Here is a 144,179-nt window from a genome sequence, read left to right on the forward strand (position 1 = left end):
TAAGTTGGAATTTGGTGTAGTAAAGTCACCAAGCATCTTCCTTGCACCTCCACCATTATTATTGGTTTCGGTCATGTCTCCTTCTTTTTCGAAAAATTCTGTCAGATTTTCTCCAGAGAGTTGTGCCTTAGCTTCCCTTAGGTTCCTCTTCAGAGTCCTTTCAGGTTCAGGATAAGCTTCAACAAGAATGTTCTTATCCTTGTTCCTGCTCATGTGAAAAAGAAGAGAATAGAAAAGAAGAGGAATCCTCTATGTCACAGTATAGAGATTCTTTTATGTGAGTAGAAAAAGAAAAGAATAGAAGAAGAAAAATTTGAACACAGAGAAGAAGAGTGGGTTCGAATTTTTGAGTAGAAGAGAAATGTTAGTAGATAAATAAATAATTAGAAGGAGATGAGAGAGAGAAGAATTCGAAAATTAATTAAAATAAAATAAAAATATTTTTGTTTTTAATTTAAAATTAAAGTTAGAATTCGAAAATTTTAAAAAAGAAAAATTAAATTAAATTAAATTAAAATTTAAAACAATTAGTTAATTAAAAAGGAATTTTGAAAAAGAGGAAGGTGATTTTCGAAAATTAGAAAGAGAATTAGTTAGGTAGTTTTGAAAAAGATATGATTGAAATAGTAAACTTTTAAAATCAAACAAAAAGTTAAGTGGTTAATTGAAAAAGATTTGAAAATCAAATTTTGAAAAAATAAGAAGTTAAAAAAAGAAAGATTTTTGAAATTAAGTTTTGAAAAAGATATGATTGAAAGATATGATTGAAAATTTAATTTGAAAAAGATTTTTTTAAAAAAAAAGAAATTAAAAAGATTTGATTTTTGAAAATTAAAGTTGATTACTTGACTAAAAAGAAACTAAAAGATAGGATTTTAAAATTTAAAGATTGAACCTTTCTTAATAGGCAAGTAACAAACTTTAAAATTTTTGAATTTAAATGCTAGTAATCAATTCGAAAATATGAAACAAAAATAAGAAAAAGATTTTGAAAATCAATTTGAAGTTTTCGAAAATATGAAAGAAAAAATAAAAAATATTTGATTTTTAAAGAAAAGATTTGAAAAAGATAGAATTTTTAAATAGAAAATTTGACTTGACTCATAAGAAACAACTAAATTTTAAAAAGTTTTGAAAAAGTCAACTCAAATTTTCGAAAATTATGAGTGAAAAAGGAAAAGATATTTTTTATTTTTAAATTTTAATGATGAGAGAGAAAAACATGAAAAAGACTCAATGCATGAAAATTTTGGATCAAAACAAATGATGCATGCAAGAACACTATGAATGTCAAGATGAACACCAAGAACACTTTGAATGTCAAGATGAACACCAAGAACTTATTTTTGAAAATTTTTAAGAAAAGAAAACATGCAAGACACCGAACTTAGAAATTTTTAATTTTTTAGACACTATGAATGCAAGAATGCATATGAAAAACAAAATGCAACACACAACAAGAAAATGTGAAGATCAAACAAGAGGATTCGTCAAGAACAACTTGAAGATCATGAAGAATGCAATGCATGAATTTTTGAAAAATGCAAGAAAGAGATAAACATGCAATTGACACCAAACTTATGACTTGGCACTAGACTCAAATAAGAAACACAAAATTAATTTTTTGATTTTATGGTTTTATAATTTTTTTGGATTTTTTTCGAAAATTATTTTGGGAAAAACGAAAAAGAAGAAAAAAAAATTATTTTGTAATTTTCGAAAAAAAGAAATAAAAAGCTTAAAATTAAAATAAAATTACCTAATCTGAGCAACAAGATGAACCGTCAGTTGTCCAAACTCGAACAATCCCCAATAACGGCGTCAAAAACTTGGTGCACGAAATCGTGATCATTCATTCCTTGGTAACGGCGCTAAAAACTTCATGCGCACGTTCATAATTTTAGTTCTTTGTCACAACTTCGCACAACTAACCAGCAAGTGAACTAGGTCGTCCAAGTAATAAACCTTACGTGAGTAAGGGTCGATCCCACGGAGATTGTCGGCTTGAAGCAAGCTATGGTCACCTTGTAAATCTCAGTCAGGCGGATTTTAAATGGTTATGGTGAATTGATAATTAAAATATAATTAAAATATAAAATAGGATAGAGATACTTATGAAATTCATTGGTGAGAGTTTCAGATAAGCGTATAGAGATGCTTTTGTTCCTTCTGAACCTCTGCTTTCCTGCTGTCTTCATCCAATCATTCCTACTCCTTTCCATGGCAAGCTGTATGTTGGGCATCACCGTTGTCAATGGCTACTTCCCGTCCCCTCAATGAAAATGGTCCAAAATGCGCTATCACCGCATGGCTAATCATCTGTCGGTTCTCGATCATACTGGAATAGGATTCAGTAATCCTTTTGCGTCTGTCACTATGCCCAGCACTCGCGAGTTTGAAGCTCGTCACAGCCATCCCTTCCCAGATCCTACTCGGAATACCACAGACAAGGTTTAGACTTTTCGAATCTCAAGAATGGCCGCCAATAATTCTAGCCTATACCACGAAGACTCTGATCTCACGATCAGAAGACTAAGAGATACACATTCAAGCTTGTTTGCATGTAGAACGGAAGTGGTTGTCAGGCACGCGTTCATAGGTGAGAATGGTGATGAGAGTCACATAATCATCACATTCATCATGTTCTTGTGTGCGAATGAATATCTTAGAGAAGAAATAGGCTTGAGTTGAATAGAAAAACAATAGTACTTTGCATTAATTCATGAGGAACAGCAGAGCTCCACACCTTAATCTATGGTGTGTAGAAACTCTACCATTGAAAATACATAAGTGATAATAGTCTAAGCATGGCCGAATGGCCAGCCTCCAAGGTCTAGGGACTAAACATCCAAAGATGTCTAATACAATAGTAAAAGGTCCTATTTATACTAAACTAGTTACTAGGGTTTACAGAGATAAGTGAATGATGCAGAAATTCACTTCCGGGACCCACTTGGTGTGTGCTTGGGCTGAGCATTGAGATTTTATGTGTAGAGACTTTTTTTGGAGTTAAACGCCAGGTTGTAACCTGTTTCTGGCGTTTAACTCTGCTTTGCAACCTGTTTCTGGCGTTTAACTCCAGAATAGGGCAGGAAGCTGGCATTGAATGCCAGTTTGCATCATCTAAACTCGGGCAAAGTATGAACTATTATATATTGCTGGAAAGCCCTGAATGTCTACTTTCCAACGCAATTAAGAGCGCACCATTTGGACTTCTGTAGCTCTATAAAATCCACTTTGAGTGCAGGGAGGTCAGAATCCAACAGCATCTGCAGTTCTTCTTCAGCCTCTGAATCAGATTTTTGCTCAAGTCCCTCAATTTCAGCCAGAAAGTACCTGAAATGATAGAAAAACACACAAACTCATAGTAAAGTCCAGAAATATGATTTTTAATTAAAAACTAATAAAAATATACTTAAAACTAACTAAATCATACTAAAAACTATGTAAAAACAATGCCAAAAAGCGTATAAATTATTCGCTCATCATGCTCCTCTTTAAATTCCTCCACCTCTTGACAAGTGCCTTCAACTTCAATTCCTTGTTCACCAACTTCTTCTTTTGCTATTTCACATCCAATGGGAGAGGATTCAATTCTAGATAGGAATTCATTAATGATTAAATTCATCTCTTGATCAACCTCTTCAAGGTCTCCAATTGTAATATGCTTTGGAGGTTGTACACCCTCCTCAACATCAATTTCAAGATCCTTGGAGGGAGGTTCTATGACTTGAGATTCCCATGGAGGTTCCGCATCTCCTAAGTCTTCAACCACTTCCTCTTTTTCAATAATTTCGGCTTTCTCCACTTGCCCTAGCACAAAATCCAGCTCCTCTTTGATGTCTTCCACCTCGTGTTCAACCTCCCCTAATTCTTCAACTATTCCTTCATCTTCAAGGGTCTCTCCTACCTCCACTTTTTGGGCCCCTTCTTGCTTCTCTTGAAGTATGGATGTGTGAACCCGATCCATTAAGTCCCTAAGATGATCCCTTCTCTCTTGTTTCATGTCAATAGCATAATTGGGATCATGTTGCTCTTGGATTGATGGATATGGGTGAAAAGTAAGTGCACTAGAGCTTGAGCGTTGAGTATTGGGGGTAGAGGATGGATCCACACGGGATATAAGAGCTTGGAGAGTAGAGGTGAGACCGGTGAGAGTAGAGGTAAGTGTGGTTTGAAGCTCTCTTTACCATTGGCGAATAGCACTAAAGTTATCATCTATGGGAGCTTGGTGTGAATAAGAGGGTTTATTTGTTGGGAGAAAGAGCTTATAATGGGAAAGTGGTTCTTCTTGATAAGGATATGGAGATGGTGTATATTCAGGTGGTGGTTCTTGAGAGTAATTATGTTGGAATGTGGGTGGTTCTATGTATGGTTCATATGGTTCATATGGTGGTTGGTGTGGTGGATAAGGGTTAGAATCATATGGAGGTGAATGGTGGAAAGGGGCTTGTGAGTATGGTGGTTCAAAGCTATGCTGAAGAGGGGGTTCATAGGTATATGGTGGTGGTTGTTGATTATCACGAAGAGGTCCACCATAACCATTGTCTTGGTATGTATCTTGGAATGACTCTTTCTCATAGTAAGTTGGCGGGAGTTGTTGCCAAGAGAGTTGATCAAATCCTTGTGGCTCCTCCCATCTTTGATTGTCCCATCCTTGATGCAAGCCTTCATTGTAATCTCCGCTTCCTACAACATAATTTGAACCAAACTCATAGCAAAAGGGGTGAGAATTCATAATAGAAGGAGAAAATAAAAAACAAAAACTAATAGGAAATAATGAAAATAAGGTCCTAAAATTAGAAACAACTAACAAAAAAACGAAAAAGCAAATATATTCACAATATTCACAATAACCAATAATAAGACGCACATTTGCAAATCCCCGGCAACGGCGCCAAAAATTTGACGAAGGAAAAATGCCGGTAAAGATTTTCACAAAAATTCGCGTTGCAAGTATAGTTCTAAACTGACAATTAAACCTCAATCAAAATTTAATTTGTTTGTCACTAAAGCAAACCCAATAAAAATAAACCGAAGTATTTAAACCTCGGGTCGTCTCTCAAGGAATTGCAGGGAAGTGTAGTTATTATTGGTTATGGAAAAGTATATTTTTAGGTTTAGAAATAAGGAACAAGTAATGTAAATAACAAGGAAATAAAATAACAAATTAACAACTAAGATAAAGTCCTAACAAGGATTGAGAATTGGAATTTCTATCCTCATTATCATAGTCACTTGTGATGGTAATTACCTTTTGTTATCACTTAGTTAACCTCTAACAATTGAAGGTAAGTCAAGTGAGCAAATCAACTTGAGTTCATAAGTCCTAATCAAAGACTAGAGTTAGTGAAGCTCAAGCCAACTAGCAAGTCTCAATCGCCAACCAACAAGAGACTTTGACAATTCTAGAGTCTCCAAATTACTCAATCTAAGCTAAAAACATGAAAAGATAATTTAAAATCCAACCAAGCATTTTATCAAACACTTGGTGGGCACAAAATAAAAACATAGAAAATTAACAAAGAATAATAAAACCTAAGACTAACAATTGCAAGAAATCAACAATCAACAATTAAATAAAGAAGCCATAAACATGGAACATAAAATTGCATTAAAAAGGGAATTGAGAGTAACATAAGAGTTCATAAACTAAATGGACAAAACAAAGGAATCAATAAGAGTAATAGATAACTAAGTACTAGAACAAGTAAGAGTAGAAGAAAATTAAATTAAAACAAGATAGAATTCTGAAATTAAGAGGAACTAAGGCAAAGAAACCTAAAACCTAGAGAGAGGAGAGAGCCTCTCTCTCTCTAAAGAACTACATCTAAAAACTAACTAAAGTGTATGAATATGTGAATGATTCATTCTCACTTCCAGCTCCACTCTGCAGCCTCTAATAAGTGTTTTTGGGCCTGAAACTGGGTCAAAAGGAGCCCAGAAATTGGCCCCAGCATTTTCTGTTTACTGCAACACGTGACGCTCTGTCACGCGTACGCATCGCTGGTCTTTTTCACTATCCATGGGTACGCGTCATCCACACGTGCGCGTCGCTTGCATTCTGCACTGGTCACACGTACGCGTCGCCCATGCGTGCGCGTCGCAACCAAATTTTGAAATACTCCATTTCTTGTGTTCCTTCCACTTTTGCATGATTTCTTTCCATCCTCTAAGCCATTCCTGCCCTGGAAAACCTGAAATCACTTAACACACATATCATGGCATCGAATGGTAATAAGAGAGGATTAAAAATTAGTAATTTAAGGCCAAAGAAGCATATTATCAATCAGAGTACAAAATTGGGAAAGAAAATGTAAAACATGCAATTTATATGCATAAGTGCGAGAATAATGGATAAAATCCACTCAATTTAGCATAAAATATACCACGAAATAGTGGTGCATCGATGGGCAAGCTGAAGTCTCAAATAGAGAACTAAAGCGAATCCTAGAGAGGATAGTAAGTGCCTCTAGAAAGGATTGGGTTAGAAAGCTTGATGATGCTCTGTGGGCATACAGAACAGCTTTCGAAATCCCCATTGGAACTTCACCATATCAGTTAGTATATGGGAAGTCCTGTCATTTGCTAGTGAAACTAGAACACAAAGCCTATTGAGCTACTAGATTCCTCAACCTTGATGTCAAAGCAGCAGGGGAGAAACGGCTGCTCCAACTGAATGAGTTGGATGAATTCCAGTTAGATGCATTTGAAAATACAAAAATCTATAAGGAAAAGGCAAAGAGGTGGCATGACAGGAAGTTAGCTACCAGAGTCTTTGAATCAGGACAGAAGGTCCTGCTCTTCAACTCAAGACTTAAACTGTTCCCTGGGAAACTCAAATCCTGTTGGACAGGACCGTTTGTGATTACTAAGGTATCACCATACGGACATATAGAGCTTCAAGGTAAAGAAACCAGGTTCACTATCAATGGACAGAGGGTTAAGCATTACTTTGAAAGAGATATAGAGCCAGGAGGCTCAATACTGTTACTAAGTTAAGTACAGTAAAGTCCAGCTAAAGACATTAAAGAAGCTCTTGTTGGGAGCCAACCCAATAAATACTCATACTTTATTAATTTTTCTAGTTATTTTCATTTTGATTAATTTTCTTTTTAATTTATTTTAAGTTGTTTTTAGTGTTAGCGATCTTGTACAGTACTTAAACAGAGACAGAATGATGCAGAACAGCAAACAGAATACCTTGGAGAAAGGAGCTTTCTCGCGTTTAAATGCCAGAAAGGGTAGGGTGATGGGCACTTAAAAGACCAAGAGGAGGCATCAGCCTGGCGTTAAACGCCAGCCAGGAAGCCCTGGCTGGGCGTTTAATGCTCCACAGGGAGGATTACTCTGGCGTTTAACGCCAGAATGCTAGCATTCTGGGCGTTTAAACGCCAGCTTGACAGCATGGAGGTAATTTTAATTTTTTAATCTCATCTTGATTCAATTCAATTTCAAAATTTTTTTTATCAAATCTTATTCAAGTACATCCATTTCAAATCAATCTCAAAAAGTAGAACATCTTTATGATTTTGTTTATTTTTCAACCCCTTTTTAAAATTGTATAACTTTTACAATATGCTTTCAAACTAGTTTCAAAATCTTTTCTAATCTTATTCATATCTTTATTAAACATTCAAATCCTTTTCATGTTCCATATCTTGTCTTTAATGTCTTTTCTATCTTCTTAAAAATATTTTATTATCTTTTAAAATTAACAACTTTTCTTTTTTATTTTATTTTTCAAAAATCTTTATCTTTTATCCTTTATCTTGTAATCTTTATCTTTTATCTTTTATCTTTTATTTATTATCTTTTATCTTTTATCTTTTATCTTTTATCTTTTATCTTTATCTTTTTTTATTTATTTTTTTGAAAAAAATCCCTCCCCCCTCCCTATATATATGATGACCGTGCCCACCTCCATCACTCCTCCCCTTTCATTTGTGCTCTCTCCCCTTTCCTTCTCTCTTCTATTCCTTTTTGTACTCTCTTTTCAAGTTCACGTCCTTTCTTACCTTTTGCTCGAGGACGAGTAAATTTTTAAGTTTGGTGTGGCAGGACCCCTGTTCTTTCAGGAATTCAATCCCATGGCTCCAAGAAGTAGCAAGACCGCCCCAAAGAACAAGAAAGAAGACAACTTAACAGTTGTTTTCAAACCTGTTTACTTCTTCACCAAGCAGCATAAGGAGCATTATCGTAAGATAATGAGCAAAAGGCCAGTAATCCTTAAAGTGGGATTCAACCTTGGAGAAGAAGAATACCCATAGATAAAGAAGCAGAATTGAAGGAGAGGCTGGGAGATTCTAAGTGATCCTGAGTTTAATGTTGAATACAGCAAGATCTGGAAATTCTATGCAAATCTGTGAATGACAGATAAGCAAAAGAAAGATGAAACAGCCATCTACACTTTTTGCACTATGGTCAGGGGGAGGATCATATACTTTCACCAGGATAGAGTGAGAGAGATCTTCAAACTACCCCTACTGAAGGATGACCGTGAGTCATACAACAGAAGAGTTGTAGCCAACCAAAAGTTAGACCAAGTCCTAAAGGACATATGCCTGCCCGAAATTCAGTAGATTGAGAATACACAAGGAGAGCCATGCCAACTAACTAAGGCTGACCTTAACCCTATTGCCAGATGATGGATAGATTTCATTGGGCGCTCCATACTCCCCACAAGTACCTGAACTGAAGTCATTGTTGTAAGAGCAATAATGATTCATTGCATCATGACAGGGAATGAGGTGGAAGTCCACCAAATAATTCCCCTTGAGATTTACAAGCTAGCAAACAGAGATTCCACTAAAGCCATGCTGGCTTATCCAAATCTCATCTTCTGCCCATGCAATGAGGCTAAGGTTTTGATCCAAGAGGATAACCTTATTCCAGTGGAAAAACCAATCACCAAGCAGGTGATGGAGAGCTCCCAGATAGAAGATGATAACCTAAAGAGGAAGGCACCAGAGGAATCCCAAGACATCCTTCCAATGGAGTACTGGGACCATCTGAAGACATCTATAATTCACTTATAGAGCACGTTGGATCAACTCAAAGAGGAGCAGCAAAATTAGACTAGCATAATTTGCAAACTGATAAAAGAGCAGGAGAAGCAAGGGCGTGATCTTGAGGAGCTGAAGCGCCAGAAGCTCTCTTCTGAAGAAGCCAGCATCCCTCCAGCTAAAGAGCCATGCGCCCCTTAAGTTGAAGAGCCTTACATCCTACAGACTGAAGAAAACAACATCCGACAAGCTGAAGGTTGTTGAGTTTCAACTTTGTGGTTATTCTAATTCCTGTTTTTCTATCTCACGTATTTCTATCCTAATTTAAAGTTGCATGATCACTAATAGTAATTAAGTTTTTATTTTTAATTTTTATTTTATGTCTTTTAATTTTTAGGATTACATAAGCATTATTAGTAATTAATTAATTTTTATTTTTCTAATTAGCTATAAATTATTCCTCTTATCATCATTGAACATGAATAAAATAGTAGATTTTTTTAGAAGAAATAAAGATGCATGAATTTTTTTGAGCTTTCCAATAAAGAATAGTTACATTAATTTGATTGGGTTACATTGCTTTAGTTTTCTGAATGAAAGAATAAACAATGCATGTTTGAAGTTGAATTTTATTATGCTGGCTCTTGAAAGAATGAAGAAGGAAAAATATTATTGATAATCTGGAAAATCTAAAAATTGATTCTTGAAGCAAGAAAAAACAGCAAAAAAAAAGTATACAGAAAAAGCAAAAGAAGTAGAAAAAGCTAATAACCCTTTAAACCAAAAGGCAAAGGTGAAAGGGCCCAAGGCTTTGAGCATCAGTGGTTAGGAGGGTCCAAAGGAATAAAATCCTGGCCTAAGCGGCTCAATCTAAGCTGTCCCTAACCATGTGCTTGTGGCGTGAAGGTGTAAAGTGAAAAGCTTGAAACTGAGCGGTTAAAGTCGTGGTTCAAAGCAAAAAGAGTGTGCTTAAGAACTCTGGACACCTCTATCTGGGGACTCTAGCAAAGCTAAGTCATAATCTGAAAAGGTTCACCTAGTTAAAGTGTCTGTGGCATTATTGTATCCGGTGGTAATACTGGAAAACAAGGTGCTTAGGGTCACGGCCAAGACTCTGAAAGCTGTGTACAAGAATAAAAAAGAGCTAAACTAGGAGAATCAATAATACTATCTGGATTCTAAGTTCCTAAAGATGGCAGCCATCCTGATTTTCAATGGATAGTGAGATGCCAAGACTATTCAGAGACAAAATGCTACTAAAACCCGTTCATCTAATTGACTGAGCTTCATTGGAAACTCAGAAATTTATTGCATCTTACTCTTCTTTTCATCCTATTTTATTTTTAGTTGCTTGAGGACAAGCAACAGTTTAAGTTTGGTGTTGTGATGAGCGGATATTTTATACGCTTTTTGTCTTAGTTTTCATATAGTTTTTAATAGGTTTTATTTAGTTTTTATTAAGTTTTTATAGATTTTAGTGCTAAATTCATATTTTTGGATTTCACTTTGAGTTTTTGTGTTTTTGTACCAATTTAGGTATTTTTTGTCTGAATTTGAAGAGATGGAGTAGAAGTCTGATTTAGAGACAGAGAAAGCACTACAAATGCTGTCCAAATCTGAGCTCCCTGCACTCGAAAGAGATTTTCTGTAGCTACAAAACTCCACATGGGGCGTTCTCAACAGCTATGAAAAGCTAACTTCTAGAGCTTTCCAGCAATGTATAATAGTCCATATGTTGTTTCGGATTAGAAGGCCCAAAACTGGCGTCCAACACTAGCTTCCTGCCCTCTTCTGGCGTCCAGTGCCCAAGGAAGCAAAGCCCCATGTCCAAAAGCCTAGAGATGAATCCCTAGCTGGCGTCCCACATCTAGAAGACCTCATAGCACGTGAATCTCATCAAGCTCAGCCCAAACACTTACCAAGTGGGTCTTAGAAGTAGATTTTAGCACTAAAAAGACTGTTGTACCCTTATTAGTCATTAGCTTAGTATTTAAGGGATTTTATTCATGTCATTCAGACATCATCAGCCATATTTTTCATTTTCACCATTGTATTTTACCTCAGTATGAGTTTCTAAATCTCCTAGGTTGAGGGGAGGAGCCCTGATGAGTCCTATGAATTAATAAAAGTACTATTTCTTCTTCTTCGATATGTGTTTGATCTATCTCTAAGATGTATATCCGATCTTTATCGTGATGAATAGAATGATCTGACAAACTAGATCTATTCATCACACTAAGACGAATGTGCCTGCCAAACACCCGCGTCTACTTGGGTTCGTGTGAGTACCTGGAAGAAAAGCACGAGCCAACAGCTATGTTTATACATCTCTCAAACGGTTAATCCACGACTTCGTTGGAGACTTCTCGAGACACCAGTTCAGCCGATCTCAGGGGAGATTAAGGTCTCCGTGATATAGGCTAGATCCAAGAAGCAGCATTCTCTGATCTGAAATATTCAACCTTGTCTGTGGCGTTTTGAGTAGGATCGCCAAGAGAATGGATTGCTATGCACTTCACCCTCCATTGGATTGAATGACCAAGGGCCCTGGCGTTCATTCTGTAGAAAAGGAGATCAATGACCCCGGGCAATGGCTTTGATCACTTATAGCCTGCCAGAGAAGAAGATCATCCAGAAGCAAAGAAGATAATAGTACCAGAGTTACTTCAGAAAGACAAAGCAACTCTGACTCTCAATTCTCAATCTATTCCTATCGCTTATTCCTTTCATAATATCCAAGCATTTATGACATATAATCATTTAAGGTTCACATAATATTCCAACTCCTTCTGATTCTGCCTGACTAAGACCTGCAAGACAACTATAAGCTTGCTTCAAGCCACAATCCTCGTGAGATCGACTCTGACTCGCTCAGGTATTACTTAGACGACCCAGTGCACTTGCTGGTACTACTGCTGTTGTACGAAATAGTGTGGGGGTTTGCGTACACGCGCAACCAGTTCCCTTGGTGATCCTACTCAAAATGCCACAGACAAAGTCGGATTTTTTGGATCAGAAAACGATGCTCCTTTGGTTCTAGCCTATACCACAAAGACCCTAATCGCCCCGCACCTCGGCTGAACTGATGTCTCGAGAAGTCCCTAACGAAGCCGTGGATTAGCCGTCTAAGAGATGTATAACCAAGCTGGTGGTTTAATACTATCCCGTCAAGGACTCACAAGAACCCATGTGGAATTGGGATGACGGTCAAGTTACACTCCCAATCTATTAGGATGAAGAACGAAGATATATCTTAGAATAGAATCAAGCATAGATTGAAGTGGAATAGTGATATTATTATTTCATAAGAATCAGCAGAGCTCCTAACCTTAACCTAGGAGGTTAGTGACTCATGTTGTACAAAGAAACAATGAAAAACGTGTAGAGTGGGCAAGATTCCTCTAACAATGGTGAACTCTTTTTTATATATACTAATCTAGCAACTAAGAATTACAAAAATAAAATAAAGGGTTAAGTTCAATTTTGGTCCCTAACGTAGGGGTCGAAAATTTGTTTCGTCCCCCTTTTTTTTGCTACAAAATGGTCCCCAAAGTTTCAGTTTATTTTAAAATCGTCCTTTTTACTAATTTTATTTTTTTTATTACCAAATTACCCCTCATTAAAAAATTATAAAATAAAATAAATATAAAATAAATAAATAAAAAGAAAGAAAGGGATACAGAGAGAATCGGGGGGAGAGAAAGAAGGGGGATGGGGGCGCGAGAAATGGGGAGGGGGAGGGAAGGGAAGAAGGGGGAAGGGAAGCCGCCGCAGTCCCGCCGTCCCGCCGTCGTCGCTGCTGCCTCTTTCCTGTCCAGATCAATCGCGGCCCTCTCCCCTCCTTCTCTTCTTCACTGTCTCGGATCTCCTCAAACCAGAGCTTACTGCCGGCGAGCCTCTCCTACTTCACCATGGCACAGCAACGTGGAGCCTCCCCTGCTTCACCACCACGCAGCAACGTGGAGCCTCCTCTGTTTCACCACCGCCAGCGAAAAAGGGTTACATGGGAGAATGATGCACAGAAAACTTGTCTCGCAACAAATCTCCCTTCGGTAAGTGTACCGAAGTTGTCGTCAAGTAAAAACTCACAATAGAGTGAGGTCGAATCCCACAAGGATTGATTGATCAAGCAACTTTAATTAGAAGAATGTTCTAGTTGAGCGAATCCAGAATTTGGGTTGAGAGTTGCAGAAAATAAAATGGCGGGAATGTAAATAACAGAAAAGTAAATGCTAGAATTAAAGGACTGGAAGTAAATGACTGAAAATAAATTGCAGAATTGTAAATGGGAATGGGGGATTTGCTCATAAAAGTAAATGGCAGAAATTAAAGAGAATGGGTAAGATCGGAGATGGGGAGTTCATTGGGCTTAGGAGATGTTGCAATTCTCCGGATCAAGTTCATTTTCATCTCTTCCTCAATCAATGCACTCATTGATCTCCTTGGCATTCTTAAGTGATTGAATTACAATTTCTTGCAATTCAATCTCTCAAATCTTGATCAATAGCCAATTCCTTGGTCAATTGCTCATGAGAAGAGATGAAGTATGGTCGCTGATTATACCACATGCATTTCTCAAACCAAGTATTGAGAGGGTTATAGTCACATACCCATCCAAACCCAATTTGGTCCAGCATGAGAAAGCATTTCTAGCTTGATCTCTTCATTCCTCTTTCAAGGTTCAAAAGAGATCCAAGTTTGAATAGCTTCTCTTCCAAGATAACTACTCAATTGGATGAAGATCGAAAGCTTTCAAGTAAAATCAAGAGGAAAGATAGAAGAAGAATAATGAAAATTAGTATTGATCCATCAAATTACAACAGAGCTCCCTAACCCAATGAAAGGGGTTTAGTTGTTCATAGCTCTTGAAAATGAAAACAAAGATGGAGAATACATCATAAAACTAGAAATTGCAAAGAAAGTAAAATACAGAGAGTAGTTCTCTTCTTCCCAGCCTCCAGAACTCCTTTACAATTCAAAGCTACTCCTATATATACTACTCTTCTCAGCTTCTAGTTTACTCTTCAAGTCTTGGGCCTTTGGATCTTGAGTTTGAAGCAGTTCCTTTCTTTATTTGGGCTTGGCTTTACTTGCAGAGAGAAAGTGCGAAGTGGGCAGAGACTTCAGCTCAGGGCGTGAAGAGTGTTAATCATTTAGTGAAAGTATAAGTTCGGGAACGTTAGTGACACTTAACATTGTCACTAACGTTCCAATGCACCCCTTTGCCTCACGTTAAAACCCACGTTAACTAGGTTAATGTGGCTTTTAACGTTGCCTTGTCAACCTTCGAGAACGTTAGTGACACTCAACATTGTCACTAACGTTCCAGTGTGCCCCTTCTTGCTTCACGTTAAAGCCCACGTTAACTAGGTTAACGTGGCTTCCAACGTGGCCCTTGCCATCCTTCGAGAACGTTAGTGACATTCAACATTGTCACTAACGTTCCAATGTGCCCCTAGGTTTCACGTTAGAGCCCACGTTAACTAGGTTAACGTGGCTTCTAACGTGGCCATCTGTTAGCCATCCCAACGTTAGTGACAATGTTGAGTGTCACTAACGTTGGCTCATCCTTCATTCCTCATCGTTAGCTTCCACGTTAACCAAGTTAACGTGGAAGTTAACGTGACTCTTGGGGGTTGTGTGGTTGCTTCAACGTTAGTGACAATGTTGAGTGTCACTAACGTTGTCGACAACTCTTCATCCTTTACGTTAGTTCCCACGTTAACCAAGTTAACGTGGTACTTTGCACCATAGGCCAACGTTAGTGACAATGTTGAGTGTCACTAACGTTGGCTTCTCTTCCCCCCTTAACGTTAGAGGCCACGTTAACTAGGTTAACGTGGCTTCTAACGTGGCCACTTATGAGTAATTGCCAACGTTAGTGACAATGTTAAGTGTCACTAACGTTGGCTCAACTTCTCTTCTCCACGTTAGAGTTCATGTTAACTTGGTTAACGTGACTCTCTAACGTGGGCATTGATGGCTTTTTGAGAGTGTTATTGGCAATCACTTTTCTCATTAATCTTGCAAGTTACCTCCCCTTTTCCTGCTTCCTTTTGGTCCTGAAATCAAGTAATAAAGTGCATCAAAGCTCTAGTCCAAGTCATGAGTAATGCAACATAATATTTGTCACTAAACTTATGCAAAATCCTCATGAAATTATGTAAAATGCACAATGTATGCTTGAATCAAGGCATAAGTGAATATTTACCCAAAACTAGCTTATTTCCTAAAGAAATGCATGAAACTAACCTAAAAACAGTAAAGAAAAGGTCAGTGAAACTGGCCAAGATGCCCTGGCATCACAACACCAAACTTAAAAGCTTGCTTGTCCCTAAGCAAGTACTGGAACAAGAGAATGATGAATGGAATATCCAGAGGAATGAGTCATCCTTGTGGAAGTCATATTACTGATTTTATGGTGGTTTCATGCATAGCAACTTAGGTTCATTCCATTACTGGCTTTCAGACCTTTATCCTGTCCTAAAACACCCACTTTGTTCATATCCCATGAGACTTTTATTCATTTATCCTTTTATTGTTATTACAAGGGTTGTTTGTGTTATTTAGGCTAAGTGCTCTGTAAGGGGGCAACTCTTTAAGATAAGCTTTCAGCCAACACTCCCGAACCAGTTGGTTCAAGGTGCTAGGTGTTGAGACACCCCTAAGGACTTACTCCCTCAAGCCTATCCCCCATACATACACACTACAGGCATTTAGTTTATTTATTTTCTTTTTTTGAGACCTTGGTGTCTAGCACCTCTTTGGGTTACTAGGTGTTCTGTAGTGAAGGTTACTCTTGATAGTGGACTTTCAGCTGATAATCCCGAGTTAGTTAACCCAAGTTACCAAGTGATAAGGCACCCCTAAGAGCTTATTCATCCAAGTAGATCCCTCACACAGGAGCACCACAGACACTTGCCTCAAGCTTAAAACCATTGATGCCTAGCCTTATTGCTTACTCTTTTTCTTTTGTTTTTCACTTCCATTGTTCTTTCCCTTTTCTCTTCTTAGGATCTTGTTATTAACTTAGTCTCATGAGTGTATCCAAAGTCAAGTATTCAGGATAGATAGTTGTCCTCCTAGCCTTGTGGTTGAACCAACTTAGCTAACTTATGACTACCCCAAAGATTCATGAATGCACTTCCACATTATGAACTCTACTCTGGTCTTTTAAAAACATAACCATTTTCTTCTTCAATTCGATTTAAAAAGGACAAGCTTACAAGTAAATAAAGGAATGATGCAGTGACAATTTAAACCAGAAATCATGGACCTATTCAAAACTTAAAAGACAGAATTTTAGAAAGTTTAAACATAACATGGAAGCATGTTCTATTTCATACAAGATCTTCCTTATTTAAAGCATAGAAAACGATGGACTAAAAAGAACTCCACCACCTTTCATTCATGTGGATGTCCATGCTCCCATCCTTGTTTGTCCTTATTGTGTCTCTCTTGAGTACTTGTACTTCCACTTCCCTTGCCTTTTCCAAGCAGCTTCCTCCAGAAACCACTATCTTCCATCTTCTTCTTGAGTGTCTCCTTTTGCTGTTTCACTTTCCTCTCTTCTTGTTCTACAAATTATTTTTGGACCTCATCATATGTAGGGATGGCATAGTGTAGCTGATGCATATTACTGGTCATATAGTTCAACTCGACTTGAGTGTTTACATAGAACTCCTCCCTATGTAGTTGCCTTCCTTCATTGAGTACACTGAACTCATTGAAAGTTTTCATTTGGGCTATTTGTCGCTGGTTGAGTTCTTGCAAGTGCTTCTCTTGAATCTCTTGCCTCTCATTCACTTGGTTGATGGCTTGAGTGAGCTGGGAGTATTGTTCCTGCTGCTGCTCCATTTGTTGTTTTTGTCATGTTTCCTGTTGGCTCAGCCGGTTTAGTATTTGCTCTTGTCCCTCCATATGTCTCTGTCCCAAGTCTTCAATGGCTCTTAGAAGGTGAGTCATATTCAAGTTGGCTGGGTCATGATGCTCTTCTTGTTGATATTCTTCCTGATGATATTCCTCTTGATGAGCTTCTTCCTGGGCCCTTTGCCTTCCTATATGTGGCCTTCTTAGTTGCTGAGCCAGTGTGGTATATACCATTCGCTCGAGTGTGACTGGCCTTCCTGGGTTCACCTAGTCTGGGCTGCTGTCCTCAAATATTACCTTGGCCTTGTTGCACAAGTGGAGAATGGTGCTGGGGTACCAAAGTCTGGCACCTGAGTCAACTTTCTCAGCTAACTCTTGAATCCCTTCGGCAATGAGCTCATGCACTTTGATTTCCCCACCTTGTACTAAGCATTGTACCATAGTGGCTCGATTGATGTTAACCTCTGAATTATTAGCAGCTGGTAGGATGGACCTCCTTACAAGCTCAAACCACCCTTTGGCTTCAGGATGAAGGTCTCCCCTTTTTATGAATTTTGGTTTTCCATCTGAGTACCTCTCCCAGTCAGCGGCTATGACACAGATATCTGATGCTATCTCTGAGAGCTCATCCTTATCGGGGCTTCTACTTATCCTTGCCTGATAACTTTCCTCATCAAAATGAGGTGATTTCAAGTGAAGAGCTCTTGTTATGGCACTTGGGCTGAAGTCCACCTCCCTTCCTCTCACATAGCTTTTGAAGGTTGGGGCTTTGGTCTTATCCTCTCTAACTGCATTTGCATAGAATTCTTTGATGAGGTTTCCATTGATCTTCCCCTCTGGACTGGTGAGAAATTGCCACCCCCTCTGTTCGATTTTTCTCCAAATCTGTGGTGATTCATTGGCATTGATTTGGAAGATTAATTCTGGCAATATCCTTCTGGCACTTATCCGCTCAAATTCATGCTCATGAAAGGCAGTCTTGAATCTCTTGTCATCAAAAGGAGCACTCTCCATAGGCCCCTTCCTCTTTTGCCTCTTTGAGCTTGATGATGCCATGATTTGAATTGTTGTTTGAGGGGGTTTGAGGCTTCGGATAGATGAAGAGTGGGTTGGTTAAAGCAATTTGTGATGAAGGGTTTAGTGTGCCAATAGAAGTGTGGAGAGTGGGGATTTGAATGTGAGGAGTGAGCATGCACTAAGGTTCACTTATATAAGAAAATCATGAGTGAATGAAGGGTGTGGATTGCATGAATGTTTACTAGATGGACGGATGGGGTTGTGTATGAAGGAAAGACAAGGATCATCACTTTAATGAGAGTGATTGGTTCGGTCTTCAAGGGTCTTCTTTCTCCAATATTGCATGGCAGCGTTTCCCCATGCGTTCCCTCTTGAGACATATGTGTAGTGCTCTTCATTAAGTGGCAAAATCTCCCCCATTTAATTGTCCAATCAATCCCTTTTCATGCTTCTTTTCCTTTCCTATAAAGATTTGAAATAAGGAAATTAATATCATAAAAAAAATTTAAACTCTACGGCTAGAATAAAATGAAAGAAAGGATTTGATTGTTTATTTATGAATTCCAACTAACTAACTAACTATTGGTGGTTCCTTATATGCATTTTGGTGGCACCATGGGGTGACACCAAACTTAGTTTGAAGCAATGTGATGAAAAGTTGTGTTCAAAGCTCCCAAGACTAGCATGCATCTTGGTTTGCTTTGAACACCAAACTTGTTCTTCACTATATACTGCATGATAAAGAATTCACCAAGTGTTTGTCAAGTTTGGGTTGAAATCATAAAGATTGACTTATTCATTATCATCTGAAAGCATATAAAACATGGGTTGCCTCCCATGAAGCGCTTCTTTAGCGTCACTAGCTTGACGTTTTTCCTTCATCATGGTGGTTGGTAGTGCTTAAAGTCCTCCCCTCTTGCTGTGGACTTGTATCCATTGGTTGGATCAATGATCTCCACATGTTCCAGGGAAAGAACTCTGTTGATAGTGAAGACCTTAGGTAATTGAGATGGCACAGTAGGAAGATTAGGGGGAACATCTGGGAAGTAGGCTGAGACAACTCTATCCCCTGGAGAGAAGTCTTCCGTAGGGATCTTCTTGTTCCTCCATCTCCTTGGTACCTTCTTCTTTGTTTCTTTTGAGGTTGCTTTCCCCTTGGTGACCTCTTTTCTCCAAGGAGTTGTGATGCTGTCTTCACCTGCCTCTAGAGGTTTGGGTTCCTCCAACTTTTCCTTGAGCTGTGGCGCTTGCTGTTTTCCTTATTTGTCAGTTAAGAGGGTCTCAGAATGAGCTGGCTGTGCTTCAGTGCTTGTTTCCTCCTTCAGTGTCTCATTATCATTTGTGCTTAGTTCCTTGTCCTCTTGATCTGTTTCTTGTGAGAGTTTGAAAACATTGAAGCTGAGTCGTTCATCATGGATTTTCAATATTAGCTCCCCTTTCTCTACATCAATAAGTGCTCTGGCCGTAGCTAGGAATGGTCCTCCCAATATGATTGGATGAGTGTGACTCTCTTCCATGTCCAGAATGACAAAGTCTGTTGGGAGAAAGTACTTCCCAACCTTTAGCAACACATTTTCCACCACTCCTATTGCTTGCTTTTGAGTTTTGTCAGCCAGTCTGATAATGACATCTGTGGGCATTATCTCATTGATCTGCAGCCTCTTCACCAGGGATAAGGGTAGTAAGTTGATGCTGGCCCCTAAATCACATAGTGCTCTGTCGAACATATTTTCACCTATGGCACAAGGGATATGAAAACTTCCTGGGTCTCTTCTTTTTGTAGGCAACTCAGGTTGAATAAGGGCACTACATTCCTTGTTCATCACTATAGTCTGCCCTCCCTTGAGTGAGCTTTTCCTGGGAAGAAGTTCCTTCATATACTTGATGAATGCAAGCATTTGTTGAATTGCCTTGATGAATGGTATGTTCACATGCAGAGATGCAAACAAGTCTAGGAACCTTGAGTATATTCTTTTTCCCACAACACCATTGAGCAGTTGATAGAATGGTGCATAGAGCTTTAGCAGCTCTTGTTGTGAGATTTCTGGTTCTTTGTTATCTCTATCCTCTTCTTTTGTTGAGTTGTCTTCAGGTTGTTTGCACATTTTGCCTTGCTTGTCTTCAATCTCATGATCACTTGTAGTGACCATTTTGCAATCTTCCCATCTTACTTTCTTTGCTTCTCCCTTGGGGTTTTTCTCCTTGTCACTTGGGAAGCTATCAGTAGGTTTGGGAATCTTCTCAGCTAAATATCCCACCTGGAATTCTAGCTTCCTGATGGTCTCTCCCTGGTTCTTAATATTGGCTCGCACCTCCTCTTTGAACACCTTATTTTCTTGAATCTCTTGGCATATTCCTTCAAGTAAGGCCTCAATCTTAGAGAGCTTGTCATCAATTGATGAGTGGTTCGGAGCAGATGTGCTATTTTGGTTTTGATAAGTATGTGGAGAAGTGTTGTTGTGGGGGTGTTGAGATGTCCTCTGGGTGAATTGCTAGTGAGCTGCATTGTTGTTGGAGTTGTAACGTCTCTGGTCTTGGTTTTGATCTTGCTCACTTCCCCACCCAAAGTTTGGGTGGTTTCTCCATCTAGGGTTGTAAGTCTTGGAGTATGGATCATAGTTTTTCCTTGGTGAATTCCCAATGTAGTTGGCTTGCTCTTGACTCCCCTCTGCTTCTTTATTCACTCCTTCTTGTGTTGTTGATGAAGTGGAGATTGCTGCTACTTGGTTCCTCTCCATCTTCTTGGTGAGGTCAGCCAGCTGCTGGGTAATGAGCTTGTTTTGAGCCAACAGAGCATCTACATTGTTTAGCTCCATCACTCCTCTTGTGTTCCCTCTTTCGGAAGCATAGAAGTAGTCATTTTCTGCTACTGTTTCAATAACATCTATGGCTTCCTCAATGGTCTTCTTCTTGTTCAAGGATCCTCCAGATGAATGGTCTACTGCCTTCTTTGACTCATAAGAGAGCCCTTCATAGAAAATGTGCAGTTGGACCCATTCGTTGAACATGTCAGGTGGACACCTCCTTGTTAAGTCCTTGAACCTCTCCCATGCTTCATACAGAGTCTCACCATCTTGTTGCCTGAAAGTTTGAACCTCAGCTCTCAGCCTATTGATTCATTGAGGAGGGTAGAATCTTGCTAAGAATTTGTTCACCACATCCTCCCAAGTTGTCAAGCTCTTCCTTGGAAAGGATTCCAGCCACTTGGCTGCCTTGTCTCTGAGTGAGAAGGGAAATAAGAGCAGTCTATAGGCGTCAGGATGATCACCATTAGATTTTACTGTGTCACATATTCTCAGAAAGGTGGTCAAATGTTGATTGGGGTCTTCTTGAACACCTCCTCCAAACGAACAGTTGTTCTGAACAAGGGTGATGAGCTGTGGTTTAAGTTCAAAGTTGTTGGCATGGATTGTTGGCTTTTGGATGCTACTTCCACAATTGCCTGGGTTAGGATTAATGTAAGAGCCCAAAAATCTTCTATCCTCCCCAGCATGATTTGCTCCACCTCCTCTGCCATGGTTGTGAGTCTCTTCTTCATGATGATTTTCCATGTTTTCTTCCATGTTTGGTTCAAAGTATTCCTCAAAGTGTTCCTCCTCTTCTTCAGCACCAACTACACGTTTTTCTTTTGCCTCCCTCCTTAGTCTAAGGAAGGTTCTCTCAGGTTCAGAATCAAAGGAAGTTGAAGCCCCGCTTCTTCTCCCTGTCATACAACCAACAAGTACAAGCAAAGAAAATAGGTGCAGACAGTATTTGTGTCAGAATTACTGTTAGTTGTGGGTGATGCAATATATCAAACAGTTAGTGGGTTAGCAAACAGAATTGAAAATAACAAAGAAAAACAAAAGAATAGAGGGGGAAGGGAAGAAGTTTAACTAAACAAAAAGTAAATCACTCAAACAGAAGAATGAAATTCACAAAATAAAAATGCTCAATCTAGTGATCTTCCACTTTAATCATTGTTGATGCACAATCAATCCCCGGCAACGGCGCCATAAACTTGATGCACAGAAAACTTGTCTCGCAACAAATCTCCCTTCGGCAAGTGTACCGAAGTTGTCGTCAAGTAAAAACTCACAATAGAGTGAGGTCGAATCCCACAAGGATTGATTGATCAAGAAACTTTAATTAGAAGAATGTTCTAGTTGAGCGAATCCAGAATTTGGGTTGAGAGTTGCAGAAAATAAAATGGCGGGAATGTAAATAACAGAAAAGCAAATGCTAGAATTAAAGGACTGGAAGTAAATGACTGAAAATAAATTGCAGAATTGTAAATGGGAATGGGGAATTTGCTCATAAAAGTAAATGGCAGAAATTAAAGAGAATGGGTAAGATCAGAGATGGGGAGTTCATTGGGCTTAGGAGATGTTGCAATTCTCCGGATCAAGTTCATTTTCATCTCTTCCTCAATCAATGCACTCATTGATCTCCTTGGCAATCTTAAGTGATTGAATTACAATTTCTTGCAATTCAATCTCTCAAATCTTGATCAATAGCCAATTCCTTGGTCAATTGCTCATGAGAAGAGATGAAGTATGGTCGCTGATTATACCACATGCATTTCCCAAACCAAGTATTGAGAGGGTTATAGTCACATACCCATCCAAACCCAATTTGGTCCAGCATGAGAAAGCATTTCTAGCTTGATCTCTTCATTCCTCTTTCAAGGTTCAAAAGAGATCCAAGTTTGAATAACTTCTCTTCCAAGATAACTACTCAATTGGATGAAGATCGAAAGCTTTCAAGTAAAATCAAGAGGAAAGATAGAAGAAGAATAATGAAAATTAGTATTGATCCATCAAATTACAACAGAGCTCCCTAACCCAATGAAAGGGGTTTAGTTGTTCATAGCTCTTGAAAATGAAAACAAAGATGGAGAATACATCATAAAACTAGAAATTGCAAAAAAAGTAAAATACAGAGAGTAGTTCTCTTCTTCCCAGCCTCCAGAACTCCTTTACAATTCAAAGCTACTCCTATATATACTACTCTTCTCAGCTTCTAGTTTACTCTTCAAGTCTTGGGCCTTTGGATCTTGAGTTTCAAGCAGTTCCTTTCTTTATTTGGGCTTGGCTTTACTTGCAGAGAGAAAGTGCGAAGTGGGCAGAGACTTCAGCTCAGGGCGTAAGGAGTGTTAATCATTTAGTGAAAGTATAAGCTCGGGAACGTTAGTGACACTTAACATTGTCACTAACGTTCTAATGCACCCCTTTGCCTCACGTTAAAACCCACGTTAACTAGGTTAACGTGGCTTTTAACGTTGCCTTGTCAACCTTCGAGAACGTTAGTGACACTCAACATTGTCACTAACGTTCCAGTGTGCCCCTTCTTGCTTCACGTTAAAGCCCACGTTAACTAGGTTAACGTGGCTTCTAACGTGGCCCTTGCCATCCTTCGAGAACGTTAGTGACATTCAACATTGTTACTAACGTTCCAATGTGCCCCTGGGTTTCACGTTAGAGCCCACGTTAACTAGGTTAACGTGGCTTCTAACGTGGCCATCTTTTAGCCATCCCAACGTTAGTGACAATGTTGAGTGTCACTAATGTTGGTTCATCCTTCATTCCTCATCGTTAGCTTCCACGTTAACCAAGTTAACGTGGAAGTTAACGTGACTCTTGGGGGTTGTGTGGTTGCTTCAACGTTAGTGACAATGTTGAGTGTCACTAACGTTGTCGACAACTCTTCATCCTTTACGTTAGTTCCCACGTTAACCAAGTTAACGTGGTACTTTGCACCATAGGCCAACGTTAGTGACAATGTTGAGTGTCACTAACGTTGGCTTCTCTTCCCCCCTTAACGTTAGAGGCCACGTTAACTAGGTTAACGTGCCTTCTAACGTGGCCACTTATGAGTAATTGCCAACGTTAGTGACAATGTTAAGTGTCACTAACGTTGGCTCAACTTCTCTTCTCCACGTTAGAGTTCACGTTAACTTGGTTAACGTGACTCTCTAACGTGGGCATTGATGGCTTTTTGAGAGTGTTATTGGCAATCACTTTTCTCATTAATCTTGCAAGTTACCTCCCCTTTTCCTGCTTCCTTTTGGTCCTGAAATCAAGCAATAAAGTGCATCAAAGCTCTAGTCCAAGTCATGAGTAATGCAACATAATATTTGTCACTAAACTTATGGAAAATCCTTATGAAATTATGTAAAATGCACAATGTATGCTTGAATCAAGGCATAAGTGAATATTTACCCAAAACTAGCTTATTTCCTAAAGAAATGCATGAAACTAACCTAAAAACAGTAAAGAAAAGGTCAGTGAAACTGGCCAAGATGCCCTGGCATCAGAGAAAGAACCAGGGCGGGGGAAGAGGAAAGAGGAAAGGGGAAGGGGAAGGGATCACGAGGGGGAAGGGGAAGGGGGAAGGAGGAAGGTGGGAGAGGAGGGAGCCGCCGTCGTCCTGGGTTTGTTGCTGCCGTTGAGCCACTGTCGCTAACCCCGAAGGGAGAGAGGGATGCGCGAGCTGAAGGATTTGCGTCCTCCACTGCTGCAGCTGCCGCCACTACCACCGGTCCTCTCCCCTCACCGCCCGCTGTTGTTTTTGCTTACTCGCCGCTCTCCTTGCTGCTCTCCTCGCCGCTCATTACTGCTCCCCGCATCCTCTCCACGATCCTCTTCTTCTCCTTCTTCCCTTCTTTGTGAACTGAATTTCTTATTTGTCTTACATAATCTAAATTTGTTGTGGAATTTGTTGTGGAATATATTCTGATTTGGAATATCTGATTTTTGCTGTGGAATTTCTTATTCTGATTTTTGTTGTGGAATTTTTTTGCTTGTGGAATATTGAGTTTTTCTATTGATGATATGGGTTTTGGATATGTTGATGTTGCTGCAATGTCATGCTATGTTGATTAGGTGAATTTCTGCTTCTGATTTGGCTTGAATTTGGAATTTTGATGCTGCTGAGGATGAAAAAGATGAAGAAGCAGGGATGAAGAAGCAGAGCAAGAGAGGAGATGACAAAACAGTGATAGGGGGAATGGTATAATTGTCCGAAGGATGATTTTAAAATTAGGTTAAACTTTAGATCCATTGTTGTTCTTCTGCGTTTGTGCATCTGCTTCTGGTTAATGTTGAGGAAGAAGATGGGTGTTGAGGAAGAAGAGGGGAGGGAGGGCTATTTTCGTCCAACGGACGATTTTAAAATAAACTGAAACTTTGGGGACCATTTTGTAGCAAAAAAAAATTGGGGACGAAACAAATTTTCACCCCTACGTTAGGGACCAAAATCGAACTTAACCCTAAAATAAACTAGTCTAGTGGTGCGAAAATCCACTTTCTGGGCCCACTTGGTGAGTGTTTGGTCTAAGCTTGAGTGAAGCCACGAGCTAGTACCCATCTTCGGCGTTGAACGCCAGCCTTGGACTCCCTTTTGGGCGTTTGGACGCCAGCTATTCCCCTTTGGGCGTTGGACGCCAGGAATGGAGCTGGTGGCTAGCGTTGAATGCCAATTTTGGGCCTTTATTTCCGAAACAAAGTATAAACTATTATATATTTTTGGAAAGCCCTGAATGTTATCTTTCCATAGCCATTGAGAGCGCGCCATTTGGACTTCTATAGCTCCAGAAATACTCCTTCGAGTTCATGGAGGTTAGATCTTGACAGCATCTGCAGTCCTTTCTCTGTCTCTGAATCAGACTTTGCCAAAACTCCTCAATTTCAGCCAGAAAATACCTAAAATCATCATAAAACACCATAACTCAAAGTAGAATCCAAAAATATGAATTTTTCACTAAAACCTATGAAAATATAATAAAACCTAAACAAAATATAATGAAAACTATATGAAATTGATGCCAAAAAGCGTATAAAATATCCGCTCATCAGAACACCAAACTTAAACTGTTGCTTGTCCCTAAGAAACCAAAAATAAAGTAGGATTAAAATGAGGGAAGGATACAATAAGTTTCAGAGTTCTCAATGAAGCTCAGTTTCAATTAGATGAGCGGGACTAGTAGCTTTTTGCTTCTGAATAGTTTTGGCATCTCACTTCCATTGAAGCTCAGAATAATTGGCATCTTTAGGAACTCAGAATCCAGATGATACTATTGATTCTCATAGTTCAGTTCTTTTTTATTCTTGAACACAGCTTCTTTTGAGTCTTGGTCGTGACCCTAAGCGCTTTGTTTTCCAGTATTACCACCGGATACATAAACGCCACAGACACTTAACTGGGTGAACCCTTTCGGATTGTGATTCAGCTTTGCTAGAATCCCCAGCCAGTGATGTCTAGAGTTCTTAAGCACACTCTTTGATTTGGATCACAACTTTAACTGCTCAGTCTCAAGTTTGACACCTTCACACCACAAGCATATAGTTAAGGAAACAGCTCATTTGAACTGTTTAGGCTAAGATTTTGTTTCTTTTAGGCCCTTCTAACCATTGATGCTCAAAGCCTTGGATCCTTGCTCTTGCCTTTTGGTTTAAATAGCTATTGGCTTTTTCTTTTTTCTTTCTTTTTCTGCTTGCTTTTTCTTTTTTTTTTCCGCATATACAAATTTTTTTTCTTTTTTTATTACTTTTTGCTGCTTTTTCTTGCTTCAAGAATTAATTTTAGGATTTTTCAGATCACCAATAATACTTCTCTTTTATCATCATTCTTTCAAGAGCCAACATTCTTAACTCCAACATCAAATATGCACTGCTCATTCATGCATTCAGAAAATAAAAGTAATGCCACCACATCAAATAATTGAACTATTCTTATTATATAACTCGAAATTCATGTATCTCCCTATTCCTTTTCAATTAAAATTTTCTTTTAAGCAAGGTGAGAGATGTATGGAATATTTCATAGCTTTAAGACATAAAATGATGATGATCATGCACTAGAAACAGACAATAAGATAAAATACATGGAAAACAGAAAAATAACATAGGCAACAGGGGATTAAGGGAACGAATCCACCTTAGTGATGGCGACTACTACTCCTTCTAGAGGATCCAATAGAGTGTTTGATTTCTACTATGTCACGCCCCTGTCTCTGTTGTTCTTCCCTCATGGCTCTTTGATCTTCCCTCATGGCCCTTTGATCTTAGCTTATTTCATAGAGGATGGTGGAATGCTCTTGATGTCCCATCCTCAAATGATCCATGCTGGAGCTCAATTCTCCAAAAGAAGTATGCAATTGGTCCCAATAGCCTTGGGGGAGGAAAATGCATCCCTTGAGGCATCTCAGGGATTTCTTGTTGAGGCAGCTCCACATACTCTTGTTGAGGTGCATATGTAGGTTCTCTAGTTTGCTCCATCCTTCTTTTAGTGATGGGCTTGTCCTCCTCAATGGGGATATCTCCTTCTATGACAATTCTAGCTGAATTGCATAAGTGATAGACAAGGTGGAGGAATGCCAACCTTGCTAAGGTGGAAGGCTTTTCAGCTTTCTTGTACAATTCCTGAGGTATCACCTCATGTACCTCCACCTCACTCCCAATCATGATGAATCATGATGGCTTTGCCAATGGTCACTTCTGACTGATTGCTAGTAGGGATGATAGAGCGTTGGATGAATTCCAACCATCCTTTAGCTACGGGCTTGAGGTCAAGCCTTCTTAGTTGGACAGGCTTGCCTTGAGTATCCATCTTTCACTGAGCTCCTTCCACACAAATGTCTGAAAGGACTTGGTCCAACCTCTAATCAAAATTGACTCTCCTAGTGTAAGGATGTGGGTCTCCTTGCATTATTAGCAAATGGAGCACCAACCTTACACTTTCCGAGTTGAAATCCAAGGGTCGCCCTCGGACCATGGTGCTCCAATTTTTGGGATGTGGTTTCACACTAGCGTCATGGTTTTGAGAAGAGATATTGATGTGATTGGTTGAGAGTTTATGGGGAAGAGTGTGTGGGGAAGACTGAAAGTAAGAGAGAGAAGAAGGTGGGGTAGGTGGAGATTCTGTGGGACCTACTGATCTTGGGAGGCTAGGGAATTCGACTTTCCTACCCCTGTGTGGGCGTTGAATACCCACCTCCTACTCCTAGCTGGCGTTCAAGTCTAGCTATATGCTTCTTATGGGGCATTGAACGCCCATTGGAGGTTACCATCACTGGCGTTCAACACCAGGTCTGTGCCTCTGTTGGGGCGTTGAATGCCCAGTCTCTGCCCCCTGGCTGGCGTTCAATGCTAGCTTCATGCTCCCTGGCTAGCATTCAATGCCAGCAAAGCTACTCCTCATGGGCGTTGAATGCCCACTCTAGCCTCCTTGTCAGGCATTCAACGCGAGTAAGGTACTTGCTCCAGGGTGTTCTATTTTCAGTTTTGACTGTTTCTGTTTCTATTCTAACTACTGCACATGATCACAAACTTAAACAAATATAGAAATTAAACTGATATAACTGAAATAAACTTAATGAAAAATAGAAATAACTAATTATTGATGGGTTGTATCCCAACAAGCACTTCTTTAACATAACTAGCTTGACGATTAGCTCCTTACAGAGATGGGTAGGGGCTCAGAATTTTGCCCCTTACAGTGAACTTATTGCCTGTTCTCTCATGGATGAGTTCCACATGTTCTAGAGACAGGATCCTGTTCACAGTATGTAGAATAACTGGGTCATCAGTGAAGACAACTCTCATGCCAGGTGAGAGACCTTCAGTGGGGATCTTCTTGTCCCTCCAGCCTTTAGGTACTTTTTTCTTAGTACCTTTGTTCTCAGTGCTTGATGATGGCTGCCCAACACCAAACTTAGAATTGGTGTCTGGGAGCTCTGTATAACTTTGCACTGAGAGAGAGGGTTAAAATACTAGGTGATACATAACTGTCTCTCTTTTGTCAGAGGGAGAGTTGGGATTAGGCATCTTGAACAAGATGTGGTCCTCCCATAACTGTATAATCAGCTCTCCCTTTACTACATTAATGATGGCATTGGCAGCGGTTAAGAAGGGTCTTCCAAGGATGATGGATTCATCCTCTTCCTCTCCAGTATCCAAGATTATAAAATCTGCAGGGATGTAAAGGTTCCCAACCTTTAATAAGACATCCTCTATCAGACCATATGCCTTTTTCATTGACTTGTCTGTCATCTCTAGTGAGATTCTTGTAGCTTGTACCTCAAAGATTCCCAACATCTCTATTACAGAGAGTGGCATAAGGTTTATGCTTGACCCTAGGTCACACAGAGCCTTATCAAAGGTAACGGTGCCTATGGTGCAAGGAATCAGGAAGCGTTTGAAATCCGGCAACTTCTGAGGTAGTTTGTGTTGAACCAAGGCATTGAGTTCCTTGGTGAGCACTGGAGGTTCTTCCTCCAATGGCTCTATGCCAAGCAACTTGGCATTCAGCTTCATGAGGACTCCTAGGTAACGAACAACTTGCTCTTCCCTAGTTTTCTCTTCCTCATCAGAGGAGGAGTGATCCTCATAATCCATGATTTGCAACAAGGCATTCAATGGAACTTCTATAGTATCCTCATGAGCCTTAGTTGCCTTCAGTTCTCGATAGGGAATTGGTTAGTGGGCGTTGAACGCCCAACTATCCCTTTACTGGCATTCAATGCCAGCTTTTGTACCTCTTTGGGTGTTGAACGCCCAGTAAGGCCTTCCTTACTGGCGTTTAACACCAGTGATGGTGCTTCTTTGGGCGTTGAACGCCCAGTAAGGACTTCCTTACTGGCATTCAATGCCAGAGTATCCCTTTCAGATTCGGCCTCATCTTCTATAGTGATGGCCTTGTACTCTTCTCTTGGATTTACTTCACTGTTACTTAGGAGAGTGTTAGGAGGGGTCTTAGGGATTCTCTTACTCAACTGACCAACTTGTACCTTGATGGATGAGAATTTATTGATGGTCTAGATTTTCTTCTTATAGAAATAATAACTTCGTTGTAAGCATAGCTCCAAACTAACAAACAATTCTCACATCAAAAATTTGAGTTGTCACAAGTACAAACCCCAAATAAAAATTAACCGAAGTATTTAAACTCCGGGTCGTCTCACAAGGAATTGCAATGAAGTGTTTAATTATTGGCTATGAAGATGTGGGGGGTTTGATTTGGTAATTAGCAGGAAAATAGATGGCAAGGAAAGTAAATGAACAATTAACTAATAAAAGAGATGAAAAGTACTCTTGGCTAGACATAGGTAATTGAGATCACCATCCTTGTCTACAAACTATATATTGACAATTATGAGAGGCCAACCTATTAAGTCTACCTCTAAAAGCTTTAAGTACGTAATATCTACTCCTAAGCTTGAAGTAAGTCAAATAGGCTTGATCACATCAACCCATAAGTCCCAACCTATCTACTAATTAGATTAGTAGTGGATTAGTATCAATGAGTATCAAATTTATCACCAAGGGTTCTCAATTCACCAATTCATTGATACCCAATGACTCAAGGTCACTCAATCCCCTTAGCCTAGGCCAAGAGTAAAGAAAACTACTCAAAAGCTAGTGGAAGCATTTTATCAAACACCTAGAGTGCAATAAAAGTAAACTTCATAAAATGCAAGAATTAAAGGAAACCCATAACTAACATAAGCAAGAAATCAACAATAGCAAATGAAGTAAACATCAAGAGAGACATGGAAACATAAAATTGTATTAGATGAAATTAAGATCCAACAAAGGTTCATCAACATAAAAGAGAGCAAAATAAGAAATCAACAAGAGAAACTAAGAAGATTAAGACAATAGAACATTAAAATATAATGAGAATTAAAATCAAAACAAGAATTGAAAGAGAAATTTGAGAGTGATTAACCTAACTTTCCCCTAATTTCTATCCTAAATCTAGAGAGATGAGAGAGCCTCTCTCTCTAGAATTTTACCCTAAAACATGATGAAAATTAAACTATGACTACTTGGTTCATCCCCCCCCCCTCAATCCTTGGGTACAATAGCATCAGAAATGAGTTGGATTGGGCCTAAAATGAGCTAGAAATCGCCCCCAACGAGTTGCCCAAAGTGGACCCATGCTGCTCCATCGGTGCGCACACGTACAGTGCACGTGCGCATCCCTAGACGTCAGGAAACTATGGCAAATTTTATATCAATTTGAAGCCCCGGATGTTAGATTTCCAACGCAACTGAAACTACCTCATTTGAACCTCTGTAGCTCAAGTTATGATCGATTGAGTGTGAAGAGGTCAGGCTTGACAGCTTTATGGTTCCTTCATTTCTTCATGAGTTCTCCCATTTTGCATGCTTTTCTTCTCACTTCTTCCATCCAATACTTGTCTTATGAGCATGAAATCACTCAACAAACATATCAAGGCATCGAATGGAATTAAAGTGAATTGAATTTAGCTATTTTAAGGCCTAAAAAGCATGTTTTCACATTTAAGCACAAATCAAGGGAGAATTGCAAAACCATGCTATTTCATTGAATAAATGTGGGAAAACGTAATAAAATCTTCTAAATTAAGCACAAGATAAACCACAAAATTGGGGTTTATTATACCTCCAGATTTCCGATGGAGGACCTAGTTTCTGTTACGAAACTGTGAGTGGTCTTAGAGAGTTCAGAGACTATGATTGCTAAGTCAGAAAGGCACTGCTTAGAAGTCTCCATGTTTTGCTGAGAAGAAGGTAATGGTTTATTATTAAATCTATTCTGGTTTCTTCCACCTTGATTTTTGTTGAAGCCTTGCTGAGGCTTCTGTTGATCTCTCCATGAAAGGTTAGCATGATTTCTCCATAAGGAGTTGTAAGTGTTTCCAGAGGGTTCTCCCATGTAATTCACCTCTTCCATCATGGGTTGATTTGGATCATAGGCATCTCCTTCATAGGAGGCGTCTTGAGTGCTGCTAGCTGCAGCTTGCATTCCAGTCAAATACTGAAAGATCATATTGAACTGTTGGGTTAAGATCTTGTTCTAAGCCAATATGGCATTCAGAGTGTCAACCTCTAGGATTCCTTTCTTCTAAGCTACCCCATTGTTCAAAAGGGTTTCTCTCAAAAGTGTACATAAACTGGTTGTTTACAACCATTTCAATGAGTTCATGCACCTCTTCAGGCATTTTCTTCAAGTGGAGTTATCCACCAGCAGAATGATCCAAGGACATCTTGGACATCTCAGATAGACCATCATAGAAGATTCCTAGGATAGACCATTCTGAGAGCATGTTAGGAGGACATCTCCTGATCAGTTGCTTATATCTTTCCCAAGTTTTATAGAGGGATTCACCCTCTTTTTGTCTGAAGGTTTGAACTTCCACCCTGAGCTTGCTCATCTTTTGAGGTGGAAAGAACTTGGCCAAGAATGTATTGACCAACTTTTCCCAAGAGTCTAGGCTTTCCTTAGGTTGAGAATCCAACCATATCCTAGCTCTATCTCTAACAGCAAAGGGGAAAAGTATAAGTCTGTAGACCTCAGGATCCACTCCATTGGTCTTAACAGTGTCATAGATTTGCAAAAATTCAGATAAGAATTGATGTGGATCTTCTAGTAGAAGTCCATGAAATTTGCAATTATGTTGCATTAGAGAGACTAACTGAGGCTTAAGTTCAAAGTTATTTGCTCTAATGACAGGTATGGAGATACTTCTTCCATAGAAGTCAGAAGTGGATGCAGTAAAGTCATACAAAGAACCTTCCTTGCATCTCCTCCATTGTTCTGTTCGGCTGCCATGTTTGTATTTTCTGTTTCTTGTTCGAAAAGTTCTGTGAGATCTCTTCTGGAGTGTTGTGCTTTAACTTGTTATAAACGCCTTCTTAAGGTCCTCTCAGGTTCAAGATCAGGATCAAAGAGAGGTTCTTTATCCCTGTTTCGGCTCAAAAAACAAGAAAAAAAAGAACAAGAAAGAAAAAGAATAGTAGCTATATGTCAAAAGATAGAGGACTCCCTGTGATATGTGAAGAAGAAAGAAGAATGAAGATAGAGGAATGAGAAGAAGAATTCAAATAGAGGGGGTAAAGAATTCGAAAATTAAGAACTAAAAAGAGAAACTAAAATTAAAATATTTTTATTTTTATTTTATTTATTTATTTAATTTTGAAAACAAGAAGTAAATTAAAATCTAATTAACTAAAAAGATTTGAAAATTGAAAGATGATTTTCGAAAAAGAAGAGAGAGAAAGGAGTGAGAAGTTTTCGAAAATAGAAGAGAGAGAAATTAGTTAGAAAGTTTTCAAAAAGAAGAAAGAGAAAATAAGTAATTAATTAAGAAAGATTTGAAATTAAGATAAGATAGGAGATTTGAAAAAAATTTAATTTTAAAAATTTTTTACATTTAAAATTAAAAAAAAAGTCAACAAGATAAGATAAGAATTGAAAAGATTTTGAAAAGATTTAATTTTGAATTTTGAAATTTAAACAAGATAAGATAAGATAAGGATTTGAAAATAAGTTGAAAAGATAAGATATGGTGAAGATTTGAAAAAGATTTGAAAAGATAAGATTTGAAAATTGATTTTTGAAAAATATTTAATTTTGAAATTTGAAATTTGAATTTTTAAATTTTAAATTTTGAAATTGAGTTTTAAAAATTGAATTTGAAATAAGATAAGATAGGATTTTTGAAATTTGACTTTACTAACAAGAAAACACAAAACTTGAAAATTTTTAAATCAAAATTAAAAAAGCGAATAAGATTTTCGAAAATTTTGAATAAAGATAGAAAAGATATTTTTTTATTTTTTAAATTAATGAAGAAAGAGAAAAACAACTAAAAGACACCAAACTCAAAAATTTTAAGATCAAAACAAGAAAAAAAACAAGAACAACTTGAATACCAAGAAAGAACACTAAGAGTAATTCGAAAATTCAAAGAAAATAAAGAACACACAAAGGACACCAAACTTAAGAATTGACACTAAATTCAAACAAAAGACACTATTTTTGAAAATTTTTGGAAAAAAAAAACCAGAAAGTTTGAAACTTTTAACAAGAACAAGAACAAAAGACTCACACAAAAGACAAAGATTAATAAAGAAAAGAAAAGATTTTGAAAAATTTTTGAAAACAAAATAAAAGACACAAACAAAATAGTAAAAAGTACCTAATCTAAGCAACAAGATAATCCGATAGTTTGTCAAATCTTAACAAACCCCGGCAACGGCGCCAAAAACTTGGTGCACGAAATTAACTCCAGACGTTTCGCACAAATAGACCGATAAGTATACCGGGTCGTCCAAGTAATACCTCAGGTGAGTGAGGGTCGATCCCACGGAGATTGTTGATTTGTGCAAGCAGTGGATACCTTGCAGATCTTAGTCAGGCAGATAGAAAAGATAGTTGTCACGAGAAAACGCATAAAACAGATAAATAAATAAAACGTTACTAGATAGGTGTGAAACCAATGGTGTGAGAACGGTTGAGGCTTCGGAGATGCTTCTTCCTTATGGATCAACTTTTCTCACCATCTACTTCAACTTCTAATTGATTCATTCCATGGCAGACTGTATATGATTAACGTCGGGTCAGCGGTCATTAATCTCCTCTGCTTCAGATCAAACATCGGCTCAGTGGTCATCCAATCTGAACAGGGGTGAAGCTCTAGCAGTCTGTTCCCTTGGTGATCCTACTCAAAATACCACAGATAAGGTTGGATCTTTCGGATCAAAAAACGCTGCTCCTTTGGTTCTAGCCTATACCACAAATGCCCTAATCGCCCCGCACCTCGACTGAACTGATGTCTCGAGAAGTCCCCAACGAATCCGTGAATTAGCCGTCTAAGATATGTATAATCAAGCTGGTGGTTCAATACTATCCCGTCAAGGACTCGCAAGAACCCATGTGGAATTGGGATGACGGTCAAGTTACACTCCCAATGCATTAGGATGAAGAACGAAGATACATCTTAGAATATAATCAAGCATAGATTGAAGTAAAATAGTGATATTACTAATTCATAAGAATCAGCAAAGCTCCTAACCTTAACCTAGGAGGTTAGTGACTCATGTTGTACAAAGAAACAATGAAAAACGTGTAGAGTGGGCAAGATTCCTCTAACAAGGGTGAACTCTTTTCTATATATACTAATCTAGCAACTAAGAATTACAGAAATAAGATAAACTAGTCTAGTAGTGCGAAAATCCACTTGCTGGGCCCACTTGGTGAGTGTTTGGTCTGAGCTTGAGTGAAGCCACGAGCTAGTACCCTTCTTGGGCATTGAACGCCAGCCTTGGACTCCCTTTTGGGCGTTTGGACGCCAGCTACTCCCCCTTGGGCGTTGGACACCAGGTTTAGGGCTGGTGGTTGGCATTGAATGCCAGTTTCGGGACTTTATTTCCAAAACAAAGTATGAACTATTATATATTTCTGGAAAGCCCTAGATGTTAGCTTTCCATAGCAGTTGAGAGCGTGCCATTTGTACTTCTGTAGCTCCAGAAAGGCTCCTTCGAGTGCATGGAGGTCAGATCCTGACAGCATCTGCAGTCCTTTCTCTGTTTCTGAATCAGACTTTGCCAAAACTCCTCAATTTCAGCCAGAAAATACCTGAAATCATTATAAAACACCACAACTCAAAGTAGAATCCAAAAATATGAATTTTGCACTAAAACCTATGAAAATATAATAAAACTTAAACAAAACATAATGAAAACTATATGAAAATGATACCAAAAAGGGTATAAAATATCCGCTCATCATATTATCACTATTAGGATTTTCTTTGCTTTCTACTCTAGTAGTTCAATTTTGAAAATTTTAAAAAAGTTTTATGGGTAGAAGATATCTCATGCATTACTCACTAAAGCTTAAAAAGAAAATTTTTGAAAAAGAAGTAGTAAAATACATAAGATCTTGAGTTATATAATGAGTTATTTTAATTACTTTGATGTGGTGGCCTTGCCTTTACACTCTGAATATATGAATTAACTGTGCATATTTGACATTGAAGTTAAGCATGTTGACTCTTGAAAGAACAGTGAATTTAGAAAAATATTATTAATTCTCTGAAAAATAAAAAATATTGATTCTTGAAGCAAGAAAAGCAGCAAAAAGAAAAAGAAAAATAAAAGAAAGCTCAAAAGAAAAAGACAAGAGCAAGTTTCCAAGGCTCTGAGCATCAATGGTTAGGAGGATCAAAATTGGCCTAAAAAGCTCAAATGAGTTGCTATTCTTAACTATATGCTTGTGGTGTGAAGGTCTCTAGTAAAAAGCTTGAGACTGAGCAGTTAAAGTTGTGATCCAAAGCAATAAAAGAGTACGCTTAAGAACTCCGGGCACCACTGTCTGGGAATTTAAGCAAAGCTAAATTCGAATCCAAAGGCTTCCCCCAGTTAAGTGTCTGTGGCGTTTATGTATCCGGTGGTAATACTTGAAAACAAAACGCTTAGAGTCAAGGCTAGGCTCAAAGGTGCAAAGCACCAAAAAGAAGTTGTGTTCAATAATCAAGAAAAACCAAAAGAAGAGAACCAATAATATCATCCGAATTCTAGTTCTAAGGGATGTCAATATTTCTAAGCTTCAAAGGAAAGTGAGATGCCAAAATTGTTCAGAAGTAAGGAGCTAATAGCTCCATTCAGTATTTGGAACTGAGCTTCCCTGAAAACTCTAAGACTTATTGTATCTTTCTCTTCCCATTAGTCCTACTTTGTTTTTGGTTGCTTGAGGACAAGTAACAGTTTAAGTTTGGTGTTATGATGAGCGGACATTTTATACTCTTTTTCACAGTATTTTTAGTGTGATTTTAGTTATATTTTATTAAGTTTTAGTGCAAAATTCACCTTTTGGATGGTACTTTGAGTTTTTGTGTTTTTCCTATAATTTTAGGTGATTTTTGGGTGAAATTGGCAAAATTTGGCAAAGGCTGATTCAGAGACAAAGAAAGGATAGCAGATGCTGTTAAATCCTGACCTCCATGCATTCCAACGAGCATATCTTGAGCTACAAAGGTCCAATTGACGCGCTCTCAACGGCATTGGCAAGTTAACTTCTAGGGATTTCCAGCAATATATAATGGCTTATACTTTTCTTTCGGAATCACTGCCCAAAGTGGGCGTTGAATGCCTACTTCTAGAGTTCAATGCCTAAGAAGGACCAACTCTCCAAGTTGAATGCCCAAACTGACATTCAACGCCAGCCAGGGAGTAAAAACCAAAGTTGAATGCCCAGAACTTGAGTTGAACGCCCGGTATCAGCCCAAACACTCACCAAGTGGGCCCTAAAGTGGATTTTAGCACTTCTTAGCTTATTTTATTTTCCTTTTGTAATTTTTAATTAAAAAAAACAATATCTTTTAGGTTTAGTCTTAGAGTTTTTATTATAAATAAGGGACTTCCTTCCTCCTGAGAATCATGCCTCCCAGGAGGAGAGAAGTACAGACACATTACATTACACCTTCTTAATCTGTTTTCTTTGTAAAGCATGAGCAACTAAACCTCCTGAGTTAAGGATAGGAGCTCTGCTCATTCCTATGGATTAATATCATTACTTTTCTACTTTAATATATGTTTAATTTCATTCTATGATGCATTGTCGTTCTTCGTCTTTATGAATTTGGGATAGAATGAGAGTATGACCCCGTATTCTACATGAGCTCTTGCGAAGCCTTAACCGGATAGTCTGAGCTGCAGCTTGAGAATGCATCACAGGTTCCAACAAGTTATCTGGGCTAGTTAGTATACGTGACATATAATCTCGTTAGTCATGGGTAATTGAGGTCTCTGTGGCGTTAAGGCTAGAATACTAAGCATCATTCTTCGACCCGAAAGATCCAACCTTGTCTGTGGCGTTTTGAGTAGGATTACCAGAGATTGAATTGCGTGAGCTTCACCCTCATCCAGATTGACTAACCAATTTTGGAGTTTGGTTTGGATCAAAGGAGATTAATGACCACTACCACTGGCTTAATCACTTACAGTCTTGCCATTGAATGAATCACTCATTGTTAAAATAGTCAGTAAGAAGTATCAATCCAGAAGAACAAGCATCTCCGAGACCTTAACTGATCTCTTACTATTATTTCTATGTCAATTCTTAATTGCTTTCGTTATTGTTTTGTTTATGCGCCTACAACAACAACAATTAACTTTCTATTTGCCTGACTAAGATCTACAGGATAACCACATCTTGCTCAATCCGACAATTCTCGCGGGATTGACCCTTACTCACCTAAAGTATTACTTGGACGACTTGGTACACTTGCCGGTTCAGTTGTGCGAGTTTCATTTTCACCCACCAGCAGCTCAACAACAAGTAGCATTGTTGGCTCCATCATGTTCTCTAATAATCTGATTTTAACTAATGTGCTCTTCATTTCTAATTGATTTCAAATTGATTTCGGTGTCAAAACTAACCAAATTTTCAAAATGCAAATTGCTTATTGATGATGAACAATGTGAAATCCAGGATCGAGCTACATTGAGGATGATTGGTGTAGCTAAATGTGCAGATAGATTATATACAATGAGCAGTTCTATAAGGCATTCTAGGAATTTAGATTCTGTAGCATTACCATCACATACCTTGAATACATAATGCATTGCCCATTGTTGATAAGCAACTGTGGCACCTTAGATTAGGTCATTTACCTTTGAATAAAATTGTAATGATATAGAAAGATTTTCCTTACATTTGTTGCAAAGAGAATTCAAACTCTATTAGCCCCTGTGATGCATGCCATATGGCGAAACAAAACAAATTGCCATTTTCACATAGCTTTAGTGAATCAGAAAATTGTTTTGATCTTATACACATGGATATTTGGGGACCGCTATCCATCCCTTCAAGTTTAGGTCACAAATACTTCTTGACTGTTGTTGATGACCAAAGTCGATACACTTGGACTTATTTTATAAAAATGAAATCTGAAAAATCAACTCTTTTACAAAATTTTGTGCAATTTGCCAAAGTTCAGTTTAATGCACAAATCAAGTTCATCCAAACTGACAATGGACCTGAATTTTTACTCAGAGAATACTTTGCCAAGAGCGGAATTATTCACCAAACCACTTGTGTGAAAACCCCACAGCATAATGGAATTGTTGAGTACAAGCATCAACACATGCTGGGTGTAGCTAGAGCTTTGCTGTTTCATTCAAAACTATCAAAATTCTTTTGGCAATTCGCCACAGCTCATGCTGTTCACCTAATCAATCGGATCCCAAGTAGTTTGTTGAACAATTACAGCCCCTTTCAAATCGTTTTTCAACGCTTACCTAATCTCACTAATCTGCAAATATTTGGCTGCTTAGCCATTGCTAGCACCCTCACACAGGGCAGACCAAACTAGATCCCCTATCTAGAAAATGTATTTTTTTTTTAGGATTCAAAGATGGTACCAAGGGTTACCTTCTATTCGACATTCACACAAGAGAAACATTCATTTCTCGGAACGTAATTTTCTACAAAAATCACTTTCCTTACCCTGTACATGCCACTTCTTCAGATTTTAACATTCCCGTTGAGTCGTCACACTCATGCCATAAATTAGGATCATCTATCATTTGTTGATGCAGATCCTTTTGATTACACTACTTTTCATTCCACTCATCTCATGTATTCCATTAATATGCATTCTAATACTCCTATCATGGCAGCTCGGCATCCCATTAATCATTCATCTGCATCTCCTTTGATTGAGAATTCCTTAAGAACATCTCAACCCCCACAGCATGTCATTGATTCTCGTATTCATTTAGATAATTATGCATCTGTTGCCATTCTCGCATCTGCATGCAGCAGGCCCTTTAGAGTTAGGAAACCTCCATCATACCTCAAGGACTATCATTGTATGTTGGCCAGCACAGGTTTAGTTCCTCCTTCTACTCAAAAGTATCCAATTTCTAACTACTTATCATACAATAAGCTCAATTACAATTACAAATTCTTTTGTTTGGCCATTTTCTTCAATCCCAATCCTCGTACTTATGAAGAGGCTGTTGCCCATTTTTGTTGGAGAGAGGCAATTCAAAGTGAGTTGGAGGCTTTGAAGTTAAACAACACTTGGAGAATTAGCAAGCTTCCACTTGGCAAGAGAGTCATCGGTTGTAAGTGGGTCTTTTGAACTAAGTTTCATGCTGATGGGACCATGGAGAGAAGAAAGGCCAGGTTGGTCGCAAAGGGGTTCACCCAAATTGAAGGGGTTGACTTTATTGACACCTTCAGTCCGATAGTCTGAATGACCACTCTCAGGCTTTTCCTTGCTGTTGCAGCATCTAGACATTGGCATCTCAAGCAACTCGATGTCAACACAGCCTTTTTGCATGGCGACTTGAATGAAGAAGTTTATATGAAGCTTCCACTGGGCCTACAAGAGCAACCAGGAATGGTTTGTCAATTGCAAAAATCCCTCTATGGATTACGTCAAGTAAGTCACCAATGGAACTTGAAACTCACTGCCACGCTCATCGATTCAGGTTATAAGAAGTCCATCTCGGATCATTCACTTTTTACTCGCATTTCTAGCTCTAGAATCACTATCATTTTTGTTTACGTTCATGATCTAGTTCTCACCGAGGATGACATCTCGAAAATTAATCGCATTAAGGGTATCCTTCATGATAAATTCAAGATCAAAGACATTGGTGACTTGAAATATTTTTTGGGTATGGAGATCGCTCACTCGAAATTGGGTATTCACCTCTGCCAGCACAAATATGCTTTGGACATCCTTGAAGAATTTGGTTACTTAGACTACAGACCAGCAAGCACTCCCATGGATTATTCCTCCAAATTATCCTCTGAAAGTGGGACTTTTCTTTCTGATTTCACCAATTATCGACAATTGGTTGGTCGCTTGATGTATTTGGCTAACACCCGCCTTGATATTTCTTATGCCATGGGTCGTATGAGTCAGTTTGTTGATTGTCCCACAACGGCTCATCTCAAAGAAGCCTTTAGGGTCTTGAGATATCTCAAAGGCTGTCCCACCCTTGGTCTTTTTTTTTCCTTGTGACTCAGATTTTAAGGTTTCTGGGTTTTCTGACTCCGACTAGGCAGCCTGCATTGACACTTGACGCTCCGTTACGGGGTACTGTTTCTACTTGGGCAATGCTCTCATTAGTTGGAAAAGTAAGAAACAAACCACTGTTTCTCGCTCGTCTTCCGAAGCCAAATATCGCGCTTTGGCCAGTGCCACTTGTGAAGCACAGTGGCTCTCCTTCATCTTCTAGGATCTTGGCATGCCTCTGACATCACTCATCACAGTCTTCTATGATAACCAATTTGCCATCCACATTGCTGCAAATTCAATCTTCCATGAACGCACTAAGCATATTGAAGCCGACTGTCATATCACCCACGAGAAACTTAAAGCTGGGTTGATCCATTTACTGTCAGTGTCATCTTCGAACCAGCTGGCTGATTTTCTGACCAAACCATTAGCGCCAAGGCCCTTCTCTGCAAAGCTATCCAAGCTAGGATTGCTTGATCTTCACACCCCTAGCTTGCGGAGGGAGGGGTGTGACTTGATTCACTCATTCATCATACACTCAAGTTAGTTAGAAACTTACTGATTTAATTGATTAGCCTATACATGCATTAGTTGGTAAATAAAGTAATTAGTTAGTTAGCTCTTAGACATTTTTGACAAATTGATTAAGTTAGTTGAGGGAATTGTCAAGTGGCTATACATGTATATATTTACACAATTTAACTAACTATGGTGGTTTTTCCCCTGCATAATTCATTTTTCCCAATTCACATCCAATAACACTTTTTTCCCTTTCTTTTTTTGTACATCTCAGTTCTTCGCTCCTGCTCTCTCTTTCTTTTTGATTCTTCAACCTCTCATCTTCATTCATGTCTTCTCTTCGGAACTCACTCAACAGAGATTGATGAGAGCTCATCACCTCTGTGCACATTTCCACATTCCTTACTAGTTTTTGTAAAGTTAACAAGGACATTTGTCGGTTTGCAAAAGCAAGGGAAAAGATTGATGCTAACAAAGTTAATTGGAGTAGTAGAAACTTATGATCAGTAATAAGTGATATCATATGTAGAAGAAGAAAAATGAAAAGTGACATCCTTAAAAATTTGATGAAAGATTCAGTCTTTCCATAAGATAAGGAGAAATAGGGGAACATTCACAGATATTAATAATAAAGATCGCTTAAATATCAACAACTATAATTGGATGCTATATGTGCACACTTTAGGATTCACAAACCATTATAACAAGATTAAAGACTTGTGGATACAAGACGATGATTGGAGCTCTATATCCTTGTTTTAGCATATTTCATCTTTATGTTTATAATTATGTTTATGGACACTAACACTAATAAGCATAGGATTTCATAATGCTTTCTTTGAACTTATGCTTATGGTTATCTAGTTTATGTCTATTTTGTTCTGGTTGAAAACTTTGAACTTTAATTAATTAAATTTATATGATTGAATGACAAGTAGTATGCTTAACAAGTTATTGTTTAACAAGTGGTATATTCTATATATGCTTGTCTTTTTATCTTATTTGTCCTTTCTTTTGCTAATGCTAAAAGGAGAAAAATAAAAGTATGTTTTGAAAATGAAAGTATATTTAAAAATGTTTTTATGCTTTGTTTCCAAAAGAAAAGTTTTAAGGGAAAACATAAGTATGGTTTTGAAAACTTAGGTTGTGTTTGGTTTGTTTTTTCATTTTCTGTTTTTATTTTCAGTATTTTTTATTTTTTTTGGGTTTTGTGAAGGAAAAAGTAAAAACAAGAGGTGAAAATAGAAAATAAAATTTAATTATTTTTACTTTTTCCTTCACAAAATCCAGAAAAATAGAAAACACTAAAAATAAAACTAGAAAATGAAAACGCAAACTAAACGCACCCTTAACTTCTCAAACTTCCGCAAGTTTTTCAAGATATGTTTGGTTTTAGGGAGAACTCTTGAAGTTTTTTATGAAAAGATTTTATGTATATTATGCTTTCTCTGATATTTGTAAAATTGTATGTTTTCAAAAACTTAATACTTTTCAAAACATAATATATTTGTCATTATCTAAAAGGGAGAGGGGGAGAGGAATTGTTAGTGGTGTAATTCTAATTGAATGCATGTTCACCACCTTGCATGATATGCTTGTTTATATGTTTTGATGAGTGACAATATATGATTTTTATTCTTATTTTAACAAGTGTTTTGAAAAGAAAAAAACATATATTTTGTACATGACTTTAACCTATATCTTTGATTGATTATATGGTTAAGAAAAATTTATTGCATGATACATATTATATGATACAATATTTGGTTGAATGATTTTAATAGATATTAAGTTTTAACGAAGATTCGACGTAAATAATTTTTACCGTTTTACGGTGAATAAAAGCAGAATTTTATGTGAGCATCTATGCATTAAATTCAAGTACAAGCTCATCAAGGAATCAATATGGAATCAAAATAAAGTGACAAGAATAAGTCAAAGAAACAAAGTTTAGTTGTAAGACTTTAATTTTACTTGTTGTTCCTGTCCAGTAATCTGAGCCGAGGTATAACTCCTTCTAGTACCGATGTATAACTCCTTCTTCCATGTGTATGGAGTTTTTTGTTCTAAGAGCATAGACGCCGAGCTATACTTCAGCCGTCGAGGAACACCGGAGGAGGTTGGGACCTGCAAAGAGACTCCAACGCTCAAGTCAGAAAGAGTGTTTTAGCTTTCTTTGAAAGAGAAAATAAAAGGGAGAGTTCTCTGTGTACTTATCCTGCTATGTTTACTTGGTTCTGTTTATATAAGATTTGTATATGATTTGGTTGTAGTATGTTCTCCTCATTCCAAGATATGAGGCACGGATATGGTCCAAGAATCGCGTAGAGAATCGTTTGGTAGCTTCTTCGAAAAGATCTTTTTAGGGTTATCAGCAAGTAACCGTTCTCTTTTTGAATTTGTTGTACGTGGCCGAGTTATAGCACACGTGGCCGACTTATTCGGATGGATCACAAACTACTCTGTTTTGAATTTGCAAGTGGCCGAGCTATAGCTTATGTGGCCGACTTATAAGGACAAATCAGACTTAATCTCTGAATTATAGCTTGTATCCGCTGAGTTATAATGACTAGATCGCTTGTCAAAGGTAAATAAAATTTATCACTCAAGTTAAAATCATGTTTTATCAAAGTTAAAATAATTTTCAACCAATAATTTTTCAAAATCCTTGCATTATGATATGTATGAGACATTCCATTATGTCCATATTCTAATCTTGATAGATTATGGAGGGTAGTACCTAACTTAATCATAGACAATGTGTCACAGTTTGAAATTTTGAATTTTGGTGCAAATAACATATAGAGGATCAATCCCTATACAAATAGAGAGGATCGATCCCTACGAGTTTTGCTGTACGAAAATTCAAATTTTGTTCTATAGGCATCGATCCCTATGGTAAAGGCTAGGATTGATCATATACTTTAAAAAGCCACAAAGACCTTCCTAAGAACGTGTGTTCTTGACCAATAGGCTCCTCCCCACTACTCTCAAACGTATACGAAAGTTTGAAAATTTGTAAATAGAGGTTCTTGTGAAGGTTTTGAATGCACCAATTCTTTCATATCTATATGTTATCATATGGATCAAAACTCATAAATTTTTAAAGTGATTTTTATCAAAATTTAAGAGGTAAAACTAATTTGAGATTATTCATAGTGTTTCATTTGTAACTATTTACTCTTTTAAGAGAGGTACTTATTGGTTGTGAATAAATTTTTCCTATATTTTAAACATATCTAATCAAATATTTTTTGGAAAAAATTAAATGTTATTTCAGTTATGCTTATTTGTATAATTTAGTCAAGAATAATCATTTATAATGAATGTGTTAAAAGTACAATGAGATTAAGTTTTTACCCATATAATAAGTTCAAATTCAAATAAACTCTATATAAAAGCTTGTTTTATGGATTTTTTTAAAATATAAAATAATTATTAAATTTATGGATATAGATACTACTTGAAAAAATTACGTTTTATCCTTTTTTTGACTTATCTCATCATCATAGAGAACGAGTTTATTATGCACATGTCCCATCCCCAAAGAGAACGAGATAAGTAAGAATGCGCTGAAAGCATATCTGATGTGTAAATAGGATAAGACATGGAATATGTATTGAATGTATCTCGTTTATACTGATGATGAGATATGTTCATAAGTATTCCGTCCTCACTGCAAATGAGATACATTCATGTAGGGATCAATTGCAGCCCCTCATTTTGTCACATTGTGCATTTTGGAAGTCTTTTTGTCAAATTTCAAGAGCTTTGGAAAGATTCTTGAGTTCCTAGTGAGTTCTAATGATGCAAGTATATTCTCTGAATATCAACAGACTAAATGCAACCTAGCACATTGCGGGAGCGCTCGACTCTGAGGTTAGTACTTGCTTTTAGTTCATTTTTTTAATTTTAATTTAGTCAAACTTTTTTTTAACTTAGCTTAATTTATTTATTAGAAGTAGTTTGTTAAGTAGTTAATTTTTTATTTTATTTTAGTAACATTTATTTTAATTTTTTTCTTTATTTTAACTTAGTTTAATTATTTTTTTTTTTTTGACAAAATATCTGTGTTAGGAATAGTTAGTTAAGTAATAACATTAGTTTTAGGTTTTGAATGTGCTTTTGTAGAAAAAATTGTAAGGTGCTTTTTTATGTCTGATTTCTAAATAATGACGTTCACATTAAGCATGATTTTAGGGGGAATAGTTTTTATTTTATTTGTATGTGCAAATAGATTTTGTTAGACAAAATAATTAAAGTCATATATTTTTATAGTAACTTATGGTGCTTCAGCAGATGATGATTAGTCAAACCATAGCACCCCATGAGATTCTGATACCAAACCTCTAGGAGGCCGGCTTTGAGCATGCCACGCAACTTAGGAACTTCTTATTCCTTACCTTTGTCGAGAAATGATGCCCTGAGATACACACATTCTACCTACCATAGGGAAAGTGTATGATCACACCTCAGGATATGGCCTATCACTTGGGTTGTATACAGATGGAGATCCAATTTGTGGGTGCTTGAGGGACTTTTAGACCTACCATCAACGTCCTACATGGGATTGGGCGAAAGAGGTACTGGGAGCCATGCCACTGCAACAGCCCTAGGGTAGAAAGGAGGTCTTTTCTATCAAGATGACATGGCTTAAATAAAGAATGTAGCATATTTCTACTAATGCCAATTCTTACACGCTGTGATAGTTTACCCGATGCTACATGATGATGATGATCGACGAGTATTTGATGACAAACAAATCCAACAACCTTATCCATATTCGATAGCTTCCCCTGCTAGCAGACTTCGACAGTTGTAGGAGGTTGTCTTAGGGTTTGTTGCGCTGGTTTGGAGGTATATACCTCTCAGTAGTGTAGCTGATTAGGACACTATGAACATAGCTAGATATACCATAGGTTTCCTGCTTCGGGAGCTAGAGATAAAGATATTCTAGCATTTCCGTTGGTCGTCAGGTATAAATTTAATTGTTAATTCACTTTGAATATAGTATTATGTAATAAATAATAATGCGAACTTACATTTTGAATTTAGTGGTGTATTAGGCTGGACACGATTATGCTTAATGAGGTATCAAATTAGTTCATTATAGTTGTTCAATTCAATTATTCATTTTAATACTTTGTTCATCTAGAATTTAAATTTGGTCATTAATTTGAGTGAGTACATCTAGTTCTGGGAGATACTATATGATCTGTCAGAACTACAGGCATTGTGTTTCGACTGAATGCGCAACCAAGGAGATGTGTACACGTGGAGATTAGTTGTCCCCATCGTATGCTTCAATGTTGTGCACGTACACTAGATAGACATGGTCAAGAGGTAGTTGGGGTCAGACTAGCCAGTTCCTATTATTCCCATTAATATGGATAAGTTCTTGAAGAACATTATTAGGGATGACGAATGTGTGATGGCCGGATCGGCATAAGACTTGGTATGACGGGTGGAGAGCTTATGGTAGAGATGGGTGCTTGGTCAGTGAAAAGGCTTATTCGGATCTAAGACCCGCATGTGAATACCTGGATTTGGCTTGTTACCTGTAGGTTCAAATCCACACCCATTGTAGCCTCTCATAAGTGGTTTGGACAATCACCGCAACTGAAAACTATCTACTTCCCTTCGATACAGCGTTGATGCACTCAGAAAGATTGGTGGTTTGTCTACATAACTAACAATGATCAATTTGACTATTCTAATTAGACAAATCAAGAAACAAATGAATGAATGAGAAATTATAGAAAACGTGTGAACAGAGAATAAAAATAGCAAATAGTGAGTGAAAACAATGATGGTGAGAATGTTAAGGTTTCAGAGATGTGCACTCTCTAGGAAAACAATCCTTGTATTCATTTATTTGAGACAGGCATAGATCAATCACGATAAATCATAGATAATCAAACTCCAATTCCTTAGTAATTCAATTTCTCTTTAACCTAATTAATCGTTAATTCCTTAGTCAATTATTTAAGAAAAGAGATGAAGCATAAATCTGATTTAGTTTCAAATAAGATTCAAGAATAGTCCTTAGGTTGAACTTTATGTCATTTATCCAAGCTAGTCCTAAACAATTGAAACTTACAAGAAAGAATGATTTCTAAAAGTGTTCTAATTCGAATTTCATGTCACTTATTCAAACTAAAGAAATTGAAAATCACAAAGTATCGTACACTCTTTGAAACACTATTCCTAGTTAAATATAAAAGTAGTGAGAAAGAGTTTTCAAGTTAATTCCAATATAACTTTCTCCAAAATAATAGTTAGAATCCAAAACGGAGTTAAAATATTTTCTAACAATTCTAAATCTTTAGGGATGAAGAACAAAAACTCAATCATGAAATAGATCAAAGCATAAATCTCAAATAAAGTAAAACATTTAGATTAATAATCCATAAAAAAATAAACAGAGCTCCTAACCTTAACAAATGAGATTAGTTGCTCATGGTGAAATGGAAAACAAAACTGTGAATTCAAAAACAGCCAGGGGCAGAAGAGAAGACCCACGTGAGTATCTCCCTACTCTTTGGTGCGTGAGACACAGCCTAGGCCACGTGATGCACCAGCTCAAAAGAGGAGGAATTGGAGACCTCTGTGAAGCTACGTGAGGCGCAGACAAGGTGGGCAGCCCCTGAGAATGAATTTGGATGTTGCGTGAGGCGACAGCATGTGGTGGTGTGAGGCGCACCAAGGGGTGCGTGAGGAGCAGTGGCTCTGGGAGGACTTGTAGGCTTGGTTGTCCTTGTCATACTTGTTGCTAATGCTTGCTAACTTTCTTCTAAAATCTCCTTGCTCTTTAGTACTATGGTTGCATTGCTTGCTCCTTTTCATCCTTGTTCTTGCTCCTTTCAAATATTTTCCTACGCATACCAAAGCTCAAAGCAACTTCAAAGAATATTGATTAAAAGCACTAAAATTTTAATTAAGAATAAAGAAATTACTAATCTTTGTTGAAAGAAATACTAAAGAAAACAACTAAAGATGTTTATGCATCAAACAATAAAAGAACGACGATAAGAAAGAAATACGCAAAAAAAAAAAAAGAAGAAACGTGAAAAAGAAGTGTGTGATTCACGTGTTCGTTGTGTGAGTTGTTTTTATTGAATTTAGACCAACTTAATTAGATTTGGTTGACAAAAATATTTGAATATATAAGAAACCTTTTAAATAATCTTTTTTTCTTCTAATACCATATGCCTTATTAACGATTAATAGTATATGTTATTCAACTGTTTCGAGTATGCTTCATTAAAAGTTAAAACTTATATAAAAGAAGAAAGTTCTCAATTTTTTATCAAAATATAAAGAACTGAAAAGAAGATAAATAAAACATATATAATTAAATAAATAAATACTTATGCTCATCCTAAGTGGGTGAAAAATGAATTGTAACCCAAGAAAAAGACTTTCAAAAAAGATCCAAAGGTGAAAAGAGGAAAAATAGCTTAATTAGTAGGAATTCCACTGTCTTTTCTCTACAACAGCATATGCAATAGATCCCTTTTTCCTGGCGGCCGGAGCCAAGCTGAATATTAGAGATTAAAAATTAATTCAGAAATAAAAAAATATTTTTTTTTTAAATATTAAATTTAAATTTTGAGAGGGCATTGTCCGCTTTTGCTTAATGAAGCTCTGGCCCTTGTTTCAAGTGGCGCTGGTTGGAAGTAAACAAGAAAGCGTTTTATTTTATCCTAAGAGTAATATTAACAAGTTAATATTTTTTTAACTAATATTAATAATTTTTTTAAAATTTTTTTTATTTTAAATTTTATACTCTAAAGTATAAATTTTAATTTAAATTGTAAATTATAAATTTTAAAACTAAAACTTTTAAAATTAATAATTTTAAAATTAAAAAATTTACTAATATTAACAAACTAAAAATTAATTTTTTTTTATAATTTCTCGTATCCTTAACCTTTGTTGCACATGGATTTAAAACAAATCTGAGGATGGTGGAGGGCAATAAAGTTAGGGGGGGGGGGGGGGGGATGGAACATCATTGTCAAGATTAGGCGTATCATGCATCAGCAGATAACTCATATATGTGCATATTTTACTAAGACACAATATGTTGAAACAATAAAGACACAATTATTCTGCTTGCTTACATAACCTTTACTCACCTTTATGTTTTTAGTTTTTTATATACCTGTAAGATATCTGTTTTCAATCGCAAAACAAAGACTCATTTTTTTTTTTATTTTATAGTAAAATATACAATAAAATTACTTACAAAATATTACATCCTTGTAAAATTTATCCAACGAATTTAATTATCAAACGAAAATTCATCAAAATTACTTTAAAAAAATGTTAGAATATGACAACATTATCCACGTAAATTTATCAAAGAATCAAATTTTGAGTCTAACATTGGGCTTTTTTTTCCTTAAAATAATATTGTCAATGATGATATTCGCTCTTTCTTTTTTTTTTAACAATTTTTTAACAGAATAATTTTCATACATCATACTTTATTTTTGTAATTCACTCAAAATTTACAAAATAAAAATTTTCACATGTGTTGTGATGCTTGGTTATGGGTGGATAGATTGTCTTTATGCATAATTAATATTGAGAGTCCACATGGGAGCTTAGGTCATACTTTCATACAGTAGTCTTTCTTTATTGCCTTTAACTAACGACAAACAAATCAATTAAGACAACAGTGACTTGGCTACTAAGAAACAAAAGTTCTAGGAAATTTATTGAGGCATAGATCACAAACATGCGGCAGATTCAGTGGCACTTGTCTATGTCCACATATAGTATATGGATATTGCTATATAATCAATAAATATTATTATTTTTTGTTAATATTTGACTAATAATAATTTATATTTATATTTATAGTGTACACAAAAAAAATATATAATTTATATTTATATTTATTAAAATTTTATACACAAAAATTAATACAGTTTGTATTTATATTTTTTGAGATTTATACATATAAATTGATAAAATTTGTTTCTTAAAAATAATTTAATATTTATACTTGATCAAATAATAATTAAAACTACTAAAAATTAATAGCCCCAAAATTTCTCTATGGAACATAATTAAATTATACTTATAGATTTGCCTTCATGGTGACTTGTAAGTCTTCCATTCTAGCAAAGAAATAGTATAAATAATAGTAAATTATTAAAATAATATTTAAAAATTTATTCGTTGATAAAAGTAATTATACAAGATAAAACTATAAATAAATCCTCAAAAAACTTTATAAATGTGACAAAAATAGTAAAACAATATCATATTTGTTTATAAGTATAAAAACTTTGTATTGAACAAATGACTTGACATTTGATCTAAATTTTTGTAAAACATCTTACATGACTATTTAAGAGGTGTATATTAAAAAAGTCTTCATAGCTTAACTATAAGTTCTTAATAGCGTCCATTAGGATTCTAAGTGCTCTGCTAGAGTTTTTCTATAGCACCCTTTATGGTTTGAATTTTGACCCTTTCTAATTGAATCTCAAATCCAAATCTCAGTATGGATGAATGCAGGGATGATCATAACCACTATGATCCTCAGAGTAGTGAGGTGGAGGAGGTAATCATTGTGCTAGGGGAAAAAGATATTGCTAATTAATTAAGGAGATTCATGTGTGCATTAAAAGTCTCAAAGGTCAGCTCATTACTGATTGGCACATCTCAACTAGAACCATGAAAAATGCTCCAAGAAATTTTCTCGAACAAAGAATCTGAATTACTCAGAGTTGAACATGGATCTCCTTGGCTATTCAAGAATTTTATTTTGCAAGTGTGGAGATGGAAGGAATGGAATGATGGAGAGGAAAAGAATGAAGATAGATTCCCTATATAGATCTAGTTTTGGGGTCTTTCGAAGAGGTTTAAAACCTTGGAGGTTGGGAGGAAGGCTGGTGGCAGTCTAGGAAGAATTATTGATATTGGTTTCTTTAAGGTCAAAGGCAAAGAAACAAAAAAAAAATAAAAAAATAAAAATCAAGGTTAAGGTTGAAATTAATGGTGATCGGACAATAAAGGACAACTTTATACTTGCTGGTCCAGACCAAAAGATGATTTAAATTGGCCTAAGGTATGAAAGACTGGATGTATTTTGCACGTATTGTGCTAAATTGGACCATGACCAGAAAATATGATAGTTGTTGATGGAGAATGCAACCAACAATGAGATTAAACAAAATAAGATTGGTGATTGGGTGAAAGATGATCAAGTTGGAGAGCACTAATTCTGGAGCAATTAGTGAGATATGAGGATGATTAGTTAGAACTACGGCCATTAAAATGGCTAAACTCATCGAGTCAATCTATTTACCCATTTAAACGGGCAGATTTTGCTTCTAAAATTAAGCCCATTAAAATTTCAAGTTAAACGGGTTGAACTCAATTAACATAAAAAAATGACGAGCGAAACGGGCTAGTCCACGGCTAAATAGGTGGCCTGATTATGTTTTTTAATATTTTTCAATAAAAATAGCACTCTTGACCAATATTTCTCCTGATTCGACCTAAAAGCACGACCCATCAATTAAAAAATATACAATTTGTTTAAGGTTTTTTATCTAAAAGTGATCTTTTTTTGCCAAAATATTTTTAAGAAATAAAATAAAAAGGTAAACGGACTACCCTGTTTGACATATCGGGCTGGCCATAAAACGGTGTGGATTGAAAAATTATGGTTCATGAACAAAGTAGATTTAAATGGGTCAACCCGTTTAACCCGCGAGCTTAAATGGGCCGGACCTAAATAGGTGAGACTGACTCGTTTGACAGCCCTAGTTGGAACTGTTAAGGTTTAGAGAGGCCTCTGACAGTCCATAATCTAAAAGGGATCGCCAGATCCCACTCTCCCAAAATTAGTTTTATTTGTAAAACTAAAAATCATAATTGAAATGTAGAGCAAAAGAGGATCCTAATGGGATAGTAGGAGGATTGGCTCTTGGATGGAAAGAGAAAATTTCTGTTTAGATTCTATAATATTGACACTACTTTATTGCTGCCAGAATTGGTTATACTGGCCTAAATGTGAAGTGAGGGTTAATATGTGTGTACTTGAATAGCAATGAACGAATTTGACTGAACCAATTTAGTAAATTGAATCTAATTATTCAACAGTTTTGAGGAGTTATAACTGACATGGGTGATTTTAATGTAATATCTTATCAACAGAAAAAGTAGAAGGAATGACAAAGCCTCTTTGGTAATAGTTACTTTTAATAATTTTATAGATGCTAATTCTTTTGTGAATTTGGGTATCATTAGTAGAATATTCACTTAGTCTAACATGCCAAAGAAAAAAGACTTAATTCAGAAGAAATTAGATAATGTGCTTTGTGGTATTAATTAGATAAAAGAATAGTTACTCAAATATAATTGTTCTTCGATTATCAGAACTGGGCTCAGATCATACTCTATTGTCGTTGGATAATACAAACCCACCTACTAAAATATCTAAGAGAAGGTTTAAATTCTAGGAAAGATGGTGTCTTATCCAAAACTTAGACCAATTATCAGGAAGGTATGGAAGAGGATATAGAGGGTTTAACTATACTTATTTTAGCTCAGAAGATTAAAAATATAGATACAAACTGGTCCAACGGTAACAAACAAATGCCATAGAATCTAAAAAATGAATTGAGTAATTATAGAGATAGATTAAAGAGATATGAGTGGCTGATACTCACGATAAGACAAAAATATCCAAATTCAAGAAGCAGTTGGAGATTACATATCATGATGAAGAACTATATTGGAAAGCCAGATTTAGAGTTAAATGGTTGCAAGTTGGGGACCAAAACCCCTCCATTCTTTCACCAAAAATTCAAATCTATATCCAAGTGAAATAAAATATGGAGACATGAAAGCGAGAATGGAGAATTATGATGCAAAATTTTTTAACTCCACAAACTATCGACAAGTACACCGAATCGTATCAAGTAATGCCACGGTAAGTAGATTATTGTTCCCGCAAGGATTAACGGATTAATCAAGTGATTAATTAATTGATTATTCTATTCAGACAATCAAAACTCAAGTTGAGATACTTTAAATACTAAAATAGCAATGCAAACAAAGGAAGTAGCAATTGAGTGAAAAAAGTAACGAGATTAAAATGTTAAGGTTTCAGAATGCTTCTTACTCCCTATCTTGATCATACAAAGATGTTTCTATGGCAAACCATAGTTAATCAAATTTCAATTCTTTAAAAATTCAATTTCTCTTCATCTTAACAAACTTTTAATTTCTTAAATAATCTATTATGATAAAAAGGTTAAGCCTAAAACCCAGTTTAGCACCACATAATTCTTAAAGTTTAATTCTAATTTGATTAGCTTCCACTTATCAAAGTCAGTTTCAAAATTTATAGAATTGTGAGAAAAGATTTCAAATACACATTCAATTAATCAACTTTTCCAAGTTTAAAAACCTAATTGAATCAGGCCAAGTATATCTTCCAATATACTCAAGTCCTTATAATGAAGAATAGAAACCAATTCTTAGAAAATATCAATGCAATAATCAAAGATAGAAAAGCAATAACATTAATTCATTAGAAATCAATAGAGATCCTAACATTAACAGGAAAATTAGTTTCTCATGATGCAAAAACACAATTCGGGCTTCAAAGTGTGCGGCAGTAATCAAGTCCCTTTAAAATTCCTTAAATACTTCTCAATTAAAACTCATAAAAATCTAATAATCAAACTTAATAAGTACAAAATTAACTAATATTTTTTTCTTAATTATCTTCCATAAAGAAATTATCATTCCTTCCGATTGAGGCCCATTTTTTTTGAAAATCTTCATTTATTCATGATTTTGGGCCTTAGGTGCATTCCTAGAGGACGTGGAAGAGCCCACGTATAACGTGGTCATGGAGAAGGCTTGGGCGTCCATGGAGCTAGCTTCATGTGCAACGTCTTCCATGCTATGTGAGAGGGACGTGTAATGCGTGAGCATCTTTCTTATCTTTTTTTTAGTGATTTAGATGTAGATTTGTTGAGTTTTTATGAGTTTTTGGTGTTTTAGACCATTATGGATGCTACTTTGAGTTGCACTGTTATTCTATTTATTTTAGGTAAAATTTGGGCGAGTTTGACAGAGTTCTGCAGAAGAAAAAGGAGAAATTTGATGCTGTCAAGCTGGTGCTAAACGCCACTACCTGGGGTTTAGCGCCAGATGCCTCGTACTTTGTGCAAGCTCTCTATGAAGCTGGCGCTAAACGCCACGACTCGGCGTTTAACGTCGGGTGCCTCGTAAAGTGTGCCAAGGTCCTGCACTAGTGGCGCTAAATGCCACTACTTGGCGTTTAGCACCAGGAGTCCAAAAACGCCATGGATACTCTCTGTTTGGTGGTGCTAAACGCCACTGCTCAGTGTTTAGCACCAATAGCACGTCTAAGTGCTTCACGGAAGGCTTTATTTGTTTTTCTTTAATTAATTTTTAAATTAGAAAAATATATTATTAGGTTTTAGAATTCTAATTTCAAATCAATTAGGATTAGATATAAAAGGAGAAAAGATTTATCCCTTTGGTCTCTCTTATCTTCTTCCTCATTTCACACTTTCATACTTTTTTACTCTAGGTTTTTCTCTGAGTCATGAGCAACTAAACCTCCACTGTTAAGGTTAGGAGCTTTGTTTATTTTAATGGATTAATACTATTATCATTATACTATTAATCAATACACTGATTTAAACTCAAGGATTGGTTTCGTTTTTCATTCTAGGAATTAGAGTGTCTTAGAAGATATTTTTTTCTAATTGAATTCTTATTGAATCTTGAAAAAGTCAAATCACTTGAATAATAGCTTGAAATCAATTCCTCACTATTCTCTAATTATCTAAATTTAATGGGATACGTGACATATAATCTCCTTATTTTTGGGTACTTAGGGTTTGTGTGGTTTCTAAACAAGAATTGGACTTAATCTTCTAATTTAAATTAAGTGACCAAGGAATTGGCAGTTGATTGAGTTAGATGAGATTAAATTGCTAAGGAATTAGGGTTTAATCACTTAAAGTTTTCCATGAATTGAATTTTGCATGATTAAAGTAGTTGATAAGAATCATTAATCCAGAAATTTAAACATCTCCAAAGCCTTAACTGTTTTCCCATACTATTTTCACCAACCATTTACTGTTTGCTTTCTTGCATTCTCTGATTTACTGTTTTATGCTATTTGAATTTGAAACCACTCATTTTAGCTTGGCTAACTAGCCTAATCACTTAACTATCGTTGCTTAATCCATTAATCCTCGTGGGATTGACACTCACTCATCTGAGTTATTACTTGGTACGACCCGGTGCACTTGCCGGTTAGTTTATGGTATTCGAAATTCCACACCAAGTTTTTGGAGCCATTGCCAGGGATGAACTGTGATTGACAACTACGCATTGTTTGATTACCTAGATAAGATATTTTCTTACTTTATTTTGCTTATTTTCCTCTTTTAATTTTCAAAAATTGTGCGATAAATTCCCTTAGTTTTATTCATTTTATTTTGCCTATTTTTTCTTCTTAATTTTGAAAATTTTACTTAAAATTTTTCTTTAATTTCAAAAATTTCTACCTTCTTTTATTTATTTTATTTTATTTTATTTCTTTTACTTAGTTTACCTCGCTAGGAATTCTCTTCACTCTGACGTAGATATTCCCACTTTTTCTTATTTTTTGTTTGTTTATGAGTAGGAACAGGAACAAGGAACCTTTTTTTGATTTTGATCCTGAGATTAAAAGAACCGTAGGAAGATGCCAACAATAGGTTAGAGCTTTTAGAGCTGTTGAAAGTCTCAGAGACAATTCTAAGGAGGAAGCTGAAGAAATCACTATGGAGCCAAATAACAAAAATAGTGTTGCTATTCCTAAGGCTCCCAATGCTCCTGAGCAACCTAGAAGGACTCTTGGTTCTTACACTGCCCCAAATCTCACTTTCTATGGCAGTAGCATTGTTGTGCCACCTGTGAATGCCAACAATTTTGAGCTGAAGCCTCAGCTCATTACTTTGGTGTAACAAAACTGTCAATTTCATGGACTCCCGTAGAAAGATCCAAACTTGTTCATCTCTAATTTCCTGCAGATTTGTGATACAGTGAAGATTAATGGAGTCCATCCTAATGTATACCGGTTGTTGCTCTTTCCGTTTGCTATACGGGACCAAGCCAAGCAGTGACTTGATATACAACCCAAAGAGAGCCTGGATACATGAGATAAAGTGGTCAGCAGATTCCTGACTATATTCTTTCCACCTTAGAGGCTGACCAAGTTAAGGACCAATGTTCAGACCTTCAGGCAACAAGAGGGTGAATCTCTCTATGAAGCCTGGGAAAGGTGCAAGGTTATGCTTAGAAAGTGTCCTCCCGAGATGTTTCCGGACTGGATACAATTGTAGATCTTCTATGATGGGATTACTCAGGCCGCTAGGACTTCTTTGGATAATTCTGCTGGTGGATCCCTTCATATGAAGAAAACCACTGAAGAGGCTCTAGAGTTGATTGAAATAATTGCTAACAACCAACATTTATACTCTTCTGAGAGGACCACCATGAGAAAAAGAGTCATGAAACTAGATGCTCTGGATACCATTCTTGCTCAGAATAAAGCCATGTCTCAACACTTAGGTGGCGGATTACAAATCTCATCCATTAATACCCAAAATTCTTCCAATGACATGAGTGGTGGATTACAACTCGGGGCATCAACTTCATAACAGAGAAAAAGAAATGAAAGCTATGTCTGGGGGTAGCTTGGTCTTCAGGGGCCTGAGGGCAACTTGGTCCTCCATGGTTTGGGAGGGCTCTTTAGTAAGAGTAGAAGAAGCAGCTTTGGGATTCTTAGAAGAAATAGCATCTTCATCATTGTCCGAAATAAGGATGATTTCACCATTCACTATGCTTTTGTCTGGATCAATAACTGAGATGTCTACCTTGGGCACAAGAACTTGGAATTGGACCTTCAAATTCTCTACAGTCTCATCTAAACCCTTAACTACAGACCACCCCAAGTCCACATGCTCTTCTTTAAGCTTTTTAAGTTGTTCCTGTAAGTCAATTCTCTCCCCAAAAACACGAAGATGACTCTCCTCTGCCCTTTTTCTTTAGGCCTCCTCCTTATTTGCCTTCTCGTCAGACAACTTCACCATATCTCCTAGCTTGGCAGTGTCCGACTTCATGGAAGTTCTCTCAGTTTCCCACTTGGTCGTAGCCTTTTCAAGGTCGGCCACCTTTTGCAGAGGATCGGACACTTCCTTCTGAGTAGCGTTAAGGGGAGCTTGGCGAATTTTTTTCAAGATGTTGGTTCAAATTCCAGATGTTCGAGTGCTACCCCTAGCCAGAACCTCAAAATTTTTTTTTATATTTGTATTATCCATACTAATCACACTACCTGGCAGGATAAACTCCTCGCTGAAGCCAATGGCATCAAAACCTTTATCGTAAACGCTTCCATACTTGTTAGAAGGAGTTTTGCATTTACGTAAGGCTCCAGATTTAGATTCTTTCAAGGGCTCAGAAAAAGAAGGAACTTGGTGCACGAATTGTGAATCACACTTTTCACAACTCGTACCACTAACCAGCAAGTGCACTGGGTCGTCCAAGTAATACCTCACGTGAGTAAGGGTCGAATCCCACGGAGATTGTTGGTTTGAAGCAATCTATATTTATCTTGTAAATCTTAGTCAGGAAGTCAATTATGTTTATCAGTTAAATTGCGAATAACCAAGAGAGCATAAATTAAAGGTTACTTGTTATGCAGTAATGGAGAATATGTTGGAGTTTTGGAGATGCTTTGTCTTCTGAATCTCTGCTTTCCTCTGTCTTCTGATTCACGCACGCACGTCCTCCTATAGCAAGCTGTGTGTAGGTGGATCACCGTTGTCAATGGCTACCATCCATCCTTCCAGTGAAAAGATTCCAAATGCGCTGTCACCGCACGGCTAATCATCTGCAGGTTCTCAATCATACCGGAATAGGATCTGCTATCCTTTTGCGTCTGTCACTACGCCCAGCATTCGTGAGTTTGAAGTTTGTCACAGTCACTCAATCATTGAATCCTACTCGAAATACCACAGACAAGGTTTAGACTTTCCGGATTCTCATGAATGCCGCCATCAGTTCTAGCTTATACCACGAAGATTCTAATTAAGAGATCTAAGAGATACTCATTCAATCGGATATAGAACGGAGGTGGTTGTCAGGCACACGTTCATGGTTTGAGGAAGGTGATGAGTGTCACGGATCATCACTTTCATCACAATTAAGCGCGAATGAACATCTTAGATAGGAACAAGCGTGTTTGAATGGAAAACAGAAATACATGCATTAATTCATCGAGACACAGCAGAGCTCCTCACCCTCAACAATGGAGTTTAGAGACTCATGCCGTCAAAGAGTACAAAGTTCAGATCTAAAATGTCATGAGATACAAAATAAGTCTCTAAAAGTTGTTTAAATACTAAACTAGTAGCCTAGGTTTACAAAAAATGAGTAAACTATGATGGATGATGCAGAGATCCACTTCTGGGGCCCACTTGGTGTGTGCTGGGGATGAGATTTAAGAAATTCACGTACATAAGGCTGTTTTGGGTGTTCAACGCCAGGTTTGGATCCATTTCTGGCGTTGAACTCCAGCTTTTGATCCTTTTCTGGCGCTGGACGCCAGAATTGGGCAGAGAACTGGAGTTGAACGCCAGTTTACATCGTCTATCCTTGTGCAAAGTATGAACTATTATATATTTCTGGAAAGCCCTGGATGTCTACTTTCCAACGCAATTGGAAGCGCGCCATTTCAAGTTCTGTAGCTCCAGAAAATCCACTTTGAGTGAAGGGAGGTCAGAATCCAACAGCATCAGCAGTCCTTTTTCAGCCTGAATCAAATTTTTGCTCAGCTCCCTCAATTTCAGTCAGAAAAATACCTGAAATTACAGAAAAACACACAACTCATAGTAAAGTCCAGAAATATGAATTTTTCCTAAAAACTAATAGAATTAAACTAAAAACTAACTAAAACATCCTACAAACTATATGAAATTAACCCCAAAAAGCGTATAAAATATCCGCTCATCAGAACTGGAGGGACTATTTGGGTAGAAGTGGTGCCTTATGAGAGAGGAGAAGGTTGTGCATACTTATCCGACCAAGAAGATGTTGGACCAGATTTGGGGGGAGGAGTCGAGCTACCCGATTTCTTGGCCTTATTCAGCTTGGCCCGATGAAAAGCTTCATTTTCTTAGCCTGCTTGAGTTTCTTATAATTGTCTGAGTTGTTGACCATTTTTTATAAAAAGAGAAAGCAAGATTTAGAAAATGCAAATAGTATATACAGAACTACCTACAAAGTAAAGCTATCTACCTAACTTGGTCCAAACATAACTCGGTTTAGCTATCAGAAATTTCTTCGTGTTGAGATTGGGAGCTCGACCCCAATATTCTTTAAATAAAGTCATGATCAATTGCTCCCTCTCATTGAGATTTTCCAAGTCGTACTTTAGAACTTTCGACTTTTCTTCCAAATACAGACAAGACATATATTGGGACTTTTCATTCATATAAAAAGGTTGGGTACCCTCAACGGGTCAGATTTTTAAATAATAGTTTTTAAAATCATGAAGCCTACTATTATTTTTTTAGAGCTAAAGGTTTTAGTTAGTTAAAAAAAATAGAAGAAAATTTTAAAGGATAAAGGAAGGTCGAGCACCTAGCTAACCAACTGGGAAATTTTCATAAACCCCCAAGAGTTTGAATGGAGTTAGGTAGGAGAAACTCGGGAATCCAACAAAATATCCATCTCAAAATCAGTAAATGGAATCCTTGTGCGTAGCCTAAGGAAAAGGCACTCATACATGAAGAGGAAATGGGATTCCAATTTGTTAAATAGGGCATAACATGTTCTCTCTTCTTGGTCAAAGGCTACTAAGACATACTTCTCTTAATCCTCTTGTTTGATATAGATAGGGTACTTAAGGCAAAAATTTGCTACGGTTTTCCTTTCCATTATAGACACAGTTGCTAATACTATGTTGTCTACCCAATCTAACTCATCCAAAATTTTAGAAGCCATAACTTGGACTACAAAGCAAGATATATGAGATGTATACCTGCAAAAGAAAAATAACTAGCCATGTAAAATACTATAATTCGGATAAGCAGAAACGCAACAAGTCAGATCACCCAAAAACATCCAAAATAACACTTGCCATTCCCAATGAAAAAAGAGGCCAAAGTATGGCCTTGGTTCATAGAAACTAAAGTGGCATCATCATCAAAGGCAACAATGGCACCACTGAGGGGGCATGGTAAGCCAAAAATATCATGCACCATAACAAAATCAAGAATCCTCCAAAAACAACATTCTAAAGTCAAAAATCCCAAATACAGTTCAAAAATTTCAAAAACAAACTCTTGATCCTAGACTATTTAAGGCACAAAATCATACAACAACATCACAAGTAACTAACTACAAGTAAGCATTGATATAGAGAAGAAAGAAGCGCTAACCTTGATAAGGAAAGTAGATGATGGAATCATGCACAAACATGGTCCTAGAAATAGCAGCCCCAAAGCAAGAAGCTTCAAGAAAGAACGATCTCCAAGGAGTGTGAGGAATTCTTATACGCACAAAGAAAAAGAAAAACTTGTAGAGAAAACGGTTTTCAGGAGTATGAAGAGTATTGAGAGGAGATTTTGTGAAAAGAAGAAGAAATGAAAAAATGAGAAAAAGAAGAAGAGTCAAGCTTTTATAATTTTGAATAGGGAAAAATGGTAAAATCACACGCATTAAATGCTACACAGTTACCAAGAAAACTAAAAAGGCGCGTAAATGGTTGTAGAAGTTTAAAATGTCACATCAATTCAAAATTACATTGAGTTAGCCGACTGATGCGTGAGTATCTTTCCTATCTTTTTCTAGTGAATTTACATTCAAATTGTTGAGTTTAAACAATATTTAAATATCTTTTAGCCACTATGGATGCTACTTTGAGTTGTGTGCAATTCAATTTATTTCAGGTAGCATTCGGATGGATTTGATGGAGTTTTTTATAGAAAAAGAGAAGAAAGTGAATGATGTTGTCAACCCTAACCTCCCTGCACTCCAACAGGAATAACACAAGCTACAAAGGTCCAATTGATGTGATTCTAGTGGCATTGGAAAGCTAACTTCTAGAGCTTTCCAACGATGTATAATAGTGCACACTTCTTCTCCAGAAATTCTGCCTTGGTGGCACCTAACTTGGGATTTTCCAAGTTAGGCGCCAAAGGAGACTCCACACGCCAAAACCATGCTGCAAGGTGGCGCCTAACTTGGCTTTTTCCAAGTTAGGCGCCAAGATACAATCAACACGTCTAAGCAAGGCTGCCATAGTGGTGCCTAACTTGGGAATTTCCAGGTTAGGCACCAGCCTTAACTCATCAAGTGGTCCCAACGCTCAATCAAGTAGCATACGAAGATCTCATTCAATTTGGATTAAAACTTATTTTATTTTAAAATAGGAAAAGATATTATTTAGTTTTAGAAAATATATTTTACATTAATTAAGATTAGATATAAAAGGTAAAAGAATCAGCCCTTTGGGCTCTTTTTCTCTTCTCTCAGACCTCATTCCGTATTTTACAGTTTTACAGAACCCTAATTTTCTCTCTGAACCATGAGCAACTAAACCTCCATTGTTAAGGTTAAGAGCTCTGTTTATTCTATGGATTAATACTATTACTGTTCTATTTTAATTTATGTATTGATTTCAATTTCAAGAATTATTTTCGTTCTTTATCTTATGAATCTGGGTGGAATGGAAGTATGACCCTTGTTCTAATTGAGTTCTTTTAAAACTTGGAAAAGCTCTTTGCTTGAACAACAGCTTGAAAATAATTTCTCCTAAATTTCTAATTATCTGGACTTAACGGGATACGTGATATATAATCCTCTTATATTTGGGTAATTAGGATTTTTGTGGCATATAAACTAGAATTGAACTTAACCCTCTAATTGGAATCAAGCGACCAAGGAATTGGCGGTTGTTGAAGGTTAGAGGAGACTAAAAAGGTCTAAGGAATTAGGGTTTAGTTACATATAGTTTGCTATGAATTGAATCTTGTATGATTAAAATAGTTGGTAAGAAAAGTTAATCCGAAAAATAAATATCTCTGAAACCTTAACTGTGTTCTCTCATATATATTTCACAACCCGTTTACTGCTTGCTTTATTAATTTCTTGAATTTACTGTTTGATGCAATTAAACTCTCAAAACACCATTTTCTGTTTGTCTAACTAAGTAAATCACACAATCATTGTTACTTAGTCCATCAATCCTCGTGGGATCGACCCTCATTCACTTGAAGTACTACTTGGTACGACCCGGTGCACTTGCCGATTAGTTTGTGGGTTATAAATTCCACACGACCAACCTCCTCGGATAAAATCACATCCAAAAACCGATCGCAGAACGGTCAAACTTGAGTACTTAACCTTACGAACTATTCAACATTCCAACGCCAACACAACTCGTCTACCTGCTTGCTCGAGTTTGACTTATCTAACTCAATAAACAAAGTCAGGTCTGAAATGAAGGCCCAATCTACAAAGAAACCAATTCTACTACATCAAATCTGCCCAACCTGTTGAAGCATGAATCCTTAGGTGCGACCCGACTTGACTTGTACATCAAAAAGATCTTAACTATACTAACGTGTATCCCTACAAATTAGCAACACTATCACTTCATAAATAATTGGAAAGTATCCACCCACCATCATAGGTAGATAAGTTACCTAGTGATAGTAATATTATCACTCTTAGTGTATAAATACCCATCACAGATAGGTATTTCTTAACCCTAATTCATAAAACATGCCTAACATTTTTGCTAACTTAGCATCGAAGTCCCTTACAGGTACAACTCCCCATTCACCATAAAAGACCTCAGATAGCTTTGTCTCGTTTGAAAAGACGTCGGGACCTTCACTAGAAGGATTCTGGACCTCACGTTCAGGCCCAAACTACTTCAATTTCACGTAATTTTTGGAACACATCTTATATTTTTCTTTAGCATACTATGAGCTTGTTTGAGTGCTATTAGGTTGTTAAAAAATTTTTAATAATAAAAATAAAAATTCTAAAAAAATTATAAAAATATCATTTATAAGCTACAATTTATATCATTTAAAAAAACCATTTTTTCTTAAAAAATATTTTAACAAAATAAATAGACAAAAACTATCTTTATATCGTTGTACTTAAGGTTCTGAAAAATCAGACCAGTCATCGAATCGTTCTAGTCACTGGTCCAACTGGTTCAACTGTGGTCCAACCAGAAAAATAATTTTATAATGAAATAATAAATAAATTATAAATAAATACTCTAAAATATAATTATACTCTAATATAAACTTTGAAATATCTTCTAAATTTAAAGTATTACATTCATGTCATCAACCAAAGCCTTAAGATCTTTAGAAAAAGTACAAAATTAAAAGTAAAATAACAAAAAAAAATATCCAAATACAAAATGCTAATATAAAAGTTTATCATAAATCATCAAAATCTGCAAAAATGTGCTGTAGATTTGTTGTATTGGGATAATCTTCACCTTCATTTTCCAACCCTTTTTTGCAGAAGAAACAAAATATATAGCATAAATCATTAAGGCAGTCACAATCTAAATTAAAATCAATAATCAAGACATTCACAATCTAAATTAAAATCAAGACAGTCATCAAGACTTTCAAAATTAATAATTAGTAAATTAAAATCACAACACACAAAACAGCAACACAGCACAACAAGAGCTATTCAATAATCACTAATCATTCAACAAAAATTAAAAACACAACTACAGACCTTCGAAAGATAGAAACAGAGCATAAAAACAAAAAAAATGAAGAACACGTGAAGAACAAGTGAGCACTGAGCCACTGACCTTTGAAGACAACGCTGACAGATTGGTGATTCAAAGACCAATTACCGCAACAGACGATGTCGACCAAATAATGGTGAACAGCTAAAGACGATGGATGGGCTGAGCTCACAAAAGAAGAAAGCAGGGATTGGAGACTTGGGGGCAATGGCTTGATGGACGAACGGTGGTAGTAGCTCGATGGACGGAAAAGAGTAGTGGCTCCACGGACGGACAATAGTAGTAGATCGAAGAGATGCTAGGATTGCAGAAGAAAGTCTTTTCTGCTTGAGTGAGAGCTGAGAGGAAGAGCAGTGAGAGGCATGCTTGAGAGATTTGATTCATTTCAGACATTCAGCGATTCAAAACGGCATCGTTTCCTTTAAACTGTCTAGTTCTCGGTCCGAGCCAACCAGCTGGTTTAGTGGTTCGCCACTGATTTTTTGCTCAGTAGTTTCACATGGTTAACCGAACCGTTGCTGTTACTGGTTTACGGTTGGACCTATCTGACTGGCCAGCTCGATCCCATTTTTAGAACCATGGTTGTTTCTAAATATAATTAATAAATTAAAAAATATTTTTACATGAGATATTTGAACATCAAATTACCTTAATTTTTCTAAAAGATCTTTTCAAAAAATCATTTAAAAATTAATTAAAAAAATTATCGAAACAAAGGATTTTTATTTAATAAAATAAATTAATTATGTAATCAATTGAATAGATTTTTAAAATTTTACCGTTTTAAACATGAAGAGTGCTAGGGGAACAATGAAAATTTTGAACAACATGAACAACCACCAATCAAATGAAAATACACTACACCTTAATTTAATGCTACTAATCAAATTTACTCTTTTAACCCTATTAATTCACATTGTTTACCCATTGTTCAAAAACTTTGTTAGTTACCTATACTTTTCCTTTAAACATTTAGGTATGATTTCGCTGGCACAAAAAGCGAAATCATCGATTACATTGATTGTGCAGTTACCGGCAGCGAAATTCAGGAAGAACTAAAAGTGCGCGGTTGCGCTATTTATAGCCTCCACCACCATGATTTTGCAGGTAGCAAAAGCGTAATCAGGCGCTTTCTAATCTTTCTGGATTTTGCTGTTAGTAACCATGCAATCAATGTAATCTGCAATTTTATTTTTTTTTGTGCCAACAAAATCGTACCTAAATATTTAAAATGGTAAAAATCTACTTAATTGAATAAATAATTATTTTATTTTATTTAAATAAGAAAAGCTCCAAACAAATTCATATTTTTTATCCTTTTTTATCTTCTCTCTTACGACTAGGCCTAACACTATATGGATTGAAGATGTACCTGAGAACATTAGAAGAGAGAGAGAAAGAGTATGGAATTGCAACAGCATACAAAAGCATCACAAACACTGAAGATGATCAATACGCAACTTAAAAAATAATTTCAACTTAAAAAATAATTTGGAATTGAAAAGGATCTCAACTTAAAAAATAATTTAGAATTGAAAAGGATCTCAACGTATAAAATATTTCATGTAACTCACTTTGCATAATAAACTTCTAACTACAAAGAGAAAGCAAAGAATTATGGGAACATTACCTAGTTGTCATAGATATGTTGGAACAGAAGAAACCTTTATACATGCGCTTTGTGGTTGCCTAGTGATCTAGACAAGATTAATGCATCTCTTTAAAATTAAAAGCTTCTTCAGAGCTCCCTTCAACACTTGACTAAGGTGAAACCTCACCTCAGAACTGAGCAACAAACTAAATGACTCTTAGATGGATAGATTTATAATTGGATATTAGTGGATCTGAAAATGAAAAACACAGAAGTATTCACCCCAACAGTGAGTAAACCCCCCAAGTCTACATCAGCTTACAGCTCACCATGTTGAGGAGATTTACACAACTTTCAAAAAAGAAAGTCTCTTAAACATAGTCGTAACCAGATTTTAAGCGAACATAAAATGGAATAGGCCTCCACAAGGATGGGTAAAATGAATTCAATTGGGAGGTCAGCGGGTAATCCTGGACCAGCTGAATGCGGTGGAGTTGTGAGAGATGAGAATGGATGATGTATAGCAGGTTTTATAGAAAATTTAGGGACATGTAATGCTTATCAAGCAGAACTATGGAGAATTTATTATGGTTTCAAAATGTTGTAGGAGTTAGGATTTAAAAGGACAATGATGGAACTAGATTCCAAAATAATGATAGAAGTTCTTGTTGTAAAAATCAGAGCAAAAAAACATCCAAATAGTCTAATAAAGAGAATTTACTCCCTTATCAATAAGGAATGGCAACTCAATTTCAACCATACATACAAGGAAGAGAACCGCATAGCTGATTGCTTAATAAGGCTAAGTACAAAAAAGAAACTTAGGTATCATTTTGTGAATCTGTCTTTTAGTGTTCTTAAAATGATTATTAATGATGATGTCCGAGAGATTATTTTACCCCGTATAGTTAAAATATAGTTTTTAGTTCCCTGAGTTTTAAGCCCCGTTAAATATATCAAAAGGAGAGAAAAAAAAAGTTTAAGTTTTTTTCTAATATTAGATTATTATGCATAAACTTTTTAAAATTGACTCAAATTATGTATTATACACTGTTGTAAATCTTTACCAAATGTTAATAATATTGTTCATACCCTGGCCCAACGCTAGGGCCCAGGATCCAAGTAAGAAGGCCCAACCCAAAGGATTGAGCCCCACCCTGCACCAAATCAACCGCTACAAAGTCGGTTTGCACCACGACTTGCTCTAAGGAAGTCGGGAACGAGGATTAGCTGGCAGATAAGCACTCATTTGAATGGGTAACTGCCCCTAGAATCTCTCTAACCACTTCCACGAGCCATATCTTAACTTCCCTAAGATAAAGGGACGATTAACACCCTAGAAAAGTGGCACTACTCCAACGGTGGTTATTGGTTCACCACTATAAATACACTGACACTCCTCAGGTATCTCTAAGACCCAATACACTCTAAACCTGCTCACGCCCTTGCTAACTTAGGCATCGGAGTGTCTTTGCAGGTACCACCCCCCATTCCTCCACGCACGCACAAGTCGGAGGGCACCGAGTTGTGGATCCACCGGGAATCCTCCTCATTCATACGTTTGGACCAACCAGCACCGTCCAGCCCATTAATCTCCGGTTACCCACCGTAGCATTGGCGCCGTTGCCGGGGACCCGAGAGATCAACCAGTGATGGCGGACAGATCCCCTGAGGAGGGTCATGTGGAAACAGATTCTGAACAAGAGAATCTGGATACCGGAAATAATGACGCGGACCTAACCCTCCATCAGGAAACCAATGATCAACACAAAGAAGGAACCTCCGGAGTCAAAACCCCGAAGGTGAATTCCTCTGAAGGCCGTGAGTCAGAGAAAGATGGACAGTCCCACGCAACTGAGCTTATGGGATTAGTCCATGTCCACCAATGTCGTTTGGAACAACTAGAACAGGAACGGGAGCGACAAAGGGAGATAGAAAAGCACCTAAGAGAGGAGATGGATCGACGAAAAGAGTTAGAGGAAAAACTCTTAAAGTTAGAATCCTCCCTCAAAGGTCGGAACTCCCGTGACGGTAGAAAAGATTCGCCCCTAGGGGGGAAGATCCTTTTAGTGAGGACATAATGAGGGCAAAAGTTCCGAGAAACTTTAGAAGCCCCGATATGGACCTCTACGACGGAACCACTGATCCAAAGCATCATCTGAGCAACTTTAAAAGTCGGATGTATCTGGCTGACGCTTCTGATGCTACGCGATGCAAAGCTTTTCCGACAACCTTGTCAAAAGCAGCGATGAAGTGGTTCGACAGGCTCCCCCTGAAGTCGGTTACCAGTTTTGAAGACCTCTCAAGGAAATTCTTGATGAGGTTCTCTATCCAGAAAGACAAAGTTAAACATGCACCAAGCCTCCTGGGAATAAAACAGGAGGTCGGAGAATCCTTACGAGCCTATATGGAAAGGTTCAACAAAGCATGTTTAGAGATTCAAGACCTGCCCACCGAGGCAGTCATAATGGGGTTAGTCAATGGGCTCAGAGAAGGTCCCTTCTCACAGTCCATATCCAAAAGACATCCCATCTCTCTAAGTGATGTACAGGAAAGAGCTGAAAAGTACATCAACATGGAGAAAAATGCTAAGTTAAGAGACCTGAGTTGGCGACCTGGGCACCCTCCCTCAACAAAAGAGAGAGAGAGGAAAACCAAAAAGAAGGAAGAACTCGGTCTCGATAGACCAAGGAAATATCACTCTTATACTCCCCTAAAGGTCTCCATGGTGGATGTATACAGAGAAATTTGTAATACTGAAAGGCTGCCACCCCCTAGACCCATTAAAAATAAAAAAGGGGGGAGCCGCAGCGACTACTGTGAGTACCATAAAATATATGGTCACTCCACAAACGACTGCTACGACCTTAAAAATGTGATAGAAAAGCTGGCTAGGAAAGGTCGGCTAGACAGATATCTCATAGAAAGGTCGGACAGTCATGGGAAGAGAAAGCGAGATGATATGGATAGAAGAGACCCACCACCGCAGACTCCGGAGAGACAAATCCACATGATCTCAGGAGGGTTCGCGGGAGGGGGACTCACCAAATCCTCTCGCAAAAGACATCTCAAGAGAATCTACCAGGTCGGAGGAGATTCATCCGACCTCCCTACCATTTCATTCACAAAAGAAGATGGGCAAGGAATAATCCCTGGACATGATGATCCAGTGGTAATAACTATGATCCTAGCAAATGCTCATCTCCACAGAACCCTAGTAGACCAAGAAAGCTCAGCGGACATCCTTTTTAAGCCCACTTTCGACAAACTAGGGTTGGATGAGAAAGAATTAAGAGCCTACCCCGACACCTTATATGGACTAGGCGACACGCCAATAAAGCCACTAGGATTTTTGCCCCTCCACACCACTTTTGGAAAAGGGGAAAAATCAAAAACTCTGAGCATAGACTTCATAGTCATCGATGTAGGGTCAGCATATAATGCTTTAATTGGCAGAGCTACCCTTAATTGACTCGGAGCGGTGGTATCCACTCCTCACCTTTGTATGAAATTCCCGACTTCAGCAGGGATAGCAACGGTAAGGGGAGATCAGAAATTGGCAAGAAAATGCTACAATGAAAGCCTAAACCTGAGAGGAAAAAGCCGAGAAGTTCACACAGTAGAGCTCGGAGGCGCAAGGGCTAGAGAGGAGCTGCGTCCACAACCGGGAGGAAAAACCGAGGAGATACAGGTCGGCGAAGAGGATGGAAAAAATACTCACATAGGGGCCAACCTAGGGGAAACCCTAAAACAAGGGTTGACTAAGCTCCTAAGAGATAACTCCGATCTCTTCGCCTGGAAGGCCTTCGACATGCCTGGGATAGACCCCGAGCTCATGTCCCATAAGCTCTCGGTTTACCCGGGGTCCCGACCTGTACAACAAAGAAGACGCAAGCTCGGCCCCGAGCGAGCCCTAATAGTAGAGGAGCAAGTACAAGCGCTCCTAGAAGCCGACTTCATTAGAGAAGTCAAGTACCCAACATGGCTAGCCAATGTAGTGCTAGTCAAAAAACAAAATGGCAAATGGAGAATGTGTGTCGATTACACCGACTTAAATAAGGCATGTCCGAAGGACCCTTATCCACTGCCAAGTATTGACACCCTAGTGGACTCCAGCTCGGGGTATCAATACTTGTCGTTCATGGACGCCTACTCGAGGTATAACCAAATCCCAATGTATGAGCCAGACCAGGAGAAAACATCATTCATCACGTCCAGAGCTAATTTTTGCTACGTGGTCATGCCATTCGGATTGAAAAATGCAGGGGCCACATACCAGAGGCTGATGAATAAGGTGTTTGCCTCTCACCTTGGAAGCTTAATGGAAGTGTACGTCGACGACATGCTGGTAAAGACCAAGAAAGAAGTCAATCTCTTGGCAGACCTCTCACAAGTCTTCAACACCATAAGGCTACACAGGATGAGACTAAATCCCTCAAAGTGTGCCTTCACAGTAGAGGCAGGAAAATTCCTAGGGTTTATGCTAACACAAAGAGGGATTGAAGCTAATCCCGACAAGTGTAGAGCTATCCTGGAGATGAAAAGCCCGACTTGTTTAAGAGAGGTCCAGCAGCTGAATGGCCGACTTGCAGCCCTTTCCAGATTTTTGGCAGGATCGGCACTAAAATCCCTCCCACTGTTCTCCTTATTGAGAAAGGGATGTCAGTTTGAATGGACTCCTGAATGCGAGGAGGCGTTCCAGGAGTTCAAAAGATTCTTAAGCCAACCTCCTATTTTGACCCGACCAATAGCTGGGGAAGACCTCGTCCTATACTTATCTGTAGCAGACAAGCAGGGGTGGCAAAGCGGGCCGGCCCGCCCCGCCCCGCCCCGCCCCGCCTAAGCCCGCCCTATAAATGGGGCGGACCGGCCCGCCCCGCCAACTAAAATGGGTTCAAAATGCTAGCCCGCCCTGCTTTATGGCGGATTGGTGGGTTGGCGGGCTAGCCCGCTTCTTTTTTTTTTTGAAAAATAAAATTTATTAAAATTAACCAAAAAATAATAATTAAAAAATCAAATACAAATAAAAAATAGTCAAATTATAATATAATTTTTTTACTATTTTTTTTAATTTTTAACTTCAATAAAATTGTTTAAAATAATATTTGTCAATAGAATCATCTTTATTTTAAAAAATAAGTCACATAATTTGAGTATATATACGAAATTGTAAAATAAAATAAATAAAGTTAATAACTAAAGAAGAATAAAAACAAAAAATGAAAAAAAGTGTTTAAAAATTCTATAATTATTAATTTTATAATAGTCATCACTCTTTTATTTAATAAAAAAAAAGAAAAACAAAATCTTCGGCCCGGCGGACCGGCCCGCCCCGCCCCGCCAAAACCCGCCAATTTGGCGGTGCGGGTTTGGCGGGTTTTTGTATTTTGGCGGGCTCCAAATCCTAGCCCGACCCGCCTTTTTTAGCGGGTTTAACGGATCGGCCCGACGGGCTCGACCCATTTTGCCACCCCTACAGACAAGGCAGTCTCGTCGGCCCTAATAAGAGAAGACGAGGTCGAACAGCACCCAGTATATTTCATCAGTAAAGTCCTACAAGGCCCTGAGCTAAGGTACCACAAACTAGAGAAGTTTGCCTACTCCTTAGTAGTAGCCTCACGAAGACTACGGCCTTACTTTCAAGCTCACACAATAAGAATCCGCACAAACCAACCCATGAAGCAAATCCTCCAAAAGACGGATGTTGCAGGGAGAATGGTTCAATGGGCAATAGAGCTCTCCGAATTCGACTTGAAGTATGAAACTCGGACAGCGATCAAAGCCCAGTGCCTCACCGACTTCATTGCGGAATACGCGGGAGACCAAGAGGAAAAACCAACTACATGGGAACTTTATGTAGATGGATCCTCAAACAAAATAGGAAGCGGTGCAGGCATAATATTGGTGGACGAAAGAGGGACCCAAATAGAGGTTTCCCTCAAATTTGAATTCTCAGCTTCAAATAATCAGGCAGAGTATGAAGCCTTGATTGCTGGATTGAAGCTGGCGGAAGAAGTCGGTGCTACAAAAGTGATGATATACAGCGATTGGCAAGTAGTAACCTCCCAGATAAGAGGAGAGTATCAGGCAAAGGACCCAAATATGAAAAGGTACTTAGAAAAAACTCTGGAACATCTTGGGCGCTTTGCAGAAACCGAGGTCAAACACATAACTCGGGATCTAAATAGCAGAGCAGACGCCCTATCCAAGTTGGCAAGTACCAAGCCAGGAGGGAATAACAGAAGCCTGATCCAGGAAACTCTCCAGAAACCCTCCGTAGTAAAAGAAAAAGACAAACAAGAGGAGGTCCTTGAGGTAGTCGGATTAAACCTCGGTTGGATGAGCCCCTTGGTCGAATACATAAAATTCGACATCCTCCCCAAGGAGGAGAAAGAGGCCAAGAAGATCCGAAAGGAAGCGCAACATTACACTTTGGTGAGAAATATCCTCTACAGAAGGGGGATATCAACACCATTATTAAAGTGTGTACCGACTTCAAAAACCACCGAAGTGTTGAAAGAAGTCCACAGTGGGATCTGCGGAAATCATCTCGGAGCAAAGTCACTAGCCAGGAAAGTAATCCGAGCTGGATTCTACTGGCCGACCTTACAGAAAAATGCCACGGAATTTGTGAAAAAGTGCCAACCATGCCAGATGCATGCAAATTTCCATGTGGCTCCCCCGGAGGAGCTAATCAGTATCACTTCTCCATGGTCTTTTGCAAAATGGGGAATGGATTTGTTAGGTCCTTTTCCCCAAGCGCCAGGACAAGTTAGATACCTGATTGTGGGAATAGATTATTTCACAAAGTAGATAGAAGCAGAACCATTGGCCACCATCACCGCACAAAGAAGTCAGAGTTTCCTCTACAAAAATATCATCACAAGGTATGGGATACCTTATTCCATCACTACAGATAATGGAACTCAGTTCACCGACTCTACCTTTAGAAGCCTAGTAGCCAGTATGAAAATCAAACACCAGTTCACCTCGGTGGAGCACCCGCAAGCCAATGGGCAAGCCGAGGCAGCCAACAAAGTCATACTGGCAGGGCTAAAGAAAAGATTACAAGATACAAAAGGAGCCTGGGCCGAAGAGCTCCCACAAGTGCTATGGGCTTACAGGACAACCCCCCAATCCGCCATTGGAGAAACACCCTTCCGACTAGTCTATGGCGTAGAAGCCATGATCCCAATAGAAGTCAACGAACAAAGCCCAAGAGTGATTCTCCATGACGAGATCGGAAATATACAGGGGCATAAAGAGGAGCTCGACTTGCTCCCCGAGGTCCGAGAAGAAGCCCAGATAAGAGAAGCAGCGTTGAAACAAAGGATGACTACAAGATACAACAAGAAAGTCATTCGAAGAGCATTCACCCCAAGTGATTTAGTCTTGATCAGAAACGACATTGGAGTCAACAAATCAGGAGAAGGAAAGCTCGCTGCAAACTGGAAAGGACCATACAAAATCAATGAGGTCTTAGGAAAAGGCTATTATAAAGTGACCGACTTGGACGGCACCGAGTTACCAAGGTCGTGGCATGCTTGTAATATGAAAAGGTACTATAGCTAAAAGCGAACTCTACTCCCTGATGTACTCTTTTCCCAACTTCATGATTTTTTTTCCAAAACCAAAGGGTTTTTTCTGGAGAAGGGTTTTTAACGAGGCATCATAGTAGAGACTAAGGGAAATAGATTGTCAAAAACCCTTAGTAGCAATAAGGTACCTCCCCAATTAATAAAAGATCTTTTTTCATATATATCTCTTGCAAATTCCTTTTTTATTTTTTCTTTCGACGAAACGCGCCGACTTAAGCTCGACAAAACGTGAAAATCCCATGAACCGACCTAGATGGTCGTCAGGATAAAACGACGAGGTACAAGTCGGTGTAAAGAGGTTATAGAAGTTGATCATGATAAACTCGGAAATATCCCGACTCATAAGTCGGAAAGGGAAACCGAGTAAAACAAAAATGAATCACGAAAGTAGCCTAAAGTCATAAAAACTCAATGAAACGAAATTGAGTACTAGGAATAACCAAAGAGAGGTAGGAAAAAACCTAAGAAAAGATTAAAAGGGTGTCCTAAAGATCCTTAAAATAAAAAGGTTCAGAAAGGCAGACAAAGCCAAAGAAAAGGTTTTTCCAGAAAAGATCAAAGGGAAGTTCGAAATCAGAGAAACATGCACGCATAAGGTAACTTAAACCCTTATCCAAAAAAGGGTATTTATTTTTTAACTTAAACCCTTATTAAAAAAGGGCATTAAAAAGTGTTTTGTTTACGGCCTTAAAAGGCCAAAAAATTGTTCACGCACTACCAAAATTAAATAAAGAGTTTAAAAAGAGGGGACCCACAGGCCGGGCCCCCATATAGCCAATAAAATTATTTTTTAGGAAGGAGAGTAGACGGATCACCATCACCAGAGCCAGGAGGAGCACCACCAGGACCGGGAAGAGAGGCATCCATAGGAGATGAAGAGGAAGTCGAAGGAACTGTGGAGGAACTCGGGGCGTCCTTAGGGCGGGGAGGAGACTTTATAATCCTTTTCCCCCGAGTCTTCAAATCTGACTCGGAAATAATCTCGGGGACAGGGGGATCCACAATGGCACCATCGATGACAACCTTATCGGGATCTAAAGGAGAGAGGTCCAAGTCAGGAGCAATGACTCCGACCTGCTCCTTAAAGATCCTCCAAGCCTCCTCAGCGCCATCAGCAATAGAGTCCTCCAACTCGGCGTATGCCTTCCGAGAATTCAGCAGATCATTTTTCACAGACACAAGATCATTAAACAAACTTTGATAGCTATCCTGTACTGTCTTCCTCAAACCGACCTCCATGTTGCATTGGGCTTGCAACTTCCTCTCCCTCTCCCGGAGGTTATCTCTCTCCTCCCTCAGCTTGGCGACTTCCTCCTTCAACTTCCCCTCATGCTCTTGATATATGAGAAGCCTTCCTTCCAGCTCTTCGACCCTCGAGGTCATCCCTAAAGAGCTGAGAGGAGCCTTCTCAAAAATATCTAAGAGTTTGCCACAAACCCCCCGCCGTCTTAAGGCTCTCCTCAACCAGAGTGGTAAGGTGGCGCCGAACAGAAGCATCATCCATGCTTATACGAGCATGGGGATAGATGTTCTTTCGGACGAATGCAAGAGCATCCGCCTTCACCTCACCAGAAGAGCCAGACTCTAAGGTCTTGCGCTTCTTATTCTTTGGCTCAGGAGAAGGTCGAGCAGAGGGGGGCGGCTGAGAGAAAGTTGAAGAAGAAATCACAATGGGCTGAGAGGGAGTCCCAACGTTCCGAGGAGGAGGAGGATGAGAGATGACCGCCCTGGCGCCACCAGTCCTGGCGCGAGACCTTGCTTTAGCCTCCTGGACCCTTTGGTAAGACTCCTGAGCGTTTGCCTTTGCCATCTCTGAAAGGACAATAACAGATAGATCAGACAAGTCGGAAATCTAACAAACAAATAAAAGCTACCTAGCTGTGCCTGAACAAAGGTCGGAGACCCCTGGAGAAACTTTTTTGTGTCCAAGTATGGGGCCCTCCCCCACACTTCTCGGAGGAACCCCACAATGGCTGCTTCTACCTCATCCAGGTCATCCAGACCATATTTCTCGCAGGGGGAGGCCTCCAGCCAGTATAAAGGAAATCGGGGAGAATAATTATCATCCAGAAAAAAGGGATGGTGACCCTCTACGGCTTGAACTTTGAAAAAATAATTTTTAAAGTCATGAAAGGATTCGTCAAAAAGAGTAAAAACTCTCCGACCCTGTATGGCTCGGAAAGACACCCATTGTTGCTTATTGTTTATCCCACTGAAGGGTTTGGTCATATGGAAGAGATAGAAAAAAATCTTCAAAGAAGTCAGGAACTCCAAAGCCTGGCTAATAAATTGATAAATTTTCAAAAAACCCCAAGAGTTGGGGTGAAGCTGGGTAGGGGCAACTCGGCAGTGATGCAAAACAGATATCTCAAAGTTTGAAAAAGGAAGGAAAACACCCAAACGGGTGATCATGCACTCATACATAAAGAAAAAATGAGGGACCGCCTCATTGACCCTCCCAAAGCAAACCCGGTCTTCAGGACCCGGGACTACCAATTCGTACTTCGGCTCGTCATCCTCAGAAGTACAAATTCTGTGGTGAGTGCGAAGGTTGGTGATAAACTTAGTATCGACCGAGGGTTCCTCCCCTAGGACCGTGACATCAACCCATTGAGAAAGGATATCTACGGAAGCCATTTCTTTTTCTTAAAAAGGTAGCAAAAAACCTACAAGGGAAAAAGAAAAGAAAAATAAAAAACACGGTCTCTAAAGGAGGAAGTACGGAACTGAAGTCTACAAACCAACCTATCTACAAAATGAAGGCATGCAAATAGAAAAACATGTTACAAAAAGAACTAACATTTATCCGAAAATGAGGGTTGAAGGAAACGAAAAGCCTTCGAAGATACAAGAACACAGCACGAACGAATGAAGGGGAAAATTTGAAAAATCGCAGAAACGAAACAATGAAAGAGAGGGAAAGTATTTATAAGTACGTTAGGGACACGATGGTAAAAGCGGAGCAGTCATTAATGAGAGTGCACCGTTACCAAGGCCATCAATCCCTACGCACATCCCTAACAGACGCGACGCTTGATTAGACGTAACTGTCAGAACCAAAAGGTCACGAAAAGTCACGTCGGTTTTAAACCATCACGTCGGTCCTCCAACAAGTCGACCACAATCCCGAGTAGAATACTCGAACCCAAATCTTAAAGAGAAATTGGGCTCGAGTAGGGGCACTGTTCATACCCTGGCCCAACGCTAGGGCCCAAGATCCAAGTAAGAAGGCCCAACCCAAAGGGTTGAGCCTCACCCTACACCAAATCAACCGCTACAAAGTCGGTTTGCACCACGACTTGCTCTAAGGAAGTCGGGAACGAGGATTACATGGCAGATAAGCACTCATTTGAATGGGTAACTGCCCCTAGAATCTCTCTAACCACTTCCACGAGCCATATCTTAACTTCCCTAAGATAAAGGGATGGTTAACACCCTAGAAAAGTGGCACTACTCCAACGGTGGTTATTGGTTCACCACTATAAATACACTGACACTCCTCAGGTATCTCTAAGACCCAATACACTCTAAACCTGCTCACGCCCTTGCTAACTTAGGCATCGGAGTGTCTTTGCAGGTACCACCCCCCATTCCTCCACGCACGCACAAGTCGGAGGGCACCGAGTTGCGGATCCACCGGGAATCCTCCTCATTCATACGTTTGGACCAACCAGCACCGTCCAGCCCATTAATCTCCGGTTACCTACCGTAACAAATACTTTGTCTTTTTATAATAAAAAATTATTTTTTTACAAAATGTTAGTAGCATTTTATCTTTTATAATTAAAAGATATTTTTACTATAAGACATTAGTGATGTTTTGTCCTGCTATTATAACAAATGAAATACTAAAATAATTAAATATTTTGTATTTCACATTACAATAATTTATATATAAAAAAATTTCAAAAACTTGGCCAATATTTTTTTTTAATCATCAATTTAATTTTTTTAATTTAATAACATAACATTATTTTATATATATATTCCTTTTAAAAAGAGTGTTTACGACGTGCACGCACGCGCCTCGTTAGCAATAAAATTTAACCGAGGCGTTTTTGACGAGGTTTGATTTCTGGAAGCAATCCGATTCCCATGGCCGAGGATCGGAAACCAGATGCACAGTTCTTCGAGCTTCTATCCAATCTTCTCCAAGAGGTTCCTCCTGCCATCTTCTAACTTTCATCAATTTATTAATTTGTCTGTTCTCATGCCGGGTTTGCTGTTAGTTTTTTTTTATAAGCTTGTCATAATTCTGAAGACTGCTTGGTTCTGATGTTTGTGTTTTGAGTTGGTTTTCTGTTTGATTGATGGGGAACTAACTTTCAATTTTCCAATTATGTGAGATTTGATTATCTAGGTTATGTGATTTTTGGTCATTACTTGGGGAGGTTTTAGTATTTACACCATGATTTGTAAATTGTGATAATTGCGTTTGTTTTGCCAAGTATACTAGAGAGTAACTTTCATGCACTGTAAAATACATAAGAATTTTGCAATCATACACTGTTATGTAATAGAAAAAAATGTAATATGAAAATTGTTCTCAATCTGGTTTAATGGCTAAATTTGGCTATTTTCACATGGGAATTTGAGTTAATGCGGGGATTCGTGTTTAGCACGTTATTTTATTTCATTTTATTTTGATACAGAGGCATTCCCTGTTCTTGTTGTTTTGAATTTAGGTTTTAGGTTTTAGTTTTTGGTTATTGTCTTACAAGGTTTTTTCCACACCCTTTGTAGAGTTAGGCTGATCAGCGTCCCAGAGTGTTGATAACACCCTTTTTTACTTCATTCTCTTATTATCAATGTAATTTCATGGTTACTTTTGTGTCTCCTGATAATTGTTTTGTACTCTTAATGTTAATGGAGTATTCTGAAAATGCGGTTTGCTCGTCCACTTTATTGGTGGATTATGCAAGTCCTTGAAGACAGCAGATAAATTGGTTCTAGAGGAAACTAATCATGAATTTGCATGCCACTTTGTACTCACCTTGTTCTTGAAGATCATGAGTTTGGGTGAATAAAACAACTTATCTCTTTGTAATGTACACAGGCAGTACCTTGACAGGTTTTGATGTGTTTAAAGAGCTACCTAGCATGAAATCTCTTCATAGATTTTCATTGTGCACCATGAATTGCTTTTGGAAAATTGTTTCGGGCGGCATGTATTAACTGCTGGTCACATACCATTTTTATGGAGCTGTGCTCATCTGTAGTTATATTTGCTGTTTTGACAAAAATAGGATGAAAGGAATACATGAAATATGCACATCCATTCATCCAATAATACTGTAGCAGAGGATATAAAAGAATAGTAAAGCGTGATTTCTTTGAAACTATTTAGTGATAGATTTCTCCATTGTGGTCTGAATTGACTTTTTGGACTATAGTGAACTGTGTTTCCTGTGTTGTGGATCTAAGCTTAGATTTTTTGGAAGTATCAATGTTTTGCAATGAAGAAGAATATCCACATGGTTAATTAAACATGCTCGTCTGCTGTTCTTGTAAAGTAGCAAATTATTTGGCTACTTGTTCACACTTGATGAGCATTGTTTAGCAGTATTCATCATCTGATTAGCTTTGGCCACTACTTTCAGAAATTGCAAAATGTTGAATCACTCAAAATGTTACTGTATTAGACACACTAATTTTTCTTAAGCAATGAAGATGATTGCATATGGATGCCACTTTACTGTTCTACTTCCACAGCACTATCCCTTACTGATCATCACCCGTGTTGGATGTTAAACTGTGTAGGTGGAGACTCTGACAAACCAAGAAGAAGTTGAATTGCGTTCCAAGATTGAAGCCCTTGGATTAGAGGTTACAAAAGTTCCTTCAAATTCAACCAAGCAGCTTAATGAGGTAGTTTTCACATTTCAGTTTTCAGTTTCACTTTGTAGTTTTGTTTTAACCTTACTCAATGCACAGGGCTCAGTTTTTCTGTTAGGTTTAAAACCACATTTTGATCCCTATATGCACCCGTCATTTTTGTTCTGGTTCTTATATTAAAACTTTTTTGGTTTAGGTCTCTGTAGTTATCCACAAAATGCTGAAAATAAAAATGGGAATGGAAATCCCCTTCCTTGTTTTGAAACCTTTACAAACGGCTTTAGGATACTCGTTAACTAAAGCCATTTTTTTTTCAAATATGACTATCTTAATTTATTTATACAACAATAAAGCTTCATCTCACTAGATAAGATTGACTACATAGATCAAACAATGTCATGTGTCTTGTGACTCTTGTCCATAAATAACGAATCAACTTAATCCATTTATGCTTAAATCTCTTATCTTGATTTATTCATATGTTTAGTTAAAATCCAATGAATCATAAATTAGAAACTTAGGGCTTGTTTTGAAGGGTTTTTAAAAGATTTTTTTAAGTGATGTTTTCTTTTAAAAAAATCTTTGGAAAAAGTAAAAATAATTTGATATTTGGATATCTCATTTAAAAGTTTATTCTATCAATTATTTTTGGGTACAACATATAGGATCATCCTTAAACAATAAACATTCCTTACTAAGTAAAGAATATTGAACTCGATTTTAACTAGAGAACTTTTAATTTTACATTTTGTTATGTTTTTTTATGAATGTTTGCGATTGAAAAGGGTAACTTACTACCAAGTTAACCATTTTTTCTTGGGCTGCATATATTGTTTTTTATAGAAAGGAAAACAAAAAAAAATTAAATCCATAACTTCTTGTTTTATTTATTACCTATTTTACCTCTAATAGGCAATAGCAGGTCACCTTTTAAGAAGCACTATACTTCTTATTTTACTTAAGAGTGTATTAGCAAATACTTTTCCAAAGTAAAAAGTAAATTATAACTTCTAAAAAAATTATTTTTTTATATTTTTATTTTTCTAATATTTTTCCTTTTATTTTAAAAGATTTGTCAAAATCATACTAAAAGATAAAACATCTTTTTCTTTTAATAGAAGATCTTTTTTCTTACATGCACCCAAACACACGCTTAATGCCCATTTTAATCTTCCTTAACTATTACAGAGACCTCAACTTCTTTTAACTTCTAACCATCTTCTTGTGTACATAGTTGGAAATAGCTAGGGAGTTGGATAAATTATCAGCAAAATTGGATGATGTTGATGAGATGATATCATCAACCATGGCTGAAGATCCACAAGTGAGGTCTCTCTTAAGTGATACAGCTGATTTGTGGATGCCAGTTATCACTGCCAGTTCCGAGGAAAGGCGTAATTTTGCAGCTTCATCTGGAGAAGATAACAAAGACCAAACGCAAGTGGAAAACTCTAAATAGATTCTTATTTCTTGTATTCCAATATTGATGAGCTTGTAGCATTATTATTATTATTATTATTATTATTATTATTATTATTATTATTATTATTATAGAGAGAATTAGAGATAATCAGAAAGAATAATAGAGGAATTCCTAGAATTAGGGTTAAATAGAAAAAGAAGAGTTTTTAATTACAGTTCATTTTTTTAGATATTGGAAAAGATTTGGAGTAATGCTTTAATATTGGAAATGACGGTGTTTTGCAAAATTCTGGCGGCAATAGAATTTACAGAGAGAGAATTGGCAGAGGGTGGATTCTGGGCGGCAACAGGTTTTTCTAGCTGTTAATTCTTTGGTTGCAAAAGGGGCATTAATATTGCCGAAGGGTTAAGAAAAGGTGCTAAGATAGTGGAAGACCGAAAAGAGAAGAATCCAGTTGCCAGTATTATACTACTATCTAATGGACAAGATAATTACACCGTCAATAGCCCTGGAACTAACCAACCTGAACCAAATTACCAGTTGCTTTTGCCTACTTCTCTCAGCGGTCGTGATACTTTGGGATTTTAGAATGCTTTTGGATTTGGCACAGACCATGATGCTTTATGTAACACTCCAATTATCCTAAATCTTACCTCTAGTCGTAAAGCAAAGGTTAATCAGAGGTTACGACAGTCCTAAAGTTTATACATATTTATATATAGAAAGAAATAATATATTCTAGGAGCTTGATGAAGGACTAAGCTCAAAGACAGATTTACAAAAGCGCGAAACGTTCATACGTAGCTAACGCATAAGATACAAGGTATAAGTATAAGAGAATAAAATATATATATAAATATAAGAATATAATAATCATAGAGAACTAGTCGCAACTTGCGAAGTTTAAGCCGACTAGTTACAAATAGAAAGATACAGAGCTTTAGAATTAAAACAGCTTATACAACCTATCTCTCAAATAAGCCTCTAAAGCCATACAGATAAATATACAAAAGGTGAGAGAATACTATGACGAAAGTAAAACAGAAATAAACAAGGAACGAACCATACTCCGCTCTGTCACCATATCCGTAATCTCACCGAAGTAGATTACGACCTGCATCTGAAAAACAACAACAAAGTATGGAATGAGAACCAGAGGTTCTCAGTTTGGTAGCAGTGCCCAATGATGTAAGATGTAAGGCTCCGGGACGCCGAAGGCAATCCTAGAACTTCACATCACATACAGATATTCAAGCTTAACGAAATAAAATAAATACATAAGAAACTTAAACCATAAACCGGGTTATCTAAACTTAGGGGAATTCTAACTAATACTAATCATACCGCTGTATCCCACAGGTTTCGCCAACCTAACCTCTATGCAATTCCATCGCCACCACCTACCTAACCTCCTCAGCACCAGACAAACACAAGATAAATGCAAGCAAGTAAAACACAGATAGTATTCATTTACAGCAAGTAACTCAAGAAGCAAGTAGACATGTTATACAGTTAGGCAAACTCAAGTAATCAAAGCAAACAAGCATATAGAAGATGCATATGATGAATGTCTATCCTATTAGCTCATGATATCACTTGTCGGTCCGTAAATTCCAACCCGACACATCCTCCCGGATATAGCCTTTTTTGCCACGCTAGGGATATAGTGCCCTGCACACTCATGTAGTAGGAAGTCTACTACGCAAGGAATATAGGCCCCGCACACTTTCTGCAGCAGAGAAGGAACCAACCACAACAAATCATGCAGCAGAACAATCTGCCACGCCGGGGATATAGGCCCCGCATACTCTCAACATTCAACAAGTCATGCGACAGAAACATCTGCCACGCCGGAGATATAGGCTCCGCACACTCTCAACAACAACTAGTCATGCAGCAGAACAATCTGCTACGCCGGAGATATAGGCTCCGCACACTCTCATATAATCCAATCATTTTCTCATCATCAAATCATCACCAGACATTACCATTCCTCATCTCAAATCACTTTCAGTTATCAATTCTCAATATTCATCAAGATCATCATTTCTCTTCGAGTTCTCAACTCATCTCAGCCATCCTCAATTCATATTTTCCATTCCAACTAAATAGTTCATCAGTTTTTCCCAATTCCAATACCATCCTCCTTTCTCCTCTACCATACCCATCCTCAGTACACCAGAAACCTAAGCCTCCGTTCTCTAACTTTTCAAAATAATACTAAGTAAATTACCTAGGACCTTTTCCATGTTCTAAGACCCGAAATTAAGCCCAAAGTCTTAAAATTGTGTCACAGAAGCTTACAAGTCTAATTCTCCGTCTCTAGACTCAAAACGGAAGTATCCTATAGATTCAAACCCAGTTGAAATAGTTTAGTTGAATACAATAAAAAAAAACCATTTCTCTTGCAAAAACTGATTTTAAGTTTGAAATCTCTGCACCAAGATAGCAAGCTACCATGTTCTTAGAAAATCCACCAAAAATCATATTTTCATTTGATGTATCTGAAATTTTCCAGAAATAAACTAGACTCATAGAGCTTTAAATCAGTCAAAGTCTCATAGAAAAATCATTTTTTCTGGAGAGAGTTATACTGATTACAAGTTTACTTTCAAAAACTAGTTTTGCTGTCAAAATAGCTAAGAGCTCTATTTTTAAAACGAGCACAACTCCTTTCACAAAATTTATAATAGTCTGAAATTTTGACACAAATAAGAAAATAGTCCAAGTCTCAATGTCCTTTTGGTGCCACTCAAAATTATGGTCAGGATTGGGAGATATAGGCTTGGAAAGTTGCTGGTTTGATTATGTAGCAGCAGAAAATCAGTTTTAAAGTAACAAACTTCAAAAGTTTATATCTCCTAATCCGACCGTTAAACTTTAACCAAAATTTCCAGGATTTTTCTACACATCACAAAAATTCGAGAAAAATTAATCCCATTCAATTGTGATTGTTAGATCATTCCCAAAAAGTGTCTGAAGCTGCTTCCAGAAAATAGATTATGCAGAATTTTGCCAAATCTCAACTTTCAAAATATTTCAACCAAAAATCAGATCGAAACCATACCAACTCCAATTTACCTCATAACTCACTCTTTGTGTCACAATCTACCATTCATACCAAATTTTTTATTCACCCTTCAATATCCTCAACCTCAAATATCAAATATATAACACTAAAATCATTCCTCCACCAACCACATTCATCAATTTCCATTATCAAATACATAACAATACATTCATTTTTTTTTTAATCAACACATTAATCAAATTCCATTCCACCATTTCCAACAATCATCATAATCAATTTCAATCTCAATCCTCAATATCATACTATCAACATCAACATTTCAATTCATCAACAACCCAAATTATCAAATCATCATACAACAATTCTAACAACCAATTTAATTCAATCCTATCCTATGGGTCACTAGCCTAAGTGTCCATAAACATTACATATTACATAAAGGAAATCGAAACCATACATTGGCCGATTCCCACTATGCTCCGACACCAAACTTGATTCCAATCAAGCTTCTACCAAGCTTCAAACCATCAAAGCCAAACCAAAAGCCACTACCAACTCCAAAAACAAGCTTCATACATACAACATAACCACACATCAACAACTAAATCTCATACTATATCACACCACAAGGATAAAGAGGTTCCTTACCTTATCCAACGAGAGTATGGATAAAATCCAATAATTACCCGTTACTAGAGATCACCTAAACAAGCAAAACCACAAAATCTACTCAAAACCCATAACCTCAAAAACGCAGAAATCTAGGGCAAAAAACTGGGACTTGAGCTTCGAGTTCTTACCAGGTTTTCTTAGATAGAAACATAAATCTCAACGAGAGCTTCGCGTGGCTGCAAACGGCTCGTCAATCGGAGCTCCGTAGCTCAAGTTATGGCTCCCGAAAGGTGGAGATGAATAGTAACCACTCCCCTCTTCTCCTCTCATCTCAAAACCGCGGCTCTCTCTCATTTGGGGGAAGAAATGAGCTTATATATGTTGGGCCTTGGGCCCGGTTTAGCCCCGGTCCAACCCGTTAGCGTTTTTAACTCGTTTGGCCCACTTTAGGCCAAAACCTTTTAAGATTAGTGTCTGGTTTTCAATTTTAAATTCTTTTTGTCCTTTCAAAAAAATAAATCAATCTTAAAAATATTATTTTCCAAAATATGTGGTACTGGACAGACTAAAGCCGGTACTGCCAGCTTAAGCGCCAGTATGTATTTTTACAAAAATTTTTTGAAAGAAAAATATTTTCTAACTCAGAATAATTCACTGAAATCAAATTTCACATTTTTTTTAAATTAAAACTTCTAAATTTTGAATCTATTCCGGGCACTAAAAATTATTTTATTAAAACGATTTTACGTAAAAAACCCGGTTCTTACATCCTCCCCTCCTTAAAAAGATTTTCTCCCTCGAAAATCAAATCACGTGATATATCCTACTCGAAGCGCCCTACTGTGTCGATGTCCCCTCTCGCCTTCCGCTGCGTCACTCTGATTATCGTCATTAAGAATCCAGAATTTATCCTTTAAGACAAAAACCGATTTTTGTAATACTTTTCAAAACCTTTAAAACAAGTTCAATATGAACTAGTTCATTGTTAAAACTTTCTCAAAAGAGTCAAAAATCATTTATTTGTAAATCAATCACTTTAAAGCATGATTCTTCTAAATTCATTAAAATCCTTAAATCAGAACCTTTCAAATTAAACCCTTTCTGATAAGTTAAATTACAAGCCAAAATCACAAGTTGATAAAATCATAGAACTCACTTTTATTTTTAAACGATATCATTCAAACCAAGAATTTCGACTTTCTTTCAAAACCAAATCATTTAAACCAACAGTTTCAAACCAAATTTTCAAAATCATTTTAAGCTTTAGAACTTTTTCAACAAGAATTCTAAACCATACCGTTTAGAAATTGAAAACCTTAAGTAAAAACTGCAAAAGAAACAGTTGGCACTTCTCTTGCCACCAGTGTTGAGCCTCACCCATCAACTGATACGCTGCAACTCCGCGAATCGGTTTTCCGGGACATGTTGAGCTCATAACGCATAGGCTAGGTTAGTCTTCCTCACTACCTCTCCGCTAACGTGATCGACCTCTTCCGTGAGTTGCCTATTCAGGCTTCCTTTCCACACCAAAAAATCGATATCAAGGTGATCAATCTCAATATCAAAAGTCTAGTGCTTCAATTATCCAAAAAGGCACTCACAAACAAGCATGCTATGAGATATCAAGTAGATAACCTAAATAGCATGAAAGAAAAAATGGCTCAGATTATGCAACGAAGCACAATCGGTCCATCCCTCAGGCTCACAAGGACGAACCGCTCTGATACCACTAAATGTAACACCTCAATTACCCTAAGCCTTACCTCTAGCCGTAAAGCAAAGGTTAATCAGAGGTTACAACAGTCCTAAGGCTTATACATATTTATATATAGAAAGAAATAATATATTCTAGGAGCCTGATGAAGGATTAAGCTCAAAGACAGATTTACAAAAGCGCAAAACGTTCACACGAAGCTAACGCATAAGATACAAGGTATAAGTATAAGAGAATAAAATATATATAAATATAAGAATATAATAATCATAGAGAACTAGCCGCAGCTTGCGGAGTTTAAGCCGACTAGTTACAAATAGAAAGATACAGAGCTTTAGAATTAAAACAGCTTATACAACCTATCTCTCAAATAGGCCTCTAAGGCCATAAAGATAAATATACAAAAGGTGAGAGAATACTATGACGAAAGTAAAACAGAAATAAACAAGGAACGAACCATACTCCGCTCTGTCACCATATCCGCAATCTCACCAAGTAGATTACGACCTGCATCTGAAAAACAACAACAAAGTATGGAATGAGAACCGGAGGTTCTCAGTTTGGTAGCAGTGCCCAATGATGTAAGATGTAAAGCTCCGGGACGCCGAAGGCAATCCTATAACTTCACATCACATACGGATATTCAAGCTTAACGAAATAAAATAAATACATAAGAAACTTAAACCATAAACCAGGTTATCTAAACTTAGGGGAATTCTAACTAATACTAATCACATTGCTGTATCCCACAGCCTTCGCCAACCTAACCTCCGTGCGATCCCATCACCACCACCTACCTAACCTCCTCAGCACTAGACAATCACAAGATAAATGCAAGCAAGTAAAACACAGATAGTATTCATTTACAGCAAGTAATTCAAGAAGCAAGTAGGCATGTTATATAGTGAGGCAAACTCAAGTAATCAAAGCAAACAAGCATATAGAAGATGCATATGATGAATGTCTATCCTATTAGCTCGTAATATCACTTGTCTATCCGTAAATGCCAACCCGAGACATCCTCCTGGATGTAGCCTTTTCTGCCACGCCAGGAATATAGTACCCTGCACACTCATGTAGTAGGGAGTCTACTACGCCAGGGATATAGGCCCTACACACTTCCTGCAGCAGAGAAGGAACCAACCACAACAAATCATGCAACAGAACAATCTACCATGCTGGGGATATAGGCCCCGCATACTTTCAACATTCGATAAGTCATGCGACAGAAACATCTGCCACACCGGAGATATAGGCTCTGCACACTCTCAACAACAACTAGTCATGCAGCAGAACAATCTGCTACGCCGGAGATATAGGCTCTGCACACTCTCATATAATCCAATCTTTTTCTCATCATCAAATCATCACCAGAAATTACCATTCCTCATCTCAAATCACTTTCAGTTATCAATTCTCAATATTCATCAAGATCATCATTTCTCTTCGAGTCCTTGATGATTAGGATTTGCACCAGTTTGGAATTTCGCAAAACAAGAATAAGCGGTTCGTTGCAAGTATAGCCCAAACCGGAAATTCAATCCCAAACATCAAAGTTTAATTCAATTCAAATATAAACCGAGTGTAATGAAACCTCAGGTCGTTCTCCCTAGGACGCAATTGAGAGTGTTACTCTTTCGGTTGTGAAGGCAAAAAGGGGTTTTGCAATCAAAGAACTAAAGATTAAAAGAACTAAGTAATAAAAGAACTAAGGAATGATCAAAATTGTAATTCATGCAAGTAAAGAAAAGATGAGATCAAAACTAGTGAAAATGCTATAAATGCATAAAGAGCCTTGACTTGGGAATGAGAGTCTAAGAATTCTATCATTGCCATAACCACAACTATGATAATTATGATGAGTCGATCTTGCTTAGTTAACCCTAACCATCGATGAGTAAGTCAAGCAAGCATAATTTGTAACACCCTAACTACCAAAGCTCACACTTCCGGCTGCGCGACTCTGATAGCTCGGACATTACGACGACACTTATACTATTTAATACTAAAATATGAGCCTGTTTAAAACTTTAAACCGCAATACCGCTCCCAAAGATACTTACGTTCGATAACATACATCCATAAATACCATACAACTTACAACAACTCATAAAGAGTACATCCATATATATATATATATATATATATATATATATATATATATATATATATATATATATATATATATATATACAAGCATTAGACAATACAATTCCTATCCTTCTTACAAAATATCTCAAGATAAAGGCGAGGGTACAATAAACCATAATCTAAAGCAATACAGAGCATCACAACAACAACTAAATAAACTCTTTGTAACTTCTGCGCCCATATCCTGAAAGGGGAAAAATGTAGAGGGGGTGAGAACATCATCCTCGAAAGGGTTCTCAGTGGAGGGTTTTTGGGAATTACTGTAATAGGATACGTGAAGATAAACCGTACCAGTGATTAATAATCGTCTTATGTCTCCTTTTCAAAAACAACGGTTTACAGTAAAAGTAAAGTCTGAAAATCTTTTCTGAAAGAAGAACCGTTCAATTCTCAAAAACTCAAAAGCCTTTCAAAAAGGTTTATCTAAGCTAAACCAAAATAGCCTTTCATATTTTTTCAAACCAGAACACAACCAAAACAAACCATCGGTCCACCTCATTTCAACCACGGCCCTAGGCCCAAACAATCCAACCATCAACCAATCACCACAATCCAACAGAGTCCCAATAGCAAACACAAATAGGAAGATGCAAGCACAAACAAACAGTCATTGCAAGTAGAACAATTAGAAATTAATCACATAGGCAAACCGAGTACAATATGCACACCCAAACAATGTCACATAGATGCAAATGATGCATGCCTGTCCCTAGTGGCTGATGATATCATCCGTCGGTTACCAAGCCAAACCGACGTGTCCGGTAGCTAACCCGGGCACAGTCTCTCTGTTGCGCATTAATATCATTAGAGGGAATATGTGCCCTGTCACCATTAGAGGGTATCTGCGCCCTGTCGCCATTAGAGGGTATCGGTGCCCTGTCACCCTTACAACCAGAGAGAAAACACAAGCATATTCACATTCAACATTCATCTCAGCCATCCAGCTCACGGTTCAATCCAGAATCAACCAATTTATCAATAAATACAGCCCTTCGGCTTAAACTCATAATTCATAATCAGCCATACGGCCCACAATTCATTCGGCAATCAGCCATAGTTCAATAGCATACACAGCCTTTCCGGCTCATAACAAAATAGCACTTCCACCATTCAACATTATCAAATTCATCAATCGGCATTTAAGCCATAAATCACTTTTCTCAATTCATTTCACTTGAAATAGAGTTTCAACTCTTTTTAGCCTTGACTTTGAAGATCTCATGTTCAAATCATCTCAGGCTCATAAGCCAAATTTACTCAAAGTGAGTTTCCTTTTTAAAACAAAGCCACTCTCGACATTCTCTTTCCAAAACTTCCAAAACCATGGCAAGTTAAGGATTTATTTCAAAGCATTCAAAATCACCCATCCAACAATGGGATTTTATAACAAAAGTTTCCCGACAGAATTCCAAGTCTTTAGGGAAGGTCAACCTATATCGATTCCTTAAAATTCATTGAAACTCTTAAAATCATAGATTATCGGTTCAAGTAAATAAAACTGAATTTACTATAAAACCGGCCATTCAAAATCACAAGTTCCAACCCGGTCCAAAAATCAACTCATTTGAAACGGAACCGGTTCATTTGAATCAAATCACCTTCAAGTTTCTTTTTGGAACCCATTTTTCTAACTCTTCCAAATTGCCTCAAACTTAATTACCCAATCAAAGGTCTAAATTCCTTTAAAATCACTAAAAGACCCTTTTTATATTGAAATCAATATTAGAGCATCATTCTTTCCTTCAGTGATTCAAACGGAAAAAATAGTTCATTTCAAAATGGGCCGAACTCAACGCATAAAGTTCATTAAATAAATTAAGCTTGAAAACATAATTATTCTCTTAATAAATCACATAATACAATTTCTCAAATCCATCCCTTTTCAAATAACTTTTCAAACACGACTAGGATTTTGCAGAAATTTCGGCAGCACCTCCCCTAAAACTTGGACTTTTGCCACCCGGTTCGGGTCCCAACTAAACCGTTTCTCATTTCTTTTCAACATATCAAAACCAGAAATCAATTCAAAGCAAGCTAAATCCAACAGTCACCTCAGTGGCATATCTCAAGAAAACCATTTAAAAATCAACTCAATATCAACCGATTTAACTCATTTTCAAAGCTTTAAAGAAACGGTTCAGTAACAAATCATTTGTCCAAGATCAAGTCAATTAAAGTAAACCAGGCTAAATTCAAAAGTGCATTCGACTTTTCACATCATCAAATAATTGACTCAAATCAAATCAATCCTCAACGGATTAAACTCAGATTTCAAATCTTTAAAGAATCACTTCAAAACATTACATTTCACAAAGCCGCACAACCATTCAACCAAACCAACATCCATAATCACTCGAGTCAATCAAATAACACATAAGGCAGATACAATCACCAAATACACAATATCTCACAACAGTATCCATATGTAATAATTCCAATAATAAACTATAGTTTTCGGAAAGCGCCCCTACCTCAAAACGCAATTCCATAACCCAAACGCCTCACAGAGTCCTTTCCGCCTCAACCCGAACTGACGGCAACCAAAACTTCAGCTCCAAGCCACTTTCGCAACAGTCTCAACAACTCTAATCGCAACATACAACAACCGAAACTCAATTTTATAGCAATTAACGCCATAAACCTCAGCGTGAGATTACAGAACAGTAATGAAAGGGCTTTCAAATCGAGACGCTTACCGAACCGAAGAAGGAACGGCTGAACCGAAACAGCGGCAGTCTCCGAGCCGGTTCAGTGGCAACTCAGCAGCCACCTCAAGCGGCAGCGGCGACAAATTCCAATCACGACAACTGGAACAAACACGCAGTGACTATAATATCCTCGGAATTCAAAAAGGACAGAAACCACAATTAAAACCCTTACCGGCAAACTTTTCCAGCGACGGCAGCAGGATCTCAAGTGGCAGAAACTCATCCTGGAGCTCCGGCGGTGATTCTGGAAGCCACATAACCACTCCCGGTGGTCAGAAACACAGAGGCGCAGCTTACCCTTCTGACAGCGACACCTACGGCGGCCTGAACCCTTTTCCGGCGGCGGTGAGACCTCTAACAGCACCGGCGCGGCTCACTCTGCTCCATAGCACAACGGCGCCTGGCCCTTCCCCCACCGCGAGCTCTCTGCCTCTCGCTATCCTTCGTGGCGGCTCTGGTGGCCGTTCCTGACGGCGATGGCAGTAGGGGTGGCAGAACAAACCACCATCGCGCCTCATCCTCCCCGCAACCTCCTTCTCTCTCCTCGAAGCTCGACAGCGGCATCAATCCGAGGCGACGGCAATAGCACACGGCGGCGCAGCTCTGCGCGGTGGGTCGCGCTCCTCCTCGCGTGACAGAGGCGCAACTGCTGGCTCCAGGAACAGGACGAAGACGCAGTGACCCCGACGGCGACTGGGCGCAGCCCGCGGCTCCATGGGTGGCGGCGATGACGTGAGCTCCTCTTCTTCTCTCCTCTGCCGCGTGGCTTCTTCCCCCTTGCTCGGTTCTGGTCCTCGTGATGGCGGTGAGCGGCGAGCAGCTCGGCTGTGACGGTGAGGCCCGCCGGCGCCAGCCCGCGCCTCTCTTCCTCCCCTGCTTCCCTCTGCGTTCCCTGTTTCCTCCTGGCCCTTTTCTCTCTTTTGTTTCTTCTGGTAGCAGCTGTTGCTGCTGTAGTGTTAGGTGCGTGTGTGTGTTGGGTTCAGGGGAACCGGGTAACCGGGTAGGGGAATCAAAATAATTAGAAATAATATAATTAAACCCTTTATTTTCCAAAGTAACAGTATTAATATTTAAAATATTAATTATTTAATCCGAATCATATAAAAACCCTTATTATTTCACAACTACCAACTATATGATTTAAATATAGAAAATAATCCAATAATTATAAAATTGGATAATAACCATAACTTATCTCAAATTCAATAAATCAAAACTTGCCTTAATCATCTTTAATAAAATGATTTCTGAAATTAAGGCTATAAATAACTATATGATTTGAGACTTGATCATAATAAGACTTTTCAAAAGTTTTGGGTATTACATAATTGACCTTAATCCATAAGTCCTAACCAACTTCCCAAACTAGTTGATAAAAGGCTAGCGTCAATGGAAACAAGGGTCAACTAACTACCCGAGAATTACCACTAAATGTCGGACATTATGACTCTAGTATCCTAGGGACTCAAATCCCAAGCCAAAGTGTGGAAGTCTACTCAAAACTTAAGGTTGGCATTTTCACAAACACCTTGTGTTCATAAAAGTAAAACATGGGAAATTGCAAGGAAAAATAACAAACTATAACCAACTATCAACAATACCAAACATAAACAAGCAATCAAACATAAAGGGAGCATGAAACATAAAATTCATTGATCAAAACTTCAAGAAATACAAAATTGCAAATATGAACAAAGTAACTTGAACCAAAGGAAATTGAAAATAAAGACAATGTAATTAAAGAGGAATTAAAGAGTACTTACAATTAAAGATGATCAAAATCCAAAATTAAGCTTGCTATAAAATGCTACATGAAAACTACATAAACCCTAGGAGAGCTCTCTACTCTACACTACTACTCCTAATCCTAATTACTATGCTAAGAAAATGAAAAATGTGGCCTTCTACTCTAATGCCTTCATATGTCTTCAATCCCCCTTCATATAACACTTCATTTCAATGTTGAGCCTTCAAAAATTGGGCCAAAAGGCCTCAGAAAACGCACAGCACGCGTTTCATTAATGAAATCACGTGCAGGGTCCTGTGCATACACACAGATGTGTGCGTACGCACACTTGGCTGAATGGGCTCCTGTGTGTACGCACAGGTACTTGTGCGCATGCACACATGCAAATTTCCTCTTGTGCGTACGCACGCACACTTGGATGAATCGGTCTTGTGCGTACGCACGCTTGCTTGTGTGTACGCACACCTTGCTTGTGCGTACGCACACCTTGCTGTGTGTGCTTTTCCTTCTTTTCTTCATGTTTTCTCCCTTGTACATGCTTTCTTCCACTTTTGGCTATCCATTCTTGCCTAATTGATCTGAAATCACTCAACAAATATGTCATGGCATTAAATGAAATAAAAGTGGAATTAAATTGCTCATTTCAAGTACAAAATTGCATGTTTTCACATATAGGATCAAATTGAGGACAAAACACAAAAGTATGCTATTTTCGTGCTTAAGTGTGAATTCATGTGCTAGAATCCATCCAATTTGAGTCAAAATACACCAACAAATATGGACTCATCAATTTCCCCACACTTAAATAATAACATGTTCTAATGCTAAACCAACAAGGAAAACAATCAAGAGGGATTCAACTTATTAAATGCAACTATGTATATGCATGCAAGTATATTATATACTATCTATGTATCCTATTGGTTTGATGAAAACAAATAATAAAATTCCACGCAAGAGTATAAACATATAGGGCCAAGCAAAGAATTAACTCAGTGCAAACAAAATCCATTGAATTGATCCAACTCATCGAAAAGATGCAACTTGCTAGAATGCATGATAAGAAGGGTGAAAACATAGAATTGAGTGATCGAACCCTCACTAGGTGTGTATATACACTCGAATCACTCGGTGTCCAAGGGTCAATTCATTCAAGTCTCCTCTAATAATGTTTTCAAGGATTTGCTTTTCATCTAACAATCAACAACAAGTGATGCATGAATGCACTTATCATGAGGACTTATTAGGGTTGTAATGGGGTTATGGTTAAGATGGGATAGATTTGGTCAAGTAGACTAAAATGATTGAATCCTTGTATTAGTTTAAGTATCCAACTCAACCTATATCAACCAAATCAAAATAAAATGAAATCCTAACCTTCCATCATTTTTTTTTCACAAACACTCATGTATGATTTATCATTCACATCACATATGCATTTCTTATTCATTTTCCTTCACTTAGGGGTAACTTTCATCCCCTTTTCAAGATGATGTTTTTTTTTTTTAAATAAAATGCATATGTTTTAGTAGTTCATACATGAATGTTCCCATTTTCCAAAAGTTTCAACGAATACCCAAAAACGCACATTTTCATTTACTACCAATGTTTCTCAACATTTTCCCCACACTTGAATGATATACACTCCTCAACCTAAGTTAACCAAGGATACAATCCAAGGTAAATCATGGTTTTCCGCTTAAGGTTGTGATGTGTTGATATTACAATCAATGGGGTCAATAAGGCTCAAAGAGGTTAACAATGGTAGATGCAAAGGGTAGGCCATATGGGTCAATGAGTTATGCAAAGATGGCCTCAATCATGCTAAATGCAATTCAAAACATCAATCATTGGACATAAAGAATCAAGCAAAACTGAGATTACAATCATAGAAGAGATATAACACTCGATGAACAAAAATTGTAGTTAAAATGTGTAACCACTCATTAAGGCTCAAATCACACAAGGTATTTTGTTCTTTACTCTTCTATGTTCCATAAAAAGCATTCAAGCAAGCTTGAAAACAATTTTCCGAATCAATTCAATGTAATGCCCTAAAATAAAATTCTTGAAAAATCCTTGTTGTTTTTTACCAAAATTATTTTCTATATGTATGTATGATGTGATGGATGCAATTTTCAAAAACTTTCCTAGTTTTTTTCCTAATTTTCAACATCGGAAAAAAATTAACATGAACAATTAGGACAAAATTGAACTAGGTGCTATACTATTCACATCATCCAATCACAACTTCTATCTATAAAATATATACTAAGAAAAGGATACAAAATGCAGCAACTATGGATGAACTAAGATGTATATATATATACTAGAAGAAAGTGCAATGCAACAATCAAAAACACTCCAAATATCTACAAGAAACATAATAAAAAGGAAACAAAAACAAAGTGCGAAGTGTTCGGAAAAGAAAGTTTACTCCCCAAAATGACGAATCCTCCCCCACACTTAAGTGTTGTACGGTCCTCCGTGCACAAACACAATCCAGGGAGAATGTCTCTCAAGAGCTTCCTCCACCTTTGGTTGGCGGATGTGGGGGCTTGGGTTGTGTGGAGATTGCCAAGTCTAATGCATTCTCGGCATCTTTGTCCACGGTGTCTTCCTCCTCTCCCGACTCTTTGCCTTCATGTTTCATCCTCGAAAAAAATGAATAAAGTAAAATTAGAACTCATAGGCAAGTAGCATAAGAAGGTAAAGGAGAGAGCAATTCAAGCATCTTTGTGGTATGATAAAAAGTTGAGCCGTGTGCGTATTCCCATTATACGCACGGTTAGAATACACAAAATGGCCGGTTAAAATGGCATTTACACAATCAAAAAGTAAGTATGGGTTCCTCAATTAAATGGCCTAAGATGCAAGTAATGGATGAGCAACATTTAAGCACATGCAAACTTAGGCAACTACAACAAAAGTAAATTGAATGTAGGAATTATTGGATATTGAAGTTGTGCAAGTAAAAGAGAAAAATTGATATAAAATAGCACAACAAACAATAACCAATGCAATGATGAAGAGAAACTACCTATTCATCCTTAAGAATAAGGCAATAATCACATGGGAAGGTGCTTGCTACAAAAAGTGACAAGCTTGATAGAATCAAGTCAAATTAACTCAAACAAATGCAAAGCATTAACAAGGAGCAAATACCTTGTGATGTGATTATATTGACTTAAAAAAATATGATGAACAAGCAATTCCATTCAATCCACTAAATTCAATATGTACTTGTTATAAATTGTACCAAATAAGAGACAAAAAGTTAATTTCTAAATCAACTTGGTGCTATTAACTCAAGACAATGATCAAGTACATGATTGAAATTCCAATCCAAAACAACATTATACTCATTTAAAAGTGCACAATTCTTAACTAGAATGCCAAACAAGGATATAGTCTAATACATATGGTCATGACAACATATGAATTAAACAAAAAGTTCATTTAGGCAATATGTCAAACACATAGGGTGCAGTGCACATATTCAGGCCAAAAATTTAAACATCAACAACCCATAAGTTAAAATTGAACACTTGCAAAGCAACAAACAAACAATTAAGTAAACTTAAAGCTAAATAACCAAGTTAAATCAAGAAAATAGAAATTAAGCAAGCAAGTGACTAAACATAGCAAAGAAGATTAAAACAAGAAAATTGAAAAGATGAAGAATAGGAAAGAAAGGGATAGGTAACAGTGGCACTTGTGTTAGCCACTGCGAGGTTCATGGCGATGGAGTTTCGCCGGAGAAGAGAAGATAGCGAGAAGAAAAAGAAAGAAGGAAGAAGAAATAAAAGAAAGAAGAAGAAAAGAGAAAGAATAGAGAGACGGCGGTGGTGGTTCCAGCGGTGGTTGGACGGCGACAGTGGTGGTCGCCGGAAGAAGAGTTGGGTTGGGTTGAGGGAGGGGGGTGGAAGCAGAAAGAAGGAAATAAGAGAGGGGTGAGGAGTGGCGCAACAGGGCACCCTTCCTCATCATTGCCAAGACCGCGACCCGTGCGTACGCACACCAGCAAAAATGGGAGGCGTTCATATGCACAGGATGTGCGAGCGCTGCGAACAGAGCGTGCTACAATGGGTGTGCGTACGCACACTACTGTGCGCCCGCACAGGTGGGAAAAAACAGGGGAAGTGTGCGTACGCACGAGGCTGTGCGCACGCACAGAACTCAGTTTCTGCAACATTTTTAAGGCCCTTAAGGCACCAACCATGATATCAATCAAAGGATTTCAACCCCAAAACACATCATTCATCAAAAACACATGATCAAACATAAAATGCAACTAACTTAAACCTAGAATGCAATCAAATTATGCTAATCCAAGAGACAAAATTCAATAAACAAAACTAAAAAGAAAGAAGTGTTGAAAGAATATTACCATGGTGGGGTATCTCCCACCTAGCACTTTGGTTTAAGTCCTGAAGTTGGACTTTTGGGTGAAGCTTGTGTCATGGTGGTTTATGCTTCCACTCATCCTTGAGTTGCCAACCATGCTTGCTTTTCAAAAATCCTCCGAGATCCCACACAAAGTACATCAAGCTCTCAAGCAACCTCAAGTAAACGATTGGGATCCAAAATTGTTGGTTGTAGAGTTGTATGCCCGGATCCCACACTTTGGTTTTTCTATCATCCTCTTGTTGACTTTCACTTGTACCCTTGGATGAATAACCTCTCCAAGAACCTTTTGAGCACCCAATTGAATCTTGGATTCCTTTAAATTGGACCTTACACCATTTATATTTTGAATTCCATTGGCAACCAACACCCATTCCTTCACCATTTAACACTCCAAGAAGCACCTTAAGTTGGTGGTCCGTTTCCAAGAGAGCATATTGGTATGGGCCTATGAAACTTATGGAGGAAATAATTACCCATTCAAATTGTCCTTGGGTTGGAGTCACTCTTGTAAACTCTTGCATGTATGCCTCCACTTTTTGGATGATCACCTCTTCCTCACCACTCTTTTCTAGCTCTTTCCTTTCTATCTCAAGCTCAAAAGTGAGAGGCTCTTCAAGATCATTGAGGGCGTCGACCAAGATGGACAAAAAATCATTGATGATGCAATCCACTTCTTGATCAAACTCCCGCAATTCTCCATTTACCTCTTCTGGTTCACTAGTTCTACCTTCCTCCTCTTGTGACTTAAGCTTTGGCTCCTCTTCCTTTTCTTGAGGCTCCATGTTATCCTCCTCTCTACACTCCTTCGTTGATCCTCCACCTTCTTCAAGGGGGATGTCTTGAGTGGTTGAGTGTAGTGTGGCCAAGCGGTTGACCGCTTCGGCTATGGTAGTAATGAGAGTGTTACTCTTTCGGTTGTGAAGGCAAATAGGGGTTTTACAATCAAAGAACTAAAGATTAAAAGAACTAAGCAATAAAAGAACTAAGGAATGATCAAAATTGTAATTCATGCAAGTAAAGAAAAGATGAGATCAAAACTAGTGAAAATGCTATAAATGCATAAAGAGCCTTGACTTGGGAATGAGAGTCTAAGAATCCTATCATTGCCACAACCACAACTATGATAATTATGATGAGTCGATCTCGCTTAGTTAATTCCAACCATCGAGGAGTAAGTCAAGCAAGCATAATTGACCTTAATCCATAAGTCATAACCAACTTACCAAACTAGTTGATAAAAGGCTAGCGTCAATGGAAACAAGGGTCAACTAACTACCCGAGAATTGCCACTAAATATCGGACATTATGACTCTAGTATCCTAGGAACTCAAATTCCAAGCCAAGGTGTGGAAGTCTACTCAAAACTTAAGGTTGGCATTTTCACAAATACCTTGTGTGCATAAAAGTAAAACACGGAAAATTGCAAGGAAAAATATCAAACTATAACCAACTATCAACAATACCAAACATAAACAAGCAATCAAACATAAAGGGAGCATGAAACATAAAATTCATTGATCAAAACTTCAAGAAACACAAAATTGCAAATATGAACAAAGTAACTTGAACCAAAGGAAATTGAAAATAAAGACAATGTAATTAAAGAGGAATTAAAGAGTACTTACAATTAAAGATGATCAAAATCTAAAATTAAGCTTGCTATAAAATACTACATGAAAACTACATAAACCCTAGAAGAGCTCTCTACTCTACACTACTCCTACTCCTAATCCTAATTACTATGCTAAGAAAATGAAAAATGTGGCCTTCTACTCTAATGCCTTCATATGTCTTCAATCCCCCTTCATATAGCACTTCATTTCAGTCTTGAGCTTTCAAAAATTGGGCCAAAAGGCCTCATAAAACACATAGCACGCGTTTCATTAATGAAATCACGTGCAGGGTCCTATGCGTACGCACAGGTACTTGTGCGCACGCACACATGCAAATTTCCTCTTGTGTGTACGCACGCTGGTCTATGCGCACACACACTTGGCTGAATCGGTCTTGTGCGTACGCACGCTTGCTTGTGCGCACGCCCACCTTGCTCTGTGTGTTTTTCCTTGTTTTCTTCATGTTTTCTCTCTTGTACATGCTTTCTTCCACTTTTGGCTATTCATTCTTGCCTAATTGACCTGAAATCACTCAACAAATATGTCACGGCATCAAATAGAATAAAAGTAGAATTAAATTGCTCATTTCAAGCACAAAATTGCATGTTTTCACATTTAGGATCAAATTGGGGACAAAACACAAAAGTATGCTATTTTCGTGCTTAAGTGTGAGTTCATGTGCTAGAATCCATCCAATTTGAGTTAAAATACACCAACAAATATGGACTCATCAGTCCTCGACTCATCTCAACCATCCTCAGTTCATATTTTCCATTCCAACTCAATAGTTCATCAGTTTTCCCCAATTCCAATACCATCCTCCTTTCTCATCTACCATACCCATCCTCAGTACACCAGAAACCTAAGCTTCCGTTCTCTAACTTTTCAAAATAATACCAAGTAAATTATCTAGGACCTTTCCCATGTTCTAAGACCCGAAATTAAGCCCAAAAGTCTTTAAAATGGTGTCACAAAAGCTTACAAGCCTAATTCTCCGTCTCTAGACTCAAAACGGAAGTATCCTATAGATTCAAACCCAGTTGAAATAGTTTAGTTGAATACAATAAAAAAAAGAAAAACCATTTCTCTTGCAAAAACTGATTTTAAGTTTGCAAGCTACCCTGTTCTTAGCAAATCCACCAAAAATCATATTTTCATTTGATGTATCTGAAATTTTCCAAAAATAAACTAGACTCATAGAGCTTTAAATCAGTCAAAGTCTCATAGAAAAATCATTTTTCTGGAGAGAGTTATACTGATTACAAGTTTACTTTCAAAAACTAATTTTGCTGTCAAAATAGCTAAGAGCTCTATTTTTAAAACGAGCACAACTCCTTCCACAAAATTAATAATAGACTAAAATTTTAACACAAACAAGAACATAGTCCAAGTCTCAATGTTCTTTTAATCCCATTCAAAATTATGGTCAGGATTGGGAGATATAGGCTTGGAAATTTGCTGGTTTGATTATGTAGCAGCAGAAAATCAGTTTTAAAGTAACAAACTTCAAAATTTTATATCTCCTAATCCGACCGTTAAACTTTAACCAAAATTTTCAGGATTTTTTTACACATCACAAAAATTCGAGAAAAATTAATCTCATTCAATTGTGATGGTTAGATCGTTCCCAAAAAGCTTCCGAACCTTCTGCTAGAAAATAAATTATGCAGAATTTTGCCAAATCTCTACTTTCAAAATATTTCAACCAAAAATCAGACCAAAACCATACCAACTCCAATTTACCTCATAACTTACTCTTTGTGTCACAACCTATCATTCATACCAAAATTTTCACTCACCCTTCAATATCCTCAACCTCAAATATCAAATATATAATACTATAATCATTCCTCCACCAACCACATTTATCAATTTCCATTATCAAATACATAACAATACATTCATTTTTTTTAATCAACACATTAATCAAATTCCATTCCACCATTTCCAACAATCATCATAATCAATTTCAATCTCAATCCTCAATACCATACTATCAACATCAACATTTCAATTCATCAACTCAAATCATCAAATCATCATACATTATCATACAACAATTCTAACAACCAATTTAATTCAATCCTATCCTATGGGTCACTAGCCTAAGTGTCCATAAACACTATATATTCATAAAGGAAACCAAAACCATACCTTGGCCGATTCCCACTATGCTCCGACACCAAACTTGATTCCAATCAAGCTTTTACCAAGCTCCAAACCATCAAAGCCAAACCAAAAGCCACCACCAACTCCAAAAACAAGCTTCATACATACAACATAACCACACATCAACAACTAAACCTCATACTATATCACACTACAAGGATAAAGAGGTTCCTTACCTTATCCAACAAGAGTATGGGTAACATCCAATAATTACCCGCTACTAGAAATCACCTAAATAAGCAAAATCACAAAATCTACTCAAAACTCATAACCTCAAAAACGCAGAAATCTAGGGCACAAAACTGGGACTTGAACTTCGAGTTCTTACCAGGTTTTCTTGGATAGAAATGTAGATCTCGACGAGAGCTTCGCGTAGCCGCAAACGGCTCGTCAATCGGAGTTCCGTAACTCAAGTTATGGCTCCCAAAAGGTAGAGATGAATAGTAACCACTCCCCTCTTCTCCTCTCATCTCAAAACCGCGGCTCTCTCTCATTTGGGGAAAAGAAATGAGCTTATATATGTTGGGTCTTGGGTTCGGTCCAACCCGTTAGCGTTTTTAGCCTGTTTGGCCCACTTTTGGCCAAAACCTTTAAAATTAGTGTCCGGTTTTCAATTCTAAAATATTTTTGTCCTTTTAAAATAATAAATCAATCTTTAAAATATTATTTTCCAAAATATGTGGTACTGGACAGATTAAAGCCGATATTGCCAGCTTAAGCGCCAGTATGTATTTTTACAAAAATTTTTTGAAAGAAAAACATTTTTCAATTCAGAATAATTCACTGAAATCAAATTTCATATTTTTATTTTCAAATTAAAATTTCTAAATTTTGAATATATTTCAGGTACTAAAAATCATTTTATCAAAACAGTTTTACCTGAAAAATCAGGTTCTTACACTTTATAAATGCACTCAATTTTGGAGATATCTGGTGGTACATTTTCTTTCATCGAGACTGACGCTGTGTTACAGGACGCCTTTGCTCAATGCATTGGAGGACTTTTGAGTGTTGTTGTTCAGGAGCTGCAGGTGGAAATTGAGTGTATACATCCAAATCTTAGTCTTTCTTCCCTTTAAGGCAGGGAGCTACCCAAGCCGTGTCGGGTTATTGATGTTGGAGACCTATATGCTGATGAAGAGAGGGACTTTCTAGTTTGGTTGATGTCCCAGCTAGTCAGCTACATCCAGCAATGAAGCATCATTGCTTAACGTCAAATGTGTTTACTCAGGAAACAATGACACTGGAAAGCGAAGTTAAAATCAAAAGGCCTGAGAAAGCCGGGCAGGTTGTAATGTCACTTGAGGTAGATAGACAGCGAAACAGGCTCCAAGCAGCTGAGGCAATCGCCCAGGCACGGCTTGCAGCGGGACAGGGAGACCTTTCCAGCGCGGGGCTAATCCTCGAAAACTGTCGAAAGATGCTTGCGGAGACCATTGGATTGGATGCTGAACTCAAGGAAATGCAAGAGAGGATGGCGAGTAGGCATCTGGGAGAGCGTACATCCTTTCCGGATTGAGTCACACTCATGGCAACGAGCAACAGCACGAGGTGATTCTACTGATAGTTCAAGTCTTGTTCGGGCATACCAGACCCCATCAATGACCCAGATGCTTACTCGATCTCAGGCCATGTTGCTAGGTAGTCCATCAGGCCAGAGGCTTCTTCAGCCTCTGCTGTCGTTCCGACCACAACCAAGCCCAAGGTAAATAAAATCCAACAGGGAATTTGTGAAAATCATAGAGAAGAATGGTTTTTTACTTTCTGGGACACCTTGGGGTATAAAGTTTGTAATTGTGCAAATGGTTGGGGATCTCATCAGTATAATATCCTTTTTTTTTTTTTACCAAAGATAGGAGACTCGAACTCGCAACCTCTTAACTGAGTATGGGGAGACTATGGCATTTGAGTTATAACTCATCGGCCATTTGATTCCACCCCTTGGCAACACAAATGGTTGAGTATTAATAACCTTATCTAATTCTTATGAGCACTGATGATTCCCAAAATTCAAAAGTACTCACCTTTAATCAAATGCATCTGTGTATTGTGGTACATTTTTTTTTCACTTGTAATGGTAGTAAACTTTTTTTTGTAAGGGAAGTTTCACCAAAAATCTAAAATGTGCTTTCTTATTTATTTGGGCTTAAATTCACACGCCTAAATGCCTAATGCGCAAGTATATGAATTACAGCATCATTTTTTTTGAAACAACAATATGTTGCTGATATGTATCATTGGATGAAAAAAGTAGAGAAAAAAAACTATAATATACAAGAAAACTATTAGAGTAATGATCAAATTCAAATACACAACTCATTTAATAGTAACACAGTTACACACACTCATGAAAAGAGAAGTGGAGTAGGTCGCTGTCCAATTTGGTGTAAGTAATCCTTTGTACCGAGTCACATGTGAGACAGTGAGAGTCACAGGTCAGAGACGAACGAGTTGCTTGTGAGTACTCACTACCCAGTAGTGTGGTCCATTCAATCCCATGCTTGGTCATTTGTGGGATATTGTTCAACTGTTGCATGGTGAAGGATTATTACTTCTTTATTTACTGTCTATGGTATTTAATGATGGACCCATAAAGCATTAAATTATAAATATACCAAAAAGGTTGAACCAAAGTTGAAGTTATGACTGCAAAAATGGAATGGCCTAATAAGCATTATAGTTACTGCGTCCAATGCGCATAAATTGAAGAAATGATTAATATTGACCAACCCAAATATGAAAAGACATATACACTCTTATTAAAGTAGAATCTAACACAGTAACACACACTTAGGATGTGCTTTAAATTCTGTACTTAAAAATCCCATTAAAAAAAGAGACTCGTACAATTAATCTCAACTTCATCTTCCATAGTCAAAACACTAAGTGGCAATAACAGCTTCCCTACTTGTAAGTAAGAACCGACTCTTTGACCCCATAAAATTGGTTCTATGCTTGATACAAGAGAAGTTTGGAAGTTGTTTAAAGTTCACAGCTATCATCTAATCTCACTTGCCCTCATTCGGTTTAGGAATTTTCTTGTACTCGTAATTGTCAATGTTCACCTTTTGTTGCAAGGCCTACACAACAAAACAAATAAAAGTGAATCTTTGATAGTCATTATTACCCGAAATTACTAATGAAGATAACAACAACAAAGCCTTATCCCACTAAGTGGAGTCGGCTATATAGATCAAACAATATCATGTCTACACTGAGAATGTTTACCCTGAAATTTCTAATGGAAGGGAAGAAAATTTTAGGCCCCGCAACTAGATTATCTCTCAAACCACTATATTCAATAGTCAAAATGTACACCAAAGCATTATCTATAATGGTGAATTCTTCATGCCAGCCCCATATTTTTCAACACATGTTTAAGTTTAATATTAAATACAGTGCTTATTGAAAAAAGTTCATGTAAGTAGATACAATGTGTTGAGATATATTAATTTTTCATGTATTTAGGGGAAAAAACACACCTTGAGCTCATCCTCCAATGAGATGGTTTTTGGATTGTATGCATCTACTGGTCCAAGTCTAGACAATGCTTTTCTTACTTCAGTTATTTCCCATTCCTGATCATCCTTCACCTTTGCAATATCCTTGCTGCAAGCATAAGAGAACAAATAAAAAAGGAACATCTAAGTAGATAACATAACTAACTAAAATCTAGGGCTTTATCCTGTTTTCTTAGTTGCATTTAGGAACAAGTGACATTACTAGAAAACCACCATAAATATGTTTATATATATGCATACCAGTCTTGAAAACATGGTTAAGAAATTAAGAATGTGAACAGTGTTCTCCATGCATTGGATTCTATTGAATAATGTTGATCCAATATTATAAAATAACACAAATCTTTAAACCTTGAATGCCTTCAATAAGTGAGATAATAGATTCGGAATGAGAGCTTCAAAAACTGGAAGAAGCATGAGTTTTCTGTGCCTTCCAAGATAAGCCTAATTGATAATGCAATATTCACATGTTTCCCGTTGTGTAGCCATATATACCTTTGGTTTTATAGACCCAACACCTTCACTTCTTCACATAACACAAGAATATAGATTTTCACTATTCACGCCTAAAAGATTTGGATTTTAGAGAGATCAACATACCTGCCTTGCAAGAGATGACCTAGGCCAAGAGCACCAAGAACAGTAAGAGATATCATGGGAAGGCCATATCTCAGAAAGGGGCTTTTCCTGCCCCATCTCTTGAAGGAACCAGAAGAACCTGGATTCTTAGCTGTCGTACTTCGCTTCCCATTTTCTTCTTTTGCTTTTGCTGTGTGAATTGTACTCATTGATATCCAAACTACTCAACACCACACTGGGAGTAGTAATTCTCCTAAACTTTGAATAGCACACCATCATGACATGGTTTTAGATTTGAGAATGAATTCTAATTTCCATATTTTATGTTTTATATTGTCTTAACTAAAAATCAGTTAGTTAGTTAGTTACAATTCAGTGATGTTGGGTTCAATGGACTGTGTGTTGAGGCTAATATCATTCATTGAGACATTATATCAAACATTTGGTAGGCACAAATTAATATTAAAGCTTTTGAGGGCAAATACCAAACCTAGATTATGTTGTTTTTAAGGAAAAGGTAAATGATTATTTTCCTTGTCACTTGCTGCTGCAAAGGTGAAGATCCACTTCCTCCGAGAATGTCTCTCTCTAAGTTTTGTTGCAACTTGCAACACACAAACAGGAGAGAGAGAGAGAGAGAGAGAGAGAGAGAGAGAGAGAGAGGGAGAACCTCAGTGAATGACACGTCAGAGAATTAAGGCCTGTGGGCCGTAAATTGGGTGATTTTCTTTTTTGTATACTGGGCTCATTGGTTACTTTACTTTTGTTATGTCCAAAAACCTTAAAGCACAATTCCTAGTTTCCAACTTTTGTTATTTTAAAATTTAAATCAAGGTTCTGAGAACCGGACCGATCATCGAACCATTCTAATCATTGGTTCATTGGTTTACTGGTCCAACCAGTCCAACCGTGGTTCAACCGAAAAACCGTTTTAGAATAAAATAATAAATAAATTATAAATAAACATCCTAAAATATAATTATAGTCTAATATAAATCTTAAAATATCTTCCAAATTTAAAACACTACATGAAATGTCATCAACCAAAGCTACATGATCTTATCAAAATACAAACTCAAACGTTAATAAGTAAACAAGACAAGAGAATGTCCTGAAACCAAAAAGTTATAATAACTTTAATAAGGAGATAATTGAGAACCATAGATGGTAAACAAATTCATGTGAATGGTGGTCACTTTATAATAATAAATTAAAGACATTGCACATCATCCTAGCAACAAAATTCTGGTTCCAACAAGACACTAAATCATGTCTTGCAAGTTCAGCACAAAGCTTATGTATATTTGCTAATCTCTCTTTCACATCCCATTACTCACTCCCACAATTCGTTGTATATGATATGATTTCCAAACTCACCTGTTACTCTTGCACAAACTGAATGTCTGATCAAAATGTTTTGTTTATTCCTCTAGTCATTATTCCCCAAGCAATACTAGCAGGTAGGAGTGGGAACAATCCACATCCCTCCACAGTTTCATGGTTTATGTTCTTACTTTATCAATTATAAATTCCTACAAACTTGTTTGGGTAGGAATAATGTAGGATAGACCAACATTTCACTTCAAATTAGTCTATATTATTTTTTATTTTTCAGTTGATGGTTTCAATGTTTACTTCGTGTACTTAATTTGCGTAAAATAAAGTGGCATTCTATCCCCAGAAGCACTTTTCCCACAACTATTTCAGTTCATCAATATTACATTCTCATAATCTGACTATGCAAAATTTTAAATACAAATAATATTCAATTGGGAGTGATCAAGCATACAATCATTTCTGTAGTCAATTTATCAAGCTTCAAGTCCTCAACAGCTTCACAAACTTTAATGTCAAGAACAATCAGTGAAATTAAAAACATGAAGCATAGAATAAATCAAAAGATCACCAATTGCAAATTTTTTAATAAGAACAGAATCTAAGAACAATGAAAAATGAAGAAAGATTACCAGTTTTCAACCCAATTTTAACAAAGCTCATCACAATAATTAACAACAACAAAAAGCACTGAAGGAACAGTGAGTCAGTAACATAGGCAGTGCAAATTTAAAATTTATCATCAAATACAATCAGTGAGCAAAGCCAATCAACCAAGCACTGAATGAGCATTCTCTTCTGATTCTGTGACTGGGAAGCAACAAATTCAAGTTACAGCAACAAATTTAACAAATCCTAGTAAAGTCCCGAATTACAACAACATTCAGATCAGCAACAAGGCAAATTTATTGATTAGCAATTCAGCAACATGCAAAAATACAGGGAGAAGGGAAATCTGGAAAAGAGAGAACAGAGAAGCGATGGTGCACGGACTCACCAACGGTCGACGGCGAGTCGGCTACCACCCCACGGAAGGCGACGAAGCAAGAGACAACCCCACGAGTTGCTTCTGCCGCCGGCGACGAGACAGACGAACCACGAGATGCCAGTGACTGAGACGAGACTCGAGTGAGACTGGGAGGCAGAATCGAGCAAAGCCAACACGACGCGCAGCAACCAACACGCACAGCTCGAGCACTCACTGGCGGAGGGAGGCGCGAGCAGCCGAGCACAGAGGAGAGAGGCGAGATGCGAGCACACGACGCGGAGGATCCGGCGAGAGGCCCGAGAGCACGAAGACGGAAGTTCTTGAGTACGACGGACGGCGCCGCAGTCTCTCACTCCGACAGACGGCGACAACGATTGGTGGAGGCTAGGGTTTGCTTTCTTTGGTGGAGGAAGTAGTTGAGGAAGGAGGGATAACGTGTGCAACTGCAATCCCTTTTTCCCTTTCAAGGAAGGAAACGACGTTTTTTTTTAACCGGCCGGGTTCTGGTCCGGTCCGACCGTCCGGTTCATCAGTTCTCGAGCGATTTTGATTGGGCGGTTTTACACACTGACTCGGATCATTTCTTTGCTGGTTTCTAGTTGAACTGATTCGATCGGTCAGTCCGATTCGATTTTCATAACATTATTCTAAATACTTTATTGAAAGAGTGGTATTTTCTTGACAAAAAAAAAAAAAAAGAGAAAGAGGTATCTATTTTCTATTTTTGATTTGGAAATAATAATTAAGTAATTGGCTAACGACAAACCCTTAAATAAATCTCAGTACCACGGCGAATTAGTCCTTAGCCTATCAGGATGAGGATACTGTGAGAAACAAAAAAAAAACGTATTAAGTATTAACAGAGACCTTCATTCAATCTCCTCAATTCATTCAATGGTTCAATACAAAAGTTATATTATTTATTTATTTATTTATATAAAAAATATTATATATACACAAAAAATTAATACCAATTTAGTAATATTTATTTATGTATAAATATATGTGGTGTTTAATTTATTTTTAATATATATTTTATATTGCAATATGTATGTTGTATAGATGATTAATTTTTTGTATATACCTAATATTAGGGCTGGAAGTAAGTCAAGCTAGCTCATCGAGCTCGACTCGTTAATAGCTCGATAAGCTAAGCTCGTGAGCTAATGAGCCAAGCTTGAGATTGGAATTGAGCTCATAAATTAAATGAGTCGAGCTTGAGCTTGGATAAGCTCAGCTCATTAGCTCGTGAGCTGACTCGATTATATATATATAATTATTAATACACATATCCTATATGCATTTAATCAATATTTTGAATATTATATATATACATATGACATAGTACTATATAATTATATATATTAATGATCTTACTTATTTAAAATTTCATATTTATTTTTTACATATAATTTTGATATAGGACATAAATAAAAATTTTATAATTTATTGATAGATAACAATATATAAAATTGATTTTTTTAATATTTTTTAAAATATATAAGTTATAATTTATTGATATAGAATTATAGATTATGTATTTATGTTTCTATTATTTGAGCCAGCTCGTGAGCTTTTGGTGAGACGAGCTTGAGCTTAAGAAATAGGCTCGATTGTTTATTTTGAATATTATATATATACATATGAAATAGTACTATATAATTATATATATTAATGATCTTACTTATTTAAAATTTCATATTTATTTTTTACATATAATTTTGATGTAGGACATAAATAAAAATTTTATAATTTATTGATAGATAACAATATATAAAATTGATTTTTTTAATATTTTTTAAAATATATAAGTTATAATTTATTGATATAGAATTATAGATTATGTATTTATGTTTCTATTATTTGAGCCAGCTCGTGAGCTTTTGGTGAGACGAGCTTGAGCTTAAGAAATAGGCTCGATTATTAATGAGTCGAGCCGTGAACCAAGCTCAATTTTTGTGAGCCAAGCTTGAGCTTGGTCTAGCTCGACTCACTTCCAGCCCTACCTAATATGGTTGTAAGCATATAAATGTCAAACCAGTAAATCTCATAAAAGTTACCATATTCAAAGTTTAAGTAATACCAAAAATTTAGAAGGAAAAAAATGTTCAATCAAACTAAAAAAATTCATATCCAAAATGAACAACTTCTATCCACTCTAGACTAGATTGTATTTGCATTTATTGTAATGTTTACCAAAATAAAATTGAAAATTCACTTAAATTTATAATTTAATAATGTCAACAATATTTTCCTAATCAGAAGTGTATTCTCTTTGTTATGATTTCCTCAACTTTATATCGATTAATTTTTCATGTCGAATTTTCCTAAAACTTAGTCCAAATATTGACATCTATAGACCATAATGTGATCCGAAACTTAGAACAACTTGACAAGTACAATAAAATGTCTAATTAAGCAACTAAACATAAAACTTTGAGTAATTAATTGCAAACTTTAGATGCCAAAAAAGCATGTCATATTTCCCAACTTTATAATGTCTGATTAAGTTGCAACATAACATAAGAAAGTGATCATCATTTAAATACATTATTATCAGCATAAGATTAAGAGCAACAAGGGAAATCTCCATTAAAACCAAACTAAAACAACCAAAAGTGAAAGCAAAGTTGAGAATATTCTTTCAACTTCAAAATCTTTCAGTTGAAATCAATCACTTCAGTCATGGCCTTTTGATCTTTCATGGTGGTGGTGGTGGTGGTGATGGTGGTTGATGTTGGTGTTATCTTGGTTTTTCTACATGACTTTGTCACCTTGTTGTTATTAGGGGGCTTAGGTATTACCTGAAGGATTACCATGTGTTCATAACACGCAATGGAAGAAAAGAAAGTAATCCTTAAAGATTTATTTTGTGCTTAAACTTTATTCCAATAATAATATATAGATCAGATCTAAATACCTGTGTACGCTAGTAAAAATCACTTTCTCCTTCGATGGTACGAAGGCGCTATACGTATCCACACCGAGACCAACCTTTGCTGTCAACTCCTTGACCGATGGACATCTGATCTTAATTGAGAAACCTCTTGCAACTCTTTGCACGCTATAAAATTCTTCTCCAAGAATTAAGCTCACATACAGTTTATGTATGTAGAGGTGAAGGAATAAAACTATTGTTTTTGTTCTTTTCTTTTTTCTGTACTCTTGGCATACATATATATAGTGTGAGATTTGTTACTGATTCCAAATTTGAATCTCAATTCAAATTTAAATCATATCTTGAAATTCTGAATATGAATCCTTCAAATTTATGAATTATATCATAACTCAATTTAAAACAGAATTAGTTAGGATCTCATCTAAACTTAGAATTCAAATTTAGAAATAGAATAACTAATTATTCTCAAATCTTATTTAATATTCTCAATTATCATACTATTATTATATTTTTGATGCTAGCAAAGAGTATAATAATATTCTATTTGAATTAATAAATTATTTATTTGATCAAATCAAAATAAGAATTAAATAATTCTATAGTAAAGATTAGAACACTTGTTAGTGTGTGACCCTATAGATTCATTACTAAGCGGGTAATAAATTAGTCATACTAAATTTACTAATCAAGGTTGGCGTCTAGCAACACTCCTCAACAACCCGATAGTATGATGTAATATATTTTTACTAAGAACCTCAGAAGAACAAAGTATAATTCTTTCTATCTTTCCAGCTCTTGGTTAACCCTAGAGTATGGTTTAATTGTCAAACTCTAACTTGTTACCATTATTATAATGAACTGTGAATGACCTAAGAAACTCATTTCTTCATTCATTCAATCCCCTTGACCAAGGTTTTATTTATCTCAGTCATTATAATCATAGAGCTCAAACTCTTCACCGAGAGTTGACGGATTCCTTATTGACTAATCATTAATTCTACAAGTATTTAAATTATACCCAATATTCATTCAACTAGCACCTTAAGGTATTAGATGTCCGGAATCAAAGTATAATAAATACATTTTTAATTACTATGATAGTCGCAAGTCAAAGAAAACTCTATTACCATGTTCATCTTGAGAATATCTTATTGACAAATATGCGGTAATTATAACCATTAGAAATTCTCAAAGTGAGTCAGTTCAATGGTCATATGTCTATATACACCATCTATATATACAATTTAATAAATGAGATCTATTAATCTTCATCTAATGAAGACCATTATATATATATATATATATATATATATATATATATATATTGATCTTTTCGGATTATTAATGTCCTTTTTAATAATCCTATGACCAAGAACAATTTAGATTAAATTATAAAAAATTTATCTCTCAATATTATGATCACTATCACAACGATAAATCTCTAAATTTAATCAAGGACCTTATTATATTAACATTTTAATATAATAATAATAACAAATTATTTGACACATAATTGATTAGATTGTGGTCATACTATTTATTCCCAACATTAACCTACACCCCAATTTATCAGTGATAAGGTTGTTCGTATGGCCTAATCGTTGCAAGTGTGGGGGAAGATCATGCTTTTTGTAGCATATAGACTTAAATTATGTGACTTATTTTTTAAAATAAAGATGGTTCTATTGACAAATATTATTTTGAACAATTTTATTGAAGTTAAAAATTAAAAAAAATAGTGAAAGAATTTATATTATAATTTGACTATTTTTATTTGTATTTAATTTTTTTAATTATTATTTTTAGTTAATTTTAATTAATTTTATTTTTCAAAAAAAAGAGTCAAGCGGGCTAGCATTTTGAACCCACTTTAGTTGGCGGGTTGGGGCGGAGCGGCCCGCTTTGCCACCCCTAGTTATGAAGAAGCGTACAAATGTTATGTAAGGTATGCCAAGTGTGTGGGGTTTAGAGTTCGAAAGGGGGATGCGGCTCCTAATAGAACTGGCAGTTATGTTCGACATAAATTCTTGTACAATAGAACAGGTGTGAGAGAGAAGAAATGCTACGCAACTACTAGTAAAATAAGAAAGCAAAAGCCTGATACGGAACAAATTGTAATGCAATGTTGTCAATTTATCTTGACAAGAGTTGTTCAATGTGGATAGTGAGAAAGATTGTAGAGGATCATAACCATCCTTTGATACTGCTTAAATTAGTTCACCAAATTCCAAATCAGCGTACAATGACAGATGTGGACCAAGCGCAAGTGGATAGCATGCATAGACATGGCCTCCCACCTTCGAAGATCATGGGTCCTATTGTTGGACAATCTGGTTGTTATGAATTTGCTGATTTTACAAAAAAAAAAAGATTTGGATAACTATATTGAAAGAAATCTACAAAGATCATTGAAGGAGATGTAAATACAACTCTTAATTATTTATGTGGGAAAGTAGAGGATGAACCTATGATGATTGTGAGACACAGTTTAACAGATGACAATAAATTGGAGCATTTATTCTGGGTGGATGATATAACACCCTAACATACAGATCCTTATGCTCGAGTCATAAGTCAATGATATTAAGGTGGTATGATTCCCAAGGTGGATTATAATATGTAATTATATATGTTGAAGGAAAATATTAAACGAGAAGCCTGAAAAGAAGTAAAAATAAAATCGCAAAAATGGAAACTCTTATGTATCGATAACATATAAATGAGGCTCGATCAAAAAGTAAAGGTAAGGATAAAACAGTAAAGTAGAATGAGATAAAGACATAATATAATGGTATAATATATGCAAATAGCCACTAGTCACGACCTGTGAAGCTTAGGCCTGCTAGGGTTACAAAATGAAAACCAGTTTGACAACAGAAATTCTTATCTCTCCCAAAAATACATCACAGCCTCTATAGACAAGTTTCAAAGGATTAAATACATAGCATAAGTTTTCAAAACAAAAGCGGAAAGAACCTAAGAAAATGTAAATCAGAGAATTTCAAAGGTCTTCACTGTCTTTCAGATAAATCACAGCTCATTGCTGAGCATCTGGACCTACATTTGAAAAACAAGAGATATATACGGAATGAAAACCCCCGACCCATAAGTTCCCAGTATGATAAAAGTGCCAAATAAATACAATGTACTGTAATATAAATTCACTAATCATCTTAAACTTCTTATCTCGTCATATCCATCCTAGGTTCTCACTAATCCATAACTTGGCAACTATCTTAGGGGATTCTAATACTAACCCAATATCCTTCGTACTTTCACTACCTTCCCAACCAGATAATCCAAGAACCAATCCATCCCTCAAGTAATTCAACTTTATACAAACACAAACAATACAGACAAGTAATGCACAGATAAGGTAAGTATGACAATTAGCAAATAATCATGAAACATGTACAATTAGGAAAACTAAGGCAAGTAAGCAAACCCAAACAATTCAAACATATGCATATGATGTATGTCTATCCTACTGACCGTGAGCTCACGTATCGGTTAACTGCCAGAACCCGACACACCCAGTAGCTAACCCGGATATCATCTCTCTATTGCGCATTAATATCATTAGAGGGAATACGTGCCCTGTCACCATTAAAGGGATTATGTGCCCTGTCACCGTTAGAGGGTATCGGTGCCCTGTCACCCTTGCAACCAGAGAGAAAATACAAGCATACTCACGTTCAATATTTTCCATTCATGATTCATTTACTACATTCAGTCATTACTCATATATGCATCTCCGGCATACTTTTATTTTATTAAAATTAGTGTCGAAATTCTTATTTTATTAGCTCTATCTTATTAAACTATAAAATTCTATTTTCTAATTTCTTTAAATAATAATTAATTTATTCAATAATTATTTACTAATTTCTCGAATTTTACAGATGACCTATGTCGATTTGACTACCAGTATTTTGGTGATGTTTTAGTCTTTGATTCTACCTACAGAAAAATAAGTATAATAGGCCGCTATTGATCTTTTCAGGCACAAACCATCATCGTCAAACTTGTATTTTTGGCTTCAGTTTGCTAGCAGATGAACAAACAAAATCATACAAGTGATTACTAGATAACTTTTCAGAGGCGATGATGAATAAGCATCCCAGTCTTGTCATAACGGATGGTGATAATGCCATAAAAAGTACAATTGAAGGAGTTTTTCTAAATGCTACCCATAGATTGTGTGTTTGGCATCTGTATAAAAATGCAGTATCTCATATCAAGGATCCAGAATTTTGTGAGGAATTCAAGAAATGCTTGTATGCTAAGTTTGAATGTGATAAATTTAAAGAGGATTGGCATCACATGGTTGAAAGGTTTAATCTTGTGGGAAACGACTGGATGGAAAAATAATATAGAAGGAAAGAACAATAGACTACTGCTTATTTGAGTAGCAAGTTTTGCGCTGGATTTAGAACTACATCCAGATGTGAAGGCATAAATTCTTTCATAAAAAACTTTGTTAGACTCAAGGGATAGTATACTGGTGTAAAACCTAGAACGTGCTTTAAGGGACTATAGAAATAGAAATAATGAGATTGTTTTTGAACTCAAAACAATAAATGGAAAACATGTACCCACTATAGGTTTACGTTCTCTTGTGCATCATGCTACGTCAGTGTATACTAGGGAGATATTTTGAAAAATATTATAGAAGATTAAAGGTGTGGCAGCTTTGGATATTGTGTGGTGTGGTAGTCGTTCAACAACTTAGAGTACAAGATCATCAAGTATGGAAGACCTGATCATGAGTACATTGTTTTATATGATCAAGATACTCAGAAAATGGTGTGTCCATGTCAAAGATGGGATAGTTATGGCATTCCATGTTCTAATATGTTTTGCGTGATGAAACGGAAACATATTAAGGAATTGCCAGAAACTCTTCTATTGAAAAGATGGACTAAAGATGTTAAAAAAATTAACGATGATCAAGGTAACATAAACGGAGAACAGAATGAAGAAAGGAGCATTCTGATGCGGATAGGTGCATTATCAGTTGCTAGTTCTCGTATGATATACTTAGGAGGCAAAAAATTGCCTTATTTTCGCTACATAATGAATGAAATTTCTAGAGTGACGAAAGATTTGGAAGCAAAATTGGAGCAAACTATTTCACAGAAAAAAGGCAAGAAAGTTGGTGATCCTTGTGTTGCAAAATCCAAAGGTGCACCAAGAGTCTAAAAAGATGAAAATAAAAGACGACAATGTTCTAAGTGCAATCAAACTGGCCACACAAAAAGGAAATGCATAGAGAAAACCGCTGAAAAAGATGTTCAATATAACAATAGAATGGCCAGCGAAGATGAATTTGAAGATCTTGTTGAATATGTTGGTATTCCAAATGATCAGATAACACGAGAACTTATTATTACTCACAAAATTTATTATTACTTACTAGACTAAACAACTAATATCATGATATTTTGAGTTAATATGTATGTTTTAACTTTGGTTTTTTTATATAAAATTTATACTTTTGTTAATTTTGAACTAACTTTTAGTAATTTTATATGAACAGATTACAGTTGCTTCTTCTGTAGATGTGAATGTTAAAGATATATACTTTTGGAGTGAGAAAAAGAATTCACAATTGCCTCAAGAAGATATAAGTAAAGTCTAAAATTCTAGTATACACATTACTCAATTTAGTATATTTCCAATTCAATCATTCTAAAATTATACTACTATGAATGATTTCTTTGTGAAGTTCAAGTTCTACATTTTTTAGAGGAGATAGCAACCATACTTTTATTAGCTATGAAACTTCCTTATATGGTCCAATTCTCAGTCATAGATGGTTGTTACAAGTAATTAAGATTTGTTGTCATTATCCATCTTATATTTAGTTTTCAAATAATATTTTCCCATGAATTTATATCTTTTGGGATTTAATAGCACGTGAATGGTTTAGTTTTTCATTTTGATAGGCCATGCAAAATGCACAACAGTCAGATAAGGAGTTATTTTTGAGATTAATATCATGTATAGACAGCTTTGTACCATGAAAGTATATTTGGGACTAAAGACATGGATACTAAAAAAATATAGAGATGTTTTATGATTATTAGTTATTTGTAGAAACTTTTTATTTAGACACATTAATAAAAGAAAATAATGCAAGTCTATATTTGTAACTAACTGTTTATGAATATTATTAAATTACTCCAATTTATTATTATTATTATTATTATTATTATTATTATTATTTCCAATAAATCTATGTTTTTATGCTTCATAATTTTTTTATTAAGCACATTATATACATAGTAAAACACATATTATTATTAAACAAAAACATTATAAATTAAGACTATATTAAATAATTAATGCTAATAATTTAATAGTACTCCGCATTAGTATAACTTTTTTATAATTAATGTACTTCATTTCTAAGATGAAAGAGTCCCACCGAATAAATTTTGCTAAAATCGAATCGACATTAGATAAAAATACATAATCCAATAGGGTTGTCAATACATATCCTACTCGCGATATCCAAAATGGAGTTGAATCCACAACCTTTCTCATGTAATAACTTGCAATAAGTGAGCAACCACTAAATTAGTTAGTTAATTTAGTAATTTGGATCATTAGTTTTTATTTTTTATTTTATTAATATGTATGAAATTTGGAATGATTGAATTTTATATTTGTTTTGAAAAAATTTGATATTTCTGCAGGTAGTTTATGGTAGGGTTTAGAACTTTAGGATGTGAGTAGAATTAGGGTTGAGAGATTTTCAACCCACGGGTAAGATAGGGTAGAATTTTAATGAAATTTTCAACCTGCAGGTAGGGTAAGGTATATAGATAACTAAAAATATTATTTATATAATTTAGGTTTTAGCAGGAAAAAAAACTACACAAGTACATTTTTAATTTTACAGAAAAAAAGTTTAAAATAGAATAATATATAGTCAAATACAATAGTAGTAAAAAAAAAACTCATTTTCAATAAGTCAACTACACAAATACTAAGAGTCAATAATAATTAAATTTTTTATATTTGATTTAATTATTTTTTATAACATGTTTTGTATCTTAAATATTATTTTTATATGAAAATATATTTATATAATATCATTTATTTCTTATAGACACCAAAAAGAATTTAATTTTTATAAAAAATAATATCATTACATAATAAAATAATTAAATAAATAATAAATATAATCTTAAAAAAATTTCTAATCAGGTCCTACTTGCAATGCTAAACATTTTTGGAGAAATTTTGTAATGAAAAATTTTAGAATACGATTTTATTCTTATCCATTAATATAGTACCTTAGATTCTAATCCTTTAAATGTCCATTATAGTCGTATAGATCAATACAAAATAGATATTTTAATTAATGATAATTTAATGCATGTTTAGATATAATTATGTCGTTTGAAAAATATTTTTAATTAAAGTTTATTTCTTTCAACAAATTTTAGTGTGTACGATAAATTTTGTCGAATTAAAAAAATTACTTTTAAACAAAACATAATAAATAAATAAAAAATATTTTTCATAAAACATAATAAATAAACAAAGTATACTGTTATATCCTAGTACTCATATGTAAAAATATTTTTTTAAGGTGATATATTTAAATATTAGATTACTTATATTTTTTATAAGATTCTTTTAAAAAAATTATTCTAACAATTTTTTGAAAGTTACACCTACACAAGCCAATGTATTATTACTATCCGATTTATATGTAAATAATAAAAATGTGAAGAATAAAATAAATTTAATTTCAAGATAGATATTATAAATTTTATTCACTTACTTTGTTTTTTGGGTTATATTACGTTATTTAGGTTAAAATCTTAGGTATTTCAATACTTTTTATAAATACTCATTGATTTTATAATAGTGCATGTCGATTTTTAATATGAATGTAATGCAATAAAATATTACGTATTAAAAAAAATAAACATAAAATAATAATTATTCTTATGCAAATACATTATAACTAATAAGCTCAATTTATAATAATCTAAACTTCATAGACTTATAATTTATTGCAAAAAAAAAGTAATGAAATTTTCTAAAGAAATAAACTAATAATTCTAATATAAAATCATAACAAGACTAGACTACTCCATAAAATATAGATAATCAAAACACTTTCTTCAAATGAAAAAAATTAAAATTATTCCTAATTTAAATTATTCTAAAATTAAATTGGTCTTAAATGGTTGTTCCAATTTTTTATAGCCAGATATTCTATTCTCCCTTTTTTGATGTTGTGATCTCTACTAACCAAATCAATTGCAAGGCGCGTTCTTGTAAAATCATTCATCCTCTGTTATAGAATAAATTTATAATGTTATATTAGATTAAAAACTAGCTTATCAATTTAATAAATTAAATACACTACAAGAATAATTAGTTTAGCGACAAATTTTTAGTGGCAACAATACAATAGTCGCTATTTTTATAATTTAAGTTATGTTTTTGTGGCCATTATATATTTGCCACTAATATTATATATTATAATGGTAATTATTATTATTGCCACTAAAAATATTAAAAAAAAACTATGTTTTAGTGAAAATTTTTAATGGCCGTAATACTATGGCTAGTATTATTTTTATTAAAATAACTTTTTCTTAATAATTGTTGGTCAATTGCAAATTTGCAACAGAGGGGGAATGCAATCAGAGGGTGTGACGTGTGAGTGCGAGAAAGGGAAGGGAGAGCTCACTGCGGAAACCCTAAGCTCACTGTCACCGTCGCCACCGTCGTCACCGTCGTCACTGTCATCGCCGCCTTAGGTCATCTCCACCCTCCGAATCGGCGCCTCTGCCTCCCCTGACATCTTCCTCCACCTTGTCCCCTTCCGCTTTTCCAATCTCCGCAACCTCCACGTCGAGGAGCCTCTCCATTCCCCTTCCCCTCGCTCTTCCCGTTTCCGCCGGAGGGCGCTCTCTCAAGGTGCATTGCGTTGCCGACGACACCTCTTCCGCCGAGACCAATCCCGATTCACTTTGCTTATCCAATGCCGGCTTGGCCGCTCTCAGCGAAGGTCTTCCTAGGCTTACATTACGATTGAAATCTGAATCGCTCTCTAGTCATAAGGTACAAGCTCCTTAATCTTCCTCTCATTTATGTTCTTGTGCTCCAATTTGTGTTCTACTGCAATTTTTTTCCATATCTCTTATCAATTTGTGGTTTTATCTGAGTTAATTGTTCTTCCAGATTGGATTCCACTTTTCTTAGTTTTCTATTGATGAACTTATTGCAGGCTAAATCGGTAATTCAGTGATTCAGAAATTCGTTATCAAAATTTTAGGTTTTTCTTCTCTTAGTGATTTAGCAATGCTTTATCAATTTTTGATTCCAATAATTCATTTTTTTTTACTTTGCCCTTCGATTTTCCAAACTTCCTTCAAATTCATCGTAGTTGCGGTATTCGCCATCAGTGATGAGCACACTGAGCTCATCAAGGCCTGCAACATCTTCGGCCGTTTCCTCTTATGGCTACTCTTTAGTTGAGAGCAACCAGCATCAATCTCAATGTTACACTACACACTCTTCATTATCATTTGAGAAATGTATTTTTAGATTAAATACTCGTGTATGTACATCACAGGGACACATGCAACAAGAAACCCCTGGGAAATTGTGGCAGCTAAAGCCATTGAGTACTTGCTTTCTTCTTTCAAAAACGTGAGGACTAAAATGAAGGCCCAAAACCCCGAATCTGAACAAATTAAGCCTTCACTAGTTGCAAGATTTGGCAATATTCTCTTCCACGGGTAAGCAATCCATGTTTGGTTTCCTTTGAGTAATAGATGAAGTTCACATAAGCTAACAGTAGTTATATTTATATCTTGATATGAGTGGTAAATGTTACAATATATGTCAATACACATTTTAAGGTTTCAGTTTGTTGAGTGTGGAGTGTAGAACAATTAATTTGTGCTAATATATATATATTGATCCTAATAGCAGCATTGGTGGTGATGCAAAACAATCTCAATTAATGCTACCTGGTGGTGATGTTGATCCTGATAGCAGCACTCATTAGTTTGACTATATTTGGTTTTGGTGTGACAAGCAAGGGTGGTGGTGTTGAAGTTCCTGGTAAGGTGTATAAAGAGTATCATCTTGAGGATTATTCACCATGGTTGAAACAGAGAATCAAGGATCCTAGATACTGGAACACTATTAGGAGTTGTATTTTCGGCTCCAACACTTGTTCTAATGTTATCAATTGGACCCCTTTGAATTACATGAAGAGGGATATGTCACTAATACAAGTATAATTCATCATTTCATCATTTCATTTATTTCACTCTTGTCAATATTTGTTAGATACAATACTATTTTTTGTATATTTTTGCACTTGATCTTTGGTTCACATGCTAAGTGAAGCTTTTAATAGCTAATTAAAGTTATGAGTTAGTGAAGTAAAAAGCTAAATTATAAAGTTCATTTATAACTCAAATAGAAAAAAGAAGAAGAAGAAGAAGAAGAAAAAGCTAATTTAGAAAGTTCATGTCTCATCGTCAGGTTTTGCACCTTTTTCCCTCACTCTGTCAACTGTATTAATTTGAGAACTATATTTACTGTAATTCACTACTCAAATGTGAAATGAAAATTTAGTTTATGTTTGTTTTGTTTGGACATTGAGTTTTCTAAGCACTAGAAGGATGGGAAGATGAACTCGATTATTTTACCCAACTTCTTGAACAAGACATTTTCAATAACTCTACCTGGAATCAGGTAGGTCCCTACCATTGACACATTTTGAAATGAATAGGTCCCTACCTAGTAATATATATCCTTCTTGAACGAAATTTGAATCAATGGAGAGCTTAAAATCACCTTTCAAGGGTGTTGTAAACAACATTCGTGCAATATATGTTTACTATAAATAAGATTGGTCTTCTGCTATACACTCAACATTTGGGCAAGTTGATTTCTTAGTTATCTTTTCAGAAAATTATAAATAAATAAATAACTATATAGTTAATGACCACTTTGCTTTCTATTTTGATTAACTTCAGGATATTGGCTCCAACTACCTATATTTTCTTTGCTTCTGCACTTTTTGTTATTGCCTTTGGAGAGCAAATCAGTAGAGACACAGGTACCTACTTCATCTTATTCCCCTGCATGCATGTCTCTCTTATTTATATACCATACAAGATATGCAAATTTGTAATCAAGTTTAATTTGAATGTAGATGGAAGTTTGAGTACAGTAGAAACACTGGCTTCTATAGCCATAAGTGGAATCATACACTCAATATTTGGTGGTCAACCTTTTCTCATACTTGGAGTTTCTGAGCCAACCATCATCATATATACTTACTTGTACAACTTTGCCAAAGATAGAGATGGTTTGGGACAACAACTCTTTTTTGGCTTGCTGCATTATGTGTAACCTTTGGCTTTCAGTACTTTATTAAGTTATATGAAGAAGGGTTATTGAACACTTTCTAGTTTAGGGTTGGTTGTTACTGTGAATTATGTGAATTATGGGGATAGTAGTGGTATTTACAATGATCATGATATAAAATACTCATTTAATTTTGATAATTAGCTATGTGCTAATCATTGATGTAACATAAACTTGTAGTATTTGTGTTGTTTAAATTTGTATTATGCTTTATTACTTTTTAAAAAAAATTTGTGTATAAATATTTTAAATTTAATGAAATATTTTATTTTGTAATAATTAATTTTAGTATATTCATATTATGTACAATAATAATAATTATTACTAAAAATAATTTGAAATTAAAAAAAGGGTAGATTGTTATTTCTAAAAGAGTGAGTATAATTAAAAAAGTCTCAAGATTTTAGCGGCAATAATAATGGCAACTAAAAGTGAATAACATTATAATTTTAGAATTATTTTTAGTGGCCATATAAATTGCCGGTAAAATGGATTTTGGCGGCAATAGTAATGGCCACTAAAAGTGAATGATATTGCAATCTTAGAATTATTTTTGGTGGCCATATAAATTGCCAAGAAAATGGTCGCTGAAAGTTATATACTTTTTGCAACCATTAAAAAGGTCTTTACCGGCAAATATTATAATTGCCACTAAAACCTTTTAGCGACAAAGCATAAGACGGCTAATGTCAAATTGCCGGTACATGTATTAGCGACTATTTTTATTGCCGCTAAAAGCAAAATAAATGGCCGCTAAAAATGATTTTTCTTGTAGTGATATATTGTCATAGTACGCCAACATCATATGATCTCCGAAGATCAAATTGTATTATTTGTTGTGCAACATAAATACCACAATCATCCCTGTAATAGAACATATAAAAAGAAAAAAGATAATATTAGGTGTTTTAAATTTTAATAATATTGTTTCCTAATAATATAAGTTTATGTAGTAATTATTATAATTTTTCACTCATTAATTTATATTAAAATTAGTAAGTAAATCAATTACGAAATTTTTATTTACTTACGAGCCATCTTCTTCTTGTGTAACTTTGAGATCTACCAATTTATAAATAGAAATGGTAGGTAATATCCCAATAGGCAATTTATATGTTCCGTCACCTAAAAGATATTTTAGAAAGGACACCTGAAAGATAGTCATCAACAATAAGTGGTAATCCAAATATGATAAAAAAATATTTTTCAAATATAATCCGTTTTGTTTAAATATCCCACACTTTATTGATTGCTGTTATTCTTGGCTTTTTTCTGTATCTTAGATTTTTTAGAGTCAAGATATACAATTTCTTCATCAGATAGGTTAGCAACCATCAACAACTAGTGAAAATTCATGTGAATTGGAACATAAATATACAATAACAGATGATATTAGATTATAAGATTATTTGTTACAATAAATCACTATTAGCACCATACTTTGATAGTAAATTTTTCTATCAGACATGTTTACCTTTTTAAAATTTTCTGCTTCTCTCATAACATTAGCCTTAATGTAATTCCAAGTTCCCATGAAAATGTTTTTTAGATGCATTATAATTTGCTGTAAAAGACATGTCAATTAGAATTGAGCATACATACCTATATTAATGAAAAAAAATAAACATACCGTAAATGTTGTGGGAAGAAACCACTTGTGGCCATTATTATGAGTTAGCATGGAAGCAATAAGGATAAGGACTTATAGTTATATCAAATCATAAGGTCCAAAATTATATAAAACAAACAATTCAATAAATTTTGCTACAAAATAAAGTCAATTTGAGTACATCTTGGATGAATGTGTAACAAAGCAAAAAAAAAAATACCATACATCATCAATAATAGGTTGTCCAGGTTTTAGCGTCATCAAGGCTTCTCTTCTATAAAACTCGGTTAATTAATAAATAATTAACTCATAAATTAAAATTTATTTTAGAAAATAAGAAATATAATTTTTATGGTTTAATATGATAGAGAAAATTAAAATGAGAATTTTGACACTAATTTTAAAGAATTTGACCCAAGATTGGGTCGAACGAGCCGAACCGGGCGAATTGGGCCCAAGGCCCAACCCATTCAGCCAAGACACATTAAATGAACCATGCTTTCTTCTCTCCTTCAGCAAACCATGCTTTCCTTTCTCCTTTAACCATGGAAGAGAAGAACACTCTTCCAAAAACAAAAACCTAGCTTGATCTTCAAATCCTTGTAACTTTTGATCCGGAGCTCCGATTGTCGCACCGTTTGCGGCTACGTGATCGCGGTATCGAGCTCTACAAAGCCTACAAGGTTGTATAAGAGTTAAGCCACGTTCTCTTTCTTGTCTTCCCAGCCCTTGATTTCGAAATTATTGGGTGAAAGTGTTGAGATTTTGAGTTCTTTGATGTTATAGGATCCAATTAGCATGAAGGAAAAGTTTAGTCTTGCATTTTTTATCCTTGGGTATGGTAAGATTCTCAACCCTAAGTCAAATACTTGAGTTGTTGTGAATAGATATTGAGTTTGTATGTATGAGTGCATATTATGTGTGTTAGGCAAGGTGTATATGAATATTGGAGCTTGATTGAGGTTTTGGAAAGCTTGGAAGTGGAGCAATTGTTGGAAGATATATTGGTGAGGTGTTGAGGTCTTGGGAGCTTAAGGAAAAGTGAAATTGGAAGTGTTCCAGGTTGAGCAAAAAATCGGCCAAGGTATGGTTTCGGTTTCTCATATCTAAAATGTAATGTAATGTGAAAACTTAGGCTAAAGACCCTAAGATAGGAATTGAATTATTGATGTGGTTGATTCATTGGTATGGTTTGCATTATTATGTATGTAGTTAGTGATGTTGGAAGTTGTAGCTTGATTGTGTGATTAACTTGATATCATATTGGGGCTAAGTGGATGTGGTAATTGATATGGGTAATTTATAATGCTTGTTGTGTATCATTGAATTTGGAAAGATTGGGGATTGTGGATGATATTCTTGTTGACGGAGTATGTAATTGGTATATGATATTGATTTGTATGTATAATGGTTGATTAAGTTGTGTATTGTTGGACTTAGATTATTGAGTTGATATCAGTAAAAAAATGGAGGGTTGATGTGTTGTGGATCGAGTAAGGAAGTTGGAATGTGGCTAAGGCTGAATTGGTAATGTTTTGGTTGGTTTTAAAAGGATTTGGAAATGTATGTTTGAAAATTGAGGCTTGTTGGTTTTCGGTGAAAATTGTGATTTTGGCCCAACTTTGGCGGAGCATAACTTAGTCTCCGGACCCCCGATTTGTGTCAAACTTATTTAAAAATAAAATTGGGTCCGAGATGTTTATGCCTTTCAAAGAACGGAAGAAAAATATTTTAAAATGAAGACGTTATGCTCGATCAAAGTTCAGTGCGTAAACTGAAAAATTAGGGCTCAGCAGCTTTTTGTGTTTCAGCATTATATGCGTACGCATACATCCTATACGCGGGCAAAATCGCATGCTCACGCGTACGTGTCGCTCACGCGTACGTGTGACATGGGGATTTTGCATACACAAAATTCTCATGCGCGACCAGTCGATTCTGCCTGGTCCGCATGCGTACGCGAAAAAGAGCAATGTGTACGCGTAATGGGCCAACATGCACGCTCACGCGTACGCGTGACTTGGGATTTCTTTGGCGCTCACGCGTACACATGGCCCACACATATGCGTGACCCTGCTTTTAGCAAATATGATTTTTTGTGTTTTTAAAATCGAATTTCCAACTTCTAAGCCTCCTTTTCATCCTTTAAGTCCTAAATCTTAATAGTATGCCTAGTAGTAAGAAGAAACTAGGGAATGTGGTAACTTGTGGATGAAGTAAGGGGAGGATTAACGATGAATGATGAGTAATGATGTCTGTATGAGTTGCTGAGTATGAGGGTGGAATTACTGTGTGTGTTATAAGCTGGACGACTGTGATAAACATTGAATTATGACTGAGCATGTATATGCATATGATTAATTATTAAAGGATTATGATTGATTGAGAAAGCTTGAATATGTGGTGAGTATGCCGGGGTTGCCTATATGATTAATAAATGAATGTGGTAAATGAATCATGATGGAAAGTGTTGGATGTTAGTATGCTTGTGTTTTCTCTCTGGTTGTAAGGGTAACAAGGCACATATACCCTCTAACGGTGACAGAGCACGGATCCCCTATAATGGTAATAAGACGCAACAGACAGACTGTGCCCGAGTTAGCTACCGGACACGTCAGGTTGGCTTGATAACTGACAGATGAGACTCATCAGCCACTAGGACAAGCATGCATCATATGCATTTTATATATTTGTTTGGTATGATTTGTTTGGAATGCCTAATTGACTGCATAAATACTCGCTACTTGTTTAACTGTTGTATTTACTTCCTGTTTGTGATTTCCTTGCTTGATATAATTGTGTTTGCAATATAAAATTACCGGAGGCAGACGGAAGGTTCGAAGGAATTGGAAATGGGAGTTTTAGTTAGACTGAAGACCCTTATTTAGTTGCCTAATTTCATTCCTCATGGTTTAGTGATGTTTATAAGCTTTAATTATATGTTGGAAGTTCTAGGATTGGCTTCAGCTTTCCCAGGACATTATATGTTAGATATGTGGGCACTGTTACTATGCTGAGAACCTCCGATTCTCACCCATGCGGATTTTATGGTTTATAGATGCAGGATATAAGGCTCTGACGAATGGGAAGATTGATGGTTTAGAATTCACAATAAATTCTCGTTGCAAGTATAGTTTCTAAACCAAGCAATAATCCTTTCGTACAAAAACTTGGTTGCACAAGTAACAAAACTCAATAAAATTTATAACCGAAGTATTGAAACCTCGAGTCGTATCTCAAGGAATTACAGGGAAGTATGAATTATTATTGGTTATGGAAAAAGGTATGTTTTTGGGTCTTTTGAATTAGAGAACAAGTAATTTAAATGGCAAGAAAAATAAATTAATAATTATTAAGAAAACTCTTGGCAAGGTGTAAGAACTGGAAATTCCATCCTAGTTATCCTTATCAGGTGTGATGAGAATTGTTTGTTGCTCCCACTTAGTTAACCCTTACTAAATAAAGGAAAGTCAAATGGACTAATTAATTTGATCCTCAAGTCCTAGTCAACTCATGTGGAAAGACTAGCTTTAGAGCGATCCAAATCAATCAGCAATTCCCAAATCTCAATCTATTGCTGAGTTTGACAACTCAAGTGTTACCAATTACTTAACCAAAGCCAAAAGGGAAAATAAATCATAAATAGAATAAAACAATCATAAATCTGAAATACCTCAAAATATATTAAATAGAATATTCAAATCTAACATAGAAAGTTCATAAACCAATTTGGCAACATAAGTAATTAACGAGTAAAAGCATTAAAGTAACTAAAAGTAAAAGAGAACATAAAATTAAAGTTGGGAACATTGAACCTGATATGAAGAAATAACCATAAAATAAGAGAAATCCTAATTCTAAAACCTGAGAGAGAGGAGAGAGCCTCTCTCTCTCTAGAAAACTACATCTAAAACCTAAAATTGTGAATTATGAATGTTGTATCCATCCTCCTTGTTGATTCTCCCATTCTCTGGCTTATATTCTGTGTTTCTGGGCTTGGATTTGGGCCGAAAAAGGGTCCAAAAATCGTTGAGGGTGACTTCTGCAATTTACTGCACGTGGCGTCCGTCACGCGTGCGCGTGGGTCATGCGTTTGCGTCATTTGGAGTTTTTTGTTGTCACGCGTACGCGTCACTGCCATTTCGCGCTAGGCATGCGTCCGCGTCGTCCACGCGTGCGTGTCGCTGCCTTTTCTTCAAAACTCCAATTTTGTGCTTTCCTTCCATTTTTGTATGTTTCCTTTCTGTCCTCTAAGCCATTCCTGCCTTATAAAGCCTGAAATTACTTAACACACAGATCACGGCATCGAATGGTAATAAAGGATAATTAAATTTAATATTTTTAAAGTATAGTAAACATGTTTTCACATATATCATAAAATAAGGAAGGAATTATAAAACCATGCAATTCATATGAATAAGTGGGTGAAGAATTGATAAAAACACTTAATTGAGCACAAGATGAATCATAAAATAGGGGTTTATCAACCTCTCCACACTTAAACAATAGCATGTCCTCATGCTAAATCCAAGAGAAAAGAATGAAGGTAGAATGGTGGAATCTTATGCAATGCAATCTATTCTAAATGCAAGCTACCTAAATGAATCATGCAATTCTAATTATTATCCACCTATATATATAAAGCTTACATGTGGTTAATTTGATTCATATTTTCAAGGAATCATATATGTACAACCAAGGCCAAATCATATTAAAACACATTCACAATTGAGTTGAGTTAAAGGGATCAACAAACTTGCAAGACAATTTAATAATTAAACATGGATATATGGAAATGAGCTATTGAACCCTCACTGGATTTGTGTTTACTCTCTAGTCACTCAATATTTGGGGTTAATCACTCTATTCTTTTCTATTCATGCTTTCTAAAACTTTGTTCTTCATCTAACCAATCAACAAATATATAATGCATACATACAAACATCATGAGGTCTTTTTCAAGGTTGTAATGGGGCCAAGGTAAAGGTAAGGATATATATAAGGCTAAGTGAGCTATAAATTGAGTCTTTGATTAGTCTAAGATCTCAGCTAACATATACATTCTCTATAAAAATTTAAAATTATCCTGGTCTTCCCAATTTTCTCACTTTTGTGTCACATACTCATGTACCAATTTTATTTATTATTTTTTTATTTTTATCCCATGTGTATTGGTTTTTCTTTTAAACTTACTAATGGGGTAATTTTGTCCCCTTATTTATTTATTTAACTAAAAGAGAGATTTTTTTTTTACATAAACACAACATTTTCAATGCACATGGTATTTTTAATTATTTTGGTTTCGCATGAGCATGCACCCAAATTTCTGTTTATTTTATTAATTTAATCTTTCCTATCAACCCATGTTTCCACGTTTTCCCACACTTAGTGGATACACAATCTCTATCTTAAGCTAACCAAAGATTCAATTTGGAATTTTTAATTTGTTTTATGCTTAAGGCTAGTAATATGGTTATAGAACAGAATAAATAGGGGGTAAAAGGCTCAAGGGGGCTAACAAGAGTGATATAGGAGGTAGGCTTATTTGGGATAAGTGAGCAAAACAAGCAATGGCCTCAATCACATGCAAGTATGTAAATACATTCTATATTAGACATATAGACTGAAACAAAGTAAAGATTGCAAGCATAAAAAAGAAGGGCGAAACAAAAAAAAATGAAATTTATGGTTAAATGTAACCATACAATTAAGCTCAAAAACTCACGGGATGTATGTTCTTTGACTCAAAAACCATATATCAGTTATGTACATCATGCAAGCAGAAATTAAGAGTTTCTATTCAACTCAATGTGAATCTTAGAATGGCTCATATAAAATTTAGTATTTTCTTTGAAAAAATGTTGTCAACTAACCAACATTTATTGCTATATATATATATATATATATATATATATATATATATATATATATATATATATATATATATATATATATATATATATATATATATATATAGTGTGTGTGGATTGTTGTGATTCTGAAAAACTAAAATTTTCTAGTTTACTCTTTTTATTTTCAATTAAACCAAGTTATCGTTTGCTAAAAGGGTAAACTAAACTAATTAATCTATATTTTCTATATCACAACTTAATAAGCTAAAAGTGCAAAATAAACTAAATATCTAAGATACATACAAACCAAAGTGCAAAATGTAGAAATAAAGTAAACAAAAATACAGTAAAAGAAAAATGTGCAAGTACTGAAAGATAAATAAGATAAGATAAGATAAAAATAAAATAAAAATACAGAAAATAAACAAAATGGGATAAAAAGAGTCTGAAAGTAGTTCACCAAAAAGATTCGCCAGAGATGGCGACCTCCCCACACTTAAATAATAGTATCGTCCTCAATGCTCAATCAAGCTGGGTGTGAGGAAGTGGCATCTCCAGAAGGATGTGCTGCTGGTGTCTCGGTGGGCTCTGGTAGGGATAGTACATGAGGCTCTGCCTGTATCGGTGCCTGTGGGTCTGATGGCTGTGTCTGCGGAGGCTTCTCATGCTAGGAATCTGCTTGCTGAGATGCTCCCTGCTGGTGCTCTGCACGTGCCTCTGCCTCATGGTCATCTGCCTCCTCCTCAGATGGCTCTGATGGTGTGTCAGGCTCGGAGGGGATGTTAGGGGTGCCGGACCGGATCATTAGCTTCAGATACTCATAACGCCGCTTGTTGCGGCGCTCCATATGATCCAGGCGCTCGAAGAGTCGGTGCACCAGGTGGTAGATGGGCTCTGAAGCAGGTGGAGGTGCTGTGGTGGTGGCTGGTGCAACAGGAGCTGAACGGGCAGCAGAAGATGTGGCTGCCTCAGCAGAGTCAGTGAGAAAAGGTGGTCGGTAGCCCAAAGCCTGGAACTTCCTGCTGTGTGGGATAATCTTCTTTCATTCGGCGGCAGGTGGCTTTTCATTAGCAATCTCCCAGGGCACCTCTGCTCGGCGTCCCATCTGAGTAATCAAGTATGGAAGGGGCGGAGTGCCTCGGACATAGACCCTGGATATATAATACCGGATAAATCTGGAAAGGTACAGGTTCTTGCCCTCCATCACACACCAAATGAGGGTAATCATGGCAGCTGGCACCTCTGTCTCATGAGTGCTCGACATCACGTAGTTACTCAGAATCTGCTGCCAAAGCCGAGCCTCATCATTCAGATATATAAGCTTAATTCCCTTTGGGGCCACTGTGGACTTGCCCATGACCCATGGGATAGTAGGATCAAGGGCTATAGTCCGCTTCACTGCGTCCCAGTCCAACCTCATGAATCTCATATCCTCTTCAGCTTGCTGATAACCATCTGGTTTATCTGATTGAGGTAGGAGCTGGAGGATATCTTCTATTACTTCCTCAGTAACCAGTATCTGCTTGCCTCTGAGCTGTACTGTATCCAGGGTTGTTTTGAAGTGGTTACAGTAGAATTCTCTAACCCAGGATGAGTTGACCTCAGTCAAGTTCCTTTCCAAGAAGAACCAGCCTCTCTATTTAATTTGTTCTGAGGTGTATTGTTTGAGTTCTTCTGGAATTTTGAAGGTCTTTTCCAGGTATAGGTTCCTGGAAGTTGCAAAGACCGGATACTTTAGCTCACAGTATCTGTTGGCAAACTTTACTGGGTCTGTGGCAGGTACCAACTGATCAGCCTTTTCCTGCGGGATAAAATTCTTTTCCCGCCAGGAATCATCATGGAGGATATCTAAGATGGTGGTAGAGGATTCTCCTCTTTTCCTTTTTCCTGTGGTTGCCTTGCCCTTTCCTTTGCTTTTAAGGTCAGACATCATGAAAAGCAGAAGTTCCAGGATACAATTTAAGAAACTAAAGCAGGATAACAGGTAAGCAAATAGGATTTTATCAATATAAGCATAGAGGTGCAAAAGAAGAATAAAGTAGCAATATAAGCATGGAGTGAGTTAAATATATGTAAAATGTTGGATTGTATGCAAGTTAAAAGTTGGAGAATAAAAATCACAATCCAAAATCTATGATATGCGGAATTCTTGTTAATTAGGAAAAACAGTAATCATGCCTTGAAATGGTTTGAAGGTAGTTAGATAAAAACCAAAAGAGAAGTTAGAAAGTTAAAGCAGTTAGGAGTTAAAAAGTGAAGTCAAAGTAAGTGACATGGTGATGTGATTCTTAATTAACATAATTTGCACAAACTTGAAAAACAAGTAACTCACATTCAAGTAAATATTGCAGATTATTGATGATAATTCATATAAAAGAATTGCACAATGAAAGTGAAATCATCAATAAGGCGATTTAATGAATAAGGGAATCAGAAAGAATAAGAAAGCTAGCCCATTCATCCATGAATTGGCTTGGTTGAAACTAATTAGTGCAAAACTTGAATTTACCAAAACCAATTCATGAATGGTAGTTTAGTGAAACAATTTGGAAAAAATTGGGCAGCATTCCGGCTAAAAATTGGACGTTCCCGGATAATAAACAGCAAAAAAAATCAGTTCATATGATAATAAAGTAGTGCAAAAAAGAGTAACCATTATTAATTCACATGATTTCAGAATAAACAAACTCAATTTGCATTAAAGAATGGTAAAGAACATCATATGAACAGCATTATCATCACAGCAAAATCAAAATTGCGAAACAGATAAAACAAGTAACAAGAACGACGCAATTATCAGGCCTAAATCCACTAACCATATCCTAGCTACCTAGCCACCTAAAATCCACTACAATCATACATCTCTAACTATCCTAAATTGAACAAAATTTGAAAAAATATGCAACTAACTAACTAACTTGGAAAGGAATCGGTGTTTGGCGGAACCTGGTGGGCAGAGGAATAGAAATTGGGCTCAAAGAGATGGTGGTGGTGTGGTAGTGGTGGCGGTGACGCGGCGGCGCTGGGGGTTTTGCGGTGGTGGCAGGGCGGCACGGCAGTGGTCCTTGGCAGTTTGGTTTGGCACAGGGGATGAAAGAGGGAGGGGAGGAGAAGAAGAAGGATAGGGGTGAGGAGGTGGGGTAGCGTGGTGGCTGGCTGGGGTGCGGCGACAGTGGTGGCAGCTCGGTGAGGGTGGCACGACAGTGGAGGGAGAAGGGCAGTGGAGTGGAGGGGAAGAGGGGGGAGGAGAAAGGGAGAGGGGGGGTTTGGCAAGGGTGGCATGGCAGGCTTGGTCGGCGACGGTGGTGTGGGGCGTTGGGAGGTGGTGGTGATTTGGTGGTTGGGGAGGGGAGAAGTGAGAGTGCAGAGGGGGAGGGGAGGGAAAATGGTGACGCGAGGGGGGGCTAGGGTTTCGCGTGGTTTGGGTTAGTGGATTTAAATCCACGTAGACGCGCGGGTTACGCGAACGCGTGATTGAGGCGGAGAGGTAATGACGCGGACGCGTCATTGACGCGATCGCACGAGTGAGGGATAATGAAAGTGACGCATACGCGTGGGTCACGCGTACGCGTCGCTCAGAATTGTGCTAACGCATAATTCCAGCGTCATTTTGGCGCAACTCTCTATTTCAATTGAGGGGGCAAGAATTTCCACGTGACGCGTACGTGTCTCCACGCTTTCGCGTGGTGTGGGTGAAGTGAAAGTGACGCGTTCGCATTACTGACGCGAACGCATGGCCCAATTTGTGCCTAACGCATTACAGCCGCACGATTCCAGTCAAACTTTCTGGGCGTTGGATGTTGACGCCGATTTGCAATCGACGCCCATGCGTGGCCCATGCGCGCGCGTGGGGTGCTTTTTTTTTTATTTAGTATGCAAAATTCTATATGCAATGCTTATGCGGATGTTATGAATAATTCCAGGTAAAATAAAATAAAATAAAGCTAAAAACAAACAAAACGAAATAAAATTAAAATTGAAAAAGGGACGATCATACCATGGTGGGTTGTCTCCCAGCTAGCACTTTTAGTTAAAGTCCTTAAGTTGGACATTCGTTGAGCTCCCTGTCATGGTGGCTTATGCTTAAACTCATCCAAAAATCTCCACCAACGTTTGCAATTCCAATATCCTCCGGGGTCCCAAACAAGGCAAGTAAAGCCTTTGAGCAAATTAAAGCAGGTTTTCAGACTCCAGGAGTGTTGACTATCAGGATAAATTCCAGGATCCCAAACCTTACTTCTGTACCCATCTTTGTCTTGATCTACATTTTTCCAGCCGAGTAATACGGAATTTAAATTCTCACTAAGATGACCAAACACATCTTCCGAGACCCATTCAATCGAACTCGGAACCAATCCTTGTACCTCAAATTGAAGCATGAAGCTTTATTGAATCTTGCATACCAGCTCTGAGTGCGAGCCATTTCCCTCTTACTCCTAAAGCCGCAAAAAGCTCTAAGCTGGCCATCTGTTTCAAGCAAACCATATTCAAGTGGATAAGTAAAGATAAAGGCTAAGGATTTTACCCACTGGAAGTTTGTATTGGGTGGTAATGGCCTTGGGATAGATGTTTCCGGTGGTTTTGCAAGCTCTACTCTCTTGTATTCTTTTGTGAATTCCTCCACTTCTTTGAAAACTTCTTCAACTGCAACCACGTCTTGATCAAAGTCTTTGATATCTTCCTCATCACTCAAGTCATAAATTGGAGGTTGGGAGAAGTCTACCTCCACATCCTCTTCATATTCACTTGGGGAAGATTCTGCAGTCTCAAAGAGTTCACTTGTGGATGCAAGTTCATTATTAGGAGAACTTGATTCATGACGATCATTACCAAGGAAACTTTCTTCTTGAGTTGTTCCGTCTAGTTCTTCATAAGATATATGCTTCTGGGGTTGTGCACTATCCTCCTTACCATCAATTGAAAACTGCTTGGCGGAATTCTCCACAATTCTAGATTCCCATGGAGGTTCAGCATCTCCTAAGTATTCAACCAATTCTTCTTCTTCTTCGATAATTTCGGCTACCTCCACTTGTTCCAGTACAAAGTCATGCTCCGTACTGTCCACTGGAGCTTCTAGTATCTCCTTCATGTTACGTTCTTTATTAAATTGTCCACATGAAGCCATGGGGGTTCCTTGAGTGTCCGAACGTCGGGAAGCTAATCGATTGATCGCTTGATCCAATTGGTGAAGGGTTGCATGAAATTTATTCACTGTTTCCTTGAGACGCTCCTGTGATTCTCAGGTTGATGGATATGGACATGGTGCATATGGAAGTGGTGGCTCTTGGTGGTAATTGGATTAGAATTGGGGTGGGTAAGTGTTAGGGTCATATGGAGGTGAATGGTGGTGGGTGGCTTGTGAGTGTGGTGGTTCGTAGCTATGTTGAGGAGGTGGTTCATAGTTATATGATGGGGCTTGTTGGTAACTACAAGGGGGTCCACCATATCTATTATCTTGGTACGCACCTCGGAATGGCTCTTGACCATAGTATACTGGTGGGTGTCGGTTGTCACGAAGAGGTCCACCATAACTATTGTCTTGGCATGCATTGTAGAATGGTCATTGTCCATGGTATCTTGGAAAGTGTTGTTGCCGAAAGGGTTGATCAGATCCTCGTAGCTCCTTCCATCTGTGATTGGTTTGACCTTGATGCATGTTCCTGTTATAGCTTCCATTCCTTGCAACAATATTAGAACCAAACTCAAAGCGACGGGGGTGAGAGTTCATAGTAGCTAATAAAAATTAAAAACAAAAATAAAAACAAATAAACAAACAAAATAAAATATTTACTGTAACCAATAATAAGGCACACAGTTGCAATTCCCCGGCAACGGCGCCATTTTGACGAACGGGAAGATTGATGGTTTAGAATTCACAATAAATTCTTATTGCAAGTATAGTTTCTAAACCAAGCAATAATCCTTTTGTACAAAAACTTGGTTGTCACAAGTAGCAAAACCCAATAAAATTTATAACCGAAGTATTGAAACCTCGGGTCGTATCTCAAGAAATTGTAGGGAAGTATGAATTATTATTGGTTATGGAAAAATGTATGTTTTTGGGTCTTTTGAATTAGAGAACAAGTAATTTAAATAGCAAGAAAAATAAATTAATAATTATAAAGAAAACTCTTGGCAAGGTATAAGAATTGAAAATTCCATCCTAGTTATCCTTATCAGGTGTGATGAGAATTGTTTGTTGCTCCCACTTAGTTAACCCTTACTAAATAAAGGAAAGTCAAGTGGACTAATTAATTTGATCCTCAAGTCCTAGTCAACTCCTGTGGAAAGACTAGTTTTAGAGCGATCCAAATCAATCAGCAATTCCCAAATCTCAATCTATTGCTGAGTTTGACAACTCAAGTGTTACCAATTACTTAACCAAAGCCAAAAGGAAAAATAAATCATAAATAGAATAAAACAATCATAAATCTGAAATACCTCAAAATATATTAAATAGAATATTCAAATCTAACATAGAAAGTTCATAAACCAATTTGGCAACATAAGTAATTAACGAGTAAAAGCATTAAAGTAACTAAAAGTAGAAGAGAACATAAAATTAAAGTTGGGAACATTGAACCTGATATGAAGAAATAACCATAAAATAAGAAAAATCCTAATTCTAAAACTTGAGAGAGAGGAGAGAGCCTCTCTCTAGAAAACTACATCTAAAACCTAAAATCGTAAATTATGAATGTTGTATCCATCCTACTTCTTGATTCCCCCATTCTCTGGCTTATATTCTGTGTTTCTGGGCTTGGATTTGGGCCGAAAAAGGGTCCAGAAATCGCTGGGGGCGACCTCTGCAATTTACTGCACGTGGCGTCCGTCACGCGTGCGCGTGGGTCACGCGTTCGCGTCATTTGGAGTTTTTCCTTGTCACGCGTACGCGTCAGTCATGCGTACGCATCAGTTGTGTTCTACTCTAGGCACGCGTCCACGTCGTCCACGCGTACGCGTCATCCACGCGTGCGTGTTGCTGCATTTTCTTCAAAACTCCATTTTTGTGCTTTCCTTCCATTTTTTTATGTTTTCTCTCTGTCCTCTAAGCCATTCCTATCCTATAAAGCCTGAAATTACTTAACACATAGATCACGGCATCGAATGGTAATAAAAGATAATTAAATTTAATATTTTTAAATCATATGAAACATGTTTTCACATATATCATAAAATAAGGAAGGAATTATAAAACCATGCAATTCATATGAATAAGTGGGTGAAGAATTGATAAAAACACTTAATTGAGCACAAGATGAATCATAAAATAGGGGTTTATCAGGCTCCTCACTGAGGCATGCTGAAAGCTTCTGATTTGGCAAAGATTTTTATCTTTTGGGATTTATTTTGGTTATTTGTACTGCATAGATACTTATTATCTCCACTGTTTATATATATACTGTATTAACTACTCTTAGAGGTTATTTTGGAGAAACAGGTTCTGTAATTCTGTCTTTTGGATTCATTTTGGCTATATATATATATATATATATATATATATATATATATATATATATATATATATATATATATATATATATATATATATATATATATGTATGTATACTTATATGTTCGGGCCGGTTATCTTCGCAAACTGAGTCTTGAGCTTTGATATCTGTATTTTTGGCACTCTTTGTACATATACTCGTGTTAACTTATCCTTTACCTCATTTTGCTTACGTTATCATATTCGTGAGTGTTGCGCTTTCCTGTTTAATGAATTTGCTTTTTACCCTTTTTCTCAAAGGCTCCTAGTTATAAAACCTTTTCACTACTATTACGCATCAGTTGTGTTCTACTCTAGGCACGCGTCCACGTCGTCCACGCGTACGCGTACGCGTCATCCACGTGTGCGTGTTGCTGCCTTTTCTTCAAAACTCCATTTTTGTGCTTTCCTTCCATTTTTTTATGTTTTCTCTCTGTCCTCTAAGCCATTCCTGCCCTATAAAGCCTGAAATTACTTAACACATAGATCACGTCATCGAATGGTAATAAAAGATAATTAAATTTAATATTTTTAAATCATATGAAACATGTTTTCACATATATCATAAAATAAGGAAGGAATTATAAAACCATGCAATTCATATGAATAAGTGGGTGAAGAATTGATAAAAACACTTAATTGAGCACAAGATGAATCATAAAATAGGGGTTTATCAGGCTCCTTGCTGAGGCATGCTGGAAGCTTCTGATTTGGCAAAGATTTTTATCTTTTGGGATTTATTTTGGTTATTTGTACTGCATAGATACTTATTATCTCCACTGTTTATATATATACTGTATTAACTACTCTTAGAGGTTATTTTGGAGAAACAGGTTCTGTAATTCTATCTTTTGGATTCATTTTGGCTATATATATATATATTTCGGGCCGATTATCTTCGCAAACTGAGTCTTGAGCTTTAATATCTGTATTTTTGGCACTCTTTGTACATATACTCGTGTTAACTTATCCTTTACCTCATTTTGCTTACGTTATCATATTCGCGAGTGTTGCGCTTTCCTGTTTAACGAATTTGCTTTTTACCCTTTTTCTCAAAGGCTCCTAGTTATAAAACCTTTTCACTACTATTATATATATATATATATATATATATATATATATAATTTTATTTTTAGAGGTCGTAATACCTCGCCACCTCTGTCTTATGACTGACGAATGGATTTTTGACGGCTTAGAATTTCACTAATGAAATCTCGTTGTAAAGTATAGTTTCTAAACCAATCACTAATCCTTTCATACAAAAAGTTGTTTGTCACAAGTACAAACCCCTAAAATTTATAAACCGAAGTATTTAAACCTCGGGTCGTTCTCCCTAGGACTTACAATGAAGTGTCTTGTTATCGGTTATGAGTTATTTTGGGGTTTCGGATAAGAAGCATGAAAAGTAAATGGCAATGAAAATAAACTAACAACTATAAAAGGCTCTTGGCAAGGTATGAAAATTAGAAGTCCTATCCTAGTTATCCTTTTCAAATGTGATGAGACTTGTTCATTGCTACCACTTAGTTAACCCTCACTAATTAAAGGAAAGTCAAGTGGATGAATCGATTTGATTTCTCAAGTCCTAATCAACTCCTAAAGGAATGACTAGCTTTAGAGGTTTTCAAATCAATTAGCAATCTATCCAATTATCAATCAACAAGGGAATTAGATAACTCAAGTGTCACTAATTACTCTACCTAAGCCAAGAGGAACAAAATCTATACTAAAATCCAACCAAGCATTTCATCAAACACTTGGAAGGCACAAAAGAAAAACATAGTAAATCAACAACAAGAATGAAATCTAACAACAATTATTGAAAGGAATTAACAACAACAATCAAGGAAATCACAATTATCATGAATTACCTCAAATTGCATTATTGAAAGAAAACCAAGGAACAACAATATATCCAAAACAAAATGAAGAATTACAATTATTAAAGCACACATCTAGAAAGAGGAAGAGGAGAAGATTAAGAATTGGTAAATGGAAAGTGAATCAAAGCATGAGTTAAACCTAGATCTAAGAAGAAAGATTAACCTAAACCTAATCCTAATCCTAGAGAGAAGAGAGAGCTTCTCTCTCTAGAAACTAACTACAAAGCTAAGCTAAACTAATTGGTAACTAACATCTAAAGTATGAAAAATATGAAAGTGATGAAAATTGATGATGATGATGCCTTCTCCTTAATCCTTCATCCTTTTATTCCTTTCCCTTAGCAATTTGGCGCCAAAAATGGGTTCAGAAACCCTCTCAAATCGCCAGGCACGTGTTGCATTAATGAGGTCATGTGCCAGCATCGGCGCGTGCGCGCATGGTACGCGTGCGCGTCCCTGGTTGATTCTGCAATGTGCGCGCGAGCGCCTTGTGCGCGTGCGCGTGCATGACTGACTTTGCTTCTTTGACTTTTTATGCTTCTCTCCACTTGTATGCTTCCTTCCTTGCTTCCTTTGATCCATGCCTAGCCTATTTCAACCCTGAAATTACTAGCAAACACATCAAGGCATCTTATGAAATCAAACAGAAACTAGAATTCACCAAAATAAGGCTTAAAAAGTATGTTTTTACACTTAAGTACAATCATGGAAGAGATAACAAAACCATGCTAATTCTTAGGCTAAATGTGACAAAAGGTTATCAAAATGTTCTAAATTCAAGGCAAAACAAACCGTCAAATTGGGGTTTGTCAATGACTTAAGCATAAGGCTCTGTGTGGTAGGGTATTACATATTCCCTATCAAAAACAAAATCATTACTTTGTGTCATATTTTAAAAAATCACCATATATCGTCTAAAAATATATTAAGAAGATTGTATAGTACTTTGGGTCATAATTAAAACAAAAAATATATAACGCAATGGCAAGATCTATTTCTCTAAACCTCGAATTCCTTGTTGCTTGAAATGAAACTGACAAACACTGCACAATGTATTGTAAAAAAAATAAGTAATATACCTGATTATTATTCATTAATTTATTAGTTACTTGGAAAATTTTATCTCCATTCGCTAAGGTTGAGACATCTTCTGTAACACCCTACTATACAGAGCTTTACGCTTAAGTAGCTGTAAAACAGAGGTGTGGTGGTATTATGACCTCTAAAATAAAACATATACATATAATAGCAGAAAGGGTATAATAAACTAGGAGCCTTGAAGAACAGGTGGAGTCGCGAAATAAAAGTGCAGCGCTCAGAAAACGAGTTAACTTGCGCGCTAAGAAAGCTATAGCTAACAAGTATAAGGTAACAAATAAAGAAAAACAGAAATAGAGGGCCAAAGATACAAAATACCAAGCTCCTACCTCAGCCTACGAAGTCAAGGCTGGCCGGAGAATATTTACACATATATATACATATCCAAAACCCAAATTTACATAAACAAAACCCTATCTCTCCATAAGTCTCTAAGAGGATAAAAAGAAACAAGTCAATTGGAGAGAAAGCTAAGTACATAAATACATAACTGTACATAAAAAAGAAACCCGAAAACCACTCCGCTTCAAAAGTCCATACGCCTAGCGAAGTGCTTCTCGACCTACATTTGAAAAATAATAACATAGTATGGGGTGAGAACCAGAGGTTCTCAGCATGGTAAAGGTTCCATGCATATGAGATATAAGGTCCTGGGAATGCCAGAGGCAATCCTATAATGCTGACACTCAGATTATAAAGCTTAAAGTATTAAATAGAAACCATAAAAGGTGGTTTTCTAAGAGTATCTAAGTCTAACTTAACTTAATCTTAACTCTAAGTCTTACCGCCTTTCCTCCATACTTCCATCTCCGACAATATATTACAGACAAATAAGCAGATAAAGGCAAGCACAAGAATGTTACAAGTACTACAGGTAACAAATATACATTTAACATAGCAAGTACATTCAGGCACACCCAGTTAATGCAGAAACAAGTAATTCAAGAAATATGCACATGATGTATGCTGGTCCTATGGCTGATGAGTCTCATCTGTCGGTTATCAAGCCAACCCGACAAGTTCGGTTTGCTAAACCCTTGAACTGTCCCTCGGCGCGCATCCCCAAGAGTCTATGCATAGCTTTTTCTCATATATAAATATCAATTGCCTAATGGGGGTACCATTCCCGGGAATTTATACGTGCCCGGTCACCCTTACGACGTAGGGTCAACAAAGTATCGAGTTTCGACCTGGTACATGTGGTGGCAAGCCACGCTACTTTACCCAGAGAATCTCGTATCTTAGATCATTTGATTGCTTAAGCCAAGTATTATACATACTTATTTATAACATTTTATATTCAATTCCTCACCTTTTCAGCTTTACTTCACCTCCAAGTTATCCTCATTTTCTAACTTCATTTAATTACTAAGCTTATTACTATTATTTATGACTGGAACAATGAAAATAGAGGTTTAGAAGTTTGAAATTAGGTTTAAAACTCAGAAAACCATATTTGTTAGAATAAGGGCCACGCGTACACGTGGGCGTATGGAAAGGGCGCTCGTGTACGCATCCCCTCATCATTCGTACGCGTACGTATGTTCCTCATGTCACGCGTACGCGTGGGTCACATGTACGCGTGGACGTGCATCTGGGCCCATTATGCGTACGCATAGATCTACTCGCATACGCATAAGAAAAGAATCATGCAATAGAGATTGACAATCCAAGGTAAGAAGAATAGCAACTCAATGTTCATGGTTGGCTAGTTTTCCATGCATGCCACAATCACAAAAGAAATATAAATGATTGATGCTTCTATCTAGCTCAATTTATGAAATCTTTTCCTTATATTTCTTCCTTGAAACAAGCTTTTGATTTTCTTATTAGCTTCTCCTTTTGGGTGCTTTGCCCCATGAGTTGATAACAAAGCTACGACTCTAAATGCTTTGTTTTCAAGTATTACCACTTGACACATAAGCACCACAAGCATTTAATTAGAGGACTTCTTTAAGCTCATTTGTTTCTTTTCTTAACTCTCTAATCATTGATGCTCAGAGCCTTGAGCTTTGAGGGAGTGCATTTGCACTTGAGCCTAGCCTTGACTTCTAAGTGTTTTGTTTTCAAGCTTTTTGCCTGATACATAAACACCACAAGTACCTAACAACGAAATTGTCATTGGTACTCAGAACCTTTAGCTTGCTCATTCTTTCCCTTTTTCTTTTCTTGCCTTAACTGCATTTGCTTCTTCAAGGTTTTCATGATTTCCAAAGATTTCACAAAATGTCCTAGATGAAAACTTCAATTAAATAAAATCTAATACAATTGAGCAACAATTAATCGTACTAGCCTTCCAATACTTGTATGCACATGCTGAGTTCTTCTTTAATGCCTTGTTTGTTTATGATCATGATACTTTACTACTTTGAACTTTACAAAACTCAAGTTGGTAGTTATAGTGGCACAACAACATGTTACAATCAAAATTCAGGCTATGCTTATTCATACCACACATGCATACAGAGAAGATAAAGACAATCATGCAATTTAAAGTGCTGGAAACAAATGAGAGGAAAAGGAACTTTACAACCTTGTAATTCATCTTCTCTATTGTTATCCTTTTCCTTCAATTCTTCCATTTCCCTTGCCAAACTCAGAATGCTTGCTCATCCTCAAGCAATAATTAGAACAATGGCTATGGGACTAACATGGATCATGAGTGTCTCACACAATGAAATGTTAGTAGTACATGTGTTTAAGCAAGCAAAATTAAGGATAACAATCAAGGCACAAGAGACAGAGACATTGTGATTGTAAACATAAGGGGGTGTGCATGATACATGGCATAAAAGATAAGTGGCACACCAAACTTAGTGTGACACTTTCACTTGGAATTGATGCAAGTATCTAGTAAGGATTGGAAGCAAATTTTGTTGCATAGCAACACCAAACTTAGAATGCAATCCTATGTCAATTTATTTGAAATAAAACTAAGAAAATGAAACTGTTGTATGTTAAATACAATCACCAAGGGAAGAGTCTGTCATGAATAAAGATTTCTTGGTGAAGTATTTAACAAAAAAAGTTAAGGAGTAACATAAATGAAAGTATTGAGAACAAGGAAATGACTAAAGCAAGTAGAATGAAAAAGTGTCAAATCAAAAGAAAAAATAATACTGCAAAGGCATTATGATTATGCAGACAAGTGGTGTTGCTGAATGACTTGCATAGAAAAATAAGTGGCACACCAAACTTTGAATCTTAGTATGACACTTTCAATTATAATTGATGCAATCATCCAGAGGGGTTGAAAACAAATTGTTGTATGGCAACACCAAACTTAGAATGTAATCATATGCCAATTTATTGAAAATAAACAAAACAAACAGAGAAAGTAAACAAAGCAAAGGAATGAGATGTTACCTACGGTTGGGTTGCCTCCCAACAAGTGCTCTTTTAGTGTCATTAGCTTGACATGTTGTTCTTCACTTTCTTCCTCTTCTTCCAATTTGTTAAGAGGAATGACCTCAAGGGGGGAGAAGACTCAGCTACTATCCCTTGTCTTGGCTTCTCCTCAGCAAGCTTCCTTTTGTAAATGGCTTGATTGAGCTTGCTTGCTGGATCAGGGACAGGATTGGTGCTCTTGTTAGTTGCCTTCACTTCTTTGAATTCAATACTTGGTGGTTCTGTGATTGTTGGAGCTTTATCTTCATCAAAAGCCTTTTGAATTGGTGGTTCAATGATCCCTTCTTTTGTGCAACTTTCTGCCTCACTTGAGTATGGACTTCCTTGATTGTCTTCCTCCATTTCTTCTTCATGATTTTCCATTAATTCCTTTGGGAGAGAATCTTCATGTTTCATTGTCACCTCAAGTAGCTTTTGTGGACTTCGAATCTCAGGTTCAAATACCTCCACCACCTCATTTTCCATTGAAATTTTACTTGATACAGGGACCTCTTCTTCCTCTTCTTCACTCACAGATTGTTCTTCATCCTTAACACTTGGTAATCCTAATTGAGTCCTTCTCTGCTCTAAATGCCCCTCTATCTTCTTGAAGAGGAATTCTTGTTCTGTCTGGAATTGTTGTTGTTCCTCCAGGAATTGTTCTTGTCTTTCCAATAATTTTCTAGACTTTTGAAGGGGGTCCTCAACTACTGGCTCAAGAGATGAAGGCTGAGAGTGATTTTGTAGACATGGATGTGTTATGGTGAAGTTGTTTTGAGGGGGTATGAAATGAGTTTTATTGGTAGTGAAATGAGTTGTATGGATCTTGGAAAGAGTTTTGTGTTAAGGTATATTCAAGTGATGGAGAATTCTGACATGAGAAATTAGGAGGTGGGGTTTCACTTAGTTCAGAAGCCTCTTCATTTTGCTCTTTTACCTCCTCACTTGCATTCAACATTTGGTCTACCAGCACTTTCATGTTTTTGAAGAAGTTCTCTTGTTCATTCCAGGATATCTGTGCCTTTTCCTCATATTTTTCAAGCATGGTCTCAAGTTTTGAGAGGCTTTGGTTCAAGGAAGTTTGTGTGGGTGGTAAGTTTGTGGATGGCTCTTGACAAGTGGAGTTTGAACTATCAAATGCTTTCTGGTTTTGATCCTCCCACCCACAATTTGAGTGATTATTGAATTCATCACAGTGTGGATTATTTTGTGGTATGGAGGAACAATCTTCCATGTATGTACTGACAGCATAATCAAGTGATAATGTCTTTGAATAATTAGAATGTGAATCATTGCATTTCCCTTCCCAGCCATCATTTGTGTACGTGCCATAACAGTATGAGTCACTTTGTGGCTCTGGAAAATATTTCATTTCACTTGATTGTTCATACTCCCTTATTCCTTGTTGATATTCCCATCCACCATGAGGATAATGATATGAATCATTTTGTGGTGGTGG

At 36.7% G+C, this 144,179-nt stretch overlaps 3 protein-coding genes, 1 long non-coding RNA gene, 1 other non-coding gene and 1 pseudogene across 7 annotated transcripts; 3 read left to right on the plus strand and 3 right to left on the minus strand.

Moving 5' to 3' along the window:
• Window positions 1-20,897: 20,897 nt before the first annotated feature.
• Window positions 20,898-21,001, plus strand: LOC148549275 (small nucleolar RNA R71). The gene has a single exon (XR_015898021.1). It is a non-coding gene; the product is annotated as a small nucleolar RNA R71 (small nucleolar RNA).
• Window positions 21,002-74,026: 53,025 nt separating this feature from the next.
• Window positions 74,027-75,667, minus strand: LOC148549276 (uncharacterized). Its single transcript, XM_088495709.1, has 3 exons — window positions 75,118-75,667; window positions 74,681-75,055; window positions 74,027-74,277 (listed from the first exon to the last, which is right to left on the minus strand). Exons 1-3 carry the CDS (start codon window positions 75,665-75,667, stop codon window positions 74,027-74,029), a joined length of 1,176 nt encoding a protein of 391 aa, XP_088351835.1.
• Window positions 75,668-77,258: 1,591 nt separating this feature from the next.
• Window positions 77,259-80,628, plus strand: LOC107611847 (ecotropic viral integration site protein). The gene is made up of 3 exons (XM_016313738.3): window positions 77,259-77,401; window positions 79,004-79,111; window positions 80,313-80,628. Exons 1-3 carry the CDS (start codon window positions 77,339-77,341, stop codon window positions 80,535-80,537), a joined length of 396 nt encoding a protein of 131 aa, XP_016169224.1. The 5' UTR covers window positions 77,259-77,338; the 3' UTR covers window positions 80,538-80,628.
• Window positions 80,629-80,768: 140 nt separating this feature from the next.
• Window positions 80,769-102,365, plus strand: LOC148549277 (E3 ubiquitin-protein ligase WAV3-like; annotated as a pseudogene).
• LOC110265992 (uncharacterized) lies at window positions 98,610-101,121 on the minus strand. The gene is made up of 4 exons (XR_002352760.2): window positions 100,985-101,121; window positions 100,833-100,887; window positions 100,642-100,752; window positions 98,610-99,009 (listed from the first exon to the last, which is right to left on the minus strand). It is a non-coding gene; the product is annotated as an uncharacterized LOC110265992 (long non-coding RNA).
• A 990-nt stretch (window positions 102,366-103,355) lies between the features above and the next one.
• On the minus strand, window positions 103,356-107,544 carry LOC107613295 (uncharacterized). Of its 3 annotated transcripts, none has more exons than XM_088495223.1 (4): window positions 107,089-107,544; window positions 104,778-105,009; window positions 104,139-104,265; window positions 103,356-103,736 (listed from the first exon to the last, which is right to left on the minus strand). In XM_088495223.1, exons 2-4 carry the CDS (start codon window positions 104,963-104,965, stop codon window positions 103,665-103,667), a joined length of 387 nt encoding a protein of 128 aa, XP_088351349.1. In that variant the 5' UTR covers window positions 104,966-105,009; window positions 107,089-107,544; the 3' UTR covers window positions 103,356-103,664. The 3 variants fall into 3 exon arrangements, with proteins under 3 accessions (XP_088351349.1, XP_088351350.1, XP_088351348.1); XM_088495224.1 differs by having other exon boundaries at window positions 104,778-105,014; XM_088495222.1 differs by lacking the exon at window positions 107,089-107,544 and having other exon boundaries at window positions 104,778-105,664.
• Between the last annotated feature and the right edge of the window lie 36,635 nt (window positions 107,545-144,179).

This window comes from Arachis ipaensis, chromosome B8, assembly GCF_059453495.1.
Source record: "Arachis ipaensis isolate K30076 ecotype BB chromosome B8, ASM5945349v1, whole genome shotgun sequence".
NCBI classification, from domain to species: domain Eukaryota; kingdom Viridiplantae; phylum Streptophyta; class Magnoliopsida; order Fabales; family Fabaceae; genus Arachis; species Arachis ipaensis.

What these genes read in the sequence shown, in the direction of transcription:
- LOC148549276 (XM_088495709.1), bottom strand. Translation starts at nt 75,667, where the DNA reads ATGTATGAGTGCATGATCACCCGTTTGGGTGTTTTCCTTCCTTTTTCA. An exon ending in CTTTGTTCAGGCACAGCTAG is followed by an intron (nt 75,056 to 75,117) that starts GTAGCTTTTATT and finishes TTGTCCTTTCAG; the next exon opens with AGATGGCAAAGGCAAACGCT. An exon ending in GAGCCTTAAGACGGCGGGGG is followed by an intron (nt 74,278 to 74,680) that starts GTTTGTGGCAAA and finishes TCTCTCCTTTAG; the next exon opens with ATCCCGATAAGGTTGTCATC.
- LOC107613295 (XM_088495223.1), bottom strand. Translation starts at nt 104,965, where the DNA reads ATGAGTACAATTCACACAGCAAAAGCAAAAGAAGAAAATGGGAAGCGA. An exon ending in GGTCATCTCTTGCAAGGCAG is followed by an intron (nt 104,266 to 104,777) that starts GTATGTTGATCT and finishes TTATGCTTGCAG; the next exon opens with CAAGGATATTGCAAAGGTGA. An exon ending in CATTGGAGGATGAGCTCAAG is followed by an intron (nt 103,737 to 104,138) that starts GTGTGTTTTTTC and finishes TTTGTTGTGTAG; the next exon opens with GCCTTGCAACAAAAGGTGAA.
- LOC107611847 (XM_016313738.3), top strand. Translation starts at nt 77,339, where the DNA reads ATGGCCGAGGATCGGAAACCAGATGCACAGTTCTTCGAGCTTCTATCC. An exon ending in TATCCAATCTTCTCCAAGAG is followed by an intron (nt 77,402 to 79,003) that starts GTTCCTCCTGCC and finishes TAAACTGTGTAG; the next exon opens with GTGGAGACTCTGACAAACCA. An exon ending in CAACCAAGCAGCTTAATGAG is followed by an intron (nt 79,112 to 80,312) that starts GTAGTTTTCACA and finishes TTGTGTACATAG; the next exon opens with TTGGAAATAGCTAGGGAGTT.